This window comes from Equus caballus, chromosome 8 (assembly GCF_041296265.1).
Source record: "Equus caballus isolate H_3958 breed thoroughbred chromosome 8, TB-T2T, whole genome shotgun sequence".
NCBI lineage: Eukaryota > Metazoa > Chordata > Mammalia > Perissodactyla > Equidae > Equus > Equus caballus.
In genome coordinates, this window is record NC_091691.1 from 512801 (window position 1) to 627118 (window position 114318).

Here is a 114318-nt window from a genome sequence, read left to right on the forward strand (position 1 = left end):
CTTTTGCCTCCCTGCCTGCCCTACCAGTCAAGAGTGGTTGTCCTGGCAGCCAGAGTGCCACCCACGTGTCCCTGTCCCCACGGACCCCCAGGTGGCTTTCTCTGCATGCCCCTTTCCCTGGGATGGACCATGCTCCAGCACACGTGCTGCGTCTGCAGCGTCCAGTCTCTCCGTGCTGAGTGTGGCCAGTTCACCAGCTTTCCATCACCTAGGAGAGAACAAAGCATTCGCAGTGCTCGGCATCTCCAGCCTTGCTGACTAGTCATGCGGGATGGCTCTCAGGGGCTGCCTGTGTGGCCTTGAGGCCTTGGGCCTGCTGGCTCCCCTGCCTGGGGGCTCACACCCTGCCCCTAGGTGGTGGGAAGGTGCCTGGCCCAGCTCACAGCAGTGGGTGTTCCAGGCGAGAGCCTCCCACGAAGGGCCGGGCCCTGCAGCTGCCGTCACCTGGGCCACCGTCAGGGCCACGTGCTGCGTCAGTACGCACCTGCCTGCCGATGGGGCTCAGCGCCCCAGATGTCCCACGTTCCCTCTGCTTCCTGGCTTCAGCAGGACAGAGTGTGCCGACAGCCGCTTCACTGGCCTGGGGCTGCTGCCCAGCTCTCAGGGCCAGGCCGGCCGTGCGCTTGGCTCTCAAGTCTGAGAGCCAAGTCAGGGAGCAGGACAGGATCGAAGGCCGGCTGTCTTTCGGGCAGTCTGGTGTCAGGCTCACTGTGTGGCCGAGGCTCCCTCTCTGGGCCCACCCCTGCTCTGTCCCCTCTGGGGCCAAAAGGGAGGGGCCAGAGCGCTGCAGGCCAGTTGCTGTCTGCCGTCTGCGGGCCGGCCGCCTTCCTGCCGCTTTGCATGTTTTATGGTGCAGTGAAAATATGATTTTAATTCCTCAGATTGTTTCGTGTGACCACACTTCTGCTATGGCTCCAGAGTGTGCAGTGATGTAGGGTGGGGGCTGCAGCTCAGGGGCCAAGTCGCCCCTCCCTGCCTCACCCTCTGCTGTGAAGCCACTCCTCTCCCTCCCCCAACCCCCTGAGGTGCCGTCACCAAAGGTCCTGACACAGAGGAGGGGGACAAGCAGTTATCAAGGGCTGGGCTGAGGACTGAGGGGCTCAGCAAGAGAAGGGTGGCTGGCCCAAGGAGGGCCCCTGGGACTGGCGGCAGGGTGTGCAGAAGGGGGCCTCGCCCACAGGAGGTGGCCGAGGTGCTCACCCTGCAGCCCCCTTCCAAGCCCTCCACAGGCCGCTCTGCTCCCCCAGCACCCACAGCACTGCCAGCACCCCAGCTTTGCTGGGCGGGCAGCAGGGAGTACCCGCTTTCATGTGGCAAGGGGGGCCTGTCTGAGGAAGTGGCCCCTGTGCCTAGCCAGGGGCCCTCCCAGGCAGAGTTGCCCCTGGAGAAGCTGCTCAGTGTCAGGCGATGCCTGCGGTTCAGGGGTCTGTGCCTGGCCTCAGGTTTGGGCTTGCCCCTGAGGTGCCTGAGGTGGCTCGTCGCACAGCGTCTCACCCCACCAGCCCAAGCAGCAGAGTGGACACGTGGCCAGTGCCCACTCGTCGGCCTGAAGCAGGCCCCAGGGGCAGGCCTGAGACCCTCACCCACCGCTCAGTGCTGGGCACAGAGCTGCCGGAGCTGCCCAGGACCCTGTGAGAGAGATGCCCTGAGTCAGCCGGGCAGAGACCCAGAGCGACCGACCAGCCCACGTCACTGAGCCCTCCAAATGGTCCTAGCAGCCTTTGGGCTGACTGGCTTCCTTCTGCCTCCCACCCCGCCCCCTTCTTCCCTCCCTTTCCTCCCTCCTCCTGCCGCTCTCTCCGCCCCCATCGGGATTCCCCTTGGCGCTGGTGCCAGTGGCTGCCTTGGAGAGGAAGCCCAGAGCCAGACAGGCCTCACACAAGCAGCACTTTATGTCCCGCCCCACCCCTTCCTTGTTTCTTCCTTCCTCTGCCACCATCTTAGACCTGGCCACGGCCCTCTGGAACAGAGCTGGTGGGGGGACACACAGGGCATGAGGCTGTGGGACACAGGCCGAGGGAGGTGTCTGACACTCCACCCAAGTGGCTTTTCTGCTGTTCTTTTTCCTGGGGGGGTTGGGGAAAGCTGAGCAGACACCAACACTGTGCTGCCCACTGCCCAGGCCGAGTGTCCCAGCTCCAGCAGGGCCGGACCCTGGTAACTACGAGAACCGGAAGAGACATCAATGCGTGTGTATGGGCCAGACTATATCTGCGAGTGTGGAGGTGCTGGTGCCCATGTCCCCCAACGGGGGGTCCCCACGAGGCAGAGGTGAGGCTGGGTGGCAATGAGCCGGATGGCCCTGGGGCTGCCACGCCCAGTGCTCCTGGGGCCTCGCTGGCAGTGGCCCCTGACATTGGACTGCAGGGACAGCTCCCTGCCCAGCAGACATGGCTGGTGTCACTGCTGCCCGTTTCCAGACCCCACCCTGACTGGGAAAGTTTGCTCAAGGTCAAGGACACACAGCCAACACCCCAGGTTCCTGCAGGCCACAGGCAGCCCACCTCAAGCTGGGGCCACGGTGCTCAGGTGATGAGAATGACAAGGCTGTGCCACTCACTGTGAGTAGCCAGGGTCCACCAGGAGGCTGGAGCTCACTCCTGTTGATACTTTGGCTCTTTTGGGCAACCATGGAAGGGAGGAGTCCGGAATTTGGGCCCATTTTACAGATGCTGCATCTTGCTCTGTGTGAGTTTGATCACAGGACAGCCAGGGCTGTGGCCTTCAGACCTGGGCCTGACGTCTGCAGGGCAGCACGGCCTGGCACCCTCTCCTGCAGACCCCCTCTGAGCAGGCCTCACCTGCCACCATCTCCCCCATCTGCCGGCCCTCGCTGCACAGCACAGCTCCCAACAAGCTCTCCAGTTTCTGGTCCTGCCACCCAAGGGCCCCAGGAACGCTGCACATTGGTCCCTGGCCAAGCACCTGTGCCTGCGAGGGCAGCAAAGAGGCCGCCGCGTTGGCCCGCAGGACCCAGCAAAGCATCTTAGAGCTGAGCCCGCCTAATCCCAGCCCCGACGTGGTTTATGCTACTTGGGTTTCCCTAATCTTGAATCCCAAGCAGGGGGCCCAGCAGCGGTCCCAGCCCCATCCTAATGGGCAGCAAGAGGACCCCCTCCTGTGTGCCTGCCGTGTTTGGAGCTGACCCCCACTAGGGACCAGGCAGGGAGCTGAGCACCCACAGGTGGAAAGCCAACCCTGACAACCCCAGGTGAGTTCAGGAAACAGCCGAGCCCTCGGCTGGTCCTGCTCCTGCCTCTTCCCAGGCAGGAGATTCAAAGCCAGCAGCGACAGCAGTAACAACGGTGAGGCAGGCCTAGCTCAAGCCTGCTGAGATCCTGGCCTCTAGGGTTTCACAGGACAGTGATCCGGCCTTGCAGTTCCATGAAGTTAGCTTTTTTTTCCTAATAAAATCGGGATCTTTCTGGCTTATAACTGATGATCAAATAACACCAACTGCTTGGGAATAAAGTGGGACCATAAACAAGAGATGGTGTGACCTTGTTACGAAGCAGCTGGGGGTCAGGAGCCAGCTGGGCCCAGTTCCCCATCCTGACTACTGGCCACTGACCTAGCCAGGGCTCCCAGGGTGCTGGGCACTGAGCACTTGTGTGTGAGCACCACAGCACAGGGCACCCCACAGGCTCTCTGTTTACCAGTGTACCATTGTATACAAGGCAGGCCGCTTGTGGTGAGAACAGTGAATGGCACCTCTTGGTCTTTAGCATCTTTGAAGAATTTTCATACCCATAAATTTCCCCAAAGCAGATGTAATTAGCTCCTGAGCTACCAGGGTCGATATGGGACAGAATGGGAGGAGATCAAAGCAACATCCAGATGTGTTTTCTCTGGGGCTCCCACTTGATGAGTGAGGAGACAGATGCCCAGAGCCCCAGAAGTCCCTGAGGGGAGCTTGGTGCAGCCAGGGCATCATCCCCACTGAGGCCTCAGCACCAGGTCCCGGCTGCTGGAGAGGGTGGATGGGAGCGAGACCTCCGCACTGCTTCAATGGCTCATTGTTCTGCCCTTGGAAGCTGGAATTGGGCTGGTGACTATAATAATAAAGTCCCAACAATCAGCCAGTGGTTGGGTTTCCTTGGCTTGGGGAGTATTTGGTTTTCAAAGTCTTCAGCAGGGCAGACGGTGTATAAATGGAGAGGCTGGTCACATCAGCCCTTTCTTTGCAAGTCAGAGTCCCATCCAGCGCCTTAACTCTCTGCAAAGCTTCCGTCCCTGTCAGCTCCCCATCCCCTGGCACAGCGTGAAGGAGTCTTGCCTTCAGCAGCTCAGGGCTCTGACCCCACCCCACCCTTGAGGCCCCGTGAGGACCAGGTACCTGCGGCCCAGAGGCACCAAGTGGGGCCGCCCCTCTTCCTGCTGCCCTGTGCTTCCTCCTGCAGCACACCCTTAGCCCTTATGCCTTTGCCCATGCTGTTCCCTCAGCCAAAGCTGTGCCTCCACCCTTCTGCCTTGGCCAACTCTCACTCCTTGGTTATGATTCAGTGCAGGCTTCCTCCTCCAGGAAGCCTTCTCTGACACGTGGCAAGGGGCTTGCTTGGGGCTCCCACAGAATGTTCTTTCTCTATTACCATCCCTTTCTCTCTTGCTCTGTAGGAGCCTCCCTTCATCTCTGTCCCCAGCAAGGTGCCCAACATGTAACAGGTGCTCAAAGCATGGCTGTCAAGTGAATGTTGGCGTGAAGTCTTTGTGATGTTTTCTATTCTAAAATGTCCACAGTGTCCTGCTCTGCAAGCTCAGAGGCCATGTGCTGTGTCCATGGACAGGGGGTATGGCTTAGAATCTGACCTGACTTCCTTTGGCCTACCTCCTCCTGGTTCTGGTGTGCCAGGGCTGCATCAAGTGAGCAGGGCACCGGATCTGCTCGAGCATTTCCTCAGGCACAGTGTGTCGTAATTGCAAAGGATTGCACAGCTGGATGGTGCTTGTAAACCAGTGTATGGAGGGGCTGGTCTGGGTAGTGACTGAACAGCTTGTTTAGGGCTAACTTTCCACAGATAACAATGATCAAGTCTAGACGAAACAGAAAAGATAACTGTTTGAAGGCACTGAAGATCAACTAAAAGCAGTCAGAAAGGAGGGGGAATCCAAACATTGAAAGAAGAGAAATGCTGGCTGGGGTCCACGTTTATACTGCTTTTCCCCTGAGGACCTTCTCCAGGGCATGGCACAGGGGACCAAAATGTGAGCAGAAAGTTGTAGTCCTATTGGCTTGAGGTGCCAGAGAACAGAGTTTGGGTCAGCCAGAGCACCTGGAAATGAGGCAGAAAATCCCCGAAAAGGTGCACATCAACTCCCCTTGAATCCTTGGCTGACTCCTGAACTGCACGTGTAGGAGTGAGACTCAAGGAGTCCAGAGGACGGCAACTGCTGGGCGGAGGTTGCAGCTCTCACCTACCCAGGGGGAGAGTCTGGATCTCAAGTCCTGCCAAGGACAGTGACAAGGCAGACACCGTGGGCTTTCCATCGAAACCACAGAAAGTCTGTGTTCTGGGACTAAAAGATTTGTGCTAGGACTAAAGGCAAGACTGCTATAGATCCACCTAACAAATACAGAGCCAAGCCTCCAAAAGTTCTGAGCGGAACGTCTGCTAAAACAAATGTCAGCACACTCCAGAAGAAACCAGAATCCAGAGCCGCTACCAAGTGCCTCACCATGTCCAGGATGCAAGAAAAAATTACTAGACAGGTAATGAACGTGAAAATGTGATTTCTAGCCAAAAACCAGTTAATAGAAACCAGCCCCTACATGATTCAGATGTTAGAATTAAATTTAAGAAGAGACATTATAAATATGTTTCAGTACTTGAAGGAAAAAATGGCCATAATGAATGAACAGAGGGAATTTCAGCAGAAAAATGGAAACTGTAAGAGAACCAAATGGGGATTCTAGAGCTGAAAAGTATGGCAGCAAATGAAAATGTAAGTGGATGGACTTTAACTTATCTTAAGAACAGACTGGGGGCTGGCCCCGTGGCCAAGTGGTTAAGTTTGCGTGCTCCACTGCAGGTGGCCCAGTGTTTCGTCAGTTCGAATCCTGGGAGCGGACATGGCACTGCTCATCAAATCACGCTGAGGCAGCGTCCCACATGCCACAACTAGAAGGACCCACAACGAAGAATATACAACTATGTGCCGGGAGGAAAAAGGAAAAAATAAAAAAATCTTTAAAGAACAGACTGAAGATGGCAGAAGAGTCAATGAACTTGAAGACAGATCAAAAAGAATTCTCTAATCAAAAGAATAGAGAGTAACAATAGAGGTGATACGGACCTGAGAGAACATATTAGAAAGTCTAATATAATGGTGCCTCAGAAGGAGAAAAGGGAGAGAATAGGGCATAAAAAAATGTTTGAATAAATAATGACCAAAAATTTCATGAATTTTGGATCAACTTAAAGATCCAAGAATCTCAGCAAATCCTGAGCTTATAGCATAAAGAAAACATGCTTAGGACCGTCACAAACTCTTGAAAATCAAAGATAAAGGGAAAACCCTGAAAGCAGCCAGAGAAAAAAGGACACATTACATATGTCTGACCTCACATGAGAAAAAATGTAGATCAGAAGCAGTGGAACAAATTTATGTGCAGAAAAAAAAAGCCAACCCAAAAATCTATGTGCAGTAAAAATATTATTCAAGAATGAGGGAGAAATGAAGACATATAAATGACAGCTGAGAGAATTCCTCATCAGCTGCCTTGCACTACAAGAAGTGTGAAAGAAAATTCTTCGGGCCGAAGGTAATTTACACCAGTTGGAAACTTAGATTGAAGAAAGAAATGAAGAGGACTAGAAATGGTGAATACGTTAGGTAAATTTAAAATGTTATTTTCTCCTTCTCTTATTTTCTTTAAAAGATACTGATTACAATAAATCAATAAATAAATCAATAAATAAATCAATAAATAAATAAATAGATAGATAGATAGATAGATAGATAGATAGATAGATAGATAGCCAGCCCCATGGCCGAATGGTCAAGCTCACGTGCTCCGCTTCGGCGGCCCAGGGTTTCGGTAGTTCGGATCCTGGGCGCAGACATGGCACTGCTCGTCAGGCCACGTTGAGGCAGCGTCCCACATGCCACAACAAGAAGGACCCAAAACTAAAATATACAACTATATATACTGGGGGTATTTGGGGAGAAAAAGCAGGGGAGAAAAAAAGATTGGCAACAGTTGTTAGGTGACAATCTTTGAAAAAAAAAAAGATACTGATTACTTAAAGCAAGAATTCTAACAGTGTACAACTGGGTTTATATGAATGAAAAACATGACAACAACAACAAGCTGGTTGCCAATGGAATTATACAGTTTCAAGTTTCTTACACTTAATGTAGATTCTAGTAAGTAGACGATAGTGAATTAAAGATGCATGTCGTCAACTCCTAGAGCAGTCACTAAATACAACACAAAGAGGCGCAGCGAAAAGGACAACAGAAGAATTAAAACCAAATACCAAAAAGTATTTGATAAACCCAAATGAAGGCAGAAAAGGAGGAACAGAAAAAAAGAAAGGAACGGAGGGAAGGGAGGAGGAAGGAAGGAAGAAAAGATGGGACAGTAGAAAACAAATAGCAAAATGGAAGGCCTGAACCTATCACGTCAATAATTACATAAACTAACCAGACCAACCTCTCCAAGTAAAAGGCAGGGATTGTCATACTTGATTTTAAAAAGCAAAATCTAACTATGTGTTGTTTGCAAGAGATATATTTACATATAATGACACATCCAAGTTGAAAGTAAACAGATAGGAAAAGAGATACAGACCAAAAGTTAAGCATTAGAAAGTTGGTGTGGCTATATTAACATCAAACAAAGTAGCGACCTCCTTAAAAATCAGAAAAAAAAGAGCAAACTTCAGACCACAGGAAATAGAAAGATGGAAATAAATATGAAAGTGAAACCAATAAAATAGAAAACAAATGATAGAGAACATTAATAAAATAAAAGTTATTTGAAAAAATAAATAAAATTACCAATATCAGGGATGAAAGAAGAAACATTGTTACAGAGACTACAGGCATTAAAAAGAAAACAAGGCAATATTGTGAATAAATATAATTCAATAAAATTGACAATTTAGAAATGGACAGATTCCTTAACTTACACAAGAAGAAGTAGAAAATACAAATAGTCCTATACCTATTAAAGGAATTAATTCTTCATTAACAACTGTCCCACAAAGAAAGCTCCAGGCCTGGATGGTTTCACTGGTGAACTTTATCTAACATTTAAGGAAGAAATAATGCCAATCTTACACCAGTTATTTCAGAAAATAGAGGAGGAAGAAACACCTCCCAAGTCATTTTGTGGGGCCAGCATTACCCTGATATCAAAACCAGACAGACATCACAGGAAAAGAAAATTACAAACCAATATCCCTCAAGTACATAGATGTAAAGGTCCTTAAAATATGAGCAAGTTGAACCTAAAAATACACACAAAGAATTCTTGATGGCAGGTGGGATTTTTCCAGGAATGCAGAGTGGTTTTACAGTTGACATTCAATCAATGTAATTGAACACATTAGCAGAATAAAAAAGAAAAATATTGTGATCATAACAATAGATGGAATAAAAGCATTTGACCAAATGCAACACCCATTTATGAAAAAACAAAACTCTCTGCAAACTAGGACTCAAAGGAAACTCCCTCAACCTGATCAGAAGGCATCTGTGAAAACCAGCGACAGCCACCATAAGACTTGGTGAAAGACCAAATGCTTTCCTTCTAAGATTAGGAAGAGGTCAAGGATGCCTACTCCAACCATTTCTACTGAACTTTATTACTGAAAGTCCCAGCCACTGCAATAAGGCAAAAAAAATCATATAGCTATAGGGACATACATGTATGTATGCATACACACACTATATATAGATATGTACCTGTCATATAGATGCACATATATATAAAAGAAAAAAGTACAACTGTCTTTATTTGTAGATGACATGGTCACGTACATAGAAAATGTGAAGGAATCTATAAAACAACTACTAGAACTAATAAGTGAATTTAGCAAGTTAGTGCCATCGAGTGGACACTGACTCCTAGCGACCCTGTGCACAGCAGAGTGGAACCCTGCCCGGTCTTTCTGTGCCGTCCCCTCACCTTCCAGCGCTGTATCAGACAACGCTCCACTGCTCACAAGGTTTTCATGGCCCGTGTTTTCGGAAGTGGGTGGCCAGGTCCTTCTTCCTAGTCTGTCTTGGTCTAGAAGCTCCACTGAAACCTGTCCACTGTGCGTGGCCCTGCTGGTATTTGAGGTCCTGGTGGCAGAGCTTTCAGCATCACGGCAACACGCAGCAGCCACGGTGTGACGACCGATGTGGTTCCCTGACCGGGAAACAAACCTGGGCTGCGGCAGTGAGAGAGCCGAATCTCGACAACAGACCACCAGGATTTAGCAAGAGCTCGAGATAAAATATCAATTCTATATTTATATACTAGCAATGAACAATTGGGAAATGAAATGTTTAAAAAGTACTATTTACAGTAGCATCAAAACCCATAAAATGCTTACGGATAAATTTAACAAGATGCATGCAAATCTGTGCACTGGAAACTGTAACAATGACTGCAAGAAATTAGTGAAGACTTAAATAAATGAAGGGATATGATCTGTTCATGGACCCCAAGATTTGATATTGTTAAGATGTCCCCTATCCCGAGATCTACTCACAGATTCAACACCACCTCAACCAAAACCCCATTAGAAATTAACAAACTGATTTTTTATAGAAATTAACAAGGTGACTCTAAACTTAGATGGAAATGCACAAGAGGGGAGGTCTTTCCCCACATCAAGCAATTCTCTGTGACACCAGCTGGGCGTCCTTAAATTTAACTCAATTCCAGCACAATCTACGTGGAGATAGTGTCAGACCCCACTGGGTAAGGGATTAGTTTTACAAAACTGCCCCCATCTTCAGGGGCCGGTCGCAAGCAGTAGGCCTCCCGGTTTCCCACAACTTCTGTCCAGTTTGTCTACAAATTGGAGCTTCCTACGTCCTCCTCCTTGGGTTGGGTTAATTTGCTAGAGTGGCTCACAGAGCTCAGGAAACGCTCACGTTGACCAGTTTATTAAAGGAGGTGATAAAGGACATGTATGAACGGCCAGATGAGGAGATAAACACAGGGCGAGGTCTGGGAGGGTCGCGAGTGCAGGAGCTTCTGTCCCCGTGCACTTGGGGTGCGTCACCCTCCCCGTGTGTGGATGGGTTCACCAGCCTGGAAGCTCTCTAAACCCCATATTTTGGGATGTTATGGAGGCTTCATCAGTAGGCATGATTGATCCTTAACTCCATTTTCAGGCCTTTTTCCTTCTCCAGAGAATGGGGAGTGGGGCTGAAAATTCCAAGCTTCGAATCATGGCTTGGTCTTTCCAGTGACCAGTCCTCATCCGGGAGCCCACCCGGAGTCACCTCACTAGAAGAAAAGAAGCTCCTATCACCCAGGAAATCACACAGGTTTCAGGGGCCCGGTGCCAGGAACCAGGGGCAGAGACAATGTATATTTTCTACTATCTCACAGAGACCTTAAACTATCTGATCTCAAGTCCTACTATAAAGTTTCAGTAAAGAATACAGTATATTTTGGTCTAAGGACGAAGATCAGTGGAACAGAATAGAGGGTCCAAAAGTAGACCCACACAATGTAGTAATTAGATTTTAACAAAAGTGCCAAGGCAATGCAGTAGAGAAGAGGATAGTCTTTTTAGCAAAAGGTGCTAGAATAATGGGATGTCCGTAGGGATAAAAATGAACTTCAACCCATAACTCACATCACACACAAAAATTACTTCAAAATACACCATAGATGAGCATGTGAAAGCTAAAGCAATAGAATTTCTAGTGGTAAACAGAGGAGAAAATCTTCATGACACTGGGGTAGTAAAGTTTCTTAGGGTGCAAAAAGTGCAAGCCATCAAAAGGTAAAACTTCTGCGCTTCAAAAGACACCATTAAGAAAATGAATAGGCAAGTGACGGACTGAGAGAACATATTTGCAATACATATGTCTGACAAAGACATTATTTTTCTTTTCTTTTCTTTTTTTTTGGTGAGGAAGATTGGCCTTGAGCTAACGTCTGTTGCCAATCCTCCTCTTTTTGCTTGAGGAAGATTGTCACCGAGCTAACTTCTGTGCCAATCTTCCTCCACCCTGTATGTAGGACACTGCCATAGCGTGGCTTGATGAGCAGTGTGTAGGTCCACACCTGGGATCTGAACCCACAAACCCCAGGCCACCAAAGTGGAGTGCACGAACTTAACCACTATGTCAGCAGGCCAGTCCCTGACAGACTTTTTAATTCAGAATGTATAAGAAAAATTCTTACCAATTAATAAAAGATTACAAACAACCACATAAAAACATGGGCATCAGTAGTTATCAGGAAAATGGAAATCGAAACCACAATGAGATGCCTCTCCATTCCTGCCAGAATGTCTAAAATTGAAAAGACTGACAACCTTGAGGTCACGTGCTGGGTACTTGGTGGGCTTGAGGGCTCTCAGCAAAGTTAGCTCACCCCACTGTGTCTGTGAAAAGGCAGAGCTGGGTCCTGTTAAGGATCAAGCTAGAGGGAAGTTAAAATCATTTAAAATATATCAAAATCAATATAATACACCATATCAATCAAGGAGAAAAAAACACATGATCATCTCAATTGACACAGAAAAAGCATTTGACAAAATTCAGCACCTCGTCATGATAAAACATTCAATAAACTAGGAACAGAAGAACAATTCCTCAATACAATAAAGCCCACATATGAAAAACTCACAGCCAACATCATACTCAACGGAGAAATACTGAAAGCTTTCCCTCTAAGATCAGGAGAAAGACAAAGATGCTGCTCCTGCCATTTCTATTCAACATAGTACTGAAAGTCCTAGCCAGAGCAATAAGGCAAGAAAAAGAAAGAAAAGCATTCAAATTGGAAAAGAAGAAGTAAAATTATCTGTTCCAAGATGACAGGATCTCACATGTAGAAAACCCTTAAGATTCCACAAAAACACTGTTAGAGCTAATAAATGCATTCAGCAAAGTTGCAGGATACAAAATCAACTCACAAAATTTGGTTGTATCTCTATACTCTGACAACGAACAATTTGAAAAGGGTGTTAAGAAAACAGTCCCACTTACAATAACATCAAAGAGAATAAAATACATAAGAACAAATTCAACCAGAGGCAAAAGACATGGACACTGAAAACTATGAAACACCACTGAAAGAAATTAAAGAACACCTAAATAAATGGAAGCATATTCCATACTCATGGATTGGAAGGCTTAATATTGTTAAAATATCTATACCACAGAGTTATCTACAGATTCAATGTAATCCCTATCAAAATCCCAATGGTGTCTTTTGCAGAAATAGAAAAATCCATCCTAAAATTCACATGGAATCTCAAAGGACCCCAATTAGCCAAAACAATCTTGAAAAAAAGAACAAAGTTGAGGGCAAGCCCAGCAGGGTAGCAGTTAAGTTCACGCACTCTGCTTTGGCAGCCCAGGGTTCGCAGGTCTGGATCCCAGGCGCGGACCTAGCACTGCTCTGCAAGCCATGCTTTGGTGGCGTCCCACATAAAATAGAGGAAGATGGGCACAGATGCTCACTCAGCAACAACCTTCCTCACAAAAAAAAGAACAAAGTTAGAGTACTCACATTTCCTGACTTCAAAACTTACTAGGAAGCTATAATAATCAAGACTGTGTGGACAGGCATAGAAACCAATGGAATAAAACGGAGATCCCAGAATAAACCCTTGTGTATATCGTCAACTGATTTTTGACAAGGGTGCCAAGACCATTCACTAGGGAGGGGACAGTCTTTCCAACAAATGCTTCTGGGAAAACTGGATATCCCCCATGCAAAAGAATGAAGTTGGACCCTTACTTTACACCAAATTATACAAAAACTCAAACTGGATCAAAGAACTAAACACAGGAGGTAAAACTATAAAACTCAGAAGAAAACAGGAAAAGCTTCACAACACTGGATTTGACAATGATTTCTTGGATATTACAGCAAAACAACAAAAGAAAAAAATGGGTGATTCAACTTTATCAAAATTAAAAAGTTTTTCGGGGCTGGCCTGGTGGCACAGTGGTTAAGTTCACATGTTCCGCTTTTGTGGCCCGGGGTTCGTCAGTTCGGATCCCAGGTGTGGACATGGCACTGCTTGGCAAGCCATGCTGTGGTAGGGGTCCCACATATAAAGTAGAGGAAGATGGGCACAGATGTTAGCTCAGGGCCAGTCTTCCTCAGCAAAAAGAGGAGGATCGGCAGCAGATGTTAGCTCAGGGCTAATCTTCCTCAAAAAAAAAAGATAACTCCAAAATTAAAAAGTTTTGTGCATCAGAAGAAACCATCAAAAGAGCAAAAAGACAACCCACAGAAAGGGAGAAAATATTTGCAAATCATATATCTGATAAGGAACTAATATCCAAAATATACAAGGCACTCCTACAACTCAACAACAACAAAACAAACAACCTAATTAAAAAATGGGCACAGGACTTGACATTTCTCTAAAGAAGGTATACAAATGCTAAGAAGCACATGAAAAGATGCTGAATATCACTAGTCACCAGGGAAATGCAAATCAAAACCACAAGATACCACTTCACACCCGTTCAGGTGGCTATTATCAAAGAAGCAGGAAAGAACAAGTGTTCATGAGGACGTGGAAAAGTGGGTATGCTTGTGAGCTGCTGGTGGGGATCTAGCATGATGCAACCGCCGCGGGCAAGCTTGGCAGGGCCTCATGTTCAACACAGGCTCTCCCATGAGTCCGCAGTTCCAGCTCTAGGGATGCACGTGAGACGTGAAGCCAGGGACCCAAACAGACACTCGCACGCCCGCGCTCGCGGCAGCATTAGTCACAACAACCTAGAGTTAGAAGCGACTCAAGTGACTATCACGGTCCAAGGAATGTAGCATATCCATACAATGGAATATTACTCAGCCTTAAAAAGGAACAAAAATCCCGATAGATGCTACAACATGGATGAACCTTTAAAACATTCTTCTAAGAGAAATAATGCATGATTCCGTTCACGCGGGAAAGAGAATAGGCAAATTCATCCAGACAAGGGGCACGGAGCTCCCCAGGGCCGGGGAAGCAGCGCCAGCCAGGGCTAGCCTTAGCGGGCACCAACGAAGTGAGGGGGCAATGGAGGCTGGAGGTGGGTAGTGGCGAAGGGTGTACACTGCGAACGTACTTAACGCCACTGAGATGTACACCGAAAAATGGCTAAAACGCTAAGATTTATATCATGTATACCTTAGCACAATTTAAAAATATATACATAAAAGACGATCTAAAAGAAAAAAAGCAATTTGGACCCAAAAAGGCCTTTGTGAGGGCCCGGCCCACGGGGAGCCGGGTCGTGGCGACCCCCTCCCCCGAGGCAGGAACTTCAACTCCCCGGCCGCTGAGAGCCCTGCGGGCGGCGTCCCCGCCGGCGCCGCTCCCCACGTCCGGCGGGGAGCCCCGCACCCCCGGGGACGCCCGCGCGGCCCGGTTCGCGTCTCAAAGATCGAAGAGCGCGAGCCCGGGCGTAACGCAGCCGCCGCAGGGGCCGCTTCACGAAGGAGTCGCGGCGCGTCCGCCCGAGCGCCGAGCCCGGCCTCGGCGGTGCGGCAGCCCGCCCCGCGCCCGCCGCCGCCTGAAGCGGGCCAGCAGGCCCTGACGAGGGCTCGAGCCGGGCGCTTCGCGGGCGCGCCGTCCCGCAGCGCGCGCCCCTCTGCGCCCAAGCCCTCCCCGGCGCTCGGAGCGCCCAGCTGACGCGAGGGCGACGGCCACGGCAGCCCCACTCTGCGCAGCCAGGCCCCCGCCGCTCCCCTCCCTCCTCAGACCCGGCCCTCGCGCCCTGTACGCCGCCCAGCCTGCTCTCGTGGCGCGCGGCCGGGCGCACTCCCGTCACCCCCCGCGCCGCGCCGTCCGGCTGACCCGGCGTGGGGGCGCTTGCGCGGCCGCACACCCAGAGCTCATGGCGCAGGCGCGGTCCGGCTAAGAGGCCAGCGTGGGGCGTGCCCGGAGCCGGCGCGGGGTCGTACGGGGCGGCCGCGCGCACGCAGGGGGCGTGGCTGCGCTGAGGGATCGGGACCCGAGCGCTGTGCTGCTCTGAGCCGGCGTCGCTGACTTGGACCCGAGGGTCAGTGGGCGGCGGGAACCCGGGCGGCCGGCGGGAGACCCACCCTTCCATCCCTTCCCGATTCGTTGTCCGCAGAGAGGCTCTTGGAGCCCCGACTTGGATCCCGCCGCGGGCTGGGGCTCCTGGAGCCGATTCAGGCGGCTCCCGCCGTCTCCGGGTCGCGCTCTCTGGACTCACGGCGGCGGTCTTGTTCCCCACTTTCTAGGTGGCACTGGGACTCGCCGTCGGAGGGAAGCCATCTGCACTGCCTGGCCGCACATCCCTGGACCTTCTTCGCGGGCTCCTCGCGGAGCCGCAGGTAGGTCGGCTTCTTACGGCGGCGGGGCTGTGAGCGCATCTCCCCGCGGTTTCCTGCATGCCGACTGCGGGAGAGGGTGCAGTGGGCTGCCCTCCGCGCGCTCTGAGGCTTTGGGCAGGTTAGTCCACTCCCGGTGCCCCGGTCTCCTCGGAGCAGAGAACCCTCTCGCGTTCCAGGCGCTGCCTTAGGCTTTGCGGAGGCCAGTGCGCCTGCGCCGCGGTACCTGCTCCGCGAGTGGCGCGCTGGCGGGTCCAAGAAAAGGGCTCCAGTTCCTCAGCACCAGGCAGGGTGGGGAGAGAAGCGAGAGAGTCCAAGAGATCCTCCGGCACGGAAGGGCCAACGTCATCCAAGTTTTGAGAGTGAAGTCCAGGCTTAGGGAGGTTCAGACCCAAGCAGGGCTGGCTGCTTGGCTCAGGGGGAACCTTCTCCCTGAGGCTGCAGGGGGCACAGAGGCATGAAGATGACTGGGCAGGGTGACAGCTAGGGTTCTGAGTGGGGTGGGAGGTTGGGGCTAGGAGAAGGGAAGGCAGAGAGCTGTGTAGTGCACTGGTTTGTGGGCAGGCAATGTGGTCTTTGCCCGCAGCCTGACACGTAACCTCAGATTGGTGGTGGGAGCTGGAGTGCTGTTCCTGGTTATTACTTCAGCAGAGCTGGGTGAGGGACTGCCCTAGACTCGTGAGTGGACTGCATTCATGTGCTGCTCCTTGGGCCACTGCTGCTAGCAGGCCCTAGAATATTTTTTTCCTGTGTTGGGATGGGAGGGGCTTTCTCGTGGAAGATCCTCTGGAGTGGGGGATGTACCTGCGAGGTTCCAGAATGCGTGGGTGGCAGAGGTAGGTGCTGGTGGCCCTGGCAGCTTTGAGTGCTGTGGGCAACCCTGGGAGGTGCTGGGCGGAAAAGCCAACAGAGTCGCATCGCCCTGGGGGAACTCACTCTGTTGGGGTAGATAAACACATAGGAAACTGTGTGTGAGGGTGTGTGCAGGCCGCGGTGCCCATCAGTGCAAGCTGATGCAGCATTGGGGTATGCGTGGAGGGGTTGCTGGGAAAACTGCACGAGGAGGGGTGAGACAGGGAAGGTTCTGTGGAGGCCATGAGCGCACCTCTTTGCAGAGAGACTGGGAAGGTGGCTACAGTCAGGCTAGGCAGAGTGTGAGAGCCCCAGGAGAGGGCTCCCTGCGCTGGAAGAGAACTGTACCTGCTGATGGTCGCAGTCTCCTTTCCACGTCAGCGCTCTTTAGGCAGCTCACAGTTGGCAACCACTGCTCTTCAGGCCCTTTGCAGGAGTAACACTGGGGTTGTGAGAGAAGATGGCAAGCGAGGGTAACCTTGGGGGTCAGGCTGCTGTGCACGGGGTGCAGGGAGGTGGCTTCCGGGGAGGGTGGCAGTGCCTGCAGGCTGCACTCGGAGTGGTGAGGAGGGTCTGGGAAGCATGGCAGGGAGGCTGGAGGGGAGTAGCAGGGCCCCAGGCTTCTGTCAGGTGTTTGGGCAGCACCTGCCGTGCTCCTGATGCTGTGTTGTAGAGGGATCTGCTGCTGCAGTCTGTGTCCTCAGCAGTCACAGCATTTGGGGCAGCCAGAGCCACCTCCTCAGTGCACTGTGAAGTGTAGTAACCGGTGTGGTGAAGTGGTTAAGCACGTGCGTTCCAGAGCCGGGTTCTGCTGCCTCTGCCACTTAGTGGTTGGTGTGGGGCCGCAGACAAGTGACTTCACTCACCACTCTGCCGTGGGGGCGATAAGAGTAGCAGCCTCATCAGGGTGCCACTGCTCAGCGCGGATGGAAAGCTCAGTAGAAGCTTACTGTTTTTCTCCTCCTGAAGTTCCCTGACAGTCAGCCAGGATGTCCAAGGAAGCCCAGGGGTTTCTGATCAGGCCCCCTTTTCTTCTCCTGGGACTGACAGCATCTGCCGTCACACCGTGCCCTTGAGACATCACAGGTGGCATTTACCTGCCTTCTTGAACCTCTCAGGCCGACCTCCTGGGCCTTCTTCCAGTCGAGCTCTTAGCAGGGCACCAGGGATTTGCCTACTTGTTGCCTCCTCCTGCTACCCAAGTGGTGATGATTGGCCCTAGTTCTCGCTCTTCCCACCTTGTTTTCGGACAGATTGCCTCGGATGGTGGTGCGTCTGACAGTCCCATCAACTCTTCTCAGCTCTCCTGAGGCCGCAGCTGTCAGCTCCCCTGACCCTCAGCACTTGCCTGGAATGCCGGGGTCTGCCACGCCCCTCTTCAGCCCATCTCTGTTCCGTTGTGTCTTGTGTGCTGCTCCTGCCCACCCTCCCCTCTGCACCGGCTCTCCCTTCCTCCTCCCTTCTTGTAGTTGGTGCAGCAGCTGCCTCCGCTCCCAGCATGCTTTGTGGCCGTCACCGTCGGCAGGGTCCTTGCAGTGCCATCCGGGCAGCAGCCACTTAGGCCAGTACACACTCTTGGCCACAGATGGACCGGGCTTCCCCTGGGGTCACGTACACTGCCCTTAGTGGACCCCTGGATTGAGCGGCCCTGCTGTGGGGACCTGTGTGTGTGCACATGACCATGGAACAGGAGAGCACACCCAGTGATGTTCCTGGTGGTAAGCCCACAGAAAGGGGGCCCCCGGCCATGTGCATCCCCGGCCCATGGCCCCTTGGGGTGGATTTCCAGTGGGTGGCAGGCTCGGACTCAGGCACCTTTGATGGCTCCCCATGGCTGCTGGACAGCTTTTTGGCTCAGCTGGGCGATTACATGTCCTTCCAGTTCGAGCAGTGCCAGGACAGTCTCAGTGGCATCTGTGAGACCCTGGTGCCTGACGGGCTAAGCCCGGGCATGGACAGCCCCATACCTTGACGGGGACCTGCCCCTGCCTGACGCTTAAGAGCTGTTTTGCCAGAATCTGGAGGAAATTATTCAAGACCCAAATAATTTGGCTGACTACCATGTTGCAGTTCCCTGCTCCCTGCCCCCAGCCTCGAGCTGGCCCCCTGTGGCCCTGCAGCTGCCTGGAGTGAGGCAGTATTTAGCCAGGTTTTTGGAGGCCTTGGCACTCCACATAGGCGCTCCCCCCAGGCCTGTCCCAGCCACTGTGGCCACCCCCGCTATTTCTAGTTCCAGTTCTCTGTCCAAAATTGCTCTGTCTGAGCAACAGCTGGCCAAGGAGATCAGCCCTGGGTCGACAGACCCCCTGCCTTGTCCAGCTCTGCGTGCAGCACCCATCCTGGTCTTGTAGGGCCAGTCTCTTCCCAGCCAGGGGAGGTAGCCCCCAAACCTACCCCTGTACTTTCAGAATCTGTTAACCCCCTGCCCAGAAACCAGATCCGGCTCACCCAGGGGGTCCAGAACTCCAGAAGAGAGAGGAGGAGGTTTCTGAGACAGGAGACCAGGAGGCATCCTTAGGTGCCCTACAGGGGTGCCCTAGGAGGACCACCATTTTCTCCTGCTCTCCGACTCACAGCCCTGGATTCTGAACACAGGCCAAGCAGGTGCAGCAGTGCCCCTTCTGATGAGCTCCACAGCCCCGTCAGGACAGAGTGGTGCAGCTGGATGCCTCTAGACATCGTACACCAGGTGTTGCCCTGTCCACCTGCCCTGTTACTGGGCACAGGGTGCATGTGTTTGGGCTCTGCCCCGTCTGAGCACCCACAGCCCTCGTCATCTCCCATGTGCCCTCCCCAGCGCCCCAGCAGAAATTTGGCCTCTGCCCTATGCCCTCCATCCTCTGGCTCCCCCAGGGGCCCAGAAGCTGCCTCCTGCTGGCCTCTCAGCTGCATGCCCACACCTCCCTGGGGAGTACCATCTCACCTGGGCCTATTCCCACCAGTTGGAGAGGGTTCCGTAGATAGTCCCCATCAGGTATTTGTACCATCTTTGTAAAGCATTGCCCATACTCAAAAACACCGCCTTCAGTGCTGGCTGGGACTAGGCTGGGTCTGCTGTGCTGGCGCTCTTTGAATCCGGTCCCTGGATGGTCTCTGCTGTGGCTCCCGTCCCGTCTCTGCTCTCTGTGGCCTCTGCCCTCTGGCCTGGAATTTAAGGAAGCCTGCGTGGGGGACGCAGCCACTTTCATCGTTCAGTATGAGTGGGATGGCACCTTGGCAGAGAAAGATGCTTCCCTGTGGGTTTACCGGCAGCCATGGCCAGCTGGGGCGGCTTACGTGCAGGAAGCTGGGATGCAGGTCCTCTTGCTGGTCTCAGCTCTGTTCCAGACGTTTTCCCCTTCTGTATGTTAACATCTAGCCACACCTGGTTTTCTTCAGCAGTTGGCATGAATTTTTACGTCTCAGGGCCTTTGGCCGTGCTGCCCTCTCAGTTTATGCTGTTCAGCAGTCCCAACCTCCCCCTCTACTCTTAAACATTGCTGATTCAGCACTTAAGCCCCAATGCTGTAACACCCGTAATCCTTGTATCTCTGGGTAGACTGTGAGCCTCTAGTGCAGGGGTCCTTTCTTAGTTTTGTGTCCCTGGTACACAGTCTATGCTCATTAAATGTGTGTTGGATCCATGACTGAGTCTGTGGTGTGGTGGCTGCAGACAAGCAGAGTCCTGGTTCTGTGGGCAGAAGCAGTGTGCCCATGCTGTCAGAAGCAGGCTAGGCCCAGCCACCATCATGCCAGGTCAGTGTCACACGTGTGGTTTCTGGTCGGGGCTTTGAGGCTCCAGGGGTCTGGTTGGAGGAGTTGGGCTGAATGGGTGGGAGTGGGAGGCTTGGCAGGTGGAGTGTGGGCTTGAGAACTGAGCAGACCAGAGCTGTGAGGCCCCAGGGGCAAAGGATTGGAATGAAGAAAGGCCTGTTCTGCACAAGGAAGGGTTTGCTAATGATGAGAGCTGAGCTCGGAAGCTCCTTCAAGCCAAGTGTAACACAGGATGGGCACAGTGCGCCCACTCAAGAGGGGCCATTAGGCAGGAATTTCAAGCCTGTTTCAGTTTTCCAACTGTGGAAACAACAAAAGAACACCTTACTGGATAGTAGGAAGAAAAAGTAAGAAATGTAGTAAGTTCCTAAAGCTTTTTTTTTTTAAGGAAAAACAGTAATAAACATCTGGTAAAAAAAATTAATAAAAATAGACATTGTTGGGGTTATTTAGTAATGGTCACTCTAAAAGGCTCTGGGTTCAGGTGGTTTTATGTGTGAGTTATTTCACGGCACAGATACCTTACACGTAAAACAGTGCAGACCTTGGAAATAGGTGGGAAGCTGATACAGCCTCCGAAGCAAGAGCTGCAAGCTGACAGAAGATGCCAGCGTGCAGTCTTGATTCTGATCGGATGGAGGCAGTCCCTGGATGCACTAGCCCAGCCTCAGTGCCTCTGCGGGGTCACACTGCTGCTCCTCTGTGCTATTGTTCAGGTGTGGGCACTGCTTTCGCAGGCTCAGGTCGGACTGCCGCCGCGCTCCCCCCCAGTGGTTGGCTGTGGCCTGGCCTGCCTATATGGGTCTGGTATCATTGGTGATATCAGAAGGGTCCTTGTTTGAGCCGGCAAGGCAGCTCTGGCACTAGACCCTCGAGCTGCTCTCTGGGCCGTGTGGCCCCGTAGACGCCCTGTGTGCTGCTGGCCTCTGCATGGGCTGCCTTTCCCGTCTCCATTTAGTGGACCAGGAGTAATTCCTTCAGCTCACGGCTCTGTTTTCCCTTCCTTCCCCCTGTCCTCCTGGGGCCTTTCCTCCCCCAGGCCCCAGACGGCTCCTGCAGGCTTGGGGTATAGTCTGGCATACCTCCTGAGGGAATTTGGGGAGAGACTGGATGACCTGTTTTTTAATTTGGAAAATGGTTCCTATTGTGCTTGGGCTCTTACCACGAAGGACGGGAAAGGAGGGCCAGGCCTCAGTGGCAATGGCAAGGTTGCTTGTTCTGTGTGTCTGCACACATAGGGTCAGGAGAGGATGGGAGGGTTCTGGCCTGGCCCTCCAGACAAGCAGTGCCTACAGTATTGTGTGAAGTGACAGCTTCATCTCCTGCTGGCGCTGTGGCCTGCCTTCGGGTAGATGTGATGATGTAGCTGCTTTCACACTCTGGGGGAGAAGGAGCAGAGGGCCAGGAGAGGAGGCCCTGCCATGTGCTGTGGGAGGAGGGCCCTTGGGTCATAAACTACTCCCGGCTCTCTGCACAGAGGTGGACAGCCCAGAGAGGGGCGCTCCTGCAAGTGGCATGGTCTGGCAGGGTGGTCCGGCAAGGTGTACCACATGTGCTCAGGGACAGGCCGAGGTGCTGGGGCCTGACTTCCAGACCATTGCGTCCGTCCCTCACTTCCCTTGGAAATACCCGGAGACTGATTTCCTAAAGATCAGACGCGGCACCATGGCTGGATTTTTAAAACTACCTGTCTCCAAAGAAAGTTCTAACACCGGAAGTGTTGAAGTCGATGTCAACATTTATAAAGCTGGTAATAATGAAGGCACCTGGCAATTGGTGTGGACGGGTGAATAGAAGAGAATAGAGAACTTTGATATAGAGCCAAATATAGGGATTTAGTTTATGCTAAAGGTGGTGTTTCAAACTAATTGGGTAAGATGGATTATTCACTAAAAGGAGTTGGGACAACTGGTTAGCCATCTAGAAAACAGTAAAGCTGTTCCCCTACCTCACTTTTTACACCAGCCTTATTCCAGGTGGATTAAAGATTTTACCGTGAAACCAGAAAAGGACTACAGGGAAATATGGGTGAATTTTTTTTCTGCCTGTGATTCCAGGACTTTAAATGTTTTAGATGCCTGGAATTGCTGAAGACGTGGAGAAATAAGTTTTCTCCTGCTGCTGCTGGAGCATCAGGTCCCACAAGCCACCCACATGGCATTTGTAGGAGGCAGACGCTGACCTGACCCCTTGCCCACGTGCAGATGGCCACCGCTCGTCCTGCGTGTGGGCTTTAGAGCGTGGACTTGAGCTCGGACACCTCACCGCCTCTGCCCAAGCTGCCGGGCCTGGTGTCACCTGACCTCTCTGAGCAGTTAGAAGGGTTTGTCCTCAGGGCGGTGGGAGAGTTGAATGAGATAACAGGGTGGAGTGGCCCGAGGCTGGTGGGGGGCACTGCATTATTAACAGCAAAACTGGGAACAGTGCAGTTTCAGGGATAAGGAGTGAGGTCCACAGCCCTGTTGTGTTACCCCGTTCTACCAGTCAAGATGTGCCAGATTGTGCTGCAGTGACAAAAACCTCTAGCATCTCAGCCACTTATCCTCACAGATCAGTCGGGTGCCCTCTGTGCACTGCAGTCCCTCAGGGACCCATGCCATCAGGAATTCCGCTGGACATAGTTCTCCACAACCACAGAGGCAGGGGGAAGACCAGAGTGAACCACCAGTGATGTGTGTCATTCCCCTTCCATTCTCATGGCCAAAGGAAGCCACCGAGCCACACTTGAGTTCCAAGGGATGAGAGTGGCCAGTCCTACCCTGGGGCACTCTGTGTTAGAAGAGCGAGTGTCCACTCACCAGGACACCACAGTACAGCTGTTGAGGAAGTGGGGGCGGGCCTGAGTCGGTTCCCGTGGAAAGATGCCTGAGTGAGTCTGCTGGGGCTGCGTGACTTGAACAATGGAAGTGTATTTTCTCACAGTCCTGGGGGCTAGAAGTCCAAGATCAAGGGGTCCACAGGGTTGGTTCCTTCTGAGGCCTCTCTCCTTGGCTTGTAGGTGGCCATCTTCTTGTGTCCTCACATGGTCATCCCTCTGTGTGTCTCCTAATCTTTTCTTATATGGACTCCAGTCTGATTGGGTTGGAACCCACCCATATGACCCCATTTAACTGTTATCACCCCACTCAAGGCCATTTCTCCAAGTGTAGTCCCATTCTGAGGTGCTGGCGTTAGAACTTCAACATAGGAATTTTGAAGGACATGATTTAGCCCATGATACTGCACAAGATGGGTTTCTTTGTTTTTTGTTTTTGCAGTTTGGGTGGTGGTGTGCACAGCCTGCTGTGGGTTGAGGGGTGCCCGTGCACAGAGCCCCTCCAGGCCTGGAGCAAGAGGCACCCGGTTCTGCATGCGAGACTCTTAGTTCTTACTAAGGAATCTCTCCCTACCTCGGGACGAAGACATGATCCGCTGTCCCCAAGTTGTGGTGTTTTGCCTTTGACATTGAGTGTCGAATCCCCTTGTCATGTGCAGGGTACGGGAGGGTCTCCTCTCGTCATCAGAGAGCCTGTGAAGAGCAGGGCCCTCTGCCCACCTGCGCTGGACGTGCAGCAGGCGTGGGATGTGGGCTTCCACTGGTGCAGCACTGAGCTGGGGGCTCGTGTTCCCCACAGCATGGCCTGTTCCATCCTGACCGAGAGAGGACCCCGTCTCCCCTGTCCCGCAGGGCGCAGGACTGCGGCCTCAGGTGCCGGCTGTGCCTGCTGCGGTGCTGCCTCTCCTGCACGCCTGCGCTGGTCTGGTCTCTCCCTGCTGCTGATCTAGCTCACTCGTGAGTCTTTATTATCTGGTAGAGAAACATCACCCCCCCCCCCCCCCCCGCTTTGCTCTTCAAATTTTGTCACGAACAGAAGTGGACAGGCTGGCCTAGTGGACCAAGGCGTGCCTGCTGCCCAGCTCTGGTGGCGGTCAGTCCTTGCCCTGGGGGCGCCGTGTCCGTGGCGGCCTTGCCGAGTGCGCTTCCCAGACAGCAGGAGCCATGAGCTCACTTGGTTTCTCTTGGGGTCTTGGTGTCCTCATTTGTAGCTGGGTGACACAATGTGTGACCTGGGGGCATCCAGGCTGGGCCTGGGAGGAGCCCCTGGCCTACAGCGTGCCCTCAGCAGCCTGTACCTTCTCTCCTGGCTCGGGGCACACGGCCACAGCTGGGGCCTGTGGCTGGTGGGTTTGTGCACTTGCCAGGTGCTTCTGTCTTCCCACTGGCAGGGTCACCAGACAGTGGAGAGGGATGACCTTGGGCTGCTCTCCATGTGTGCGTCTGAGCAACACAGGGCTTGGGCCAGTGGTCAGGGAGTGAGCCCGTGCTTTGCCATGCGGGTGGCCGTTCTTTACAGCTGAAGTGTGAGTGCTGTGTGGTCACTGCAGGGAGTGGTGGCCGCCAGGGGTGCTGCATCCCGTGCTCTGTGAGGCCCCAAGAGCACAGTCTTGTTCACCTTGACGCATTCGCGCAGTAGCCAAGCTTTCTAAAGGCCGCAGGGTGGTGGGTGGCCTGTGAGGGTCTGCAGCCTAGGGGATCCAAAAGGCATGAGGTTGGCCAGCGACTTGATCCAGCGTGCTGCCCCTGGGGCACAGCAGCCTGTCACCACCCAGACCCTGTGTTCCTCCCTTGAAGATCGCGGTGCAAACGGAAGCCTCAGGGTGGCGTTGGCCGGGAGGGTAACCCAGGCCCGGGGCAGTGAAGCCCCTGCCCTCCTGGCCCGCTCCAGGTGCACACTTCACAATGCCCACCGCAGCCCCCTGGTCCCTGTCGTCATCCCCTTCCCCCAGCAAGTCACCGAACTTCTCCAGATCCCACTTTTGCTGCCTGTAAATTGGGTGGAATTTCTGCCTCGCATGTGCCTGCAAGGTGGCAGGTGTGTCAGCGCTGTGATCACTGCCTCTGACTCCCCTCCCTCAGACTAACCGTACGCTGCCGGCAGCTGTTAGCGTAATGCACATGTGTGTGCACAGACCCCACGGAGCACTGTGAACATGCGTACATCTCTCAGCACATCATCTGCATGTCTGTGAACGTGTGGTAGACATTGCTGGGGCACATCCCGCTCGAGGTAGCCTCTGCCACAGGAGCAGCCACGCGGATCCCTGTCAGAAAGTGTGTCGCCACAGTGTGGTTAGGAGCCCCTCTCCAAGTGGGACTGGGTGCCCAGGGGCTGCCTGGGCACATTCCCAACCCTCAGGCCAGGCACCAACCCTCGGGGATCAGCCTCTGGTCCATGCGCTAGGTGAGCGTTGTCGTCAGCCCTGGACCCTGGCCACTGTGAACCAGGCCTCCCGGCAGAAGTGGGCCCCAAAGGCCAGCACTGGCGCACAGGAATGCTCATACTTCCTGTAAAACAACAAGTTTTTCCGGCGCTGGCTAGGTTCCTGCCCCTGCCCGTAAGTGCCTGGGGGCAGGCTGGCTGAAAACGCCCCTAAGTTAGGCTTCCTTCCTGCCATCTTGCCAGGCTCCTTGGACCCACTCCTGGGGGTGACGGACGTCCTCAGCTGCAGCTTGAGACGCCTGTTGATGAAGAGGCCCTGCCCGCCCATCCTGCCCACCCCTGCCTCCCAGTGGCCCCTCACCCTGGCATTTCCTCTCCGCTTGGCAAGGGCCGTCTGTCCCCCAGTCCCAAGGACAAGTCTGTGACTTGTGCCCACAGCTGCAAGAAGCCCTGCTGGCTGTGGGGCAGACTGGCCATTCACACCTCATGCACTGCAGCCGGAGGTACCTTTGTCTCCACAAGGCTCACTTGCTGCCCAGCCAGCCTGGCCCTGCCAGCTCGAGAAAGCTTGGTGGAGCACCCAGCAGGCACTTGGCTGTGGCACGGCCGGGGAGAACCGGCTGCAGCGGGCGGGTGGGAGGGCCCGGACACCCATCACAGTGCTTGCACCTTGACTGCCACAGAGGATCCTGGTCCTGGGGACTCGGCTCTGACTTGGCCTCTCTTGCCCTCTCCCCCAAACACAGTGGGGCCCGGCCGAAAGGGTCGCTCAGAGACCTGGTGGACTTAATGTCCAGGCACTGTGTTCAGTGCTGCCGGCTCACTGCAGGCCAGGAGCCTTGGCCTTTGGAGAAGCCTGGGGCCCAGTGGTCTTCACACAAGCACTGGCAGCCAGCCCCAAGGGGTCTGGGATGCTGCCCCAGGGAGGTGGGGTGAGTGCCGCTCCTGCCTGAGGAGGTGAGCCTTGCTGGAGGGGCAGCTTCCGCCCCGGGAGCTGGGAGGGCTCTGCAGGAGCAGGAGGCCTCCAAGTTGCAGAGGCCCTTAGGCCAAGCACAGAGCTGCTGGCTGTCCTTCCCAGGGCCTTCAGGGGTGCTGCGCTCAGCCCCACCGCAGATACCTGTGTCTGCAGCTGTTCCCCCAGCTCCGCCTCACAGGCCGCCCAGCTCGCGGGAGGTGCCCAGGGTGTCCACGAGGCTCAGAGGAGGCTCCTGGCCGAGACTCGGGCGTTTTCCCTGTGCACTCACAAAGCAGCCAGCACAGGGCCTCGCCAAGCCCCCGGCCGAGCTCAGTCAGTGGAGACTGAGGCCGCAGCCTGCCACTCCTAGGACGGGCCTCTGGCCCTGTAGATGGAAGGCTGTTGGTGGGCGTGCCCCCCCCTCGCAATGCAGAGTTAATGGGTGCACTTACTGCCCCGGGGAGGGGCGTTCAGAGATGGTGCTGGCTCCCGCCCTCCCAGTGGGCTCCGAGCCTGCAGTGTGCAGGGCTGCTCCTGGCACCGTCTGCCCTCCCTCCCTTCCCTGCTCCCCCCCACTCCTCCCCCTACCCCGGGCCGCGCTGGCCACACTGCATCCCCGGAACCCCTCCCCGGGATCTGCATCTTTGAAGCCATGATACTGACAGGGGATTCAATGAATCCAAGGTCGCCAGTCCAGCGTTGACAGATGCCCGGCCACGATACTATTTCTGATTTAATAACCGAATGGGAGGCTGGCCCTTGGTAATAATTAGGGCTAATTACTGAGGAGGTGTTGACAGACGGGCTGAGAGGAAACAAACTACCTTTATCCTGGGGCTTAGAGTCGGATTACTCGCCCGGTGCTATCTGCCCCTCGGAAAGCAGACGCTTCAATCACTCACCGAGGCTTCAAAGGGGAGAGGCCTGGCGGTGCGCGGGCTCGGAAGGAGCTATGAAGTGCGCCTTTGACTCCGAATCGCCAAGTGGAGCCCCGTTCCAGAAATGGTTTCTTTGTGAAGTTGGAGTTGCCCGGCAGCCCTGCCTTCTGTGCGCGGGCCGCGGAGGGAGCTGCCGTGGGCGTGGCGGCCGGTCCTCCACGGGCTGGCGTGAGCAGGGGCTGCGCGGGTGGGTCCTGGCCCGCGGGGTGTGTGCAGTGCCCTGTGGCCCGGAGCCGCAGGGGGCGGCGTTGGGATTGACCGTCCCAGCAGGCCTGCTCCTTCCGTCTTCTTCGCGGGACACAGCTCTTCCCCGCCGCCGTGGGCAGGTGTGGCTTCTCTGGGAGGCAGCTGTGTCCTTGGCCTTATTCATGGCAGGACCACTGGGCTGTCCCTACCCCTGTCTTGGGCAATGAGCCAACGCCATGGATGACAGGACACTGACCGGCAGGGGCCTTGGCGACTGAGAGGGACACTTGGAGAAGCGCTGTGTCGGAGGCTGGTTTCTGGTGTGCTATAGGTGCCCGTGCCGACTCCCTATCTCCCCGAGTTTTGAAGATGATGGGGGAAGGGTCAGACCTCCAGTTCCTGGGGTGAAGCAGCAGGTTTCCCAGTGACCTGGCCTGCACTGCCCAGGCTGCTGCTTGTATGATGTGGCTTTGAGGGGCCAGTTCTGGGATTCCCGGCCTTGTTCTGGTCTGTCCTGATCAGGAAGGGCGGGGTGGGGGGGGGGGTGGGGCTAGTGACCAGTCCTCACTCAGGGCAGTCCTGTCCAGAGAGCATCTTTCCAGCTCCAGGGGTAGCCTGGGAGGTGCAGAGGGAGTGCGTCTCTGTTCCTGCTGGCCGGGGTGGGGACCGGCCACCTCAGAATCTTCCTACTGGAGTGGCTGAGCTTCTTCAGAGAGGAAATGGGTTGCTGAGGAGGCTGGGAGAGAGCAGTGTGGCTAAGTCAGCGGTCAGGGAATTTCCCTGGCGCGCTGCTCTACTTCTGGAAGTGCCGACAGTGATGAAGATGAGAAAAGTCACCAGCTAATTTGCTTAACTTAATACTGACTACCTGGTAGTGGGGGAACTGTTGATGAATTTAAATCTATTTATATTAGGGCAAAAATAGGAGGGTGAATTATTTTAAATGGGAGAAGCACTTACAAGTTGGCATGAAATCTGTTTAAGGTCATTTTAAGTAGAATTAGAAATTGGCTTTGAAGCCAGAGAAGTCTAAGCAGGAAACTGGGTTTTCATAATACGTTAGTGGTAAATTAAATACCGTTAGCACAAAAATATTGTACAATATATTTTATTTGAAAAACAGCCTCCCAAAAAATGGCCAAGAGAGCAGTGGACCACTGCATTACCTTGTGCACAGAAGCATGCCTGAGCCCTGTTCCCATCATTAACATCTTACGTTAGCGTGATTCAGAGGTCGCAGTAATGCACCAAGATTGACACATCGTTATTGACTCAAGTCCATACCTTATTCAGATTTGTGTGTGTGCGTGCGCGCGCGGAAGGTTGGCCCTGTGCTAACATCTGTGTCCATCTTCCTCCACTTCATGTGGGATGCTGCCACAGCGTGGCTTGACAAGCAGTACATAGGTCTATGCCCGGGATCTGAACCTGTGAACCCTGGGCCACCAAAGCGGGGCATGCAAACTTCACCACCGCGCCACCAGGCCAGCCCCTTATTCAGATTTCTTGAGTTTTTACCTAGTGTCCTTTTTCTGTCCAGGATCCCATCTAGGACACCACGTTACATTTAGTCATCCTGTCTCCTTAGTATCCACTGAGCTGTGACGCTTTCATAGACTTCCCTGGTTTTTACGGCCTTGACAGTTTTGAGGAGTACTGGACAAGTCTTTTGTAGGGTGTTCCTCAGCTGGGATTTGTCGCATGTTTTTCTCATAATTAGACTAGGGTTGTGGGTTTCTGGGAACAAGACCTCAAAGATAAAGTACCATCCCATACCTCATATCAAGGGTATGTCTTGTCAACTTGACATCTCTGTTGATTTTGACCTTCGTCATCTAGCTGAGGTCGTGGTTGCCAGGTTTCTCCACTGGAAAATTATTATTTTTTTCCTTCCTTTCCAGACTGTCCTCTTAGAAAGGAAGTCACTCTGTGCAGTCCCCACACACACAGGAGCGGCAGTTCTATTCCACCTCCCTGTGGGCGGAGGATACATAAATTATTTGGAATTCTTCTGCATGGGAGATTTGTCTACTCTCCTCCATTTATTTATTTCTTCATATCAGTATGAACTCTCAAATATCTGTTATTAATACACTTACGATTATCATGAAATGTACTTACGGTGAGTCTTAACACGTGGCCATACCGGCACCGCCAAATCTGGGGACAGAACTGGCTGTGTTACCTCAGGACCTCCTCCAACTGCCCCTTGGTAGTCAGCCCCTCCCCCAACCCCGGGCACCTGCCCATCTGTGCTCCCTCCCTAGTTTTGCCTTTTTCTGAATGCCATATCAATAGAGTCGTACAGTATGTAGCCTTTTACTCACCATGATTCTCTAGAGCTTGATCCACGTTGTCGCATTTGTCAAGAGTTTGTTCTTTTATTGCTCAAGGGTGTGCCACTCATTCTGGGTGCTCATCTGGGTAATTTGCCATTTGGGGCAGTTTGAATAGAACTGCTATAAGCATTCATATATGGGCTTTTGTTTGCAAATAAGTTTTCATTTTTCTAGAATAAATACCTAGGGGTGGGATTGCTGGGCAATGTGACATATGTATATTTCATTTTATAAGAAGCCGCCCAGTCATTTTCCAGAGGACTCACATTCTCACCAACAGTGTCGCCCCACGTGTCCGTCAGCACTTGGTTTTGCCAGATTTTTCTCCTCTTTGTTTTAGCCATTCTAATAGTTTGTGGTCTTCAGTTCCATCTCATCTGAGTTGTCGGGTGTATGTGCATTGAGTTGTTTATAGTATTTCCTTCTCATCCTTTTCATGTTTGTAGTGTCTGTACTGATAATCTTTCTTTCATTTTTGTAGTTTGTTTCTTCTCTCTTTTTTTGTTGTCAGTCTAGCTAGAAATTTAGCGATTTTGTTGATCTTTTTACAGAACTAATCTCTAGTTTTGTTGATTTTCTCTGCTGTTTAGTCTCTGTTTCATTTATTTCTGCTCTTTCTTATGATTTCCTTCCCTCGGCTTGCTTCGGGCTTATTTTGCTCCTCATTTTCTAGTTTCTTAGGGTGGAAGCTAGGTCTTTCTTTGAGAACTTTCTTCTTTTCTAATGTAGGCATTTAATGCTATAAATTTTCCTCTATACCCCACTTTAGCTACATCCTACAAGTTTTGATATTTTGTTTTTCATTTTTATTCAGTTAAAATATTTTCTTGGGGCCAGCCCACTGGTGCAGCGGTTAAGTGCACATGTTTCACTTCGGCGGCCTGGGTTTCATCAGTTCGGAACCCGGGTGCAGACATGGCACCACTTGGCAAGCCATGCTGTGGTAGGCATCCCACGTATAAAGTAGAGGTAGATGGGCACGGATGTTAGCTCAGGGCCAGTCTTTCTCAGCAAAAAGAGGAGGATTGACAGCAGTTAGCTCAGGGCTAATCTTCCTCAAAGAAAAAAAAAAAGAAAATTTTTTTTCTAATTTCCTGAGACAACGTCTTCGATTCATTGATTGCTTAAAAATGTGGTGTTTGTTTTCCAGATATTTGGAGATTTTCCAGTTCTCTTTCTGTTATTGATTTCCAAGTTAATTCCATAAGGTTAGAGAACATACTTTTGGTTCTACATTTTTTTAGTTTTGTTTTATGACCCAGTATATGGTCCATCATGATGAATGTTGTGTGCACGTTTGAGAAGCCTGTGTTTTTCTGTTGGGTGGAGCGTTCTCTTGCTGTCACCCAGGTGAGGTAGGTAGAGTATTAGTCAGGTCTTCTGTGTGACTCCCTGACCACTCGTTGAGTCAGTGGCTCAGGAGGAGTTGAAGTTTCCAGCTCTGACATACTTGTCTGTTACTCCCTTCAGTGCCATCAGGTTTTCCTTGGTGCATTTTATAGTTCTGTTGTTAGCTGAATATCCATTTAGGACTTTTATATCTTCTTGATGAATTGATGCCTTTTAGCATTATGTATCCTTCTTATCCCTGATAATATTCCCTGTTCTGAGGTCTACTTTGTCCGATACTAATATATTCACTCCGGTTTTCTTTTATTATTTGTAAAGTGTATCTTGTTCATCTTTTTACTTTTAATCTATCTATGTTTTTATATTTAAAGGGTTTCTGCTAGATAACTTATAGATGGGTCTTTTTTTTAACAGCTTATAGTTGTTGGGTCTTATAATTAACACACTGAGAGCATTTACATTGTTGTAATCATTGATACGGTTCTATTTAGGTCTACCATTTTGTTGTTTTCTCTTTTTCCCTGATTTTTTATTGTTCTGTCTCCTCTTCCCTGCCTTTTGGATTATTTGGATATTTTCAAATACTCTGTTTAAGTTTTTCTGTTGGCTTTTTGGCCATATCTCATTGTATTCTATATGTTTTTAATGGTTGCTCTAGGGGTTACATCATACATACTTAACCTTTCACAGTCGTCTTAGAGTGAATATTTTTTTGTTTCAGGTAAAATATAGAAGGCTTACAATCATATAGATCTCCTTACCCTCCTGCCTTCATGTTATAGCTGTTGTATTCAACACCCCACCAGACAGTGTTATAATTTTAATGACATATATGTTCACTTAAGAGGTGAAAATTTGTCTTTTATCTTTGCCCAGATATTTACCATTTCTCTTCCACATTTCTTTCTGATAGTCATTTCTTTTGAGCTGTAAAACCTCCTTTAATATTTCTTTTAGAGCACATCAACTGGCAAGAAATTCTGCTGGTTTTCCTTCATCTGAGAATATCTTTATTTTGCCTTCATTCCCAAAGGATAATTTTCTGGATATAGAATTATTTTCTTTCAGTGCTTTAGAAATGTTGCACTGTCTTCTGGCCTCCATAGTTTCTGGTGAGAAATACACACATTCAAATTATTATTTCCCTGTGTATAATGTGCCATTACTGTCAAGATTTTTTTTCTCCATTGTTATTCTTCAGCAGTTTAATTATGACGTGAGTGTGATTTTCTTTGCATTTATCCTGCTTATGATTCATTGAGTTCTTGAATCTACAAATTTTTGTCTTTTCCCAAATTTGTGAAATTTCAGGCATTATTTATTCAAGTAATTTTCCTACCCCATCTCTTTCTCTTCTCAGACTTCAATGACATGAATGTTGGACCTTTTACTATTATTCCACAAGTCACTGTTGGTCTAATTATTTATTTCAGTCTTTTTCTTTCTCATTTTATATTGGATAATTTCTGTTGATCAGTCTTCATGTTCATTGACTCTTCTTTGTCATCTCCCATTCCATTATTGATTTTTTGTTTCAGATATCATATTATTCAGTTATAAAATTTCCCTTTTTTTAATTTCTATTTTTCTGCTGAGAGCTTTCCTTCAATTCATTTCAAGTATGTTTACCTTTGTCTCACAGAGCATAATCATAAAAGCTCTTTTAAAATCTTATCTGATATTTCCAACATCTGAATCATCTCAAGGTTGGCATCTGTAAGTTGTCTTTTCCCTTGAGAATTGGTCTCATTTCCTGGTTCTCGGTGTGTTGAATAATTTTGTATTGTACCCTAGATGTGTCTTGGATTGGGTCCTCTGGAGAATGTTGTTTCGTGTTAGCAAGCAGTCAGCGCAGTTAGATTTGCATCACAAGTTCTGTCTCGCCCTCTGTGGGCTATGGTTTTAATCCCGTTTCAATTTTCAAAGCTTTTGCTGTGCTGCGTTGGGTCTGCCCCACACATCAGTCACTCGGGGGTCAGTCTGTGTTGGGCGGTTGTTTAAATCTTAATCAAGTTCTTAAAACGGGTGCTGCTTTGGTTCCGTCCCATACACGTTCAGCTTGAGGTAAGCCTGGGACTCTTGTGGGTCCACTCACAGGGTAAGGGGCCTTTTTCTTTAGCTCTTTCCTCTCTGCAGTCTTCTCCCTCTCTCTCTCTCTCTCTCTCTCTCTCTCTCACACACACTCACACACACACACACACACACATACACACACAACCATGCGCGCACATGCACACGCACTCCATCTGGCAGAGCTCCCTTCCCTTGGTTCCTCTGGCCAGAAAGATGGAGGTTTCTCTGTTGCTTCTTCCACACAGCTCCGTGTCTAGGGCCCATCCTTGGGGTAGTGTCTAGAGAGAAGAGAAAAACAAACCTTAGGGATTTCCTCTCACATTCTTTAGACTTTTTCTGTGTACCACCATCCAGAAGTTAGGCATTTCTATCCAAGTTTTAGCCACTGTTGCCTTGCAGCTATGCACCCTTGGCCCAGCCTCAAGACAATGCCCCAAGACGTAAAAATAAAGATGGGAAACCATTGCCATACAGGTCATTTCTCCAAGTTTTTGCTTTCCTCCAAAATCTGTCTGCTGTGGTTCACTTTTCAGAGTTCTCAAGTAATTGCCTTTTATATTTTGTCCAGAGTTTTTAGTTACAATCAGCCAGAGAGGCTGCAGTTAGGTTACTTCATCCTGGCCAGAACTGGAAGCCTCTCAGTGTAGTTTCAGTTTACATTTCTCCATGAGTGGGGTTAAGCATCTTTTCATGTGTTTGAGGGCCATTTTCATATTTTTTTAATGAATTATCTATTCATGTCTTTTGTCCATTTTTCTATTTGGTCTTTAGTCTTTCTTTCCTGAATTTTGAAGAGTTCTATATACTTTAAAGACACTAGACTTTTATCCCTTTGGACATGCAAAAATTTAAAAATTTGTTAAGTATTTTATCTTCTTAGTTGGTATTGTAAATGGTGTTTTTCTCTAATGGGTTGTTGTCTTTGTATATGAAAACTATTGAGTTCTCTTTGTTAGTTTTATTTCCTGCTACCATACTGAAGTTCTTTTTCAGTGTTTGAATCTGTTTTATCATTGATTGTCTAGGACTTTCATGTACACCATCATATAATCTGGAAGATAGTTTAACATCTTCTCTTCCAATTCACATGCCTCTAATTGATTTTTCTTGTCTAATTGCATTGGCTTAAACCTCCAGTACATTGTTGAATAGTAGTGTGGACAATGGGTGTTCTGATCTTAGTGGACATACCTCCAGTATTTCTTCATAGGAGCACGTTGGCTTTAGAACTAAGGAGAAAGTGTGTGTGTGTGTGTGTGTGTATTTTAGTCATTTTTAAGAAACCCATCAGTTTCTGTTTGCTTAAGCATTTTAATAAAAAATGAGTATATTGAATGTTGTCAAAGGTTTCTCAGCATCTATGGAGATAATTACATGATTTTTCTCTGTAGATCTATTAATACGGTGTATGACATTCATGGATTTCCTAATTGAACCAATCTTGCATTCCTAGGATAAATTTCACTTAGTCATCATGTATTATTTTATTAATTTGATATTGTATTCCATTTGCTAATATTTTATTTACTGTTTTTGTATGATATTCATACATGGTATTAGTTCTACTTATCTTCTCATCGAAACTTTATTTATTTTTTTTTTTTTGAGGAAGATTAGCCCTCAGCTAACTACTGCCAGTCCTCCTCTTTTTGCTGAGGAAGCCTGGCCCTGAGCTAACATCCACGCCCATCTTCCTCTACTTTATATGTGGGATGCCTACCACAGCATGGCGTGCCAAGCGGTGCCATGTCCGCACCCGGGATCCAAACAAGCGAACCCTGGGCTGCCGAGAAGCGGAACGCGCAAACTTAACCACTGTGCCACTGGGCCGGCCCCTCATCGAAACTTTAAATATATCTCATGAATTCTATTATGTAGTGTTTCCGTGGTCATTTTTTTAAATTTGTGGTTTAAGTATTTCCCCTTTCACCTAAAAGTTGTTTAATAAATGGTTTTTAATTTTTAGTTGGGAGGATCTTTTTGGTTTTTATCTTCTTAATTTCTGGTTTAATTGCACTGTGATCATAGAATATCGGTCAAAGAATATTTCTTTATGAAACTTATTGAGGTTTTCTTTGTGACCCAATATATGATCAAGTTTTACACATGTTCCATGTGCCCTTGAGAAGGTGTAGTCTCTGTAATCAGAATGTGATGCTCCATGTAGATCCATATATTTACCTTGTTGAGTCTTCTGTCTCCTTGGCTTATTATTGTCACTTGATCTGGCTTACCCTGAGAGTGGTATACCACGTTCTCCAATTACTAGTGAGTTTTTTCCTGTGACTCCTTGCATCTCCTGTAGTTTCTACTTTATAAAGATGGTGTTTCTGTTATTGAGTCCCTAGATATTCATAATTGTTATATACTTAGTCTGAATTGCAGCTTTTAAATTAGAAAGTGTCTGGCTTTGTCAAACCTAATGCTCTTTGGCTGGAATTCGACTTTGCCTGCTGTCAGTATTGCAACTCCCGCTTTCTTACTGTTTTCATTTGCCTTGTAGACCCTTGTCCCTCTCTGATTGTAGCCTTTGGAAATCACTTTATCTTTTTTTCATATTGACTTATCCTGAGTATGAGTCCTTTACAGATATATGTGTTGCGAATATTTTCTCCCTGTCCGCAGCCTCATTTTTTACTTCCTTGGTATAGCTTGATGAGAATTATGATTTTGAGCTTCATCCATGAGACTGGAATTTATCCATTTTCAGTTTTGTGGAGTGTCCTATTGTATGACTATACCAAATGTATCCCATTCTGCAACTGATGGCCGTTTGGGTTGTTTCTAGTTTTATCATTATCCACAATACTATGAACATTCTGGTACAAATCTCTTAATGTAGGCTGTGAGAATTTCTTTAGGGTGTTCATCTAAGAGTGGGGTTGCTGAGTCATAAGGCGTACAAGGTAATTACACTTGTTTTCCAAAGTGGTTGTCTCCATTTCTGCTCCGCCACAGGGGAGAGGGGTCCAGTTGTCCCACATCTTTGTCAACATGTGACAAACTGTTTAATTTTTCACTAATCTGGTAGGAGAGTAATTATATCACATTATGGTTTTGACAGGAATTTTCAAGATTATTAGTTAGGATAAACGTCTTTCATATGTTGATTGGACGTGTGTATTTCTTGTGAAACGTCTGTTCAAGCCTCTGCCCCTTTTTCTTTGTGGTGTTTGCTTTTTTATTGTATTGAAACAGTGTATTCTAGCGCATCCAGTGTGCGTGTCTTCCTCGCCTCCCGGAGCAGCTTTCGTATTGTTACACATATAGGAAAGGAGCAAATGTTACAGATACAGGAAAGGGGCAAATGTTACACGTACAGGAAAGGGGCAAGTGCAGCATCGTGCACACCTGTGTGCCCTTCCCTATGTTCACACCTGTTAGCATTTTCCCCCATTTGCTTTACTTCTCTGCCTACATACTTATATGTAGACAGATAAAGACTGAGAGAATATGTTTTTTTCTGAAACATTTGAAAACAGATTGCAGACATCATGACCTTTCACCCCTAAAATTCTGTAGCCTAGGAATATGGACATTCTTCTACAGAAAATGCCATGATCCTTCCCCCCAAAATTAACAATCATTCTATATTGTTTGCAGTCCATATTCAGATTTCCCCAGTTGTCCCAAAAATGTCCCTTACAGCTCCCCTTTTTTTGATCCAGAATCTAGTAAGGTTCACACAGTGCATTTGGTCCTGATGCCTCTGTAGTCTCTTAATTTACAGGAGTGGCCCTGCCTTCTGCTCTTGTTGTTTCTCTCACCCTTGACCTTTGTGATAAGTCCCGGCTGGTTGTCTTGCCCGGTGTCGCATAATCTGGATGTGTCTGCTTGTTTCCTGCACGCGTGGGCACGGATGTACGAGGGTGGCGCCGTGTCCACTTGCATCATCTTAGGAGATGCGTGGTGCCAGTGTGTTTACTGTTGGTGGTGCCAGCTTCCATCAGACGGTGAAGGTGGTGACAGCCAGCTGTCTCCATTGTAAAGGTGCCTTTTCCTTTTGTGATTAGCACATAGTCTGTAGAGTAGTACCTTGGCACAGTGCAAATCTCCTCTTCCCCAGCATTTCATCGGTTGGGCCCTTTTCCAAATCTGAGTGGCGACTGTTGTAGTCTCTTGCTTTCTACATGTAGCTTCAGCTCCCTCTGTTTATTTCTTTAGAACCATTAAGCATCCTTATTTTATATACAGGGATGCTTTGCTCTGGGGGCCTAGTTCTGCTTCCTGTTGTTTCTTTTTTTCTTTTTTTTCAAACAACAGACATTTACTTCTTGCAGTTCTGGAGGCTGGAAGTCCAAGATCCGGGTGCCGGCAGAGCCGGTGTCTGATGAGAACTGGCTCCCAGTGTGCAGATGGCCGTCCCCTACTTGGGTCTGCTTCCTGTTGTTTCTGATGGCTTCCCCTCTTGGAGCCTTGTTCCCTTGTTTGTCTTTTTATGCATTTTGGCTACAAGCCTGCATTTGGTAGGGTTTTGTCTGTGAATTCATTGAGGCCTGCATTGAAGGTGGGCTCCTTCTGAGGAGCCGTTCACAGACTGAAGCTTGGGGAGCCCCAGGGAGGTGTGAATTCGGGCTAAACCTGAGGGCTGGCGGTATGTTGGCGCCTCCAGGTGCAGGTTTAGTTCCACTTCAGTCTGACCCTGAGCATGTAGCCCTGTGGGGGCTCAGCTTTATGGGGATGCTCCCATGCGATCACCCGCCTTGGGAGGTTTACCTGTCCTCTGCAGAGGCCCTAAGAACCGGAACTCTGGTTACCGGTGCAGCAGCGCCCTCAGGGCGACAGCCAGCGTGGGCTCCACAGGCCTCAGGAGGTTTGACTTTTACTTAGTATTTGGCTTCTGACAGTTCCGGACTCTTTTTTTGCCAACTTAGTCGTGTAGTAAGGGTTTTGGTAATTTCTAATGAGCATTTTTAGCTATTTTGAGGGGTAGGACCAGTCAGGGCGTCCGTTCAGCGGGAAGGCAGTGCCTCCCTCTCTGTGCTGGTTATGGATGCTCAGGGGCCTTGTGGGCCTGGGGGAGCTGGTTCTTGCACTTGCCTGGCACTCACGGGCCTGGGGTCCTGCTCGAGGTGCTCTCAGCACCCCACGTGGCCCGTCCTTGCCCTCTCACACGCACAGTGAGACAGGACCCACTGGGCTGGGGAGTGCCTGGCGTCTCTGGGTGGTGGTCCCTTCTCTGGCTCATTTCTGGTGCTCTTTGTTGAGTTCCAAGCTCTTCAGGGCCCAGTGTTCCTGTTGCAGTGAAAGGAAATGACTCCATGACTTGAGTGCAGGGCGGGTGCGGGGGGCTGGCTGTGGGATGTGCAGCGCAAGAACCTCGGGTAGGGACCTCTGGACTTCAGGTACCAGCCCCTCCCCTGGCCCTGCCTCCTGTGCCTCTTGAATTGCATGGTTCCGTCTGTGCTGCTGCAGACCCCCTGCGCTGTGGCAGGTCTTTGCCAACACCTGGTCCTTTGCGTACAGGGTCCTGCCTCCCAGAGAGGGGCATCCTCGGATTCCTGTGGCTGTTGCACCTGCCTGAGGAGTGTGTGCCTTGGTGGGAGGGTGAGTGCTGGTGAAGCCTGTCCCCGGCCATCTGTGCACCTTGCTACCTGGGGCCCTGGCTGCCCGCTGCTCCCCACACCTGGGGGAAGGCTCTGGTCCGCTCTCCTGGGGATAGCCCTGAGGCCTGCCGGGCTGCTGCTGCTGAGATGTGACATAGGGGGACACTGTTGTCATCTGTGAGCTGAGGGCCTGTGAGTTTTCTGGGGCATTTGTAGCACCAGTTAGAAAGGCTGTCAGAGTTGTGCAAATTGTGCCAGATTGTCTTTCTTTTTAATTTTGAAAAGAATGTGTCTCACTTTGACATCTCGAAATGCAGGCGGAATACGAAGTTGTGCTCTGTGGATTAAGTTTCGTGTTTCTTTGCCCTCTGCGAGGAAAAGCCCAGTGATAGGCCAGGGCAGCCAGCACCGGGCGGCTGATAGTGCGCATCGGCCTTGCGCAAGGGGCCGCGGCCTCTGCTCCGGGCGGCCCGGTGCCATGGGAGATAGGATAATGTGATTATTCTCAATTAGATTAATAAAGAATAATTAGATGTCATAAATCAAGTAATCATGGGATATTGTCATGGGAAAAATATGTAGCTAGAATTAATTAGTTTTCAAATAAAGCGTTTATTTTAATTGCTTGCAATGATGGAGCCCTTAATTGCTGATGCATCATCTTGGCCTGAGCATTTGGGTTGTTGTAACAACGTGACGGGTTTGTTCCCTACAGTTCTGGGCAAACAATAGAGGAGAACTAGGTTTCATCACCTCAGAGCGAGCCTTGTGCTGCTGAGGTTCTGGAAACTCCCATCAGGCCGCAGGCAGGTGGCAAGTGTGGGCTGGGCTTTGGCTGGCACTCCCCAAGGCCACTGTGCTGTCTGTGTGTGTGCGCATGCGTGTGTGAGCTCGTGTGTGTGTGTGTGTGTGTGTTCCCTGTGTGCGGGTGCGGTGTACCAGTGCACATCAGGCTTGCGCAGTGGGAGCCTGTGCGAAGGTGGCCTGGACTGAGAGTTGGGGTGCCCCCCATCCTGGACTGGGACTTTTTGGCTGGGTTGAGGTGCTTTTGCGGGGTCTGCATTCTTGGGTTTCTCTGAATCTGGGGTCTGCAGCCCTGTGCCATCGCCGACCAACTGGTCTTACAGGGCAGGCACAGCACAAGTAGGCAGTGCCTTCTGAGGGCCCAACAGCTGCTCCTCTGAACTCGTCCGCCAAGCCAGCCTGCCCAGTGATAGCCACTGCAGGATTAATGGCCCTGGCCTGGCAGTGTCTCCAGGTGGCCTTCCTGTCCCCCGCCAAAGCAGAGCCATGGGTTGTGGAGCAGTGTGGAGGGTCCCTGTGACCCCTGCAGGAGCCCATCCTTGTGTTTACGAAGAGTCAGTTGGCTTTTTGTCAAAGGTGAGAGAGGCTGTTAGGCTGAAAACGCTAAAAGAGAGAGAAAGAAGCAAAGGCTTGGCCCTTTGAAAGCTTGACCCAGGGACCCCTCCTTGTCTCTGAAACCTCATGACAGAGGTCAGGTCTCATGCTAGAGTGGCCACCTATGGGTGCTCTCTCCAGTCAGGGTGACCATCCACCCTGGAGTCAGAGACAGTCAGTCCTGCAGTGTCTGCTCAGGGTCCTTAGGATCTGGGATCCAAAACTACATCCACTGCCCTCATGTGGGCTGGGCCTCAGTTGGCCTGGGTGCTGGCAGCGGCCTCCCACCCATCCCTGCAGCCTGGTCTTCCCCGTCCTCCTGCTCAGGCCCCTGTGGTCTCCAGGCTCCAGTTGCTGCCCACCCTCTGCTTTCTGGGTGACCTGGAGCCCCCTGGGAGCTTGCAAGGTCCCCAGCTGCCTCAACAGTGGCATTTCTTAGGAGTTTTGAACCTTTCGTTGCAGTCAAGCTGCTCCTGGCTCTCTTCTGAAGATAGACGAGCAGGAAAGGGCCTGGGGTGTTTTTAAGCGGGGGAGGCACACGGCTTGGCCTTTGAGGGCACAGCTGAAGCAGTGTCCTGGACTGGCCGTCTCCTTGAGAAGCGCACAGCTCTCCTGCCTGTATGTGCCTGCCTCAGCCTGCAGCCCCCTCCTGCGCTGTCCTCCGTCCTAGGCCTGGAACGCCTTCTAGCCCCTGGCGTTGTCCTCAGATCAAGGCTCCCTCCTGGAGGAATTTTTCCTCTCTTCTTTGCCCTGTGCTTTTGCTGCCACAGCAGGTGGGCAGGTGGCCTCCTTCCTGCTCGGTGTGCAGCTGGAGGTGGGCGAGTTAGGGGCTGGCCCAGAGCCCTAGCACTGTGCCCCCACCTGTTGCTGTTGGTCACTTCTGGCCCGGGGCTTCCCCTGCCTGCTGAGCGCAGCCATCCCTGCGTGTCGCATCTCTGATTGCCTGTGGGCTGAGGTGGTGAGAGGAGGCTGGGGCCTTGTGGGGACTCTGCAGGGCTGCGTGATTGGGGTAGGCCCAGCAGGGACACTGGGAGGTCTCTCCTTTGGGGTGGGTGGGCTCCAGCAGGCCTTAAGCACAGGATTAGTGATTTGAGGAAGGGCCTCTCATCTGCTGTAGCAGCCCTCCGGGAGCAGCGAGGTGGCTCGGTTCCTGCCTCTTGCCATACATCGCTGCACCGGCCACTCAGCTGCTTGGGGTGGGCTCGGGAGCTCTTCGGGCCTGAGTCTTAGGGGCTTGGGACATCTCACGAGACTTTTGCCTGCCTTGGTTTCCCCATCAGTAAAGGGGTGCTGCCTCCTCAAAGGGGGTCTACAGTGATTAGAAATTGTGGGTACACAGCCCGGGACCATGTAAGGAAGCGGGTCTTCTCTGTCTCCCAGTCCTGCTCACTCCTGGGGCACCCTCAGGACCCCGCACACCTCGTCTGTCCACTGGTTCATCTCTTCAGCCCATACTTGCTGAGCAGGTGCTGTGTGCCTGGTGTCCAGTGCTAGGCCTGGTGCTCGGGGGAGCAGGCCAGTGTGGGACCTGCTCCCGAGCTTGCTGCGAGGCAGAGGTGAACAGCACATCCTCTGCAGGAAGGAGAGGAGATGGGGCTCAAGACTGGGGGACTGGAATTGCCAAGAGGGCTAGTCAGGGAGAGCTCCCTGAGGGAGAAGCTGGACAAGGCCTGGACAGAGGGCAGGACTCAGCCAGGCCCGGACTCCAGGGTGTGCATAGCCCGGGCAAGGAGGACCCTGCCCCAGGCAGCGTGGGACAGTGCTACTGTGGCCAGTGGGGCTCGGGGAGCCAGAGGGTGCAGCTGGGGGTGAATTAGAGGCCAGCGGAGGGCTCTGTGCAGGCAAGTGCGGGCGCTCCTGTGCCCACCCAGGGATGGCATGGGTTGGGAGCAGAGTGGTGCCCCTTGGGTGGAGAGGTCAATAGGCAAGATTGAAGGTGGGGGGTGGTGTCCAGGGAGGCTCCTGCTGCCTTTCAGAAAGATGAGAGCTGGGCCACTCACTTGCCCTCTCTTTTGGTCCCCAGGTGACTGCACCCCCACCCGCATGGCGGCCCCGCCGCCACCAGACCCCCAGTTTGTCCTCCGAGGCACCCAGTCAGCAGTGCACGCGCTACACTTCTGCGGAGGAGCCCAGGGGCAAGGTCACCCACTGCTCCTCTCTGGGTGAGTAGCTGCGGCCCCAGCCCCACCCCAGGGCCTGGCCCAGGGTGAAGTCGGGGGCTGGGCTAGCAGTGAGCCCAGTGCTCGTTTGGGGTCCTAGTGGGCTCGGGCTGCCCGTTGACACACTGTCCCCTCGGGCCTGGCCCCCTCCCAGTAGAGACGCCATCCAGTTTGCACTGTCAGCAGCGGCCCGCCCTCCCTCTCCAGAGAAGCACGCCCCGCCCCCTGGGAAGAGGAGCACATGGCACTGTACCCTTAGCTCACCTTCAAAGCTGTCACCTAAACTAGAAACCCGAGCAGCTGAAACGCTTGGTCTGCCTACTGTGTGGCGTCCAGGCCGCCCCGAGGAGTGTGCTGGGCCTGCCCGCCCACCGCAGCACCGCCTCCTGAGCACACACTTGTGCTTGTCTGAACAGGTCCCTGAGTGGGCTGGTGCACATCTGGAGCCTGCAGACACGGAGAGCAGTTGCCACCCTGGATGGCCACGAAGGCCAATGTGTGACCTGGCTACAGACACTGCCCCAGGGGCACCAGCTCCTCAGGTGGGTCTTGGTGGCAGTGAATGCAGTCCTGGAAGAGCCAAGTTGTGGCCTTTGGTGGGAGCCAGGAGCTCTCCAGTGGAGATGCTCATGGCCTCCCCGAACTGCCTGCTGGCCCCACCTCCAACAGCAGAACAGAGTGTGACCTCTGTCCTCCACCCATCCTGAGGCCACGCAGCCCAGGTGTGCTGGGTGCTGGTCACTGCCTCTCTAACTACTGTGCTGTCCCAGCAGGTGCCCACTGAGAGGAGCCTGATGAACGCACAGGACCACCCTGTCCGTGGCCTGAGCAGAGCCCGCCCTGGCCTGCCAGGGCTCCCCAGTGGCAAGAGCTGGGGCCTGTGGCTAAGCTTGAGGTCTCTCCTTGAAGGAGCCTCAGCTTCTCTCCCACAGGCACCTGGGCCTGGGTGTCATGACAGCCTCTCTACAGAGTGGCCTTCTCCCTGGCCATGGAGCCGCTTTCCCATAGCATGACAAGGACTGGTGGCCAGGGTGGCGCAGATCCTGATCCTAAAGCTCACACAGGCTACTTGGGACTGTGCTCCACACCGCCAGCGCGGCTACCTCCAGGGGCACTGGAAGTGCCACTCGGGTGCCCAGGTCTGTGGCACAGGGCTGGCCAGTGCAAGGTGAGCAGGAGATGCTGGTATTCCCAGCAGAGGAGAATGTGTGCCGAGGCCACATAGGGCCCAGCCTATGAGTGTCAGAAGGGGCCACAAGGGGCTGGGAAGCAGAGCAGAGAGGGGATGTGTCCTGGCACTGCCACTGCGGGCTTGTGGAGGTGACAGGCTGAGGACTGCAGGTGAGAGTGGGCCAGGAGGCAGCGGGAAGGGGCAGGTGGGTGGGAGAGCAAGTTGGGAGGGGCTTCCCTCTTCCCAGGGGGCAGGGGAATGCCAGGGCAGGCCACAGCCCGGAGGGCATGCAGGAGCCAGGGGCCCACCTGGCTGCCGAGTGGGCCCTTTTCTTGGGTGGTGCTGTCTGCTCCCTGTGTGGGGATTGCTGTGCCAGCCCAGGAATCTGCCAAGTCAGAGTGCTACTTTCCTGACACCATCTGCCCCAGAGCTCCAGGACTGGCCTCTTCTGCTCTGGACTCAGAGCCTGGACATCCGGGCACTGTGGAGCCCAGTTACGAGAAGAGGAAACCTGCCAGGCTCCCACTGGTCTACAGAACACTTTTGTGCCAGACTCATGCAGCTCCCCACCCTGAAGGTAGCTCACAAATGACTAGGGGACCGAGGCATCCGGGGGCTAGTGGCCCTTGATGTGTTTGCTTGTAGAGCCCTTGCCAGGCCTTGCCTCATTCCTGGCCAGGCTGGCCCAGACGCGCCCCCGCTTGGTGTAGAGGGCCCTCTGTACAGTGTTGGTCTTTCCCAGATTGTCAAGTAGAGGTCATAATCAAATACCCCACTAAGCACTTGGATCGAGAGTTGCCATTTGTAAGTGTTCCTCCTGTGTTTCCAGCCCAGGTGCAGGCCTGGTGGGGATTCCTGCTGCATCAGGGCCTGGGCACCCTCGGCTGTCCTCCGGGAACCCATGGCAGCAAGTGCCTGGGTGCCTGATGCCCAGATCTCAGGTTCCACTCCTTGGAGAGCCAGGCCTGATGCTGTGTGGGGAGGCAAACTCCAAGTGTGGCCTGTGAGTGAATGTTTGATGGCACCTCCCCTTCTAGCCTAGATGGCTCTGCAGTAGCCTCGATCCAGGCAGGGCCTGTGGGTCAGGAGGTCTGCGGTGCAGACCATGTAGGTGCCTGGAATGCCCAGGTGTGTGTACATTGCACTAGAGGCCGCACGCCCAGCTGTGTTTGGATGTCAAGTCTCTCCAAAGTGGCCCTTGAGAAGGGAACGTGTGCTTTCATGTCAAGGGGAGGCTGGAGGACAGAAGACGGGAAGCCAGGGGCCCCAGCCCTCCCCAGGCTGTGCTCAGGGCTTCAGGAAGCCTAGGGCTGCCCTGCAGACACCCCTCAGCCCCACCTGCACCCGAGGACGCACTTGTGTCCGCGACAGCCACCTGGTGAGTCTGTTCTCTACCTTTTTTATTTTGAGATGTAATGCACTTAGAGAAAAGTGCCCAGAACAAGTCTGCAGAATGGTGTATTATCATGGAGTGGACGCCTGCGCGCCCACTCCCATCAGGAAGCAGAGCACTGGCAGCCCCCAGGAGCCCCTCATGCCTGCCCGGCCACCCCGTCCTTGTCCTCGGGAGGCAGCCCCTCGTGCCTTGTTCTTGCTTCACTGTTGAATGTGCATCTCCAAAAGGCATAGACTCATTTTGTCTGTTTCTTTCTTAACTTAAAAGAATGGAGCCATGTGGAACAGCGTCCTTTGCCTCTGATTCCTTTACTCAGCTCTGCCTTGGCAAGATCCCCGGTGGTGTATGAAGCTTTGTCATGTGGGCTCTGTCTGTGTGGTATCTGCTGGATGCGCATGCCCAGATTACTTACCATCTACTGACTGTGAAGATCTGGGTTGTCCACTTGGCGCTGTGAAGGATGCAGCTTAAGGAGACTCCCACGGGGTCTCATAGTGCCAGGTGCACACACACGTCTGCAGGCTTGACCCTGTGCCCATAGATGGGTGTCCAGGGCACAGGGTGTGCACACGTTGGGTGGCTTGGAGGCCAGACTGCACTCCCCGGTGCAGCAAGAGTGCCCCCACCCCACAGGAGCCCGAGCCCCTGGTGTGGCCTCGTTTCTGTTTTCCTGACCACTTGATGAGCAAGCCTCATCTGTCCATGATGGCCAGTTGGATAAATTCTCTTCACTGCCCATTCTCTACCGGATTGGCTGCCTTTTTCTGATTGGGTTATGAAGTTGAGGAGTTCTTTTTATAGTCTTGGTATGCCAGATATTTCCATATCACCAATTGTTTCTCTAACACGCACGTGCATTTCCCTCTCTTGGTCTTGTCTTTTTTTTTGATTTTTTAAATTTTTTTTAAAGATTTTATTTTTTTCCTTTTTCACCCCAAAGCCCCCCAGTACATAGTTGTACATTCTTCATTGTGGGTCCTTCTAGTTGTGGCATATGGGACGCTGCCTCAGCGTGGTTTGACGAGCAGTGCCATGTCCGTGCCCAGGATTCGAACCAACGAAACCCTGGGCCGCCTGCAGCGGAGCGCGCGAACTTAACCACTCGGCCACGGGGCCAGCCCCTCTTGGTGTTGTCTTTAATGAGCAGAAGTGAGTCATCTTGGTAAAGTCAGGTCCGTGGTCTTCCCTTATGGCTCCTGCTTCTGTGTCTTGTGAAGGAGCCCTGGCCCCAGGCTGTGAAGCCCCTCTCGTCTCCCAGAACTTCATTGCTGTTCCTTTTCCTCCACCTTTGTCTGGAATCCACTATCAGTGCAGACGAGGGGTCTTTGTTTCCATAAGGACACCCAATGCTCCCATCTTCCCTGCTGTCATTTCCCTTCCAAGTTTGGCAACATCAGCATCCAAGGAAGTGGGACAGGGAAGGCGGTGGCTCCTGGGCAGAGGTGCTGGAGCAGCAAGCCTGCGGCCAGAGAAGCAGAGTGATGGGGGACAGGGTCACAGGTGGCTGGGGAGGTTGGGAGATCAGCTACATCACACAAGCAAGTTCATCGGCTGAGCATGTCAGTAAATATCTTGAGGATAATAGCAGCCGGATTTTCCTTGTCAGAGGAGGGATCACAGCCTGAGAAGGAGGAAGGAGAGGAAGGACCCCCAGGGCATCAGCATGAACTTGTGGGGTTTTGAGAATATTGCACAAAGATAGGTACAGAAATATTTGTGAGTGTGAGGTGTGTGTACGTGTGTCAAGTGTGTGTGTCAGGTGTATGAATGTGTAAGGTGTGTGTGGGGGGGTGAGGGGTGTCTGGTATGTGTGTGTGTATTTCCTGGCCTTGTCTGCCGAGAGGGCCTGTGATGGCAGCACCTTATGACAGTGAGCACGCCAGCGCCCAGATCTTTGTTTCTAAACATCCCTCTGCACTGGAAGGAGCAAGGATTCCTTAGAGAAATGGCTGATTCTGGGTCTGGAGTATATTACTGACGGACACGTGTCAGAAGAACTCTGAACTAACTTGAAGGGATTCCCACTGGCCAATCTGAGATGGTTTGAGCACAAAAATAATGAGAATTTTGCATTGAATAATATAAGAATGCATGTGTCCACACCCATAGGGAGAGAAGGAACAGCAGAAGGGAAAGCACATTCTTCAGCAGGATGGCACCTCGTGAATGTGGAAGATGGACATAGGGAGTTGCCTGTTAGCGGCCGTGAAGGCCTGGTTGACAGGTGGGCAGCATCAGTGTGTGCCAAGGCAGTGGGCCATTTGAAGGTTAGGATATCGGCATAATATCAGAATGTCTTCTGCACAAATATTCAGCAAACAGGGAGTAGTGACTTTGCAGTGGACATACCTGGCAGGCGCCTGTTGACCAGGCGACCAGGGTAGACAGTTGGCATCATGTGCCTTGGTGCAATGCACTGAGAGGGTGCTGTCCTTCCCAAACGTGGAAATGTCACCCTAGGGATCAAAAGGCCTCCTTTCTCTAAGAGTGCCAAGGACACGAGTGACGGCAGGATGAGGCCTGTCCTGGTCCAGGGGGCTAATGAAGACTGACAAGCATGGTGTGGGTCTGCTAGGGCCCAGAGCAGGTCACTCCAGGACACACTGCAGGACCAGTGGCAAAGTGCGGACAGGCTGTGGGCTGTTCTGGGGTTGCCTTGCCCCTGGAGGGGAGTGTGGAGGTGGCGAGGTGCACACTGGACCTTCTAGGAGCAGGGCATCAGGGCAGGAGAGAATGTGTACATTAGCAATTAGGGAACTAATTAGGGGACAGGGTGAGGCATGGGAGCAACTGGTCTGTGAGTTAAAAACAAATTCAAAATAAAAAGTTACTTAAGAACAGGCCAGTTCTTTGCTCCTGGCACGGCTGCCATCTCGGCCGTGAGTCAGATGCCTTCCGTGTGTGAGCACGTTGCTCAGCGCCTCCTCTTCCTTCGGCTCCGTCCGTCCTTGTGTTGAGAACGCCGTCACGTCTCTCTCCTTCGCTGCCACCCGTCTGGCTGAGGCCTGCTCTCTGGCGGAGCGCCGCGTCAGCCCTGCTCCTCGGGAGTGCCTGGGGGCCTAGTCCTGTGGATGCCCGGGCGCGTTTCACATCAGCTTGGGGGCTCTCTGAGATGGAGCTGAGGCCTGGATTGGGACTGAGCTGCTCTTGGGAGCCTGCGGAGAGCGGACATCTGCACAGCACCGCGTCCTCGGGGGCCCGGCGTGTTATGTGCCAGGGCAGGTCTGGCAGAACACTGCTGCACCACCGGCTCCTGGACGCCAGGCCTTATGAGGGTTCTCCCATCTCCCGCCACTGTCCTTTCTGCTCCAGGCTCCACCCACTTGTCCCATGTCCTCAGTCCCCTCTGCTCTGTGACCAGTTCCCTTTCCCTGTTTCTCATGGCCTCCACCCTTGGGGAGAGGGCTGGCCAGGAGTTTTGTAGAATGCCCCTCATGGGGGTTTGCCTTGTGCTTTCTCAGGAGTAGATGGGGTGGGGGGCTTTTGGAAGGAGACCCGCAGAGTCAAAGTGCCCTTCTCGTCCAGAAGTCCGTGACATCCATGGGACTCGTCTCTGGTGAGGGCCACCTTGGTCGCCTGGGCTGGGCTGTGTCTGCGTGTTTCCTATCTTCAGGGATATTATCTCTCTGCTTACTGGGCTCCTTGGCAGTGAGTCATTGGGTCCAGCAAGGACCTTCCTCAAGGGACGAAGAATTAAGAATTAGGGAGGGTCCAAGGATGTGTGGTCTTGTGTTAGGGCCACCGGAGTGCTAGTAAGCGTCTGGGGGGACCCCTGAGGCTGTGCGTGTGTCCTCTTTCTCCTTGGGCCTGCCCTCTGACTGTCACCTCCTTCTGTGGGGTCTGCCCCTGCGCTCACTGCAGGCTTCTCAGGGACTTTGTTTCCCACACTCCTCCTGCTGTATTCTTGGGTTATAATCTCCTGCTGCCATTACTTATGTTATTGCTCAGATTGTGCCAGCTTTGGAGCCTGTGTCCTTTGGATATGCCCCCATCCTTTATTTTATTTTTCAGAGTATTTCCTTACACTACAAGATGCTCAGAACTCATCTTAGTTTTTCCCCACTTCAGCCTTAGACTCAGACATTTCTCCAGAAACCTCATTCCTGTTTTTGGAGAAAGGGGTCAGGAACTAGCCCTGGGCACTGGGTGCGCGCATCGCTGCTGGGCCGTTGTTGCTTCTAGGTGTTCTTGGGGCAGCCTGGGGAATACCTGTGTGGGTATGAGCCACGCTGCACACACACCTGTGCGCATCTCTATGTCTGTCTATCTGTGTATTTGGATAAACATACTTTCATACTGACGTTTCCGATGTGAATCCAACACCACAGGCTCCATTCTTCTCTCCCCAGGCTTCTTTGTGACCACTTTCCGTGACAGGGAGTAACCTGCTCTCACTGCTTCCGTGCCCCTCTGGTCAACCTGCTGTCCACGTGAGGGGTTTCAGAATTGCTGACCTGCACGCTTGTGAGAGCAGACTTACCAGCCAGAGTTCTAAGTGTCACATGGTTATTTTGTCTTTAACTTTGCAGTTTCAAGTGGACCTACTTTTCCCAAATTCTATGGGCTGGCTCCTGTCTGCCCTCCCCTTGGGCGCAGTATGCCCTGCTTTTGTCATGGTCTGCAGTCCGTCCTGGGATCCTGACCTCCTGGTTGGTTGACTTTTTAATGTATACATGGTAAAGCTCACTTTGTGCTGTAGTTCTCTGGTTTTGATGGCGGCCCACAGTGACGTATGCGCCACCCCAGGGCCACCCAGGACAGTCGGCACTCTGCAGAGCCCCTGTGCTGTCCGCCTGTGGGCAGGGCCCCACAGTCCTCTGTCCCTCCATCGTGCTTCTCCTAGAGTGTCACACAGAAAGGGTCATGCAGCACTGTGGCCTTTTGAGCTAGCTGCCTCCATTGAGGTTCCTGCAGATTGCTGCGTGGTGCTCATTCCTTCCTCCTGTTGCTGAGTGGAATTCCGTGGTGTAGACCATTTGTGATCTAGTCTCCTCTCCAAGGGTTGTTTCCAGTTTGGGCAATTATGAACAGAGTTGCTGTAAACATTCGTGTACAGGTTTTTATATGAATGTAGGTTTTAAATTCACTTGGGAAAATACCTGAGGGTGGGATTGCCAAGTTATCACAGTTAATTCACAGACAGAGGGAGGGAGAGAGAATGGCAGGAAGGCCACAGGAGGCAGCTTGCGGAGCGTGCGCCATGGACCGCCCTGGGCTTCAGTCTGCAGTGCACCCCGGGATGGGCCGTGAGCACATCCTGGCAGTGGGCATCTTGGATGCAAAGCCCTTCCTTGGCCAAGGTGCCCCCACCTGATGACCTGGCCCCAGCCATGGCCCTCTCTGGAAGCATCCCCTGCCTCCTTGTGGCCTCTGGCCGGCTATGGCGTGCTGACATCTGTCCGGGTGGCACACAGCCTGCTCACCAGGAGGCTCACGCCCATCCCCTCTTGGTTTTGGCAGCCAGGGCCGGGACCTGAAGCTGTGCCTATGGGACCTGGGAGAGGGCAGAAATGCTGTGGTGGATTCCGTGCGCCTGGAGAGCATCGGCTTCTGCAGGGGCTCTGTCCTGGCGAGGGGCCATCAGCACTGGACGCTGGCCGTGCCAGGGAGAGGCAGTGATGAGGTGAGCGCCAGCCCACATGGCCCTTTGTTCCACGAGCTGCTGGGCGCTTGGTTTCCCTTAAACTGGCATGCTCATCCTAAGCACCTGGTTACAGGAACGCACTGCCCATGGCAGGACCCCGAGGAGCAGGGGCAGGTATAGGTCTGCCTGCTGGATCGCAGCTTCAGGGGCCTCAGGCTGGGTCTTGGCCTGGTCACCTGAGAGGTGCCCTGGTGGTAAAAGGAAGGAGGCTTGGGGGTGGGCCGGCGTCTGGGAAGCCCTGGCAGCTGGCACAACACAGCACAATGGACAAGTGTCGAGGCCCGAGGCCGTCGGGAACACGGGGAAAGACTACCCACACAGATCCTCAGAGGACTTAGGGGCGGGCACGTGTGGACGGAAGTCCCAGGAGGCCAGCAGGAGGTGGTGTGGGAGAGACGGAGGCCCTGGTTAACTTGAGGGGGGCCCCTGAGCCAGGGCAGCAGGGAAGGGTGAACTTCGGGGAAACAGAACTGGGCCCTGGAGTGAGAGGCCTCAGGCAGGACTGGGATGCAGGAGTAAGAGCTGGCACCAGGGTGGCAAATGCAGTACAGAGGGGCACAGGTGAGCAGGGGAACATCAGAGGGTGGGGCTCCCGGGGGTGGTGGACGTGACCGAGCCTCGGAGGTCTCTGTCACATGGAGCTCAGGCCAGAGCAGCCAGCAGTGGTTGGTGGCAGCAGACTGGTCAGGCTGCAGAGTGGCATCTACACGCCTGGGGGCAGAAGGGACTGTGTCCACCAAGAGAAGCAGTGCCCAGGACTTGGAGCAGACGGGCAGGAAGCCAGGATGGGGTGTGGTAGAGGGCGGAGGCATGGCTGGATGTGCCAGCTCTTGGAGGAGCTGAAGGGAAATCGAAGAAGAAACCACGAGGGCAATTGGACGGGCCTGGTGAGTGTGGGGCACAGACGCTCAGGGGCAGGGTGAGTGTAGGGGCCAGGGTGCCAAGTGTGGGCGGGGGCTGGGGGTGCACATGGGCAGGGGAGGGAGCCTCCTGTCTGCCACCCACTCCTGTGCTTGCTTGTGCCCCTGTTGGCCCCCAGAGCCTGTGCAGCAGGCGGCACTGGGCAGGGCCCTGGCCCCGTGCACATGGTGAGGTTTGGCCCCCGCCCAAGAAGAGTCGTTTGTCTTAAAGCAGATTCAGTTCATAAATAATGAGAGAGAACAGGCATTTATTTGTTCATGATTGCGTTTAAATCACCAATTAGGAGCTACATACACTTTTCTTGCCAATTTGCCAAAAACCTGTTAAAAGTTTTATTAACGTGAAAAGAGAGGGCTGTGCTCCCTCCCGGACGGCAGGAGCTGGGCAGCGCCCGGGCTTCCTTCCGTGCTGCATGCCACAGACACCGGCCCGGGCTTGAGCCAGCTCTTTCCGCTGAGGTCAGGGTGCTGCATACTGTCCTCCACATCTTGGCCACCCCAGGCCGCCCCGGCTGTTCATGTCCCTCTGGCCCTACTCCCAGGGCCTCGCCCCTGAGACCATTCATCCCCTTTGCTCGAGGCTGTTTCTAACCAACTTCCTGGCCACAGCTCTCCCAGTGCAGGCAGCATGTGTGTTTTTCAGAAGCAGCCAGTCTGGGGACCTTGCATATCCTGGGAAAATAGCTGTTTTCCATGTTCCCACCTGGAATCTGCCTGGACTGGGCCCTGGAAGAGCCTCACTGGCCTGTGCCCAGACGGTGCCTGCAGAGAATATGCCCCCGCTCCACCCGGCTGTCTGGGTGGCCACACTTGCCCAAACCAAACATTTTTCCTTCTGGAAACACAAGTTGCAGTTGAGTGCCAGATGTAAAGCATGGCGGTGTCTGCAGGAGGCCCCAGCACAGGCGCCAGGGCCCTGTCAGGGCGCAGAACTGCGTCTTGGACCCACAGGGCCCGGAGCCCACCCGTAGTCCTCAGGCCATGCATGGGCTCCTTGCTCTCCTGCACCCGGGTTGTGGCCCTGGCTGCTGCCGCCCACACTCCCTCGCACAGCGCCTGGCTCTGGCTCAGGGCTGCCCTTGGTTTCCCCTCGCCCTCTCTCTTCCTGGCCAGAGCAGACTTGCTGGGCAACTCACCCCTGCCTGATCCAGTTGGCCTCACACCACTCCTCACTGCCCCCAGAGGGGTATTCCTGAGCCTGCAGATGGGGACAGACTGTCCCTCATTGACCCATGGACCTGCATGCTAGGCCATCCAAGGTGCAGGCCTGTGCAGACTGTGTGTCTGGTGACTTCTGTGTCCTCCGGCATCCCTCTCCCTGTGGCTTCTCTTCCCGCCACCCAGTCAACATCTTGAAACCAGCCCATCCTCCTGATGTGGTGACAGAAGGAAGAGATCTCATTGTAGGAGAGCTGGCACTAGCATAGTCCACATCCTCCAAGACCGTCCCTCACAGCACAGATATGGGCCAGCTCACGGGGCCTCCGTGACGCTGCCATGCATGCAGCTGACACTTGCTGCTTTGCCCTTGAACAGGCTTGGGTCCCTGATGCATCAGACCAAGAAGAGCGTGTCTCTCTGCTCTGTTGGGGGTGCTGGCCCCTGGGGTGAGTGTGCCCCACGGGTACTCCCCACTCCCCACAGCTCTTCTGCGGTCCTCCGGCGATAAGCCTGTACTGGGCCGATGTTTCTCACTGCGGAGACCAAGCGGGAGGGCTCCAAGAGGCCGTCTCCCTGCCCTTGGTTTTTCTTGTTACTTCTGGGCCATGCTCAGTGGCCACTGCGCCTTGGTTGTCATGCGCCCTCTCTCTCATATTTCTTGTCGTCTCACTAGAGCTTCTCCTTGAGCGTTTTGCTGTTCTAGGGCCCCTTCTAGCAGTCTCTTCAGGACATAAGAACTGCTCATGTCACTTGGGTTCTTTTCTGTCTCTTTGTGGGCAGTGAGGGCCAAGACGGCTGCTCTTGGTGTCGATGTGGCCTCGTAGGCCTCCTGGTGTGTGCTGTGTGCTTCTGTGTGTGCCCTTGGCGGGGGCCCCAGGACTTACCCTTCCTGGGTAGCGAGGCTCTCCCCTGGTGCTGGGATGCTGGGCAGCTGGGCAGCTTCTGGTGAGAGCCCTTCCCAGAGTGTGCCCACGGCCCCAGCCACAGAGGTGCTGCCTGGGCACAGGGGCTGGCCTGGCACAGGGCCACAGCTGAGAGGGCCAGGCCGTCCCGCTGGCTTTCTGCCCTGCCTGCAGCTGCCCTTGGACACGGCCACCCAGCACACATGTGGTGGATCTGGAACTCAGACCCGGGACTTAACTCTGGGCCTTGGGCAGGTTCTCCTGGGGTATTAGTGAGAGCAGCGAGGCTCAGACACACACACTTCAAGTTCCCCTGGAGTTCTCCTCACTGGGGGTTCTGTGTTCTGGATGTCAGACAGCAGGCCAGCTATCTCCTTGACGTCCCCAACCCCTCCGGACCTCAGGCTCCTTGTCTGCAAACCAGAGGGTGCCCCACGTTGGTGGGGGTGAGGCATGGCTCCAGGTGGCTGCACGTTGTGTTGTGATGTTACTGGTAGAGCGCCTCTCCCCAGTACCTCTGGGAGCTAAGGGCCGCCGAGTGTCCCCACTGCCGAGCGGAGGCCCCGCTTTGCACAGGATCCCCTCTCCTCCTCCACGCTCCGCAGGAGGGTCGCCCTTGTCCCCACTTGATGGATGAGGGAGCTGAGGCGCTAGGGATTCAGATGGCTGGAGGCCCAGTTCCAGTCTGCAGCACTCCAGTGACCCAGCCTGCTCCTCGCAGCCTCTGCCCTGCCTGCGGATGGTGCGGGGCGGAGCCTGGCCCAGCTCAGGTGGACAGGCCAGGTGTGAGCCGGTCATGCGGGCCAGCTAGGCGCGTCTCCCAGCCCAGGCACAGGAGGGCTCTGCAGCTGCATTCAGGTGACACAAAGCATAGCCATGAGACCCGGTATAAAGGTATGGGGACAGGTGGCTCCAAACAGAGCTCCCTCGTTGCCCATCCTGTCCCTTTGGAGGCATGGTGCTGGGTCCCTGGTGTCCCTGTGCAAGCTCTGTACCATCTGATATGCCTGAGACAACTCAGCCGCTCACATGGACAGCCCACACCAGCAAGGGGAAGCAGGCTGAGGTCGGGAGAATCAGTGAGCTGAGTCAGGCCTCCTGCTCATGGAAGAGGTAAAATCCAGAGGGGCCAGCGATGGCTGCCAGGTGATAACGCTGGTTAGAGGGACGTGCCGGTCACTCAGGAATGACGTGTGCATTTCGCAAGGCCCGGCAGTGCCCAAGCCCACGAGCCCATGTGGCCTAATTAGGAGTCTCGGCTCCTAGGTTCCTACAGGGAGAGACAGAAACTCGTGGCAGCCTTGGCTAATCACCTTAAAAGTCTCTTGTTTGTATAGCACAGATTCGACTTGGCATCAGCCCAAATCAACTTGTTTTCTTACTGTCAGGTTCAGATTCTGGAGATGCCATCCAAGACGTCAGTGTGCACCCTAAAGCCGGAGGCAGATGCCAAGCCGGGCATGCCCATGTGCCTGGAGCTGTGGCAGGTAAGGCGCAGCACACGCCAACCACGCCCTGCCAGCCACGCCCCCCGGGCCCTGAATCATGCCTCATTCAGGATTTGGTTGTCGGCAAACCAAAGGGGCAGTCAGCCCCGGGGAACGTGTGCTCCCCGCCTCCCTGCCTCCGTGTCCTGGCCGGCTCCTGCCGCCTCCCTGCACTGCAAGGGCAGTCCTGCAAACCACCGCAGGCTCTGAGGGGCACCCCTGCCCATGTAAGGAGGGACGGCAGGGTCAGCTGAACTGGCCCCTCCTGGGGAGGACGCGGCCCCCTCCTCTCCGCACACCCATCTGCCATGCTGCGTGGGGCTGGGAGGGGAGTGCTGACTACCTCTCCAGGCCTGCATGGCCCCTGCTTGCTTTGGATGAATTTCTGTTACTTCTCTGCCTCGTAGAGACAGGAGTGGGCTTAACATGTGACTTTCCCTGCAGCCATACTTGGAATCTCTGGTCCACAGCCATTTCCTTCTATCTCGACTGTTCTTTCTGATTAGGGAGGGTCTAATCTGATTAGAGAGGCATCTCCTGGGCTGGCAGCAGAAGTCTGGGGGGCCAGGGAGGGGGTCACAGTCTTGAGTCCTGGCAGAATGAGTTTCAGCCCCCGGGTCAAGCCCCAGGCCCGGGAGGGATGCTCGCGGGCCCACCTGCCTCCACCTGAGGCCAAGCCCTCCTCAAGGCCAGCCCCCACCCCAAGAGGGCAGCCCTGGCTCAGCATTCGCTGCACTCCTCGGGGCGCTCATGCCTGGGGCAGGAGAACAGATGGTACAGCAAGACTGGGGCAGTGTCGTGGCTGTTGAGATACCATGGTGAGCAGGGCTCAGGGCTGTTTTGCCAGCTGTGTTGAGTTCAACAGCACTTTCCGAGAGCCACCCGTACGCCAGGGGCTGGAAGAGGTGGTTCCTGCCTCATACCCCACCACCCCGTGAGTCCTTCCTAGAACCAGACCAGCGGCTGTGTACGTGGAGATGCACACATGGCGACAGGGCCCCCAGAGACCCTGCCCCAAGCTTTGGTCCCTCCAGGAACTGGCCCTTTCTTGTAGTTGGTTCTCCCTGCAGTTTCTTAGCCAAGAACATTCCAGATGGAATTTGGAATCTCTGATCAGCCAATCCTACAGTGTCCTGCTGCTGCAGCCTCTCAGAGAGAAGCCTGGGGGCTGGGGACAGAGGAGGTGGGGCCCTGAGAGACTCACCTGAGTGACGGAGCTCCTGGCGCCAGCAGGTTTGTGGCAGCCACTTGGTCGGGACGCCCCCGGACCCGATGCTGTGGGCGGGCGATGGTGTGAGGCTCACAGGTCCCAGGCAGGACGGCAGCCGCGGCTGCATCACTTGTACTCTGTCCCCTGGTAACACTGTCATTGTGTAATCATGTAAAAATTCCAGCGGAAGAATGTGTAGAAACGGGATGTACAAACTTGTTAAGGTAATTAATATAGTTGACAGAAGGACAAATCATGTTTTTGTTAGTTGATATAGATCCAGCGCAAAGCGTTCTGTTAAGAAAAGTCTACATTAGTGTGAAATGTCCCTTTTTTTCTCTCCAAACCTGAAGGTCTAGGTTATAATTTAGTAATCTGAGTGTGGCAGATAGCCTGACACAGTATTTTTTCTGAAACATTCAGATGTATTCTTGTTTTGCTCCTCACGGTGGCTGACCTGCATGGTTGTGATGATCATGTGAAAAGGTCAGGAAGACCATTTGCACCAGGCCCAGAACAAGCTGCCAGCCCCTGGGCCTCAGGCCCCTCTAGTGGGCCCCACCAAGCCAAGGGCCACGAGGTGCTGCGGCCAGGGCCTGCCTGCTGGGAGTCTCTCTGGGCACTGTGCCCAGAGACAGGAGGGGACACACAGTGAGTCCTTGTGGCAACTTCAGGTTCTCGCCCCATGGAGCTCAGCCTGGCACCAAGGGCATAGCCACCAAAGGCCAGAGGCCACAGAAGCACTGTCCTGCCTGCAATGTCTGTCGCTGGGGCACCACAGGGACCCAACATGCCAGGAGAGAAGCTAGAGGGGCCCACAGCTCGGGTGGGGAGGAGCAGCCAGCCGGGGCCGGGGCTCAGCATTTGGGCCCCCTTGGCAACCGCAGGGTGAGCGCCTGCAGGCCAGTCCGGCTCCTGCTCTGGCCACCCATGGCACCTCAACAGGGGGGCAGTAGCGTGCAGCCCCTGCGCTAGCTGAGGCACTCAGAGCCCAGAGACCACAGGCCCCACATGGGATTGGGCTACAGAGACTCACTGGAACCGATGTGTCAGCACCCAGAGGAGCCCTGGACACAGGAGGAACGTGCCCGGGGGCCGGGGCCGGGCTGGGCCTAGGCAGCATGGAGGGGAAGCAGGTGACACAACAGAGCACTGGCCCAAGGGGAGCGGACCCAAGTGGGCCCCGGAGAGTTCCTCACAGCCAGCCTGTGGGGTGAGCCTGGCAGGGCTGGTCCCAGGGCCAGTGCGAGCTCCTGGCCCTCAGCCTGGCCCGCGTGCAGATACACTCACGGAGGGAGGCCCTGTCTGGAGAGGCATGGCTGCCCACAAGGAGCTGCTTGGGGAGAGGGCCTGACCACTTTTTAAAGTCCTCTGCACATTTTTGGAGAAAACCATTGTAAATAACTTTATGCTGCACACTTAATTTCTGATCAGATGATCTGAAAAATGCCAAAAGGGAGCTCTTCTCTGTTACAAAACTACAGGGAAAGCTCAGCAACGCTATCAAGGCTTCTGCAGGGAGGCCGGGTGGAAGCAGGGTCTCGCCAGGTGCTGTGCACATGCACCTCTCAGGCTCACAGCCGCTGGGCCGTTCTCCTGACTGCTCTTCCAGGTGGCCGTGGGGCCGTCAGCCTAGCAGCGGCCCCAGGGAGGCACACAGGCTGCCGCGGCGTCCTCTCAGGAGCCTCACTCCCTTCCTTGGACTCCTCCTTTCTATTGTCTGTGTGAACGTCTGTTGTCAGCGGAGGCCCTGAGTGGACCAGCCATTTCCAGGGACGTGCACGAGGCGGCTTCCGGACCAGCTCTGGCCTGGGAGGGTTCGCTCTATCTGTGTGCGTCTTGGTGGCCGTGTCCTCCCCATCCCCTGGCACAGCCATTTCCTCCAGATCAAGGAGCTGATCTGCTTCAGGCTTCCCTGGCTCCCATCCTGGGGCCCCGTGACGCACACCACACCCCACAGCCTCAGTCTTCCCTTCTGATGCACAGAGAAAGCCCTGCTTCCTTGGGTTGTTTGAGGACGCAGAGTCCACTCGTGGACTCCCCTTCTGCCCCTTGGCGGGCAGAAACACCCGCACAACTCAGGACTAGGAGCTCCTGCAGGCGGGTGAGGAAGGCCTCTGTGGTGCTGTCGGCCATGTCCAATGAGGCCCAGGTACTCTGCTCAGCGCCAGCCTTGCCCGCGGACAGGGGACCATCCTCCAGGTTGCAGGTGACTCAGGAGGCAGGAGCCCCACAGGCTCCCGTTCTCAGTGTTGACCATCCAGAAGCTGAGGGCCAGGCCCAGCTGGAGCTCCCTGAGGCCCAGTTGAAAATTCTCCGAGGAGGGGATGTACTCAGCTATTCCTGACACTGGAGTGACACCCACCCCAGGCAGCTCGATGGGGAACAGAGACAAGTGAAGGGTAGCAGGCAGCGGCCACCACCCTTGGTGCCAGGGTGACTCGGAGTCCCACAGCGCTCTTTTTCTGGAGTTGTTGCAGAGGCCAGATGAACGAGGCGCCTGCCCAGGGAGCAGAGGCCTCTGACCCACACCCTCATCCATCACAGTAGCTCAGGCCGGCGAGAGGGCGGCTCACAGCAGTCAGCGCCGCAGCGCCGCACCAGGCTTGGGGGTCGGGGGGCTTCTGCAGTGACGTTGACAAAGCACAGAAAGTTCATTTTTCATTGAGATGGAGCTCTCGATTTTCTTTGGCTGGCGGTTCTAGACAGGTGACCGGCCCCACCAAGGTATGGCCACAAGTCTCAGGCCTGTGGAAAGGAGGCAGGAGGACATGCAGCACCCTGCAGTGGTCGTGGTGAGTGCCCAGCAGGAGCAGTGGCACAGCAGCATGAGGCAGGGCTGCGCCTGGGCTCTGTGCCCTCTAGTCCCCATCCTCAGGGGGCCCCAGCAGCACCCGTGCTGGCCCTGTGCTGACAGTGTCCGCCATCAAGGGGGCGTGCAGAGCCTGTGAACTGCTACTGCTGTGTGGAGAACACGGGAAACAGGCCCCGGCTGGGCCGGCCACCTCTTCAGCCCTTTCTCCCCCAGTACACACCAGGACCCTTCGGGAGCTGACTGCTGTGCTGTTCCCTGCAGGCCAACTCCAGCCCCCGCCCGCTCCTCCTGGCTGGCTATGAGGATGGATCGGTGGCCCTGTGGGACGTTTCCGAGCGGAAGGTGTGCAGCCGCATTGCCTGCCACACAGAGCCCGTCATGGCCCTTGACTTTGACTCCCAGAAGGCCAGGGGCGTCTCAGGCTCCGCAGAGAAAGCGCTGGCTGTCTGGAGCCTGGATGAGCAGCAGGCCCTGCAGGTCAGTGCGCCAGACCCAAAGTGTCATTTATCCTGCTTTGCACTAACAGTCTGATAGGCTGAAACAATATTTAGGCATGAAGAGGAGCTGTAGCAGATCCCTGGCTAATTAATCACTCTGCGGCGGGTGCCGGGCACAGGAAGAAGGGGGCGTGGGCGTGTGGGGCTGCTCGCTGGGTTGGCTTTCTCTCAGACCTGGGGTTAGCGGCAGTCACGTCCTGTCCATCTAGAGAAGAGGCATGTAGAGTCCAGGAGTGTGCAAGCCCATTTGCAAAAACTCAGAGGAATTTGGTCAGTAAGGAACTGATTAATCAAAAAAAAACCCAAAATGCAATGTGGAGAGATCCATGGAGTCACGCCCCTGTGGTGGTCTGCGAGCCAGCCCCAGGGAGGCCGTTCCTCACGGGCCGCAGGGAAGGGGTGAAGAGTCAGGGCAGAGGGAAGTGTTGCTAAAAACCTTCCCCTAACGTCCTAGCGGACTTTCCCATCCGTGTGGCTTGCGAGCTCCTGGCGGCCATGTCTGAGCCTGTGCCCGGTGCTCAGCATGGAGGGGCACAGCCACATGCTCAGCCCTGGGTGGGACGGAGGCGATGGAGTTGGAGGTGGGGACTGTCCTGTCCAGGCCTCACTCTGGTGCAGGTCCCGGGGGATGCAGGCCATGGGGGGTGAGGCGCTGGGTGCACCCTGTCCTGTCAGCCCCCAGGGGATGGCCTGGTTGCACACTGGCTTCTGAGGGTGGGCGAGGAACTCCCGTTAGTCTGGAAGCCTTGGAGGGCTGAAGCTTGACTTTAGCGAGTAGAAGCTCCTTGAGGAGGCAGCTCTCTGCACCCGGGTCTGGTGGGGAGCAGGGCCCAGGGGGAAGCTGTGTGGCCCTCAGGGTGTCAGCCAGCAGCAGCAGCAGCAGCCCCGCTCCTTCCTCACCTGGGCTCTCATCACTGGGCGCTGGAGGACAGGGCCTGGGGGCAGCCTGCCTCTGCTGGGGCTGTGCTGGTCCAGGCCTCCCATCATAGACAGGAGACCAAGGAAGAGGGCATCTCTCGAGGCTCCTCTCCAGATAAGGAAGCTTTGCGCAGCAGCCTGGCAAGCCTGCCTTGCCTCACACTTGCCCAGCACGGGCCCCCAAAGCCAGGGAAAGAGGCCCTGAGTGGGCAGCACTGAGCCCCTGAGGCACATGGGTTGAGGGGGGTGGTCCCGGTTGAAAATCAGGACATGCTGAAGTGCCCACCAGGCATCACCACACCCTGGGTGCAACCTGGGGGTGGGGCTTTGTCACCAGGTATCCCAAGAGAGGCATGGAGCAAGGAAAGCTGGGAGCAGGGGTGTCATGGGGTGGGCAAGGAGTCCTGGGCAAGAGGGCAGCTGAGAAGGAGCAGGGCCAAAGGGTGCACCCCAGAAAGCAGTGACGTAGAGGCCCACAGATGGACACTGAGGTCGGGCAAAGTGAGACCTGTCACACTGCAGCTGGAAGGCTACTAGCCTCCCAAAAAGAACAGTCCTGTCAGAGAACCAAGGTTAGAACCAGAGCAAGCAGCCATGCCGCCTGCCCCGGTGCGAGGTTGCCCGGCGTCGCTGGTGGGATCTAAGCAGGGGCCTGAGGGTAGAGGGCAGGTCCTGTGGTGCCCTGGGGAGCAGCTCAGCCAGAGCCCAGTGTGGGAGGGGTCACCGGTCACATGTGGGGACAGGGCACGCATGCACACCTCCTTGGCATCGCCTTTCCCCAGCAGACCAGCCTGTGCCAGCATGTGGCTGACTTGGAGTAAAGTCAACTTCCTGTCCATCTTTCTGTCCTGTTGTCCCATGGAGGCCCCATGGGAAAGAGAATCAGACAGGCCTCCCAGTGGGGCCAGGCCTGGCTGTAGGCAGCAGAGCTCCTGGTGCCTCTATCCAGAAGGAGGGTCTCTGAGGCCTGGGGATTGTGGGCCTGGGTTAGAAAGTCATAGCGATGGCGGTCATCTTTAGGAACTGGGGTGGAGCCGCTCCGGTGCTGGGTCTTCCTGTGCTCAGCAGCCAAGGCCGCCTCCCTGGGTGCCACACCCGGCCAGGCGGGCATCAGGTTTTCCCTCACAGCCCCCGACTCCTGCTGGGAACCAGGCAGCACATAGGGTCCTGTGCTCCATCTCGCTGTGGCTTGAACTTCATCAGCCTGACTTTGCAAAGGGCTGAAACCTAGGCCGCTCCGCTGAGAGCCCCGCTGTAACCCGGACTGCAGCGCCCCTGGCCCTGCACCCAGGGCTCCGGGAAGAGGCCCCTCCTGCCCTCCTGGCCTAGAGCTGCCTGATCTCTCCTGGTTTGTTTGGGAAACAGCTGCTGGAACTTAAGACTTAAATTTATGGGCATGTTGCAGTCCACAGATGAACTTTTACTGTCCTGATGAATTGGAAAGTTAAAGCAGAGGGAAGCCAGGCATGGCAGAATGGCTGTGGTTGGTGTGATGGTGGTGGCTGGGCCAGGGGCCCCGCTCAGCCCTGCGCATGAAACAGAGGAGAGTGCTCCTCCCACTGGGCACGGCCAGCTCCCTTGCTCGGAGACAACTAGACTCCACGTTCAAAGTTGGACGCTCCAGTTGTGAAGCACAGACCTCTGAGGAGGAAGTACGGGGGGCCTCGAGGCCCTCAGCATCCCAGGCCTCCACAGGCGTCGTCCTCTGAGGCCCTCAGCGAGCGTGCCGGGCCCTGCCGTGCTGCAGCGTAGCTGCCAGCGCTGGCCCTCGAGCCGCATAGGTGCAGATGTGCCTCACCTCGCCCCTGGCTGCTGAAGTCTCTATTGAGGCCAAATCAGCATCTCGCAGGCAGGCGCCGGGAGCCGAGACGCAGATGAGGTTTCCCGCAGCGGAGCGTGGGTAATGGGAGCCAGATGGCGGCAGCGCTGAGTGCGCATTCCTGGCACCTGAGGTCATGCGCTAGGAGCTCCTGGTGGCCAAGGATCCTTCCGGGAGGGTCCTGATCGAGGACGGGCTCGGCCAGGGGCCACAGCAGTGACCAGAATCCTTCAGCCACCTTTGTCAGGAAGCTGCAGCCTCAGGGGCGCATGGTGACGCCAGGCCTCCCGCCTGTCTTCCAGTGGTGGCTTTCCCTCGAGCCACGGGGGTTTGGCCGTGGCCGTTGTCAGAGACACAGGTGGTACGCAGACCTGCGCCTTCCTCCCACACTTGGGGCAGGGCCCACGGCCTTGAAGCAGGGGCTGATTTACGGCCAGCAATATTTTTAGTTCTTTAAGTAATAATGAGGCCCTCACCGCCCCAGCCAGCCTGGGCTGAGTCGGACCAACCGCACTCTCCCTGCACTGCGCCCACAGCTGGTCGGCCAGGCATCCTCTTGTCCCCGCTGCATGACTGGCCCTGCCAGGAGCTTTCCTCTAAAGTGCCAGCCGCAGGATGCATGGGGCAGGTAGGAGGGAGAGCACAGGGCCCTGAGGCCAGTGAATTGTGGGCACACCCAACCCGCTGTATGACCGAAGCTTCTGTTGCCACTTCTCATTTCCTGCCGGGGGAGCCGGGCCATATGCCTTTGCCTCGGTGCCGGCCAAGTCTCTGGGAGGGGCTGCAAGAGTGGCAGGTGAGGCCGGGCACTCCTGTCCCTGTGGGCAGTCCTGGCCATCTCAGCCCCTCCCAGGTGGCAATGCTAGTGTGGAAGGGGTTCCCACGCTGCTCCCGACTTCCATCGCTGTGGGGACCACAGTTTAGGGCTCTCTGCTGAAATTCCTCTTCCGCTTGCTTGGGCTCTTGGTAGTCATCAGTGGAGAGCAGACTTGAAAGCAGCCCTTTTCTCCCTGGGAAACGCCTCCAATGTTAACAAATTCACATAAACGTGGAATCCTGAGGAGGTGACCCTGAAGGAGGAGGTTCCAGGGAGTCTGTTGCCTGAGCCCGAGGTCCCCTCCCTACCACTGGCTCAGGGGCAAAGTTCACAGGAGGGAAAAGGATGAGGGACCGTGCTGGTCAGCTTCTCAGCCTCATTCCCGGCTGCCCTGCCTGGTCCCTGAAAGTCGGGAGGGCTTACTCAGAGGGGCACCCACACACATGGGCACACATGGGATTTGCGCAGCGGCATCCACCCCACAGCCCTGCTCCAGCGTGCGCCCATCTTGGTGGCCTCTGCCTGGAGCCCGGGAACCTACAGCCACATGGGCAGGCAGAGAGGGAGGCAGTGTGGACGTGAGGGGCCACACACCGAGGGCCCACCTGGGTTAGCAATGAGAGTCAAAGGCTGTGTGCTGCTGTCCAGCCACGAGCGTGTGCTAGCACAGGTAGGAAGCACACGGAGGCCCCCCAAGCCACAGTTCTGCCAGGCCAGAGCAGTGTAAGTGGGGCAGAGAATACAGGACGTGCAGAGACGATGCTGGTTGCAGTGGACGGTGGAGAAGGACGGGCCGTGAGAAGTGATCAAGGCTGGTGCCTGGGGCATCAGAGGCCCATGAATTGGTGGAGCCAGGCACTGGGGAGAAGCTGGTGGAAGGGCAGGAGGTTGGGCAGGGAGGGGGGGCCTTGACAGTGAGAATTGGGGCGGGCATGGAGGTGGCCAGCCAGGTCGCAGCCGGGGCTGGTGCCCAAGTGCTGATTGCACTGGTGGGGAGCGTGGGCTGTGGCCAGTGCAAGCAGGGCTACGGCGAGCGGCCTTCCGCCTGTGGGGTGCCGGGGGTGCTGTGTTGCTGCGGGGTTTTGGCAGTCCTCACTGTCAGGTTAGGTTCCCTTCTCCTCCTAGGCAGGAGGGAGCCTGGATGGTGAATGGGTGTTGGGCCATCAGACTCGTGGCTTTTCTTCTCAAACCTGTTAATTTAGTGAGTTGCGTTGTTTGATTTTTGTAACATTAAAACAACCTTATAGTCCTAAAATAACCTGCTATGTAGCCAGTCCTCTTCCGCACTCTGTGGGGCTCGGTCGGAGTTGTTCAGGGCCGTGTGTCTATCTGTCTCTCGGCAGACTGAGCTACACCCCCTCTCCTGTTACCTCAGGAGCCCCAGAGCCCGGAGGCAGCGTGCCCTCCCCTCCTGATCTCTGCCAGGTGGGCAGGGGCCAGTCTTTGCTGGTGCGCCTGGGGCAGGCGTCTTCTCTGGTGAAGGTCTGATTTTCTTCTCGGACTACTTTAGGTCTCCTGCTTTCTTGGTAAGTTGCATTTTTCTAGGAATTTGTCTGTAGGCATAAAAATTTTCAAGCTATTTTCATACTGCCCTTTTTTTAGTTGTTTGTAGTGATTGTTTCCATTTCTGCTGTATTTGTAGGACTGTCACTTTTTTATTCCTGATCAATCTTACCTTTCTTGATCTTTAAAAAAATCTTTCTTTTTCCGTTTCACCGTTTCTGCTCTGATCTGTCGCTCCCTTCTCCCCATGTTTTCTGGGCTCGCCCTGCTGCTGACTTGAGCCGGGTGTGTGACCCGTTCGTTCTCAGCCTTCCTTTCGCTGAGGCTTGGGTGACCTTCTGGCTGCGTCCCACACTGTGAGATGTCGCCATCTTCATCAGCACTCACTCTTGGTGGACCTGATTTTTTTTTTCGTTTTTAAGACTTTATTTTTTTCCTTTTTCTCCCAAAGCCCCCCGGTACATAGTTGTATATCCTTAGTTGTGGGTCCTTCTAGTTGTGGCATGTGGGACGCTGCCTCAGCGTGGTTTGATGAACAGTGCCATGTCCGTGCCCAGGATTCGAACTGACGAAACACTGGGCCACCTGTAGCAGAGCTCGCGAACTTAACTACTTGGCCACGGGGCCAGCCTCTTGGTGGACCTGATTTTTATTTGTTCTCTGACTGCTGAGCTGATTAGAGTGCTTTTATGTTTCCAAATATTTGGGGGGTTTTCCTCAGTTATTTTTTATTTTTCAGTTTCTAACTTAATTCCATTATGGTCAGAGAATAAGGTTTGAATGATATCAGCTCTTTGAAATGTGGGGGCCACTCCAGGTTTCCTAAGAATTCCACATGTGCTTGGGAAGGAAGTGCTGCTCCTTGCTGGCTGCACGGCCGTCCCTGACGCGCTGGGCCAGGCGCATCGGCTGTCAGTCTGATGCCGCAGGGCCCGGGGCCTCTGGGAGGGTCAGGCGGAACCCCTGCTGCCATGCATCTTGCTGTCTTTTCCTATGTCCATGCATTTTTGCTTTCTGCGTTTTGAAGCTGGCTTAGGAACATGCAGGTTTAGAACAGTAATCTTCTCCTCTCCCCTGGGAACTGTCACTTCCTCCCTCATCAAACTCCCTCCCGTCCTGAAGAGCCATGCACACGTCACCCTGGAGCACCCAACCGACCGTTCCAGGGGCTCCTGGAAGGAGGAGAGGCTGTGCTTTAGTCTCCCTCATCGTCTCTGGAAAGGACTTTTGCCTCAAAGCCTGTCTTGCCAACTATGGCTCAGGCCAGGTTTCCTCTGGTCATGACTTCCTTTTATAGCATTTTAAAAAATCTGTTGCCTTTAGCCTCCCTTCAGGTGTATACGTCTCTCTCTAGGACCCGGTTTGCACATGGATTGTACTCCTCGTGCCTGTTCTGCACCAAGTGTGTTCCCCGGGCGTTCTTCCATCTCTGGCCCTCCTTCCAGAAGCCAAGAATGCCATCCTTCAGGCATCCCTCAGTGGAGGCCTCTAGTGTGAGCCACATGCTGACAGTGCCCGCACTTCTAGGTGCTTCTCTGGGTTCATACCGCCCCTCTGCTGGGCTGTGGAGACCAGCTCCCAGCCTAGTCACCAACCTTGGTGGGTCTTTCCCACGAATTTTGATTTCTGTGTCTTCGTTTTTATTCAGTTCAAAATACTGTCTATTTTCCCTTGTGATTTCTTCTTTGATCCAGTGGTTCCTTAGAAGTACATTAATTAATTTCCAAACATTTGTTGATTTTGTAGATATCTTTAATCTAGCTTAATTCTGCTGTCAAGGAAGGTGCCCTGTGCAATGTCACGATTCAGACCTTTATTGAGGCTTGTGTTGGCCCAGCACATGGTGCGTCCTGGTGAAAGTGCATGTGGTCTGCAGGTGTTGGCGGAGAGTTCTGTCTGCGCGACTTAGGTTGAGGTGCTTTGTCGTGGTGTTCAGTCCTCAATATCCTTACCCGTCTTTTTGTCTAGTTTTCTTGCAGTTCCTGAGCGAGGTCTTACAATCTCTGAGTGTAGTGAATGTGCCTGTTTCTCCTTGAGTTCTCTCGGTTTTGTCTGCAATTTTGAAGCTCTGTCATTAGGAATAGAAGCATTGGAGATGGTTAGCACATCCTGCTGAATGGTTGTTGGAAATGTCTGTGTCTCATCATGTCCTTTGTCTTGAAGCTGGCCTTGTCTGACTAACACCACCGCGTGAGCTTTCTTAACGCTGCCTCTTTTCATGGTGCGTCTATTACTTTCGACCTATCTTGATTTTTTTGTACTTAAGACCATCTTTTGTAGTCTTGCTTTTTGATCCTTTCTAACAATCTCTGCCTTTTAATTGGAGCGCTTAGTCTGTTTGTACTTAATATAATTATTGATGTGTCTGGCATGAAGTCTGCTGTCTTGATACTTGTTTCCACTTGTCACTTCTGTTTTTGACCCCCACTTACTGCTTTTCTGCCGCCTTGTGTGTTAATCAGAAATTTAGTTTTGAGTATTCCTCTCTTGGCTTCTTTATTATAGGTCTTGTCATGTTTTTCCAAGTGGGTACTCGCAGGCTAACAGTACGTACGCATCCTTAACTTAGTGTTGTCCCAGTCCCCACCCGCTTGTCACAACCCCACACTGGCATGATCCCACTCACCTGCACTCCCACCCTTTCTGCTGCCGCTGTTATGTATTTTATTTCTACACACATTATAAACTCCACCTTATAATGGCATTGATTTTGCATTAAATCATCAGTTGTTATTTCTTAAAGTTTATAGGAAATCAACAACATAGTATTTTATATTTACTTACCTGTTACCATTTCTGGTGCTCTTCCTGGAGATCCGAGTTTCTGTCTTGTTTTGTTTCCCTTCAGCTGGGAGAATATCCCTTAGCATTTCTCATAGTCTAGTTCTACTGGCAAAAAATTCTCTAGCTTTTGTTTATCTGAAAAATGTTTTTATTTCACCCACCTTTTTCAAGAATTCTGTCTATAGAATTCAGGGACGTTAGTTTTGCTTTTCTTCATGCACTTTAAAATTGTTGTTCCACTGTCTTCTGGGCTCTGCTGTTTCTCTTGAGAACTCATCATATCTTATCGTTAGTCCCATCCACATCATGTGTCTCCCTCCGTGGCTACTCTCCAGATCTCCTTTTCATCTGTGCTTTCAGCAGCGTGACTGTCCTGGGGCCTCTGTAAGTCAGACAGTTTGACATCGTCCCATTGGCCCTTGAGGAGCTGTTGTGTTTTCTTCAGCCTTTTCTTTCTCTTCTTCGGGTTGGATAATGTCAATTGCTATGTCCTCTAGTTTACTGATTTTTTTAAAAAAAATAATTTCCCTTCTGTTGTTAAGCCATCCTACAATTTTTTTATTTCATTATTGAGCTTTTCAGTTCTACATTTTCTATTATTTTTTTTTTTTTATAAAAGACTTTTTTTTTTTTTAGAGCAATTTTAGGTTTATGGCAAAATTGAGAGGAAGACGCCTGTTTCTCTTTTCTGCAGGACATTTGTTACATTGATGGTCCCAGAGTGACACGTTATCACCCAGAGTCTGTAGTTTACGTTAGGTTCACTCTTGGTGTTGTACGTTCTGTGGGTTTGAACAAATGTGGATCCACCGGTATCCACCGTTACAGACTCACAGACAGTATTTTTGCCGTCCTGAAACCCTCTGTGCTCCACTTAATCATTCCTCTTCCCCCACTAACCCCTGCCAACCGCTGACCTTTTTACTGTCTCCATAGTTGTGCCATTTCCAGAATGTAATATAGTTGGAATCACAGAGTATGTAACTTTCTCCAATTGGCTTCTTTCATTTAGTGATATGCATTTAAGTTTCCTCCATGTCTTTTCATGGCTTGATAGCTTCTCTCTTTTTAGCGCTGAGTAATATTCCATTATCTGGATCGACCACAGTTATCCACTCACCTCCTGAAGGACGTCTTGGTTGCTTCCAAGTTTTGCCAATTGTGAATGAAGGTGCTGTAAACACCCATGTGCAGTTTTCTGTCTGGATATAAGTTTTAAGCTCCTATAGGTAAATAGCAAAGACTACAATTGCTAGATTGTATGGTAAGAAATGTTTAGTTTTGTAGGAAATCACCAAACTGTCTTCCAAAGTGGCTGTGCCATATTGCATTCCCACCAGCAATGAATGAGCGTTCCTGCTGCTCCATGCCTTCAGCAACATTTGGTGCTGTCAGTGAACTGGACTTTCGCCATCCTAACAGTTGTGCAGTGGCATCTCGTTGTTTTAATTTGCAATTGCCTGATGATATATGATGTGGAGCATCTTTTCATCTACTTATTTACCATCTGTATGTCTTCTTTGGTGGGGTGTCTGTTAAGGTCTTTGGCCCGTTTTTTGATTAGGCTGTTTGTTTTCTTATTATTGAGTTTTAATAATTCTTTGTATATTTTGGATAATAGTCCTTTATCAAATATGTCCTTTGCAAATATTTTCTCCCTGTCTGTGGCTTATCTTCCCATTCTCTTGACAGTGTCTTTCACAGAGCAGAAAATTTTAATTTTAATGAAATCCAGCTTGTCAGTTCTTTCTTTCATGGAGTAAGTCTTTGATGTTGTATCTAAAATGTCATCACAATTCCAAGGTCATCTAGATTTTCTCCTATCTTACCTTCTGGGAGTTTTATAGTTTTGTGTTTTATGTTTGAGTCTATGATGGATTTTGAGTTAATTTTTATGAGGGTGTATGGTCCGTGTCTAGATTGACATTTTTGCATCTGGATGTCCAGTTGTTCCTGCACCATTCATTGAAAAGACTCTGCTCCATTGTGTTGCTTCTGTTTCTTTGTCAAAGATCACTTGAGTCTCTGTATGTGGGTCTGTTTCTGAGCTCTCTGTTCTGTCCCACTGGTCTCTGTCTGTTCTTTTGCAATACGACAGTGTCTTGTCTTTACAGTAAGTCTTGGAGTCAGGTAGTATCAGTCCTCCAACTTTGTTCTTCTCCTTTAATATCATGTTGGCAGTTCTGGGTTGGTTCTTTTTTATAATTTCCATTTCTTTGCTAACAGTTCCTATCTGTTCACTCATCAAGGCAATTTTTTTTGTAGTTCTTTGAATACATTGCCTTTCATTTTTTGAACATATTTAAATAAGTGCTTTAAAGTCTTCATCTGATATGTCCAACATCTGTACCATTCTGGGCCAGTTTCTCTTAACTATGGGTCATATACTCCTGCATCTTTGCATGTCTGATACTTTTTGTTTATGTGCTGGATCTTGTAAGTGATATGTGATGGAGACTCTGAATTCTAGTATTTTGCTCTGAAGAGTGTTTACTTTTGTTCTCACAGGCAGTTCAGCTCCTGGCCATTCACCTTGAGCTTGTGCGGCCTTGGGTCCCTGCTCTGTCAGGGCAGCTCTGTGGAAAGCCCAGGCCCTTCGCAGCTCCTCTCATGTGGTGGGACTCAGCTCCCAAACTCTGCCTCCCATTCAGACCTTGCCTGGGGCGTGGTCCCAGCCCTGTCTCAGTAGGTGGAGAGGGGCCCTGCCTGCCGGTCGGTCCTTGTTCCTGAAGCATGGCCACTGCAGCACCTCAGCTGGTCTTGGGTTGTCGAGCAGTCTTTGCCCTTGGGCCACTGGGCCTGAGATCACTGTTGATCTCTTTTATCTATTTAACCCTGCAGCAGCCCCCGTCTGGTACACCCTATGTGGTGCCCTGAGCATGCACAGACCTCACACGAGGACTCATGAGGAACCACACACGATCTTCAGTCCCTTCCCCTGCTGCCTCCTTGCTGCTGCCTCACCTCACAGATTTTCAGCTGCCCTAGCTGCCCCACACTGATCCTCGCCTCCTCAGCTTCACGTGGCTGCTGGGCTCCGCCTGGACCTCATGGCCAGGACATTTCCCTGGGCAGAGAGCTGCCAGGGCACTGGGGAGGCTCGCCTCGTCAGCTGCCCCTCCACCCTGCTGTCCAGTGCCTGCACACGCTTGCTTAGTGTGTTTTGTCCAGTTTGACGGTTGTTTACAGCGTCAGCGTGGGTCTGGTACCAGTTGCTCCGTCACAGCCACATTCCTACGGTTCTTGCATCATGACTGATAAGCCTGTTGATTTGTCCAACAGATACTCCATCCTTCGTTGTGTTGTACCCTCTGTCATCAGCTCTGCTGTATAGTCTATCTCAGGGCTTCTGCTCTGAGTTCAGTCTTTCCTATCGCTAAGAATATAGAACCCTGATTCTCTTGTCTGCAGGCTCCTGGTATCTTTCCCAATCATTCTTTTGGTGTCTCTTATGCACAGTACAGATTTGGATTTAACTTTGGAAGCCAATCATGAATCTATTGAGTGTATTTTTATTCCTTTATGGAAAAATACAAGGGCAAATACTAGGAAACCATAGTGCCTGATGTTGGGGTGGGGGGGAAAGTAATGTTTTTGCCGTTGCTTACACTGGGGTCTCAGATAATCTCTCAATAGGAGGTTGACTGTTGTGTCTTTGGCCTCAGATGACAGAAGATGAGCAAATCAGTGAACTTCACAAGCGCCCCGTCTCTCGCTGTCCTCCCGTATTTCTGTTAGTTACATAACCGGTTCTTTAGCCATAATCCTCGTATTGTTTTAGACGTAATCCCACAGGTGAGTAGATCCAGCGCGCTCTGCCAGACCATTTGCCGTAGTTCTCCAGTTATCTCTTACAAGACTGGAGTTAATCTTCTAGTCCTTCAAGAAGAGCTTATGGGAGCATATTCTTTGAGTTCTTACATGTTAAAAAATGTTCGTCTGTTGTCTTTATACTTGAGCCACAGTTGGCTGGATGTAAAATTCTTGGACCGTGCCTCCCTTCGCAGCCCTTGCAGGCTTCACTCCACCGTCTGCTGGCACAGACGTGGCCATGGAACGTTCTGAGGACAGCCTGAACCTTACCCTCATAATCGACTTGATCTTTTTGCAGACTACTGCAAGGACATTTTTGAGCTACCAAGTCCATTGATTTTACTGAGGCATCTCTTGACGTTGACCATTCTCTAGCCCTTCTTTGAACTTGGATCATAAAACTTCAGTTTCTAGACATTACTGTTGATTTTCTAAGTCAGTGAGTGTTGGAGCCCTCCACCTGCTGTGCACGGCTGCGGCTCTCTGCCGGCCACCGTGACCCTGTCCCTTCCTTCTCACTCACTTGGGATCATTCCCACTCTTGCCATCTTGTCTCCTGTCTCCTCCAGCTGTCTCGGTTCCCCTTCATTTCTCTGAATTTTTCCTTCCACTTCCACCCTGCACTCTGCTAGTCCAGATTTCCTGCTGTGGGTTCTTGTTTTACAGAGATAATTGCTTCGTGAAGTTTTGTTTTATTAATTTATGGTAAAAATGCTTGGTGACAATTTCTGTTTGCTTCCGAGGAAGGTTGCCTTCTGTTTTTCCGTGTTTCTTTCCCCCTTTTTCCTTGTGTCTTGGTAGAAATGAGTGATTCTCAACTGAGGCCACCATGCCCCAGCAGGAGGTGATTGGGAGGAAAGGGTGCAGTGAGTGGCTGGCGAGGGCGACTTCTGGGCAGCAAGGGCTCATGGTGCACAGGGCTAGGCCAAACACAGCATCACTGGAAGGAAGTGGCCATTTTGGGTTGTCATAGTGATACCAAAGTGCCTCTGTCATTTAGTGTTTGGGGACAGAGATGCCAGATTGCCCCGCAAGGCACGCAGCAGTCCTGTGTAAGCAAGAATGGCCGTGACCACAGAGGCAGTGCTGGTTTTCTGCTCGCTGCAGGGGACACGTGTTGGGGAGGGGTCCTCACCCAGCACTGAGTGCAAGGGCACTCAGCCCCTGGAGAGAGGCCAGCTCCCGGCGGTTCCACGCACTAGGATGTGCCTGTGCACCTCCTGGTTTTGTCGTGCCTCCTCCCTTCTCAGAGCCCGGCCAGGCACTGACATTGTGCCTGTGGCCAGGGTGGCATGCCCTGAACGGCTCCTGAACCTGGCCTTTGGTCATCCTCACTTGTCCTGCCCATACTCTGCTAGTTCCCACTCTTGGTGGCCCTTCCAGGCCCCTTGCATTTCAAGGTTTCACTTCCCTCTTAGTGTTGCTGAAGATGGAGTTGGCATTTCTTGTACTCCTCATGCTTTGGGTGAATGTGAGGTTTCTCCAGAAGGGAGAAATGCTGACTTCCTGCTGCTGTCGAGCTAGAAATGCTGCCTCTGATCTGGATGCTAGGGTGCAGTATATTTCTGTGGTGAGGGGCTCTAGGAGCTGGGAGCCCACTGAGGTCTTTCCTAGGGCCTGACGAAGAGAGATTCAGGGCTCTCTGAGGGGAGGGCTTGACATCCTCTGTCATAACTGAGGCTTTGGCTGAGGGCAAAGGTCAGGCCACTCTCGTTGGCAGGTGCACCGGCTCAGGGGTGGGGGTGGGTAAGTGCGCAGGAGCATGTGGCCATCATGGTGGGCTGTGTGTCCCTCCATGTTCCAGCTGCCAGACTGGGGCGTCCATGGGTGAGAGCCTCTGTGATGGGTCTGAGAGGCCACCTAACGCTCCTCCCTGCTGCTCTTGATCCTGTAGGCACTCAGGACTCAGGAACTCACCAACCCTGGAATCGCTGATGTCAAGATCCGGCCAGACCGCAAGATCCTGGCCACTGCAGGCTGGGACCATCGCATTCGTGTGTTTCACTGGTGGACAATGAAGCCCCTGGCTGTGCTGGCCTTCCACAGCGCTACCGTCCACTGTGTGGCCTTCGCCACTGACGGCTTGTTGGCTGCGGGATCCAGGGATCAGCGCATCAGTGTCTGGTCACTCTACCCACGCACGTGACTTGCCCGCTCCCTTGTCAGGATGTGTGGAGGGCAGGGAGGTGGGCGCCCGCACTCCAGCCTGACCCAGGTGTGTGGAAACCATATGTGGGGACCCTGAGGATGGCAAGTCGCGGGTTCTCTTCCAGTTACGAGAAGAGCCCAGTCCATGGAGTCTTTGCTTTCTGCACGAGGCTTGTGTTTCCTTTCATGAAATACAGCATCTGTACAACTGGCTCTGTGGTTTGAAAGGAGTAACTGGGCCAGACACCTGGGCGTCTGTGACCCAGGAGAGGCTAACCTGGGGGTGCTCTCCGATAAACTTCTAGTTGCAAACCTACGGGCTCGAAGTACAAATTCTCCAGGTGACCCCCCTGATTCCCACGTCGAGTCAGAGCTGAGAGCCATGCTCAGACCCTCCACTGGGGAAGGCGGTCAGCGCCTGTCCAACCGAGTGTGACCCTAGGTCCTGCCAATTCCGCATGGCTTCTCACCTCAGGATGGCCAGGAGCCCCCAGCACGCAGCGCTGAGGGCAGGACCAGTAGAAGGAGGTGACTGGACTCCCAAATAGCAGGGCAGGAAGAGGGTGCCACTGAGGGACAGCCAAGGCACCTCCAACAGAGAGCTTGTGGTGTAGGGCCCGGCCAAACGCAGGGGCAGGGGGAGGAAGTGCCACCCCCAAGGGAGCAAGACCTAGGAGGACGAGGGGCCAGCTCCAGGGCAGCTTCTGGGCATGAAGTGCAGAGCATGAGGGGCGGCAGTCACGGCCCTCTCAGTGACCAAGGGAGCAGGCCACAGCTGGCAACACGCACATGGGGCCGCTGGGAATCGGGGCAGCACCCTGTCTCCTCCCGCGTACGACTGAGCCCAGGGGTCAGGGCGTCTTCTCCTAAAGCCAGGCCATGATCGAGAAGAAGGGACCCTGACAATTGGGACCAGGCTGTGGGCAGACTCCAACGAAGCTCAGGGCCCTTCCTTCCGCCAGCTTCTTTTCCAGAAGAGCGCCCTGCCAGCCCTCTTTTACCTCAGGGACCTAAAATAGCCCCGAGGCAGGGGCCTTGCGGGCTGCTCAGGCCCCGCCCCCACCCTGCTCTGCTGATAACCACCCTCAGGTCCCAGCCGGCCCCAACAGAAGAGGTACAAAGAGTGACCCGTGATGAGACGGCCACACTCCAGAGGAGCTACATGGTTTCCCAGCTTATGCAGACAGAAATCTGGAGAACACGTGTGGGATCCAGGTGGCGGGAATGTGAGACACATCAGGCCGATCCCTTGAAGCAGGCCCACTAACGGGGTCTGGACTCACTGTGGCAGCTTGAGGGTTAGGAAGGGCTCCAGGGTTTGGTTGGTTCATTGAAAATGGACCAAAAGGCAAGGACACTGCTTGCAGCTGAAATGACAGAACCGCCTTGGTGCACCGTAGAAGGAGGCATCCGAGGGCTTGGGGAGATTGGGGTGTTCCAGGGACTTCCCCGAGACCCGTTCACTCAGCGCAGGAGGGTCCAGAGGACGCGCCTTCCGCACGACTGGGAGGGGAGCCCGGCATCCTCGACGAGCTCTGCGTCGCTCTTCTCTGCAGGTCAGAAACCGCAGAGGGAGCTGCTGCCACACAACAGGGATCCTTAAGTGCAGTGGGATCGTGGGATCCCATGGTGACACTTACTTGCTAACGACAGGGTGGGCGTGGGTGCCGTCAGCACTCTGGCCTGCAGAGACGCAGGCGCGGGCTGGTGATGGTGGGTCCCTGGAAGGGGAGCTGGCAGGCAGCCTGCTGAGGCCTGAGTTGGTCCACAAGAGCAGCAGTGTTCTGTATCCAGGGAACAGACATCTAACCTGAACCACCAAAACAGGGACGGCCCCTCAGTTACAGACCAGGCCCCTTGAGGAAAGACCCCACTACACTGCCGACAGTGTGTCCTGCTGGTCTCCACGCAGCCTCCCCCAGGACCCGCGGCCGCCCCCTGTCTGAGCTCACGGACCTCCCAGCTCAGGGACTCACCTCCCTTGTTGGTCCCGTTGGACAGAGGGCCTGCCAGGTGTCCTCTGACGCCTTTGGAGGGACCGTGCCACCCCCAAGTGTCCTCTAGCTGGGTCGCCGGGATGCTGGGGGACGCATCCAGAGGGATTCCGCATTGTGAAGAATGAGAGGGGGCAGCTCTGCTTAGGCTCATCAGACAAGAGGGCAGCTGCCGCATGAGCCACACTCTTGGTGCCCCTCACAGGGGGCTTGTCAGCTCAGAGGTGACGAGGGCAGCCTTGCTGAGCCACAGGCTGGCCACAGCTCCCACAAGAGGCCACGTGCCAAGGGTGTCCTGGGGCGGCAGCTGTGGTCTGCTCAGTGCCAGCTCAGAATGCACACCAGCTGCCTCACCTCAGGGAGGCGCCATTTGCTGACCTGGCGGAAGGCAGCAGGCGCTGGGCTGTGTGGTCGTTTCAGAAGGTGAACCTCTGCTGGTCCTGCCCATGGCCAGGCTCTCATGCTGCACACCCTCCCTGACCTCCAGCAAAGCTCCATGGCCAGTGCCCCCTCCTGTGGGAGCCTGTTCTGGAGACTGAACCAGAGGCGATGGTGGCCACAGGTGACGCCAAACAGCAGAGAGTTCTGTCAGACGGCTCTCAAGACCCGCCTGGCCTTCCGCGAAAGCAAAGCACTGAGCGCACAGGGCGAGTGGTGCCAGCCTGCCCTTCCCAGTGGGCTCTCAGGAGAAGGGCTGCGCGTGGAGGTAGCTACAGGGAGGGTGGCCCACACTGCCCCACAGCCCTGCTGGCACCCCGGGCAGCACGTCCACCTGCCTCAGCTCTTGCCCTGAGCGCCAGGTGCCACTGGAGCAGCCTCAACGGGCGCTCTGTCCATAGCTGGGGAGATGGCACCCTGCCCTGTCCTCGGCTCATCAAGATTCTCAGCGACTGTCCTTCGGCAACATCTCTGTGTTTGCACCAATAGCTGTGGAGGAGTGTGTGCAGATGAGGGGACAGGGCGCTGTAAGTCAGCATGAGGTTCACTAAACCCAGAGATGCTTCCAGAATGTCTGAGGTGAGCTGGGCGTGTTGGCTGCCAGCGTCTCACCCTGAGAGATGGTGAAGAGGAGGCCTTGGCAGACTTAGACCTGGTGTCCACAGGTGGCCCTCGCCTTCGTGCTGAAGACAAGGGCAGAGGCGCACAGAGGGTCACAGGCAGCTGACCTCGAGCTGAGCTCTGGGCTGCCCCACCGAGGTCACACGTCCATGAGCAGTGTCCCGAGGCTGTCTTGTGGCTGAATCTTGGTGTCTGAGGGCCGTGTGGGGCTGTGACAGCCCCTGCGAGCCCTGCATGCCTGCCGCGGCCCTCGCCCCACTGTGCATGCCAGGGCCGTGTGCCTGGGGCTGAGTGGGGAGGCAGATGGGTTCCTCAGCCTCCGGGGCCTTATGGCTGTCAAGGGAGAGGCTGGTGGCCAGGACTTTTGTTCACTCAGCTGAGCCACCTGGGACAGTGGTGGCACCAACTGTACTAGCTCATTAGTGTCCGAACCAGCAGGGCCCTCCTCTGCACCCACGGTGGGGCCCACGGCTTTGCAGAGCACGGCCTCTGTGTCAACAGGACCTGGGGCATTAATGCCAGTCACCACCAACCTCACCCATCTCAAATGCCCCACAGCATAATAGGGAACAGGGCCCCACTCCAGACGCCCGGCCTGGGGAACATGCTTCATGTTTGCAAAGCCTCACACCGTCCTTGTCACATGCCCAAAGCTGTCTTTCCCCAGACCTGACCTGGCAAGGGAGACATGCTCCAGGACCCAAGGTGCACAGGGGTGCAGCCATGCTTGGTGGGAGGGCTTGAGCCAGTATCCCTGAGTGTCGCAGGCTGGGCTGCAGAGGGCACGGTGCATCCCCACGGCTCTCATGGGACAGGCAGGTGCTCTGCAAGGAGGAGCTCTGCTCCACGCACTCCGAGGTTGCTTCTTACTGAAGGCCACGTGTGCCCTCACCCTCAGTCCCTTTGACGTTAACTTAGGGCCCTTTGCATTCTGGGAGCAGCTTCTTTTTCCTTAACATGGATGCGCATAGCGGCTTTATTCATAATAGCCCAAAACTAGAAACAGTGGAATGTCTATTGACAGGGGAATGGGGAGTCAGACTGGTACGTCCATACGGAGCGTTCCCAGCATGAAGAAGAGCCGACGGGCACCATGGGACTCGGGGTGGAAGGTGTTGCGGTGGGCGCCTGCCAAGGCCGTTGTGGGCAGAGTCCGGCGCAGCCCAGCCCCAGGAGGGTGGGTGTCTATAGCAGGGCTGCCCGCATGCCCCGGGGCGATGCCCTCGCAGAGGCTGCTCTGGGCCAGCCTCCAACACTCGGAGAAGCCGTGGATGGCGTGGGCAGAGGATGAGGGTGGAGGGGGGCATGTGTCCCACAGCAGTTTTCTCCAGTCTCCATTCTAAACCACAATACAGAAGGCCTGCCTTTCTTTAAAGGCACTTCCCCGTGCTCCTGTCAGTCCATGAAGCCTGTCCTTGGAGCCCAGTTGCCAGTGGTGTTCCAACCCATCAGGCAGACAAAGGATGAGAGCAGGGCTCGGGCCAGAAGCCCCGCTCCTGGGCACCCCTACAGAGGGTGGTACAACGGTTCGCGAGCTGACAGGTGTGCTCGCCTGGCCCTGTGCAGGGCTGGGGACTGGCTGCAGGTGGGGAGGCAGTGTCCAGCCACGCCGGGCCCGTGTGCCCTGTGCCCTCCTGTCAGGCATTTTCAGCAGGACCCTCCCCAGGCCCAGCAGCTCCTCGAACCCCCAGCCACAACCGTCCGTGGCATTTGGGTGGCTTTGTGAATCAGCCCTCTGGTTTCCTCCCGGTTCCCAAGGGCCTTTTCTGGCTGCTTTAGCTGTTACCAAGCTGCCGTCTTGAGGCCTGGAGTGCTATTTCTTTCAGGAGTCGTTCTGATTTTTTGCAGTCCGCAACGGCTAACCTGTGACAATTCTGTGCCACAGGCATCGGCGTTGTCTTCCCAGCAGTCAGCCTGTCCCCTGAGCTGGCAAGAACTGGCGAAGGCTGCGTGCGGGTGCCGAGGGGAGAGGATGTGCGGCCAGGGCAGAGCCCGAGACTCCGGGACGAGCGCCGGAGATGCGCTGGACAAGCATCGCTAGTCACGTGTCCTGGGGTGTCCTCGCACCCTCCACAAGACGTTTCCTAGTCCTGCCCCCCCGAGAGGTGCGGAGTTTGTTCACCAGTCTCTGAAAGTGTCCTCCACTGCCATGCTTTGGATGCTCGCAGCCTGAGAACGCATACTTAGAAATAGCCATCGACGTTTCTCGCATGCAGCTCTGGCTCTGGCCAGGGGGTTCTGCCATCTTGTCCTTATTAGAGGAGCCTCTCTGGGTCAGGAGTGTGGGCCCAGCATGGCTGGGCCTCTGCTCGGGCATCACGGGTGGCAGTCAGTGTCACCGTGGCGGGGTCTCTCCCAGCCCTCGTGGTCATTGACGGACTCCAGAGCGTTGCGCTGTGGGACTGAGGCTCCTGGCTCCTGGAAGCTGCCCAGTCTCTTTCACAGCCAGCAGGAGTGGCCTTGGGGTGTTCTGTGAGGTGACGGTTGTGGCTCAGCCTGGGATCTAGACACTTCTCCCTGCCGCCTCCTCCAGTGCAGGGTGAGGGCCCCTCTGATCAACGGGATGGCCAGGGCTGCAGCAGATCCCACTCCAGGCCATCTCCCCTGGAAGACAGGGACACAGCTGTGCAGGGACAGACAGGTGCTGGCTAGCCGGCACAGGCAGGTGAGTGGCCCAGCATGCGCACCTGGCGAGAGCTTGGCCCAGAGGAACCTGCTGCCGACCCTCTTCCGGCCCCGTGGCCGCCCTGCAGCATGGGTCCCCGGTCATTCCTGCCCCGTGGGCAGGCAGCGCTTACTGTGCATCCCACTGCCGGTTGAGTCCCTCTGGACAAGGGGAGGCAGCTGTGGCTGTGGAGACTCTCCCACCTTTGCCCATGCTCCCCGAGTTTCACAGATGTGTCCTCTGCAAATACCCAGACCAGTGTCTGGTGGTGCGTGAAGTCCGCAGAGCTGGACGCGGTCCGCGGGCGCCCAGGGTCCCCAAAGAAAGGAAGGGCCGGCCGGGCGCAGCGTCTGGGAGACCTCGTGGCGCCCGCTCGGCAGGCCGGCTCTGTGCTGACGTGCGGTGCGTGTCTTACACTCCCAAGTGAGCGATGTTCAGTCAGGTGCACCTGTGTCTCTGCCAAGAGGCCACGACACCCTCTGCACAAAAGAACTGTTTGCACAAAGGGAAAACCTTCCTTCAGGGGGTTCTTTAGAAACGCTTGATACTCAACTAGCTATAACTTCATGGGAAAGCCTCGTGTTAAAAACGAGCTGGCACGGATGGAAACCTCGCAACTGAGCTTGCCCTGCACCTGTGCTTCGGCACAGACGAGCTGCCCGCCCCCGCAGCTCCTGGGGCATCCCCGTCCTCACTCTGGTTTTCACGGGTGTTGGGGACAGCTCGGACCTGCCTGGACTCAGCTTCCCCAGCCCAGTGGGCAGTGGTGCTGCCTCATACCAGCTCGTCCAGGAGACCCAGTGGGAGCCAGACAGGAAGGAAGCATCTCGTCAGATGGGGCTGAGCAAGACTCGGAGGTCCAGGCAGCTGCGGCTGAGCGGGGCAGACACACTGACCCGCCAGACAGACGCCCACCAGGTGGTGGATCGCCAGTTCTACAGAAGGAGTTCCAAAACCCTGCTCAGGGAATCCACTCAGGAGAGCATCTGAGTGGGAAAGTCGAGCACCAACCATGGGAAGTAGGGTGTAGACATGTGATGTGCTAAACCGGACGAGTCAGCAGGCACTGACGGGGACACACCCAGCACCCGACCTGCTCGCAGACCCTCTGAGCGGGGTCAGGTCCCAGCAGCCACCAGGACCATCAAGCCCATGCGCCAAGAGGATTCACTGCTTGGCTCTTCCGAGGAAAGTGTGCTGGGCCCCCAGGGGGTCGCTGCTTCTGTGGCATAGGGCAGACGGGGGTGTCTTGCTGCTGCCACAAAGCCAGAATACCTTCAGAGGTGTGGGGAACAGCGCTGAGGTCAAGGGACCTCCCACACAGACCAGCGAGACGTCTGGCATCAAGATGACAGTCGCCGTCATCTGTTTGAACAGGCGAGACTTTGCTAAGGCCAAGAGTTCTCACTGACACGCAGGCAAGAGAAGTCAGTACGAAGTCTGCTGGGAAGGGATTGAAATGGTCACATAGGCCCAGTGCCTGCAGAGTGTCTGTGTCCCCAGACTCACGTGTGGAAACCGAAGCCCCAGGTGATGGTGTCAGGAGGCGGGAACTTTGGGAGGTGATCAGGTCATGAGTGGGACAAGCACCTTATGAAAGAGGCCCCAGAGAGAGTCCTCGCCCCTTCCAGCAGGTGGGGACACAGGAGCCAGGGAGCAGGCCCTCGCCAACACTGAGCCTGCCTTGACCTTGGACCGCAGCCTCTGGAACTGTGAGAGGAGTCTCCGTTGTTTCTGAGCCACCCAGTCTGTGGTATTTTGTCACAGCAGCCCGAGCCCACTGGGACAAGATCGTTACGTTTCTGTTGCTCTTTCTAAGCTGTGTAGTTGCTCGCTTCATCCTGTCGCAGTTCTCTGTTGCTGCGTTAATAAACCAGCCCACACTGAGCTCTGTGCACGTGTTGTCCGCGGGTAGGAAGTCAGAGTGGCTTGGTGGGCGCTTTGTGTCTGCTCCACCTGGCGGGGGCCTGGGAGGGCTGGGCACCGGGGCGCCCTCAGTGCAAGCACCTTCTTGTGGCCTCTCAGCAGGGTGGTCTCAGGGGAGTCAGGCTTCTTAAGTGGGGACTCCAAGAGCTCGTCCAGCAAGCCAGGCGGAAGTCAAGAGCCTTGTTTGCTCAGCCCTGGTATCGGGGAGGGGACACAGACTCCATCTCGTGATGGAGGAGGCCAAAGTGTTTGCAGCCTTTGCAAGATAAGGCTCATCCTTGTTTCTCTCTGTGTAGCAAGAAAGAGTGAGCACAGACAACTGAGACCACAGAACTGGGGTGAAGGGGCCAGGGGCGGGGAGCCAGGTGGCTGAGCCCTGGGGCTGCAGAGAACACACATAAGAATGAATGAGAAACAATCAAGAGAGAACCTCGGAGCCGGCCCCATGGCCAAGTGGTTACAGTTCCTCATGTTCCACTCTGGTGGCCCAGGTTTGCGGGTTCAGATCCCAGGCACAGACCTACACCAATCGTCAAGCCATGCTGTGGTGGCGACCTATGTACAAAATAGAGGAAAATGAGCACAGATGTTAGCTCAGGGCCAATCTTCCTCAACAACGAAAGATGAAAATTGGCAATGGATGTTAGCTCAGAGCTAATCTTCCTCAAAAAAGAAAAGAGAAGCTAAAAAAGTTGGGTGCTTTTAGAACCAGTGTTAGTGAACCTCGCGTTGCGTGTGGTGTCTTTCCTAAGATGTGAAGTGTTTTTAGATCTACTATGTTAGGCTTCTATTTTTCATTGAATATGTAGAAGTGTTCTTAATGAGTTTGCAACCAATGTTTAAATGTCAGGGAAATTTTACTTTGTTACATCCCTAATTTTGATTTATCAACTAGTTAGAATGTGACTATATAGAGAATTATTTATTACACAACATATAATTTATTAACCTTGAGAATTTATTAAACAATTGGCTTTTTGTGTGTGTGTGGAAATTTCAAACATAGACCAAAATGAAGGGGAAAACAACAACCCCCCATGTAGCCAGGGCCCGGCTTCCACACTAGAGGCCTCGCTGCGCCCAGGCCCGCAGCGGCAGAGGATCTGTGCTCGCCATCCGCATCCCGGGATGGAGTGCCCGGCAGCGGAGCCATGCTCCTGGACATCTCCAGCGTGCGTGGAACATGGCAACAACTCTGTCGGATGTGAGTGGGCGATGTGCCTTATGAAACGGTCTCTGTTCCTCATAGACGAGCCCGACGTCCAGTGTCTGACCGCGTGGACGGCGGGAGGATGGAGTCAGCTGAGGCTGCAGCCACACGGGCAGAGCGCCCCCACCATCCCTCTCCATGACCACCAGACGCCACGGCCCTCTTACCGGTGCACTTGGAGAAGTGAAGAGCGAGAACCTGCCGTTTTGCTAATTGAGAACCCTAAAGCTCTTCCCAGCACACTGTTCGGCTCCGTTAGAGGGGCAAGAAGAGAAGAGACACTCCAGAATGGGGTCAGAACAGAGAAGGGGCCTTTATATGTAACAGGAGAACTTATGTTCAATGACCTTTACCCTCCTTAGGAGATGGTTGTGTGAATGGGGACAAAGTCCCACTACCCAGTAACACCCTCCTGCCCCTTTGCAGCTGTCCCCCCTCCCCCACAGCCCGGCACTGTGGTCTGTCCCCCATCTCCTCAGCTTTACCTCTTCCAGACCGCGTGCTGACAGGTCAGAGTGTGGCGCCTCCCAAGCCTGGCTCTTCCACTCACGGGACACAGGAGCCACCCAGGCTGTTCCTTCCTCTTCACTGCTGGTCCTGCTCGGGGATGGAGGGACCACAGTGCTCACCACCCACCTGCCGGACACATCTGGGGTGCATCCTGGTTTGGCCACACCAGCCACCGTGGACGCTGCAGTGTGAGTCTCTGTGCGTCACTTGAAGCCTGGCCAGCCAACCTGAGCCACGCACAGTTCTGCATTCTGGGCCGAAAGGCTGCTCCCGAGGAGCGGCTTCTGTCCCCAGAGTGACCCTCAGGCCTAGGAGACCTGGTTCTTGAGCAGAGTGGGCAGGTGCACCCCCCTTGGTGGTCTTGCCTCTGCAGGGCCTGTCCCGAACCCCTGAGCCCCTCCCTGGAGCACATGACAGCCACCCCACCCATGGAGGCCGTAATCACCCTGATGGATGTTGTCTGTCCCTCCCTGTGGGGATGTGCACTCCTTTAGGGCATAAACTGTCGCCGTCATTTGCTCAGTAAATGCAGTGTGGCAGGCACTTTGTCATGTGAAGTGCCCGTGAAAGTTTTACTCCACACTCCGTACCTCACCTTTGCCTCACAGAGAAAGTGTGAGCAGGCACCAGCTGGGCTGGGCCCTCCTGGAGCCGGGTGCCTTCACCCACTGTCCTCTGGAAGAGGCGGGGCCCCTCACTGAAGCGATAGAGCCTTGCAGAGGAGAGAGAGTCCCGTGAGGGAGATGTGCAGGCCGGCCAGGAGTGGCGAGGAGGAGAGACCAGCAAGAGCCCTGGCTCCTGGGGGGCAGGGGGCAGGGGGCAGGGGCAGGGGTTGACATAGGCCTAAGGGCTGCCTTTTGCTGTGAAAGCCACAGGGGCTTCCCACATGGTTTCAGGGGTGCCAACAGCCACAGTAGAAACACTCCGTGCATGCTGCCCAGCATGCACCTTCTGCTCGGGAGCCAGCTGGACTGGCCCGGGCACAGGCGCCTGGAGGCACCATCTCCCAGGGGTCCTGACCCCCACACCCAGGGCACAGGGCCCACCCCTCAGGCTGGAGGCTGGACGGCCTGCCTCACTGGACAGTCTGGGCACTGAGGAGGAGTGTGGAGAGGGCCTGAGGTGGACTCGGCCTGGTGGCAGGAGAGCCAGGAGAGCGGCTCCCACCGGGAGGGGTGGTTGCTCATCCAGCTGCCGCCCAGCTTCATGCCAGGCAGGACGTGGGGCTCAAAATACTTGAGGCTTCGGCATTAGCTGTGCCATCTGGGCCCAATGACTCTGCGTTGGGAGCCATCCTGAGCACTGGCTGAGCAGCATCCCTGTCTCCAGACATCACTCAGTCCCCTGGGGGACGAAACTGCCATGTAAAAATCCACTGGTTTAGAGACGGGTAAGGACGTGGTCAACGCAAGACGGACAGATTGGCTTTTGCAGACTATGGACAATCCAGCGTCTTTTGTTAAATATACACCAAAAAATGTAAATTTGCCATTTTAACCGTTTTAGGTGCTCAGTTCCGTGACCCTAAGTACATCGACATTGTTGTGCAACCCTTGCCACTGTCCCTCTCCAGAACTTCATCATCCCAAGCTGGAACTCCACACCACTGAACACTGACTCCCCACGCCCCCCCCACCAACCCCTGGTGACCACAGTTTACTTTCTGTCTCTGAATTTGATGACTCTAGGGACCCCATATAAGTGGAATCCTAGAGTATTTGTCTCTTTATGACTGGCTTATTTCACTTAGCATAGTGTCCTCAAGGTTCATCCACGTTGCAGCACGTGGCAGAATTTGCTTCCTCTTTAGGACCCAATAATATTCTACTGCATTGATATACCAATTTTTTCATCCGTTCATCAGTTGATGACACTGGGTTGCTTCCACCTTTTGGCAGTTGTGACTAACGCTGCTTGAGTGTGGGTGTGTACAAGCATCTGTTTAATTCCTGCTTTCAATTCTTTTGGGGAGGTACCCAGAAGTGGAATCGCTGGATCGTATGGTAATTCTTTTAATTTTTTGAGGAGCCTCCATGCTGTTTTCCACAGCAACTGCACCATTTACTTTCCCACCAACAGTGCACCAGGGTTCCAATTTCCCCACATCCTTGGCAACGCGTGCTATATTCTGGTTTTGTTTTGTTTCTTAAGGAATAGCCATCCTAATGGGTATGAAGTGGTCTCTCATTGTGGTTTAATTCAGGTTCTTTTTCATCATAAGTTATTTTCTGGGTGTAATGTGAGAGGATGTCTGTCTTCCAGAAACTTGGACTCTCACGGGGATGAGACACATGAGTGGGAAATGGCTGTGACAAGGGAAGCCCAGCAGCAGGGCAGGCTTTGAGGAGCACAGTGGCCTCGCCAGCACGAGGAGGAAGGCCACCCGACCCCTTGGGTGTCCTGGCCTGCCTGCTCCCAACCCCTTGCTGGTGGCGACCGTGTGAGGGTGCCTTGGTGCTCCCTCCTGCCGCCCACCTGTTAGAGGCAGGAGTCAGGAAAGCAGGTGGTGGTAGGGAAGTGACGGTGGCAAGTGACAAGGCCAGAGCCGTCTGCAGCAGCCCTGGGGACAGCCCTGCACAACGACCGGGCATCCAGCTCTCCTGAAGGAAGTGCCCACTGTGGCCCTGGGCGCTCCTGGCCTGCCACCTACAGGGAGGGAGGGCACACTCGGGCTCTGGGGCTGAGGCAGCCCACTCTGGTGGCTGAGCGGCACTCCTGCCATGGTGTGGCTCTGCGTCCCTGCGGGCTCTCCCACGGGAGGCACTGAGGGGAGAGCTCTCAGCCCACAGCTGTACCTCGAGGCGGCCACTTGGTTCTCTCAGTCCCTGTGAGACTTTACTTGCTGTTAGCAGAAGAGCGACTATTTGCACAAAGTAGCTGCCTCCACGTGTGCTGCAGCCCGACAGCCACGCTACCAGGGCTCCGAATCCCACCTCCACACGAGTGGGGAGGGGGTGGCCTTTCAGAGGGACAGCCACACCGCCCGCGGCCCACGGTGCAGGGACTCCCTGGGCCGGGCAGCCCTCCGGGACACAGGAATCCCAGCACACTAAGGCCGACAGGGAAGGGACCTGTGTCCCAGTCAGTGACCTGAGTGCACCAGGCTCTCCCTTACCACAAAGGAGAGCCAAGGGGAGTTGGCCCTCCAACAAAGAGCCTGCCATGTCCTCCAGGGGATGTGCTGCCCAGAGCAGCGGGCAGCGCAAGGGCGCCCGAGAGTGACGGCCTCTTCCTCAGCAAGGCCTCCATCGGCCAACCCTGCTGCCATCACCTTTCACTGTGTGATGAGATCACGGAAGAAGCTGTCCTGGGGAAGAATCTAGAAAATAGGTTCTTGGATAAAGGGTGGGTTCAAAAGTAGGAAAAAAAAATGGAGAGAGGAATTTCAGCTAGAGTTACAAAGAGAAGGGGGCAAAGAAAAGGGAGGGGTGCCCATCCTGGAATGGCGGGGCCGCTGTGGGGGGCTCGGGACTGGAGGCTGAGGGGCTGGTCCTGATTTGCAAGCACTCCCTGGACTGGAGGGGGCTTGGCTGTCTTCACGGCGAGATGCCAGCACCCAGAGCTGCTCCAGGCCCCACACATAAATACGTGGCTGAAAAAATGACCGTGTTCCTCCCGCCTGGCCCCCGTCTAACGTAAGGTGCACACTTGGGCTTGGGCCTCCGGGGAAAGGCCATCCATCGAGACTGCGAGCCCCCTTCCACTGAGATGCGTCCCCACTTAGAGATGCTGATGAGAGGAACACCGGCGGGCATCTTGAATCGCCTCCCGCAGCCCTGGAGGAGCTCTGCGGGGCAGGAGCAGACTGGCGGCTTCAGGGGCCGGGGGGGGGGGGGGGGGGGGGGGGGGGTGGGGAGGACGCGGGTGGCAGCCGCTGGAAGAAGAGGACTCGGTGCACTTTATGCGCGATCAAAAGCTGAGAGAGACAGGATGTTGACAGTGCCATTCCTCTTTACAATTAAGAAGATAATTTAATTACTGCTATTAAACCTAAGCTTCTCCCCTGCGCGAGCTGTTCTTCACAAAATGCTGTGGCTTCTGCTGCTCCCCACACGCAGACCTGGCAGCGGTTAAGTGCAGACGCTTGGCCTCCGAAGTCTCCTCTTGTGAGGCCATCTGGTTTGGAGTAGTGTGACAAGCAGGAAAGTGAATCAAAAGCACGATTGGTGTTTTTTTAAATAGAGAAAATGTGTGAGGTAGAGCAGGAGACCCCACAGTGCCCCCAGGGCGGGGTACCCTGGGCTCGCGCCCTGGGCGCTGTCAGGATGCAGAGGCAGCTGTGAGGGCCGAGGGAGGGATGTGGGGTCAGGATGGTGCCCACGCATCAGATGTGCCCAAATGCAGATCAGCATTAAGGGGAAACTGAGGCATGGGGCCTGCGAAACCCAGGGCACGTGCTCTCCCTCGCACCCAGCTCCAAGCTGGGCTGCGCTCCCCCCATCACTGGAATCACCCCTCTAGTCCTAGAAGAAGCTCCTTGGCCCCCACCCTCCCTCGCTCCGCCCGCAGGCGGCCCCGAGGGCTCTGCCCACGGCAGCTGTGCCCCTGGATTCCCCAGTGCTTGGGCACTTTGATCTGCAGCACACCTGGAGAGCAGTGCCTCAGCTCATCCAACCACCGGCCAACAGACGGGTCCCACACACTCCGTGGACTTCCCTGGCTGGAGGCAAGGGGGACTGGAGCCCCACCACCATCAGGGGCCCCCTCCCTCTGCAACTACAGGCTTGAGGCGCCACTAGATAGACTGCGCTCGTCCCGCAACCGAATGCCAGCACATGGCCTCTGCACCCCGATGCTTCCCTGGGGAGGCTGCGTAACCAGGCCCTCGAAGGTGTTTGCCACCAGAGGCCGTGCCCATGTCTGACTATGCCCTACAGCTCAGCCAGCACACTTGTTCCAGGTGCTTTCTCTTTGTCTCTGACGCCGCATGCGGTGTCACCAGCTCCACTTGGGTGGCAGTGCAGGAGCAGGTTCCGTTTCAGAGCACCAGCCATGAGACTGGGCGAGATCCTGTGTTCTGTGGGGTCGTTAGAGTTCCTATGTCTTGGGGGAGACTCAGGTAAGAGGAGGCGGCACTTGTCGAGTTCTCCAAAAACATGGGTCATTTGTGCTGGGAGACAACTAAAGGTGCACTCCGTGTAGAGTCCCCCAGCCTCCCTGGAGCTGAGGGGGCGCCAGGCTCAGGGAGCTGGGCTGCCAGGGTGTCATCCAACCACAACCCAGGGCCCTTCAGTTTCCTAGACCCCTGACGTGGGACCCAAAGGGGTGAAGGGGGCAGTGGACAGGCCCCACCCCTCCTCTACTGTGTCACAGGTTGGGTGTCCATTGGTTTTTGAACGGCTCCGGTCTGGGTCCCTGGGCCGGAAGATCTCTGAGGTCCCTTCTAGTCTATGCTCTTGTCCTCCCAGGTCCTGGCAGCTGGACACCTGGAGACAGGCAAGGGGAGCAGAACGGGGCCTCTGGGCCAACTGGGGAACCCGAGGTAGGTGCTGTGGGGGAGTCCAGCAGCTGAGGGGTGAAGCTGTGAGGAGCCAGGTTGGACAGGACCCTGAGCCCCACGCAGCACGGCGGCTCCCAGAAGGGGCAGGCCAGGCGTGTTCGAAGAGGAGCTCAAAGTGAGGGAGCCAGAAGTGGGAAGGAAAGGATGGTCACAGAAAGGCGGGACAGCCACATCACGGGGAAGCCAATGGCTGACCAGGGGCAGCTGCCCACAGGAATGTCAGCCCCACACAGCAGCGGCCAGACAGCACCTACAGCTGGGGGTGCTCACCAAGCATTCATTCTAGGAATGAGCGACCGAGAGATGGCCCTCGTGCCTTTCTGAAATGCGGAGCTCCCAGCAGAAGCCAGGTGACCAGAGCCAGCCCTTCCCTCGCCTCCACCTCAGGATGAAAGGAAGGGTGACAGTGATGAGATGCGTGGCCAGCACACAGCAGGCTGTCCAGAGGAGCCAGTCCTGCCTGCAGCGCTGAGCATCACAGCATCCATCCTAAAACAACCGAGTGCCCCTTGCAGGGGACTGGGCACTGGTCAGCAGTAAGGAGAACTGACCAGTGAGCAGCAGCATAGGCCAGCCTGGGAACGTACTATGGAGCAGAAGCAGCTGGACCAGGCGCCCCGCTGCACGATCTGATTTATGAGAAGTTGTTAGCCCGGCAAACTCATTTATGGGGGCGGAGGAGAGAAAACCACATCTTGGGGGGGCTGTTCCCCAGTGCAGGGCGAGACCTCAGCGGCGGCGTCCAGCGGGCTGACCACAGCACATGCACCTCTGGAATGAAGCCAGTGAGGAACTGAATGCTTAAGTTCTATTCTACTTTCTTTCATTAAAACATAAGTAGCCTTCTATGGCTAGTGGCCACCAGGTTGAGCAGCAGTGTGACTCTCCATCTTGAGCGGGGAGTAACTGCAGGAGGGGTGCACAAGCACAAGGCTGCAAGCTGCACACCAAAGGCCCGTGCTCAGCCGTACCCTCTCCTCTGCACCACCGTTAGCTCAGGGGAGCTTCTTCTCACTTTAGTTTTGAATAAAAGCAAAGCAGAGCTCTCTCCAACTGCTGTTCTCACCCCGTGCCCCACCCCCATGGCCCAACTGTCGAACATGTGCACAGGGAGAGGGAAGCCCTGGAGGGGTGCCCAGCACCCACGGGGGTGGCTCTGCAGGGCAGCCCACAGCCCGTCACTCCTGCAGCCTCCCAGGATAGGAGGGGTGCAGGGTGCATTTGTGGTGCGAGTGAGAAACAGGCTTCCCCAAGCGGTGAGCCCACTGGCACATGCGGCTCACCCAGGAGAGCTGCAGTGGGGATGGACGAGTGTCCACCCGGGATGGGTGTCCAGAGCTGCCCTTAGGAGTGCATCCCTGAAGCTGTGTCCCCGGGGCCTGCTGGCCACTCGGGCAGATGCTGCAAGAGTCTTCACTTCCTGGTGCTAGGTGCCCTCTGAGGCTTTGAGGGGGCCCTGGCTCCAGAGCTCGTCCCTCAGCAGCCTTGGCCACCCTCCCCCTTCCGAGACTTGCCTCATGGGAATGGTTGCTGCCATCCAACTGCTAAGCCCTCAGTCACTTCATGCCACTAGGACAAACACATCTTGGAAGAAAGTGTCCAGTCCAGGGTGGACATCGGGAAATGTCTGTGCCCTCAGAGAGGTGGCACCAGGTTGGCACTGCCACGTGGCAGCGATTGCCACAAATGCACTGGGACGGGCATGGAAGGGGGTAGAACCTCAGCCCTTTGTATTTCCCGTCATCTCGTGTCCGAGTTAGCCGCCTTGCAGTTGACCAGCCAGCTGTCAGCTTTTCCTGCCTGGACTCAGGAAGGGCGGGATCAAAGGGTCCCTCTCACCCCATCCCTGGTGTTGAGATAGCGGGGAGAGGTCCCTCACCACCTGGCCTGGGAAAAATGCTTCCCAGACAGGTTTCAAGATGACTCATGACCACCATCATTGTGCCCCCTGTCCAGGTCACTCCGTGGGGACACTCACAGCCAGTAAAGTCAATAAACAGGGGAAAATGCAGGCCTGGGCAAGGGCCAGCCAGGGGAAATGCTAGAAGAGCAGAACTGCCTGTTTTCGTCTTTCCGATCAGTCAGGGCTTCTCCCTATCCCAGCCCCCAGCTGGCAGAGTCCCGTCCCGACTGTTACTCCCAGCTTCTATGGAAATGCCGCAGGACGCGTCCTGCAAACAGGCCAGGGGCGCAGGACCAAGTCCTAGAAGAGGGACGACTGCCCCGGTGGGGAATTTCAGTAAAAAGGACAGATGCACACCTGGGGCTGGGGCAGAGTCCTGGTCCCCACAGCCTGGGGGAGGCTGGGATGAAGTGGCAAGGTGGAAGCTGGGGAGGCCAGCGCTCAGACAGGGCTCAGAGAGGGTAGGGAGGCTACGGAGAGAGGCGTGGCGAGAACAGGCTCTGGACCAGGCAGGAGGGGGCTGGGAGGAGGCGCTCCGAGGGCCCTGCAGGGACCCTGCTCCTCCCTGACAGACTGGCAGCCCGAGGGGACTGGGTTTGGGGAGAACCCGAGGTCGACGAGTTGACCGCACGCACTGTGCCCGAGACCCCCATGCAATCTAACTGGACGCAAATAAACGGACACGCAGGCAGCTTCCAAAAGAGGCGAAACCGTTTATCAAGTGGGCGCCGGCGCGGTATCTACAGTATCTACAATTATCTACACGTATCTACACGGCCTGCAGACGGAGCTCTCGGGTCGTCTACACTGCAACTGACACGGTCTCGCAGAGAACAATAAATACACTTCCTTCCGCCGCTAACCGGCGCTTTGGCACTGGCGGGCAGACCCGGGTCCCCGGGGCTGGGGAGGGACCCGCGGTGGCTCCCGGACGTGGGAGCCGGACACTTCCACGGCTCTCGAGGCTGGAGGGCTTAGGACCCTGATGGCTTCGAGGCAGGGGAAGGGGAGCCCGCGGTGGCCCCGGGGCTGGGGGAGCGCGTTTTCTGCCGGCCCCCGGGCTGTGCGGGCGCCCGGTTATCTGGGGCAGTAGTCGTAGGAACCGGGCGGTGCGGCCCCGGCCGACGAGTACATGTTGGCGGCGGCCGCGGCCGCGGCGGCGGCGGCGGCGGCCGCGGCGGGGCTCACGGCGGGGTGGTGGTGGTGGTGGTGCGGGTGCGCGTGCGGGTGGTAGCTGTGGCCGCGCAGGCCGGGCAGCGGGTAGGGCGCCGGCCGGCTCTTGGCCCCGAGGTAGTGGTCGTAGGCGGCGGCCGGGTACTTGTAGGGGTGGTGGTGCAGCGGCTCCGACGCGCCGGGCGCCTCCAGGCGCAGCTCGGAGTGCGGGGGGCTGGGCCGGCCTCCGGGCGCTCCGGGCAGCGGGACGAGGCCGCCGGCGCCCCCGGCCCCGGGCAGCGCGGGGCTCAGCACCCGCGCCAGCAGCTGCGGCGGGTGCGCCGGGTCCCCGAGCACGGCCGGCCCGCCCGCGTCGCGCTCGAATTCTCGCCGAGCCTCGGCCGCGTCTGCAGGGAGGCCCGAGGGGTGAGCGCGGCCCGCCGGCACGCAGAGGGGACCCGCCAGGGCCCGCCGGCGCCGGGCCGCGCACGGGCGCTCCCGCCCCTTCTCTCCGAACCCGCCCGAGACCCAGGCCCTCCCCAGAGGCCCGCGCCCCTCGCGGGCGGCAGCGGCGGGCGGGGCGCAGCCGTCGGCCGGGCGGGCGAGTGCGCGCTTGCCCGCCGCCACGGCCGTTGTGCAACCGGCGCGAAGGCCGGAGCGCCCCTGGGGCGCAGGCGAGGCCGGGCGCGGCCGCCTGCCTGGGGCGGAGCGCGCGCAGGGCCGCGGCCCGGATCCCACGACCCTGGCCATACCTTTCTCCGCGCCGTTGGGCGGCGTGGGCGAGGCCACCGGGTTCCGCGAGCGCGCGAAGGCACTCATGAGCGGCAGGGCCCCGGGCCGGTGGTTCCGGGGCCTGTGGGAGGGAGGCGGGCAGCGGGTCAGGGGCGCGCGGCCAGGGCACAGGCGCTCTGGTCTCCTCAGAGGGCACTCACCAGTCCTCAGGGTCGCAGTCTCTGAAGCCTTTGGCGAAAGGGTTGCTGGCGATCTTGAGCTGCGTGATCTGCCGAGAAGCGAGCATTGTGCAAGCCGCCCAGCCCCTGCGCTGGGGACCACCGGGCCTCGGGGAGGGGGGGGTGGTGTCAAGAGGGATCCCCCAGGAAGGGCCTCTCTACTCCCCGGGGACAAGAACCCGCTTCACAACTGCTCCCTTCCCCACCGAGACTGTCTCTCGCTCCTGCAGCAAGGACTCGGCAGCCTCCTTTCTCACTAAGAAGCCCCTCTTTGTGGCCCCAAGTGATTGGGATGGGAATGTGGTCACCTCCAGCCCCCACCCGCAGTGGCAGGGAGTGGAGGGGCGCCCTAGGAATCTGGGTAAACCACGGATCAAGCCCCTGATGGGGAGTTTCCGGAATGGTTTGGAAAACAAACTTTCAGGCCGCAGTGACAGTTGCCGCTTGAGAGGTCAACCTGACAGGAGGCTGAGCCGCCTGCAGCAGAGGAGAGCCGGCTGCTGGAGGCCTTGGGGGTGGGGCTGCATCAGTGTCGGGTTGTGTTCCACTCGGACCCACAGTGTGCGGGTCCAAGCCTTCTGTCCCCCAGGCAGAGACTGGAAATTGCACCCCTTCCCAGAAGTGTTGAATTTGCCCACCCCTGGGCCTCACCCGGTGGTTCTGGTAGGCAGTGACCGCGGTGAAGCGCGTCTCCTCGAACACGAAGGTTTTGAAGTTCTCCTCGGCGTATTTCTCACTATCTTTTCGGGGGTCCACGTAGACAACATGGAAGCGGGGCTGGTATCTGTGCATGGAGTTGAGAATAATCTGGAAAACAAGATGGCAAGGTCGGAGCTCGGAAATGGGCCAAGGTCTGGATAGGCAGTGAACTTCCCAGAGAACTTGGGCAAAACCCTTAACTCCCAAAATGAAGCCCAGCCACGGGGCCCAAGCAGAGGCTGCGACCAACTGGGCACCTCCGGGAAAGATGCTCTGAGGGGCAAAAGATCTGGGCTTAGACGCTTAGACTCTCTTTCCTTAGATCCCGGAGAACTCCTGCGGGCCTGCCGTGGGTAGGCGGCCGCAGGGCCGAGTTCAGCTGGGCAGGGAAGCGGCATCACCAGTCAGGACTCCACAAAGCCTCCTGTCCTACCCTGACACACAGCCCCCGCCTTTCCAGTTAAAAACCTCCAGCAAGAGCCCAGGAGTGGGGTAAGGGAAGCAGGGTGACCCTTCTCCCAGGTCCGAGGACCGCCCCCCCACCATGAGCCCCAACCTGTCCCTCCCCCGCAGCCGGAGCTGCTCCAGCCCTGCCTCTGGCTCTGACCAACAAGCTCTCCAGGGCCTGCACCCAGGACAGCGCGCAGCCTGGGGAGGGTGTCGCTTACGTGGCCGTTGTCGTCCAGCAGGTTGTTAGTCAGCTTGAGCTTGTCAAAGGACACAATTTGCTTCATCCACTGTGCACCCTTGGCGGGCGAGTCAGGGTGGTAGTGCACACGGCCTGGCGTGGCAGGGTCCGCCTTCCCAGCCACCAGCCACGAGGAGCTGTGGAAGGCATACCTGGGGTGGCACAGAACAGGGGTCGTGCCATGTTGGGGTGAACTGAGAGAGCCTTGCCGAATGAGTAAACCGGAAAGTGCCTTTGATGAGTTTCGCTATCGGTGCCACGTGGGCTGGGAGCTTCCACACGGGCTGGGAGCTTTTCTGAGGGGGATCTTGCAGAAAACCCCCTCCACTCCCAATACACAGGACAGCAGGAAGCCAGTACCGAGGGAGGAGGCTGGGCTTCCGGCGCCATATTTCGCTGCAAGCGGGTCGGCCCGCTCTGGGCTTTCCCGCTGGCCTCCAGTGTCGCCAGCGCGGCGGGAGCCCGGATTTGGCTGCGCCAGGGGCCTCAGGCGCAGGGCGGTCCACGTTCTCTTTATTAATTGCTGTTAATTGTCCAGGCGGCTGAGGCCCGCCCCGCATAATCTCTCGCAGCCACCCCACCTTTCCTGCCTGGCTCCGGGGCCCAGCGTTCCTGGGGTATGGGGAGAGGGGACAAGGTGCCCACGCTCAACTCCTGGGAGAGGGAGACAGGAAGAAAGGCAGGGGCTGTGTGCGAGGGGCCTGCCCACCTCAGGCCAAGCCGGGCGGAGAGGAATGGGAGCTGTCTCAGGCCCACAGCTGCAGCAGGGAGCCCAGCCTCCTGAGGGGGGATCTTGAGAACCGAGAACCGCTGAGGGTAGGGTGTGTGGGAATGGAATCCGGTATGGCGGTGGGGAGGGAGCAGGTCAGGCAGGTGCAGGTGCCTGGGCCCACCTGGTCACTAATGTTGTGGGCCGCCCTGGGAGGCATCAGGAGGTGGGGACCCTCCCAGGTCCTTCTGGGCACTCACCGGTAGCGCTTGTCATCCACGGGCACAAAGTCCATGAGGAGCATGTAGTCGGCCATGGGGTCCATGCCAAAGAGCTTCACTTGGAAGGTGGGGAACATGCGCCTGGGGGCAGTGGGGCCTCGGGTCACCTCAGGTAGGGGAAGGCAGGGCCACCCCACCTTGATCGGCCAGGATGGCGACCTCCCTGACAGCTGCTCCATTCGGTGGCCTGGCCCCTCCGTTACATCTCCCGTCACTCGGCTGCTCTGACCCGACTAGGCCCCTACCGGCTGCGGGCAAGGGGAGCGCCAGGGCAGACCCTGCCCCCTTTTCTGAAACACAAAACTGGCTAACGCAGTGCCACAGCTGCGCCTCCACACCCCAGCTTCGCTCAGCCTGGAGCTTCTTCCACCACCTTTGCCTGCGTAGACCCAGCCTAGCAACCACCGATTCCGATTCCCGGCTGTCCCGTCTGGCTGGTCTCGGCAGGGAACACTGAGCAGCAGGACTCCCGAGTCGCTGGCCCAGAGACTCTCAGCCCGCGCTCGCTCACTCACTCGCTTGGCAGGGCCTCCCCCAGCTCGATCAAAAGGATCCACCTAAACTCCCGGCTTGAACAAAGTGAAACCGGGTAGTTGGCCTCACTGAGGCCTGGGAGCCCGCAGCCCCGACCCTGCCCCGACTCTCAGGGCCTGCCTCCAGACCAACACCAGCGTCTCCCCACCTTCCTCGGGCACTCAAGCGAGTTCCCACCCCATAACCCCAAAACGCAGCTAGTCAGGGCAAAGTGGGCTGTGCCCTCACGGTCCCCTGACTGTCCTCATCCCTGGACTCTAACTCAGTGACTGACCCAGGCTCTTGAAAGGACATTCTGTGGCTCCTGCAGGGGCTGCCGGCCGGGAGCTGGCCCTGTCCTGACGGCACAGGAGTGCCGGCCGGCCGCTGGGCCCTGGAAGACAGCAGGAGGGCTCGGCCCCCACCTGCCCTTCCTACTGCTTCCCCTCACAGGCAACTCCTTGTGGGTGGCGGGCAGGACACAGATGCCGTAAAGCAGCCCTCCTGGACAGGCCTACCACCCCCTCCCCGCCTCTGCAAGACCGGAGGGTGCTGGGGTGAAGCCTGGCCACCGCCAACACCCTTGCTGGGCCGGCCCGGGCCAGAGGCTGGGGTGTAGTCTTCAGGGGGGCCCATGTGTCCACGGACAGCAAGGGGGCCCTGGAGAAGACACGCAAGCTGGAGCCAAGTACAGGCCCCAGAGTCCCCAGGGAGAACGGCCACGGCAGGGAAACAGAAACCTCAAGAAGGCTCTGCAAACAGGCCCTGAGCTCTCCTTGGTTGTGCAGACACGGAGCTGGTGTCTCCTTGTGTACATTAGACACAGTCCGGCACCCGCCTTTGTCTGCTGGTCAAATGGGTTGCATCGCAAAACTTGTTCCCCTTCTCTCTGAGCTCTTAAAACAAACACAGGCCAAATGGAAGGTGGTGGGCACCAGTGGCAGAGCCAGGCCCCACAATCACCCAAAATTTAGGCCTGAGAAAACTGGGTGGCAATCTCCACCAAACAAGAGCACGCTGTTTTTAAGGGTCTTAACTCTCTCCTAAAATTTTCAGACAATTGCCCAGATGCCCCTCTTCACCTAGCCCCGATGGACTGAACTAGGGAACCAAAGAAGAGCCTTTCCTTGGAGGGGGAATCCACCGGGAGCCGGCTGGTTGGGAGGCCCCTCGGAGGCGGCTGCCTTCCCCCGAGCCGGGTGTGCACAGCGCGGGCTCCTGCTTCCTGACGCCGCGGCTCCTGGGGCCACGGGTCGGGAGGGCCGGTCCCGCTCGCCGGGCTTCCCTCCGCCGCCCCGCCGTCCCCTCCCGCCCGGCGCGCTCGTCGGCTGTCGCTGGAGCCGGGATCGCGGAGCAAAGGAGCCGGCCCCGCCGAGAGGGGCCCGCAGGTGGCCGGGCCGCGCTTCCCACCCCGTTTCTCGGCCCCACTCGCGAGGATCGGACCAAGGCGCTGCCCGAGACCGGTGACACGTGGGGAGGGTCGCGCGCGGGGAGGGGGCGCCCTGACCTGCCGGCCTTGGTGACGATCATCTCGGTGCCCAGCTGATTGAACTCGTCCCACAGCGCCTTCATCTCCAGCTGCACGCTCACGCTGGCCACCTTCGCGTTCTTCTTCACCGGCGCCTTGCCGGCGGCCGCGCAGCTGGCCCCAGGGCCCTCGGGCTCGGCGGCGGCGCTGGTGGCGGCCCCGGCGGCCGGCGCGAACGGATAGGCGTGCGGCGGCGGCGGGCCCGGGGCGGTGGCGGCGCACGGGTCGTAGCGCGGCGGCGGGGGCTCGCGCGGGCCGTACGGGTCGGCGCCCGGCGACGCGGCGCCCGGGAAGCCCCCCGCGGCCCCCAGGCTGCTCAGGCTGCTGGCCGTGAAGGCTGCAACGTCGCAGAAGTGCGAGAGCTGCGTGAGCCACGGGCTGGACACGGCGGAGATCATGACCGGCGGGCGCCGCGCCGCCCCGCCGCCGAGCTGAGCGCTGCCCCGCGCGCCGGGCCGAGTGGCGGGCGCCGCGCCGCGCTGCGCCCCGGGCCGCGCCGCCCCACACCGCGGCCGCCCCGAGGAGGCGCCCCGCCCCGCCCCGCCCCGCGCCCCCCCGCCGAGACCGCGGCCGGCCTCCCCTCCCCCGCCCGCGCCCCTCCCCCCCTGCCCCCCGCCGCCCGCCGCGGCGCGCCCGGCCCGGGCCCCGACCGCCCGGACCGGCTCCCCGGCGCGCCGGCCGCCCGCGCCCCGCTCTCCGCCCGCCCGCGCTGCGTCGCTCCTTCCTCTCCCGGGCTCTCCCTCCGGCTTACTTCTTTACCTTTGTCTTCCTCGTTTAAATTTTCCCTCCTAACCGTCTTTCCTTCTTCCACTCTCTTTCGTTTCTCTTATTTCTGTTTTTTTCCCTACCTCTTCCTCTTTTCCTGTTCCCCTCCTTTCTTTCCGCTTTATTGTTCATCAGTCTTTGTTTTCTTTTCAGTCTGCCTTTTCCCTTTTATTTCTGTATGCCTTTCTCCCTCATTCATACTTTTTTTCTTTAAAAATAAAAAATAAAAACTGAAGCCTTCCTCTAAAGTTTTGTTTTTTTTAATGACTTCACTTTCTGTCTTAAATTTTCCTTCAGTTTTTCCTCTTTCGTTCTGCCTTTATTTCTCTTTCATCTTCTCCTTTTTCCTATCTTCCTTTCCCATGTTCTGTGTTGCCTCCACTTTTCTCCATTTCCTCTCCTCCCGGCCGCCCTCACCGCTTTCTCTCTCCCCTTCCCCCTGTTCCCTGACTCGCTTGCTCCTCTCACACGAGCTCACAGCCACCTCTGCCGCCTTTCTCTGGTCCTCCCCTCCCTTCCTACCCGGCTCCAATGGCCCTCTCTGGGCCCGTGTCTGGCTGCGTGCGGGTGTCTGCAGCTGGGGCCCCAAGCTGGAGGGTGCACAGCCTTTGGGCAGGATGCCCGCCCTTCCTCTCTGCCCCTAGTCGAGGCTGGAAGCCTGGAGCCCAGCCACCAGAGCTCCCTCCACCACCCCGTGTCGGGGCCCTGCCTACCCCTCTTTGCTGGCCCAAGGCAGCAGCGGCAGGGTCTGCCCGTGTCGGTGCGGAACCAGCAGGAAGGCTCACCTTCCATGTCCCTGGTGACGGTGCTGAAGTGCATCCCGGCCGGGGATCCCAGCAGCCGGCGAAGCTTCACCCGCTCGGAGGACCCAGGGCCCAGGCGAGTGGTGTGCTCCGAGGCCTCCGCTGCAACCAGAGAGGTGATGCTGAATGCGCTGGCCCGGGGAGACAGTGGGCTCCGTGCGTCCATAGGCGCCCGGCGGCCTGGCCGGTGCCGCCTCCGACTGCGTGCACCCAGCCGCACCGAGGCCGGCCCAGCCCACGGGCCCCGGGGGCGGGGGCCTGTGGTGCCACTCACAGCCGCCAGCCCAGGACCCAGGGGATTATGGCGTCACGGCCCCCCACTTCGGGCCAGTGGCAGCCAAGGGGCCCAGACGGGTGGAGCGCCCTGTGAGTACAGGCCCTCCCGCTTTTCAAGCTCCCTGCCCCTCAAACATCCCGCTGCTCCTGGGGACCTCTGTGACCAGCGCCCCTCAGATATCCCGCTGCTCCCGGGGACCTCTGTGACCAGCGCCCCTCAAATATCCCGCTGCTCCCGCAAGGCCAGCTTCCCTCTGTACGGCGAAGGCACCGTCAGCTTCTAAAGCCCTGGAGGGGAGGCGGCTACAACACTGGGAGCACCCAGCCCCAGCCCGCGGCAGTGGGGCACCGATGGAGCACCGCGGGGCCGCCTGGGCCCTGCCCTGCTCCTGCCCTCGGCCCCTCCCGCTGCCTCCTCCCTGGCTGCCCCTGCACCTGGGTGAGGAGAGGGCAGTTCGGGCTCCGGCACTGGCCACAGGCGGACAACCCCAGGGCCGTGGTGTCGTCCTTTCCTCTCGGTGCAGCGAGACAGGACCCAGCCCAGCAAACGTCCCTCAGCCCCCTTCAGCCGGCTCACTGTCGTGGCTGGGGACCCCGAGCAGAGGGACGCCGCCCAGGCCGCACAGCTCGGGAGCCCGAGCGTCACGCGCACCCGCGCGCACCGCCCGCCTCTGGCCAGGACGCTTATACATCCGGAGGGTGGGCAGTGCCCGCTCCTCCGACCTCCCCGCGCACCCGGCCGGTGCAGGGAGGGCCGGGGGCGGGGCCTGGACTGGCCGAGGGAGCAGAGGACACGTCGGAGGAGTTAAGGCCGCCAGGTCGGGTCGTGTGCTACCCCTCACTTGCCACCCACCCGGCAGCCAGCCTGCCCGCCTGAGAAGGCCCTGCTGCCGCGGCGCCCTACTAGGCCCAGCAGAGAGAGGCAAGGTCCACCCCAAGGTCTCAAGGCCTCCAGGCCCAGGCATTCTGGACCCTAAGGCCTGACTTGGCCCGCGCCTTCCTCCACCTACTGCCTCTGGGGCCTTCTCTGACCAGTTTGGGGCATCCGTGGCCTGCCCGTCCACAGTCTCCCCAGCGGGGCGTCAAGCCTCCTTGCCTCCCAGGAGCCTCTCTGGCCCTGCGCGAGGCTCTGGCAGGCAGGGCCTCCGTTTCCAAGGCCTCTCCGCCTGCAACCATGTTGTAGGCCTGCGCCTGCGCCTGCCTAGATGGGGGTGGGAGGCGGGCAGGCTCTCCCAGGGTTTTTACAATCCCAGGCCTCAGACCCCAGGCTGGAGGCGGTGCTGGCTGGGAGGCGGGAGCTCCCAGGAACTGAGGACCAGGGAGTCGGCTCCAGTGGGAACTGACTGGCTCTGGGCTTGTGGTCCAGGATAGAGCGTGAGGCAAGGAGTGGGTAGTGCTGTGTTACTGGGGTGTGGTATGTGTGATCATCTACAGGGAGTACCCCTCGAACCCCAGGCTGTGGCTGCAGCTTTGCGGACTGTGTAGGGACAGGGAAGCTGTGGCCAGAGCACGGCCCCCACCCTGGTCCTGAATGGCCCCTTGGGGCTGTGACAGTAACAGTCACCTGTGGGACCTAGGGGCAGGTCTAGGGAAGAGTGTGATGTGGGGAACCAACAGGCTTGATGTCCCTGTTCCTCTTCCCTGAGCAGGGGCCAGCCCACTGCCTCCAGGACCCCAGGAAGAGCTGCTCCTGATGAAGGGGAGAGCCCACCTGGGAGGGGGTGTGGGTGGGGGCAGGGCATGGCAGAACTGCGGGAGGCAAGCCCAGGGCTGGGGGTCCACACCCAGAGAGGCATGCAGGGCGGTTCACTAGGGGTACCTATCGCTGGTGGTTGGCTCCCGCCCTGCAGGCTATGTGTCGGTCCTGTGAGGGGGCTCGGTGGGGTGTGGTTCCTGCATGCGATTGTGTGTTATCTGGGATGCACTCTGCCCCAGCAGATGGGGGTGCCGGTGGTCATGTCGCATGCACCTGGGGGAGCCTTCCTCATTACCTGGGCGAACCCCTGAAAGCAGTCACCAGACACTGAGTCCTCGTGATGCCAGGATTGAGAAGGGAGAAGTGAAAGTGAAAAACCCAGGGGCTTCCTGGAGACGCAGGATCAGCCTCCAGGGGCGCCCTCCTGAGGTCCCCTGGTCCCCCTCATCTGAGGTGGTGGAGGGGAGGGCCAGGTCCTCCCAGACTCTCATTAACCCCCCCCCACGCCTGAGCTGGGACCTGTGGGGCCTGGCGGGGTGGGCAAAAGCGCCAGAGCAGAGAACTGTGCCGGGGCAGCAAAAGCTGGTTGAGGAGAGGGTCTCTGGGAAGAGGTGAGGGGCCCTACCCTGGCCGCTCCATCCTCTGCCCTACTCACCCGCGCAACTGCAGAACCCTGGACGCCCTGCTCAACGCCCCGGCCCTCCTGGAGCCTCGACTGGAGGGGCCCACAGGGGCCCCAAGCGCTCGAAGCGCGAGGCCGCCCGATCTCCAGAACCCGGCAGAGCCGCCGCCTCCACCGCCCACCGGGGCTGGGCTCCTCCGACCCTGCCCCGTCCCTCCTGGGCGCCGCCCCGCCCTCGCTCTCACCGCGCGCGCTCCGCCGCCCGCCGCCGCCCCGGCCGGCCCCTCTGCCGGCCCTGCGCCCCGCACAGCCCCGGCCCGCAGCCCTCGCGCCGCCGCCTGCGGGAAGCCTTCCTCCCTCACCTGGACCGGCCGCGGCTCCCTTCCGCCTCGCTCCCCCTGCCGGCCGCGCCTCCACCGCCGCAGGTAGGAGGCCTGGCTGGGCGCCGGCCTGCGCGGGCCAGGAAGGCTGGCCTGGCCGGGGGTCGTGAGCTGCGCGGGGTCTGCTCCATCAGGTTGCGGTGCGCGGCTGGGGCCCGGGCTGCGCGGTTCGCTCCGGTGCCTGAAGACAGGACCCGCCGCGCTGGCTGGCTGCGAGGTGGGGCCTCTGGTGAGACCATTTTACAGGCCCTAAAACGGAGGCTCGGCTTTGACTGGCAGCCGGTGGATAGAGGGTGGGGACCAGCAGTCTGGCCGAGGGCAGGAGGCGGGAGGGGTGGGATGGGCTAAGGCAGCAGCCGGTCCTCTGCCGGGCACAGAGGCAGCCTTTGCTTTTCCCTCTGGGTCCTGCACAGGGTCCCACGTGGGCACTGGGCTGCCCGCCTGCACTGCCCAGGGAGCCTTGCCAGCCGCGCTCACTCACCTTACAGCCCCAGAATCCTCGGAGCTTCACGTGAAGGGAGCCCGAATTCAGATTTCTCCCCAGCGCACAGAAGGTGGCCTCTGGAGAGCCTTGGCTGCCCACTGCCGGCTCAGCTCCACCTCCCCAGAGCACGATGGCTCCCCCAGGGGAGCTGTCAAGATGGTTGCTTTCGGCGGGACCCCACTCCTCACTCTCCATCCATGGTAAAGGCACTGGACCCCTCTCAGAATTCTTTCCACCCTCTCGGTTCCCAGCCCTGGAAGGACCTGCGCAACCTCGTGCATCTCTGGCGGGCACAAAGCCAGCAGTCTTTGCGCTCAAGTGCCCTTGGAGTCAAGGGGCACACCCCTGTGCCTCTGGCGTGCTCTTTGGCCATCTGAGGCGAATGCTCACACAGACGAACTGTGCAGGCGACCCCAGGATGTGAGTGCAGGGGACGCTGGGGACCGCTTCTCCCTGGAATCAGAGCATAGAGTCGGGCAGCACTGGGCTGCATCCCCTTGATTGGCCGGGGGAACCGCCTCCAGTGCCTCTGCCTGACTCGGCCTCAGGGGTCTCTGGGAGGCCCCGCCCCAGGATTAGCCTGCACCCGGCCGGCCGTTCTGCTGCTGTCAGTGGCTCAGCCTGGCCCCGCAGCCTGGGAGACTGGGACTTCGGGGGCCTAGTCTCAACAGGGCAGCCGCAGGGGGCGACCTTCGCTGGAACTGGGGGAGGAGGTGAACAGGCGGGTCTGTCCTGCCTTCCTGGCTCTATCCCCACCTCTCCGCTCCTGGCCCACCATGGGCGCCTCGTGCAGGATCCTGGCCAGGCGGGCACCCCCTGTCCTTCCTCCATCCAGTGAAGGTACTCGCTCATGGTGCCGATGAACATGGCTTTCTGGGTGGCTCATGTGGGCACGGACGGCCAGTGACTCCCAGCCTTGGAGGCAGGCAGGTGGGGACCACCGTGCTCATGAGATCTCTGGGGCCACTGGGGTCTGGTGTCCCACCCCTTGGTCCCCAGCTGAGCCGCCAAGTAGGGAGAAGAACCGCGGGCTCCAAGAGGCGGAGGAGGAGCAGGCTCCATCTGCGAGGGGTCTGTGCCAAAGCTGGAGTCCCACATTCCACCCACGCCCAGCATGGGGCACCGCGGGCCAGAGCACTGTCTGCACATACTCGGTGGGTTTGCAGATGCTTGTCAGGTGCTGGGCCCAGACTGGGGTCGTAAGGGGGCTTGTGGCCAGGGGGCTGAGGCTGGAATGGGGGCAGGAGCAGTTTCCCTGCTCTGGCCCTGTGGTGCACACGTCTGCTGGATGTGGTCTCTTGTGACACTGTCCTGTGGGATTGGAGAAGGAGGCTACCCTTCTCCTCAGCTTAGGGGCTCAATGCACCCGAAAGGGCAGTGGCTCCGCTGGCCCCTAACTGTTCCCTGGCCCTTCCCTTGGGTGTCCCCACTGAAGCAGTAGTCCCTGTGAGCCCACCCCCGGGCCTCCTCCTTGGTGTTGAGCCCTTACCCAAACCTCTGGTGGAGAGATCTTTGCCTGGCCCTGGCTCTGTGGGGTATGCCAGACAGCAGGCAGCAGCCCTGCCTGGGAGTCCCAGGCCCACACTGAGGTTCCCCTGAGGGGGACTGAGGGCTCTGAGGAGAAGCCCAAGTGAACCCGGCCAGGCAGACCTGATGGAGCTCTTGGCAGAGGCCCGGGAGTTAGAAATAGCCGGGTGTGTGCACTCTGGTGGCCTGGAGAGGAGCAGAGGCATGGCTGGGGTGGGGAGACCGGTCCCTTACCCCTCCCGTGGCATCACCTGGACCCCAGCGCCACCTGCCTCCCAGTCCCAGGGCAGGGCCTGATACATCTCGGAGCTGATGCCTGAACCCTGGGGGACAGATGGCTGCAGGACGAACAGAGGGAAACCAAGACACTGAGTGGGGCAGACAGTGGAGGGGTGGCAGGGCTGGGGAGCAGAGGAGGCGGGACGGGGAGGCACACACCTCGCTGACACCAGCCCTCTCGGAGCTGGGAGGGGATGGGCCGGGTGTGCACAGCCCCACATAGCTGGGTCCCAGCCTCTCGTCTGCGCCCGGCCGAGCTGCACCCCCTCACTTTGGGCGTTGTCTTCTGGGCCCAGTGCCCAGGAGGACAGATGGGGGGAGATAGTGAGAGGGATGGCCAGGCCAGATGGGGCTGTCAGCTAGGGCTGGGTCCTAGCACCCCTGCCCCCCCACCGGGCACCAGGCCCCCCTGCAGGCTGGAAGTTTCCACAACTCCAGAACAAACAAACAAACAGACAGACCGATGGACAGCCAGGCCCTAGGCTCCTCTCTGATTTCTGGGCCTGTTGATTTAGCTGCCCACTTGGTGGGAGGACCCATCCACATGGAGAGCTTGCTGTCTGTCTGTCTTTGCATCTACCAGCCACGCTAGCTGCTCCTCCTCCCTGGGTGCTGGCAGGCAGCGGTGGGGCTCAGAGACCTCAGATGTAGGCTTGGTGGGGTGGCTGATCCCTGCCTACTGGGGGGCTGATGAAACCCATCCCCCCGAGACCCCTGCTTCCCTGGGCTTGGACAGGGGAAGCCACACTTCAGGGCCCGCCCTAGAGCTGGACTGTGGTGCTGAGGGTGATTGGCCATGGGACACGCACCTGCAGACAGTCTCCTCGGGGGCTTCTAGCCAGCCAGGGGGCCCGGCCAGGCCCCAGCACCCACCTGCCGTGTACCCACATGGCACCCACACCACTACACACACACAGTTGTAAGCATGGACATCGGTGTCTATGCGTGTACATACACACATACATGAGCACACCCACAGATGAGTGTGCACACACATGTATGTGGGCACATCCTACACATGTGAGCGTGGGCACACATGCACACACTGTTCACATACACACATGCCAACCCGGGCCGGAGTGCACATCCTGGCACGCGCAGAGCACATGCGCAGATGTGCATGCTTGTGCAGGTGTGTCCCTCACAGTGGCTACTGTGGCAGGTCTTCAGTGTGGACGGCACTCATTTCAGTCACTCAAGTGGACCTTAGATTTACTGGCTTGGACGAGGGCCGTGTGGAGCCACATGATGAAGGAAAAATGAAATGTTTCAGTCCACTCACGTCGGGTCACTTTCTGAAGGTGACACGCTCAGATGATGTCCCGGGGGGGAGGGTACCGTGGCCAGGATGGGACACTGGATGCAAAAGAGTCTCCCATCACAGGGCTGCTCCACAGGGGCCCTTCTGAGGGGAATCCCCCAGGGGGCCACTCTCCAGGCCCCAGTACTGACTCGGGCGTGCGGGGTACAATGAGCCCTGGGAAGCTCTGACAACAAACTGGGGACAGACGAAGAATGACCACTAAAGCCAGGGACGTCAGCATCTATGTTTACAGGCCCCATGATTGTTGGATATATTGTGTCTGCCCTTAAAGATGCTTAGAGCATTAAAAATAATCAAATATATCAGACTTGGAATTTTCATTAAATGTTTAAGTTCGCAATTAAATTCAGGTTGTCCCTGTGTGACTATTTGGAGAAACCCTGGGTGGAAATCAGGTCCAGGTGCAGTGAAGGACTGGCTCCGAGCTGCTGCCCCTCTCTGTCTACTCTGCTCCCTGGCAGAGCCCCCAGGGCTGCCAGATGGCCTCTGTCAGCCCAGGACTACGCTGGGTGCCATGGGCTGGCCTCCCAAGCCGCGGCACCCACTGCCCTCGGCAGGTCCGCCTTGGTTCTCCCCCTCTGCCCACTGATCTGGGGCTGAAGGCAGGCAGACTGTCCAGCCTGAAGCAGTGGTGGATGCTGCTGCGGAGTCACGCGCACGGTGGAGTTGGTGTGAAGGCAGAGTGGCCTGATGGGCAAGGTTCCAGCATGGGGGCCCGTCCGCCGAGGGCCAGCACTGCCAGGGGCAGATGGGAGACCAAGGCCTGGGGAGAAGGAGGGAGGCAGCCAGACCTTCCTGGTGGACGCCTCTCTCCAGCAGGGCTTCCGTTCCTGCCCAGTCTCCTGCCTTCTCCCGGTGGGGGGAGCTGCTAGGAAGGCGGCCGGGATGACATTTCAGAGGAGAGACTCTGCAGGCAGGGCCCCTGTCCCCATGGCCCTTCACAGCAGGGCAGAGCCAGAGGTGGTGGTGCAGCCCCATCCTCACAAACTGGGCCAGGCGTGAGCCTGCCCATGCAGCACTTTGTGTCCAGGACACATCTTGGCCTCTGCAAACCTCAATTTTTTCGTCTGAGAAGTGGGGAGAATGCTCCGGGCCCCACTGTGGATCAAGGAGCTCACAGACCTCTTGAACATAGCTCCTCAGCTGACGTCACCATTGCTGCTGCCCAGGCCTTCTTGGGCCACCCCCCAGTCCAACTGCTCCCCGAAGAGCTGTTGCCTCTGTGCTCCTGTGGGGCCTCCAGGCCTGGCCTGGGGTTCAGCCAGGAGGGTCCTGGCTATGCCCCCGGGAAGCCCGGTTATGTACACTCTGCCCAGCTTCCCCACATGGCGCAGGCTCAGCCTCGGTTTCCCCATATCCACAAGCACGGCCACGCCCCACCCCAGCCAGACAAATCCCTTCCCTCCTCCAAGGCTCTGCAGAACCAGGTTGGAATTTCTCAAAAGCAAACAAACAGGCGAGCTCAGAGTTGCGGTTTTGAGAGCTCAGATTCCTCCTGTCTGTCTGAGCCAGTGTCAGGCCCAGGCGGCCGCCCATGGCAGGCTGGACGGGGGCTGCGGCGGAGGCCCCTGGGCTGCTGGCTGCTGGACCTGAGCTGGGTGGCGGCGCCCAGGCTCAGAGCCTGCCATCCCCGATAACAGGGGGCTATCCCAGGTCCCTCCAGAGACCCCACAACGACGGCAGGAGACTGCAGCCTGCCCTGGGCAGGAAGGACCTGGCCTGGCGGGGCAGGGCGGGACGTGAAGAGGGATCCCCTGGGGGAACAGAAGCTGGTGGCGGTGCCCTGCGCAGTGCGGCGGGCAGGGCTGGCGGAGCAGGCCGGTGAGGACTGGAGGGGTCAGGGGCTTGGAGGATCAGTGTGCTGGGGGGTGACCCCAGGCGGCTGCCGAGGGGGTGATGTTGTAAGGGGCCGAGCAGGGCCAAGGAGGCCGCGTGGGAATGTGGGGTGGAGAGGCGGGCGAGGGGAGGGCGGGAGGGCACCTCCAGGGCCCATGGCAAGGAGGGAGGGCTGGGGTGAGGGGAGGGGCCTGAGGGGGCTCTCGCCAGGTGGTCTTAATCTCCTCGGTGAAATAGGAGTCCTGGGGGTGGGCGGGGGAGATGGGAGCTTGAGACAGCTGCGGGGAGGGGACGGGCCTGACAGCCCTGAGGCCCAGGAGCCCCTGCCCAAGGCCGCTCCCCACTCCTTCTGAGGTGGGTCCCTGGGCTGAGACTCGGAGCTGGTTCTTCTACCCACCCCACCCCCTTGGCCTCTTCTGCCTTCATGGCCCCGAGGGTCCGGCCTGAGTCTCTGTGTGTAGGGGCCTGGCTCTTCCTGCTGTTGAAGTGGCCGTTGGTGACTGGGTGGGCAGGGACTGGGTCCATTTCGTCTCTACTGAAGCCCCCTACTTGGGTGCCCACTAACCCGCTAAGCTGTCCGTGGCGCTAAGTCAATGCCAGTGGAGGTGTGCAGGTCACGCAGGTACCTTGGTGATCTAACGTTGTGCGTGGGGAGGGGCCCCCAACCAGCCCGGCACTGGGACCAGAGGACAGAGGGGAGGGCCTGGCTGAGTCCCCTGCCACACTCAGGCCGTGGTCTTCACTTCTACCCACCGAGGGCCTCCCAGAGACGGAGAAACGGAGGCAGAGAGGGCAGGGTGAAGCTGGCTGTGACCACTAGGCGGCAGGGACAGGCAGGGACGTGGGTGGTGTGGAGACGCTGACTGCCCCATCTGGCTAAGTGGGTGCTTGGCACCAGCTATGCTGGGTGGACAGACAGACAGATGCGAGCTTTCACTGGTGCCCCAAAGCTGACCTGGCCCCTCCTTCTGCAGTGTTTGCCAGGACTGAAAGTACCCAGGCTGCCCCATGCTGGGTGGGTTGTGGGCAGGCGCCAGGCTGTCTCAGGCCTCACTGGGAACAGTCAGGCCCTGGGGCCGATCTGAGTGTCTGAGGTGCCCACTGGACAAACTGAGGCAGCGTGCCCCCAACAAAGTCACCATAGAGCAGGAGCACCTGGGGTTTCCCTGGGCCAGCCGCACCGGCCAGGCCTCCTTCCCGCTCTGAAATGCCTGCCTGCCCCGTGTCCTGGCTCCCATCCAGGTGTCCCCTCCTTCCTGGCTCTGTGCCATGAGCCTGCCCCCCCGACAGTTAAACCCCTCTCAGGGCTGCACCCCTTAGCACCTGCTGGGCCCTGCACGCTGCTGCCGCCTGCTCCTTGAGCCTGGGCCGGCGGGGGCTGGGGGCATCTACCCCAGGGCATTTGCCAGTCCTGCCACTGTTCCCTTCCAGGCCAGGCATCAGGGCCTGGGAGTGTAGAGCAGCAGTGAGCAGCAAGGCCGGACCAAGCCGTCTTGGTGAGTGGCCTCGAATGTCCACAGGGAGGTGGCACATGAGTGGGGTTGAACCAGCCCTGGTGAGCCGGGCCCAGACTGGGCCCCAGAGAGTCAGCCTGCACTAGGCGGGGAAGGTGGGCCTGGTCCCGGAGCCTTGCTCTCCCCAGAGCCCCTTCAACTTAGCACCCCGAGAGTTCCCTCAGGTGGCCTCAATGCCACTATTTCCCTGAGCCCCTCCCTCCCATGTCTGTATATTCAAGACAGGATGACGATTTATCCCTCTCACCTTCAAGGGAATTTTTGCAGATTCTTTCCTAACATCCACTAAAACCAGGAGAGCACCTTTCCATCTGGGAGGATAGGATGCGGCAATACCCTGCAGACATCTGCAGGGCTGTCCCAGGGCAGAGGAAGCAGCCCAGGTCTAAGGGAAGAAAGTTCTAGAAGGAGATTGTTGCTCCCAGGTGAAGAAGGGCGATGCGTTTTTCAGGGCTGCCCGGGAGATAGGCAAAGGGAGTGGCCACTGGGGAAGAGAGGAGAGCAGTGGGGTGGCACAGGCTGCTTGGGGACACAGAGGGACAGGCACTGAACCTGGAGGGCATTTTCCTGACTCCAGCTTTGGGTTTCTGGCTGTGCTTCCTGGGGACAAAGTCCCCTTCAGACACTCAGTGCGAGTCTGTGCTCTGTGAGGTGCCTACTCTGAGGGCAGGGGCCGCCGACCCATGGCCTGGATGCTGTGGACTCGGCAGCTCGCTTTCCTTGTCCATGGGCCTGGCAGGAGCCCAGAGCCCTACTCAGGAGGCCAGGGCCGGGGCAGTGAGTGGTGACCATGTTATGGATCAGGGGATGAGGGCAGAGGTCTGAAGCTGCAGCGGTGAAAGACATGTCCCCGCTTGGCCCACGAGAGCCTCGGAGGCGGTGTGAGAAGTGATCAGTGGTTGTTGGGTGCCTAGCACTGTGTTGGTGAATCATACTGTTATGTATACTTATCACCAAAAAGCAGTGGTCGTGGTGTAGATGCTGAATCCTGCCCTGGGGGCACCACCCTCTTGGTATGGCATGTCACCTCCTCCATTCTATATGTGCTGTCTCTCTTAATGTGGCCCTGGCTCTGATCTTGAGGCTGGATGTCTCCAAATAGATTCCCAGGCCCTTCCAAACCTCCTGGCAGACACACACCCCATCCCACTAGTTGGTCTGCTGACTACCCCCAGCCCCAGAGCAGCTCCCCAAAGCCTGTGTGGACAGCATCAAGCATCTTGGATTTCTGACAAAGGTACCCCCCATCTGGTGGCAGGTGACACCTGAGCCCACCCCATCTAGTGGCAAGGGGCAGGAGTGAGTGACCTGGCCAGAGACAGCTGCCCTGGAAACAGTCAGAAAATCCCAATGTCACTGGCCCTGGTGCCAGAAGGGGACTGAGGCACAGAGCAGGGTGAGGCCTTGGGCATTTATGAGGGGCCTTGTCCAGCCAGGGGTCCATCACATCGCAGCCAGGCCCTGCTCCTGTGCTGTGCACACCTCTGTTGTCCACCCACCCACCCAGACAGAAAATGGCCATTTCCTCCGGCCCCCGGCCCAGGGAGCAACATGGAGCTGGCAAAACAAGCAGGCTGTTCCTCCTGTGGCTGCCGGCTGGTGATGGATGGCCAGAGGGGATGGCCTTGCTGATGGACGACCGCCCATCATGTGCAGGCAGAGGGTGGGGGCCTGATGAGGCTTCGGGCACAGGCACGACACACACTTGTGAGCCGTGGTACTGGCCTTACCCAACCCTGAGACCCTCTCAGTCCAGAGACCCAGGTGAACTGAGACCCAGGCAAGTCAATGCCCCTAGTCTTGGACTCCCCATCGATGCATGGGGATCATAGTCCAGGCCTTATCACGGGTGGGGGTGAGCCAACATACCGGGGGGTGAAGCCCTCCACGGCCCCTCCAAGGCTCCCACCTGTCGCCCAGAGGGCAAGAACGCCCTCCTCGGCCTTCTGCACTCTGAGCCTGGCTGGGGTGGCGTCCTTTGAAGGCTTTATCAGCCCCTGCATGTGCAGGTCTGGGACTCCTAGCAGAGTCTGAGCAGGCTCTGCAGAGCCCACACCTGGGCAAGGAGAAAAGGCTCTGGAGGGCCTTGAGCTCAGGGCAGGGTCAGGTGGCCACACCCAGAGGGCTGAGGCGGGACAAAGGCCAGGCAGTGGGGCCTCTGGTCTCAGGGTTCTGACAGGGCCTGGATCCACTGCACCATCCCAGAAGGCCCCTGGGGTCCACTGCCCTAGTTGTCCAAGCTCCAGCCTTCACTGGCAGCCCCTCTGTCTGTCTCTCAGGGCAGGATTGTCACCTTGTACAAGATGGGCACACCAAGGCTCAGGGGAGCTCCGGCAGGGAGAAACATAGGCCTGGGGAGGGGTGGGCCCACCGGGCACTCCTGGGCCCTGCCATCCCATCTGCTGGCGAATCCTGCCGGGAGGGCTGGGGCGCTGATGGTGCTGACGGCCCCACAGAGGCCACAGCTGACATGCTTCCAGCCTGAACTGCTCAGAGACCTTCCGGCCCTGACTGCCGGCCACCTGCAGGGCCCGAGGGACACCCAACTACCCAGCCTGAGGCCGGCAGCAGTACAGGCCACCCAGCTGGTGACTGGCTGGAAAGGAAGGGGCAGCTGTGGCCAGGCCTCTGACCCCCCAGCTGCCCAGCCCCACTGGGAGCACGTCTGGCCAAGAGGAAGCTTCTGAGACCCCCACTTCCTGAATCTCAGAACGGGCTGGGCTGGGGCCCTCCCACTTCCCTCCAGAGCCCCCAGCCCTGCCCTCAACTTCTCCAACTCAGTCCTGAAGCCCCGCAGCCCCCAGCTACGTGTTTCCTGGGGCGGGGAGCGGAGGAGGGTGGCCAGGCGACGTGCCCCGACGTGGGATCGGCGGGGCAGGAAACCCCATTGAATGGGGTGTGAGGAGCTGGTGGGCGAGGGACCTGGGTGGAGGAGGAGAGCTGGGCCAAGGAGGGACCTCTCCTGGAGATGAGGCTGCCGACGGAGCAGGGTCATGACCTCTGCCACAGGACACTGTGGATGCAGGCCTGCCCTGTGGGTGTGGACAGGCCCACCTCTGCCGTAGCCAGGGTGGCGCTCTGACACAGCCGCCAGCTTCCAGAGCTGGGCTGGGACACCTGAGGGCCCTGTTGAGATGGCTCTGGGGGCAGCAGGTGATGCCAGAGCAGAGGGACCAGGCGGCCCAGGGGATGCCCTCAGGCCCACGGGTCTGGCGAGTTGCACTGTGCCTGCCAGGAGAGTGAGGCCAAGATGTCCCTGCCTCTCCATGCTGCTGCGTGCAGGAAGTCTGGGGTCTGCCTGGGCTGGCAGAATCAGGGGCAGGACCAAGGCCCACGTGGGGCAGGAAGTGGCCCTGGACTCCAGCAGGGATGGGGTGGCCTCCAAGGGGCCGTTTCCTCCCTGGGAACATCCTGCCCAGGCAGCAGGAGGGAAGAGGGCCTGGTCCTGGTGGGCAGGAAGGACCTGGGGCTCAGCATCCCCTTGGGCAGGGCCCTGGGGGGTCCAAGGAGGGAATAACCTCACGGATGTCTGAGCTCTGGAGCTCAAAGGCCAGCTGGGCCTCCCCCCGACTCCCCTCCCCCGACCTGGAGCTCCCAGCACCCTCCTTGGGCTGGGTTCCTGGAGTTTCCAGCACTATCAGCCTTATCCTCCCATGGCCAGCAGCTCAGACCCTGGTCCAGCCTCAGTTTCCCATATGAACCACGGCTGGAGCCCGTGCCTCCCAGCCTGCATGTGGCTGATGGACAAAGGGCCAGGAGCCCAGGGAGAGGCCTCACAGGCAACAACCTGCACATCAGAGCTCAACCCGAGCTGTCACCCTAGGCCTGGGCAGATGGCCCAGCCCCAGTGGCCCCTGCTCTGGGCCCCGGGAGGGGGTCAGTACCCCCCATCCCCACCCCATGGCCTAAATATAACCTGAGCAGGCGCCTGGCCGGGAATAGAGACCTCTGTCAGCCCCCAGCAGGTGCTGGCGGGAGGAAGGTCAGCATGATTGGCAGAGGTGTTGGCCGGGCAGGCAGCCAGACGCGGGTCATGTGAATGTCCGGTGGTGAGGTCCAAAGTGGGGTGGCCTGTCCTCCCAGGACAGCTGGTGCCCATCCCGCCCTGCTCGGGCAGCCCTGAACCCTGCCCTTTTCCTCGCCCCCTCTCTGAGGCTGCTGCCAGGCCTGCAGGACAGGCAGACCCACCCTGCCGCTCTGGCCTGGGCACCTTCTGGCCTCCCCAGGCTCAGCCCCAGGCCTGCGGTTCCATGTGGTTACGGACCATCCCTCTGGCCAGGTGGGGCTACTGAGCAGATGCTCGGAATGCTGCCTGGCCCTGTCCAACTTCCCTCTACCCCTCATCCCTGCAAGATTCTTCCGTCCCTTCCACCCTCAGGCCCCAGCCTGCCCTGTGTGCCTGTCCTTGTGCCATCCCTGCAAGACCCCTCTACTCCAGACTGTTTTGAGCTGACACAATCAGCCTGGCTGATGGTGCTCGACACCAGTGTCCTCCGGAGTTCCCCTCTGCAGCTCATTCCATCTCCTGTCCTGGCCTCAAGCTCTCCCAACCCGACAGTCTGGTCAGGTCCCCTTGAGCCCCACATCCCTGAGGTCAGGGCTCCGATGCAGGGAGTGCCTGCCACCCCCACCCCTCACTGTCCCTCCCCAGCCCCTCAGGCAGCATCCTGGGCCCCAGGTCCCTGAGCCCAGCACTGACCCCCCCATTGCTGGGCAAGTCCTGACCCCTGCTGGCCCACCCGTGGCCATGGCTCTCCCCAGCCAGCCTGTCCCTCTGGCCCCTGCAGCGCCCACTGCTTTCTGTAGGAAGGAGACCGTCAAGCGGATAATCTGCAAGCATAGTGAAAACTGCCGAGCAACCTGGAAGAGATGAGTCCTTCCAGTTCTCTGCTGGGTCATCCCAGTTACTTGAATCCAAACCAACAATTTCTCCCTTGGTTGACTAAAGTCATGTGCACAGGCCTTGGAGCAGGAGTGGCAGACATTGGGGAGGGAGGCCTGGCCAAGGCCCGGCAGGGTCCAGGGGTCTGGCCTGACCCTCAGGGGCACGGAGTGGGCAGGGGCAAGCTGAGGAGAGAGTGGGAACTGGAGTCTGAGACACCCAGCTGCCCCTGAACCCTACTTGGGTGTTTGTTGATTGACCAAGTGAAGCTTTATCTAGCACCTATGATGTGCCTACCTTATGAGACATGTCACCATCCTAGAGATCAGAATCCCGGAAACTCGGGCTCTAGGAAGGAGTCCTGGGTCTGGGGACTCCCTGTCTTGGGAGGGCCTTGGGGAATTGGCTGCGCCCGCCAGCTTGTGCTTCCCCTCTGCAGCCCCCCTGCTGTGGTCTTATGGCCCTGCTCGCTCACTGCTAGCAATGAGAAGCTCACTGCCCAGAGGCAGCCCACTGCATCCAGGACAGTGGGCATTGCAGCCGTTGCTTTGCAGGTTGGCTGATAGAAAGCCCATCACAGAGGGATGAGCAGGGCCAGCACAGGCAGGGGCCTGGAGGCTGGGAGCTGGGCTGGCGAGGCCAGCCAGGGAGACTAGGGGACTGAGTGCTGGCTGGAGAGTGCGGACCACCTTCTGCTCCCCTGCAGCTCCTCCCGCCCCGACTTTCAGGACCGCAGAGGTGCAGGAGGCAGCTCCATGGCCCTGCCCTCGCTGGACACACAGGACGTGGTGGAAGCTGCAGCGTGGCTTGTGCTTTCTTCCGCTCGTTTTTCTGGTTTGGGGCCTGGGTGCCCAAGCAGGGCTAGGAGCCTGGGAATGGGCAGGGATGGGGGCTGGTGGGGAGGCCCTGGCAGGGGTGTGGCTGAGGAAAGGGATTGAGCCTGGGACCTGCCTGGCTGCCACCTTCCTGTCCATGCCTGCCCTTACCTGCTGACAGGTGGGCGAGTTCCACCCTGAGCCACCAGGGTCACCTACATGGGCTTCAAGGAGCAGGCCTGGTCCTGAGCCCACTTGCCTCCAGCCTCTGGCCCGGTCGCAGGCCGAGGAGGGGACCCAGGGTGCAGCCTCCACAGGGCTTCTGTGGTCGGAGGGTCAGGGGTGGGAGCAGATGCCTGAAAGTAGGCAGCTCCGATTCGCGTCCCCCTCGGCCTCCCTTGGAGATGCCTGGGTAACGGGCTCTGCGTGCGAACACAGCAGGGACAGCAGGCAGTGGGCAGGTGTGTGGAGCTCTCAGGAGAGGTGCCTCCCACCTGCCTGGCATGTGTCTGCCCTCGGCTTAAATCCGGGCTCCTCTGCTTCCTGCGTGTAGGGCCCTGTGCCTGGCTGTGCCTCTGGAGGGGCCCGA

The 114318-nt window shown here is 56.5% G+C and overlaps 2 protein-coding genes across 8 annotated transcripts; one reads left to right on the forward strand and one right to left on the reverse strand.

Moving 5' to 3' along the window:
• The first annotated feature begins 15073 nt into the window (after positions 1–15073).
• On the forward strand, positions 15074–73452 carry GNB1L (G protein subunit beta 1 like). Of its 6 annotated transcripts, none has more exons than XM_023648098.2 (9): positions 15080–15189; positions 15395–15487; positions 17590–18054; positions 42099–42237; positions 42651–42776; positions 50262–50424; positions 54817–54915; positions 59202–59417; positions 72986–73452. In XM_023648098.2, the coding sequence occupies exons 3-9, from the start codon at positions 18012–18014 to the stop codon at positions 73235–73237; spliced, it is 1038 nt and encodes a 345-aa protein (XP_023503866.1). In that variant the 5' UTR covers positions 15080–15189; positions 15395–15487; positions 17590–18011; the 3' UTR covers positions 73238–73452. The 6 variants fall into 6 exon arrangements, with proteins under 6 accessions (XP_023503867.1, XP_070131268.1, XP_023503866.1 ...); XM_023648100.2 differs by having other exon boundaries at positions 17590–17697; XM_023648099.2 differs by lacking the exon at positions 17590–18054 and having other exon boundaries at positions 15074–15189.
• Positions 73453–90699: 17247 nt separating this feature from the next.
• Positions 90700–99050, reverse strand: TBX1 (T-box transcription factor 1). Of its 2 annotated transcripts, XM_023648094.2 has the most exons (9): positions 98806–99050; positions 98077–98196; positions 96506–96863; positions 94465–94566; positions 93476–93647; positions 92760–92915; positions 92091–92158; positions 91911–92011; positions 90700–91565 (listed from the first exon to the last, which is right to left on the reverse strand). In XM_023648094.2, exons 2-9 carry the CDS (start codon positions 98108–98110, stop codon positions 91084–91086), a joined length of 1473 nt encoding a protein of 490 aa, XP_023503862.2. In that variant the 5' UTR covers positions 98111–98196; positions 98806–99050; the 3' UTR covers positions 90700–91083. The 2 variants fall into 2 exon arrangements, with proteins under 2 accessions (XP_023503862.2, XP_023503861.2); XM_023648093.2 differs by lacking the exon at positions 98806–99050 and having other exon boundaries at positions 98077–98393.
• Positions 99051–114318: the final 15268 nt, after the last annotated feature.

What these genes read in the sequence shown, in the direction of transcription:
- TBX1 (XM_023648093.2), bottom strand. Translation starts at nt 98,260, where the DNA reads ATGGACGCACGGAGCCCACTGTCTCCCCGGGCCAGCGCATTCAGCATC. An exon ending in ATCGTCACCAAGGCCGGCAG is followed by an intron (nt 94,567 to 96,505) that starts GTCAGGGCGCCC and finishes CACTGCCCCCAG; the next exon opens with GCGCATGTTCCCCACCTTCC. An exon ending in TGCTGGACGACAACGGCCAC is followed by an intron (nt 92,916 to 93,475) that starts GTAAGCGACACC and finishes CTTGTTTTCCAG; the next exon opens with ATTATTCTCAACTCCATGCA.
- GNB1L (XM_023648098.2), top strand. Translation starts at nt 18,012, where the DNA reads ATGACCATGGAACAGGAGAGCACACCCAGTGATGTTCCTGGTG. An exon ending in CAGGGGCACCAGCTCCTCAG is followed by an intron (nt 42,777 to 50,261) that starts GTGGGTCTTGGT and finishes TGGTTTTGGCAG; the next exon opens with CCAGGGCCGGGACCTGAAGC. An exon ending in CAGGGAGAGGCAGTGATGAG is followed by an intron (nt 50,425 to 54,816) that starts GTGAGCGCCAGC and finishes TCTTACTGTCAG; the next exon opens with GTTCAGATTCTGGAGATGCC.